Raw genomic sequence first — 144,179 nt, forward strand, 5'->3', positions numbered from 1 at the left:
TGCCCAGGGTGCCCCATTCCTGCCCTAGAGCTGGGACACCAGCTGCTGCAGTCATGGAGAGCAAAGCAGGAGTGACTGAATGTGCCCCCATTGCGGCTGGCAGGAGGCTGGGTGGAGGCTCTGGGCCAGAGCTGACAGTGGCAGTTCCTGGAGCTGCATGTTCTGGGCATGTGGGGCTAGGAACTAGGCAGTCCTATCTCCTCCTCCAGAGCCTGCACCAAAGCCTTGTGCATGGGAGCAGCTGCAGAAAGACAAGCACCATATTTTGGGCCTGGCTTGGTTATCCAAGCGAGCATATTAAAAAGAGGTAAGCACTGCATGTTGGGGAGAGGGGAATGACTCATTCCCATGGACTCCATACTAAAAAAATGCAAAATAAATCCCCAAACAAAAAGCAAAATGAGAAGCCAAATGGATTGGAAAAATCTGATTTTTATTTTTTGTATTTTTTTTCAGCTATTTTTTTTCAGCTATTTTTTTACTTTAGTGTATCCAATCTCCTTCTGAGTTGGTAGAAGTTCACCCTGCAATTTGTCTGCCCTTGTCTTTGTCTTGGGTTGCATCTCCATCTGTGAGACATTCCTCAGCCCCACTGTTTGCCAGTAGCTGACATGTCCTGGGTTGCCCTGGCTGCCAGCTGCCCTTGTGCCTGCTGCTGTGGCCAGCTCATGTGGCTTGGGCACAAGCTGACTTACTGTGCAAAGAAAGGAGGTGAGAGGCTGCCCCATTGGATGGATACAGGTCTTCACTGCTGCTCTCAGGTATCAGCCAGTGCCACCCACCGACACGGAGGGGCTTGCCCTGATTTCTCAACCTTTTGTAGACACAGCTCTGCTCAGAATGCCTCAGGGTTGCCGAGGTCTCCAGGAAATCGCGTATCACCCATCAAGTAACCCCTGGTTACAGGGTTTGGCCACTCCTGTGCCATTCACAGCTCTCTTCACCTGCCAGCAGGAAGGAGGGAGGGAAAAAGGAAGAGCAGGAAGAAGGGGAGGGAAGGAGGAAGAGAGGGAAGGAGGCTGCACTTGGCAGCTACCTCCGGCAGCTAGAGCAGTTGACAGTCACCGTGGGAGAGACCTGCAATGTCCTCAGCAACTTCCACTGCTTCTTTGCCCAGCGGCCTGGCTGTCCTGACAACTTTCCCAGATGTGCTCTTCATCCCTGAATTCGTGAGTTCTGGCTTTTCCCTGGGGAGGGCGGGTGCTGCTTGTGGGGCATCCAGCACACTTCATGCTGCAGGTGTCGGAGGGAAGAGACCTGACACCAAGCATGTGGTTCAGGAGCCACATGAGGTTCCTGAGCCACAAGGGTCTGGGGACAGTCCCTGATGCCTTGCTCAGGCTCACAGAAAATGCAAGCCCTGAGCTGAAGGCTCTGGAGCACTTCTTCAGTCTGCTGGGGATTTCTGTGGTGCCTCTGAATTTTTTTGTAATTTCCTGCCTAACAAATGTTGAAGGGTTTGCTGGTGGGTTTAAGCTAGGTTGCCAAGTTGAGCCAATTAATTAATTAATTGGAAGATTATTTTAGCAACTGATACAGGCAGAGGATAAACTGTTTGCTTAAAGTAGGTGGTAAAGCCTAATGAAGTAATTGTTCACAGCAGCCAAGAGCCCAGGCTGCCAATGCTGTGCAGCTCAGCTGCAGTGTTCCTGAGCTGGAGGTGCAGAGTGCAGGACCTGGGTGTGTGGGCAACAGTGGGTGAGCAAAGGGTGAACAAACACCTTGTAACTTTTTCCTGTATTGAAATTTCATTGAGCAGGAGAAGATCATAATCTTAATGGATGTGGCACAGGTGATTAAAAGCAGTTGCTGTAAGCACTTATGGAAGGATGGAGGGTTTCAAGTAGAACCTTTTTCCTGTCTTCTCTGCTCCTACCCATGAAACCCACTCTTCTCACAGCAGTTTAAGAAACTTTTTCCAAAGCCTGAGCACTTTCATCCAGCATTGAGGAGTCTGTCTGAGTGTTGTAGGATGACATTCAGATTATTTCAGGCTAAAAACTTCAATTTTGCCATCTGGGACCAAATCCTTCCCTGTCTCCCAACTGTGTCCACAGTCCTGGGTTTTACAGCATTTTTTTTTTACATTCTTCTCCTAGTGATAGTGAAGATGAACTGGGTTAAAGCAGGAATTACCCATATGTGGAGAAAGGCTTTACTTCAGCTCCTCCAAGTATGCTCTAGGGCTTGGTCTCTGTGCCCAGGCCCTGAGACCAAGCTCAGGTTTCCTGGAGCTGCATGAAGGAGGATGCAAAGACTCTGCAGGTGGAGGTTCTGACTGGGCAGTCACTTGCCAACCGCTCCTACCACTGGCTTGTGTTAGTCCTGGTGCTGGTCTTGCTGTTGGTCTTGGCACACTTGCAATACTGGCTGTTCAGTTGAGTTGTTTGTAATTCCTGTCTCCAGGGAATTTGGCAAGGCAGCTTGCTTAATGAGACAAAAGTAAGCACCCTATCCTTGTTTTGGTTAAGAACTGGAAATGTGCATCCTAAAGGCTCAGGAATCACATGGGGAAAGAGAAATGTGGCATAACTGGTCTTTGCCATCTTGGGAGGTTGACCCTAGGTTGTGCAACTAAGTTATCTCTGCTGTGTACAAAGGGGGCGGCTGCCTTGAATCACGGCATTCAAGAAGGATGGAGTTTCTTAATCTTTAGTGGAATCTGGGCTTGTGTGCAGTGGGTTAATATAGTAACTAAAAAAATAAAAATAGTTGGCATTTTGAATGCTAAGACAGTTGTAAAAATGCCAGAAGGTCCTGCTGCAGCTCAGGTGGTTGCCACATCTGGATGTGCTAACTAAGAACTACCATTTTTGTTCTGTGAGACTGGGTTTAATTCTTGTAATCTGTTCTGTTTGAAGATTCTTGGCATGGGTGGATAGTCAGACCTATGGAGAAAAGCTGAAACAAGCTGAAGACAGATCTGTTTGCTTTGTTAAAGGCTATTTAAAAGAGAGTTTTATCCCCAGTCTGCTGTGGGATTGTTACCGAAAGCCTCTTGAACCTTCCCTCACTTTTATGAGTCTGCTGAACAGCAGCACCATAAAACCTAAGTCAGTAATCAAGCCATGCCAAACATACCTGCCCAAGTGAGAAAACCCATCCTACAGAAAGGAGAGATGGGGAGTGGTAACAAATGAGAGGTGATACTTCCCCAACTTCATATCTCACCTCAGCTGTATTGGATTTTAATGGATCAACTGCAAGGTTTCTCCAGGATCTGCAGCTGCAACCCAGTCCTGGTGTCAGCATAAGAGTTATTGCAGGGATTTGTTCAAGTACCAGTCTTTGGTTGTTACGAGAGGCACCAAAACAGCAGCACTTTGGGTGACCTATTTTCACTCAGCTACCAGCAAGGTCTCAACCACATAATTGAATTAATGTATCAATTTGCATAATGTAACTGATTAACTATCCTACAAACGTGGGGTGACACAAACAATGTGACATTTTCCTAGTATCATAAATCAGAACATTTTTCTCCTCTTGCAAAATGCCTCCAAGGAAGCAGAAATGCCATGATTGGTGAGAGCTGTCACTTGGATGCTAACAAAGGCTGGCCTGGGATACACTGGCAATCAGAATGATCTTAGAGGCAGTGAGGGTCTCTTACCTCTTGAGATTTGCCTGCAAATCCAACACCAGTAGGTTTTGAGGGACAGGTCCCCACAGCAGCACTGGTGTCCACACAGTGTGGATTCAGCTAAGGGGCTTCTCATCCTAGGATGTGGCATAGACCAAACTGCACAGGCTCAAGAAACAACTGGGCTGATTTGTAGCAGAGAAAAGCTGCTGAGCGCATTTTAGTGCAAAGCCACTGGACAGTGTGCTCTCATCTGTGTCTTCACTACTAAAGCTGTTCCTCATGAATCCCAGACCCTGGAGGCAAGGAGAAAAGTCTGGAGAGAGGAAGAGTTTCCCTCAGTAGAGGAAGACTGGGTTAGAGACCACTTGGCCAAACTGGACATCCATAAGTCCATGGGCCCTAATGGGATGCACCTGCACCGGCAGATGTTATTGCTGGGCTGATCTCCATCATCTTTGAAAGTCATGGAGAGCAGAAGAGGTGCCTGAGGACTGGAGAAAGGCCAGTATCACTCCAGCCTTCTAAAAGGGCAAGGAGGAGGACCCAGGGAACTACAGGCTGGTTAATCTCACCTCTGTCCTGGTAAAGTGTTGGAAAAAACTCTTCTGGATGTCATCTCCAAACATGTTGAAGAACAGGAAGTTATTGGGAGTGGTCAACATGGATTCACCAAGGGTAAATCATGCTTGACCAACCTGCTAGCCTTCTATGATAACATAACTGGTTGGTTGGATGAGGAGAGCACAGCAGTTGTCATCTACCTTGACTTCAGCAAGGCTTTTGACTCTGTCTCCCATAGCATCCTCATCAGGAAACTGAGGGAGTGTGGGTAGATGAGTGGACAGTGAGGTGGATTGAGAGCTGGCTGTGTTCAGAACTCAGAGGGTTGTGATCAATGGAGCAGGGTTGAGTTGGAGGCCTGTAGACAGGGGTGTCCCCCAGGGGTCAATACTTGGTCTGGTCTCATTCAACATCTTCATCAATGACCTGGATGAGGGGACAAAGTGTATCCTCAGCAAGTTCACTGATGATATTAAACTGGGAGGGGTGGCTGACACTCCAGAGGGCTGTGCTGCCATCCAGTGTGACCTGGACAGGCTGGAGAGCTGGGCAGAGAAGAACCCAATGAGGTTCAGCAAGGGCAAGTGTAGGGTTCTGCTCCTGGGGAGGAAGAACCCTAAGCACCAATATAGGTTAGGGGTGGACCTGCTGGAAAGCAGTTCTGAGGAGCAGCAGCTGGGAGTCCTGGTAGACAGTAAAATGTCCATAAGCCACCAGTCAGCCCTTGCTGCCAAGAGGGCCAATGGAATCCTGGGGTGCATAAGGCAGAGTGTGGCTGGTAGGTCAAGAGAGGTCATTCTCCCCATCTACTCTGTCCTGGTGAGGCCACAGCTGGAATACTGTGTCCAGTTCTGGGCTTCCCAGCTCAAGAGACAGGGAGCTACTGGAGGAAGTCCAGCGGAGGACAACAAAGATGATTTGAGGATTGGAGCATCTCCCTTATGAGGAAAGGCTGAGGGAGCTGGGATTCTTTAGCCTGGAGAAGAGAAGGCTGAGGGGAGACCTTATGAATGCCTACAAGTATCTAAAGGGTGGGTGCAAGGAGGATGGAGCCAGACTTTTTTTAGTAGTTCCCAGTGACAGGACAAGGGGCAATGGGCACAAGCTGGAACATGGAAAGTTCCATTTAAATATGAGGAAGAACTTCTTTATGGTGAGAGTGATGGAGCCCTGGAACAGGCTGCCCAGGGAGGCTGTGGAGTCTCCTTCTCTGGATATATTCAAAACCTGCCTGGATGCAGTCCTGGGTAATGTTCTAAGGGATCCTGCTTTAGTGGGGGAACTGGACTAGATGATCTCTAGAGGTCCCTTCCAATTCTGGCAATTCTGTAATTCCATGATCCTCTTGTGCAGGAATCTGCTGGTGTAGAAAGGATGGAGCCTAGATCTAGCTGTCCTTGTGTTTTCCACCGCACCAGAAAACCCATAGCAAGCTCCCAAGGCTGGCTGAGAAGAATGGGGTCTCACTTGCTACCAGACCAGCAGCTGGTGCCTTGCACAGCTCTGGTGTAGCCAACAAAGGATGAGCCAAAGGGCTGGAACAGCCATACACGCCCTGTTTCCCAGGAGGAGCTGGGAGCCTGAACCTTATTTCCTCTGTATCAGAGAGTAAAATTGGCCATATTACCTCTCTTCAACCTGTTCTCTCTCCTTTCAGGGTGACATTTGCATATGGCCTTCATTAAGGCCATGTCTGTGGCCTTCATGAGGCCATGTCTGTGCTGTTTGTGCAGGTGAGCTGGGTTTGACACTACTCCTTTCAGGGACCTGCCACACTGGGTGTGAAGGAAACGTGCCCTTCTGAAATAAGCCTCCCTGCTCATCGGAAACCAGCCTTCAAAAATGTCAGAACCAGCCTTCTGAGCACACAGATGTGGGGAGGGTGTGTATGGCAGTGACACCAGGAGGCAGGGCTACAGCAAAGCATTTTTGGATCAAGGTCAGAGGCAGATACTCCCAGCTAAACACCCGGGTTCAAGTGGAGGCTGGGAAGAAGTCAGAGGCATCCCTGGGTCATTGCCATGTGCAGAGCTAGTATCAGAGTTGTGCATGACTTTTGGCTCTGCTCTGGATAAGCCAATTTATCCCATGTTTGCCTTCTCTCCCACTTTCTCTTGCAGATCTTTGGGGGCCTTGTCTGGATCCTGGTGGCTTCCTCGAGGGTCCCATCACCCATCCTTCAAGGCTGGGTGATGTTTGTCTCTGTGTTCTGCTTTGTCATGTCCACCACTCTCCTGTGCCTCTACTTCTGCGGGGCACATGGAGGCAGCAGCTCCTGGGTCACCTTGGTAAGTGGATGTGACAAATCTCAGGGCCTCTCCCCTCCCTGGTATCACTGGTAGACAATTGTCTCCTTTGTTGCTACTGCACTCCAACTCACAGGCTGTGGCTTGCTTGAGTGGGTTCCTTTTTTTTTTTTTCCCCTCTTTGCAAAGTGCTCTCTCCTTGGAAATGACTGTGTGATCCTTGTTTCTTAGGATGCCATCTGCCAGGCAACAGCAGCTCTGTTCTACCTCAGTGCTGCTGTGTTGGAAGCCTACTTCACCTATGCCATCGGCTTGGTGTCTGACAACCCTCTGGTAGCACCCATCTACAGGGAAAACATTGCTGCTGTGGTGAGCAGGGGAAGCAGGGGCAAGCAGGGGAAGGAAGGTGAGAAGGTGACTGTGGAGTGGCTCCAAGGCCTAATTGTTACCTTGCACCAACCATTCAGGGAGGGGGGAGAGAACCTTGTCCCAGTCCTATTACGCATCAAGGTCTCCAAGCATGCAAGAGTTAACAGAAATGTCATGCCTCATGAGGTGTTTGCTCAGTGCAGGAACTCATACCATATAATAAAAAGTTAACTGGCTGATGTGTTTTTCCATTGTAGGTGTTTGCATTCTTAGCTACCCTGGTGTACGTGATCCATAAGGTGTTCTCACTCCTGCGATGGAAATCATCCTAAGAGCCTCCTCTCGCAAGTGTCTTGTGGTCACCCCATGGACACAAAGGCTGTTTCAATGACTGCAGTTTCCAGACTGGGTTTGGGGTTTGTTTTGTAATGTATATACTATAAACAAGCAGCTTTTCATGTGGGACTATGGCATTGAAGACAAAGAGCCTGCCAGGGAAAGCTGTTTCCTGGCATGATCCGTTCCCGTTCAGCCTCTTCTGGGTTGGGTACAGTTTTATGCTGGTAATTGGTGCCCAAATAGAAAAACGACCAGCTCTAAAAAGAATAGTTGGGATCAAAGTGCTATAATCTCCCTGAACCACACCTTTATGCCTCCAGGGTTGTTACTGCTATCAGGGGAAGCCTGAACAACCAGCACTAAGGAGCATGAGTATGAAACCGGGTCATTTTAATTGCCGCCCATCCATGTGAGCCTCTTTCCCTCCCTAAACCTGCTGTGCCAAAAGAACATATTCATGCAGTTTCTGCAAATGCTTCCTCTAACTTGTGATGAGAAACTGGGACAATACCTTGCTTCCCTCAGGGGCAATATGAGCCATTGCAACCTCTGAAGGGTATTGCTGACTTATGAGGCACAACCATCATGCCAGAAATGACCGCTGTCAAAAATACCCCTTCAAAATCCAACCCTGAAGGTGCGTGGTAGACTGTAGAAAAATCATATGGATTATTAGAATAACATCTTGAATAAGCAGAGGCAATCAACTCTTGTCTTCAGTGCATGGCTGCTCTCACATACCCCAGCACTATGCTGCTAAAAAAAGATGGGGTTGCTGTGATTTTGCAAACAGGCAAGAGTAATTTCTGCTATCTTCCCTTTGCTGCACACAGGTACACACTCCTATACAGCCTCAGGAGCACTGGGCAGCAACAGGGCAATGCCAGAATAGAAAGCACAGACTTGGGCGTGACTGAGAGAGCTTTTCTGGCAATGGGAGCCTGTGGGCCTGGGGGATAAACCAACTCAGGCTAATCTCTCAGAATTACAGAGTGTTAGATGTTGGAAGGGACCTCTGGAGATCCACCCCCTGCCCCTGCTGGCGCAGGACCACCACAGAATCTAGGGCAGGTCACACAGAAATGCATCCATATGGGTCTTGGAAGTCTCCAGAGAAGGAGACTCCACAACCTCCCTGGACAGCCTGTTCCAGTGCTCTGCCACTCTTGTCACCTTCACAGTAAAGAAGTTCTACCTCATGTTGAGGTGGAATGTCCTGTGCTCTAGTTTTCATCTGTTACCCCTTGTCCTATCACAGGGCACAACTGAAAAGAGACTGGCCCCTCTGTCTTAACACCCACCCTTCACATATTTATATACATTAATAAGATCCTCTCTCAGTCTTCTCAGTGATCTTCATCTGAATGCATAAATCACTCCAGTGTGTTAACCTGAATGTGCTAGGTTTGGCTGGGAAATTTTCTTCATAGTTGCTAGTATGGGGTTATGTTTTTGATTTGTGCTGAAAACAGTGTTGATAACACAGGGATGTTTTTGTTACTGCTGAGCAGTGCTTACAAAGTGTCAAGGACTTTTCTGCTTCCTGCACCAACCCACCAGTGAGTAGGCTGGGGGTGCACAAGAAGTTGGGAGGGGACACAGCTGGGATAGCTAACCCTGGCTGACCAAAGAGGAATATTCCATACCATATGATGTCATGCTCAGCAATATAACCTGGCGGAAAAAAAGGAGGAAGAGGAGATGTTCAGAGTTGTGACATTTGTCTTCGGAAGTAACCACTGTGCGTGATGGAGCCCTGCTTTCCTGGAGGTGCTGAACACCTGCCTGCTGATAGGAAGTGATGAATGAATTCCTTATTTTGCTTTGCTTCTGTGCGTGGCTTTTGTGTTACCTATTAAACTGTCTTATCTCAACCCATGAATTTTCTCACTCTTGCCCTTTGCGTTCTTTCCCCCATCCCACCAGGGGGGTGTGAGCAGGTGGCTGGTGGTTGGTCACTTACCTGCTGGGGTTAAACCACAACAGTGAATTAATTTAAATGTGGCTTAGTTGCAAAAAACGGGTGTTTTCACATGTCAGAGGTGTCTAATAAACAGTACCAAATTAGCTCTTTCAGCTTGTGGGGCAAAAAATGCTTCCATTTTCAGTCTGAATTTCCCAGATAGTAACAAAGACTAGGGAATGGAAGGGAAGTAAAAGCTGACTTGGAGGCACCTCTTTTGCTTCAGATCCAAGAGGGGCTTCTGAGCTGTAACCAAGGGTTTGGGTGGAAGCTTTTAATTGCAATGTGAGGAAACCATACGGGGTTTTTTTCATGTTTTTACCTTGCTGAAAACCAGTCTGGCCTGTTTGCATCTGTTAGTGTGACAAAATTGAGCTGATTGCAACACAGGTAGGAAAAGGAACCCCTTTTCAGAGCAGGGAGGCTTTGGAAACCACCGCTTTGGACAAAGGCACTTAGTTCTGAAGGTTTAAATATGCACCTGTTGAAACTGGTTTCAATGTCACATCATCAGGAGGTGTGTGTGTTGGTGCCCTTACTTGCCCTGCTTCCCTTAACACCCCTGAATTTAGCTTGAAAACACAGAGTTGCCTTCCTGATTTGGTCAATTTCCAAAGGCTGACATTTGCGGTCACACCCTGGACGCTGGGATGGGACATCTCTGTCCACCTTCTGCACCCAGGTGTGGCCAGCACCTCTGCACCAAGCAGTGTTTTACATCCCCTCACATCCCTTTACACATCTATACCCTGTGCCCATTGCATTTGTCTTGGCAGGGCTCCCATCTCTCCTCCCCCAGTTCTTTCTGCCTTGCTTTGCCCTTTGCTTCTCCCTTCCCCACCACCCCCCAGTTTGCACCAGGCTGCACTAGTTCAGCTGCTCAGCCCTTTCCCTCTGGCCCCACCTAGTTTGCTGAGATGCCTGCCCTCCAGCAATAGCATAACCTTTCTGTAAACCAGCACTGGAAAATAACAGCCGGGTGCTGCTGGCACAGGAGTGCTCGTCAGCCCCAGTGCAGCTGGGGAGTGGGCTGAGACAAGGTTGTGGACATGGTATTGGGAGAGATAACCTTGTGACCCAAGTGTAACCTGGGTCAAGTCTTTGTTCGGGGAGGGCTGGCCAGAGACAAGGGCCACCACAGGGTCAGGAGCATCCAAATAAACTGATACAAAGTGCTGCGATTTTTAAACCCTCCCAGTGTGGCCTCATCTTCACTCCCATGCAGCTGGACAGCTTGCAGGTGAACAAGTGTCCCTGTTTGGTCCAGGGCTGCTAGGCCCCAGCATAGGACAGTGACACAGTGAGCTGTGGCTTTATTGCACCAGGCTGCTGAATTAGAGCTGTCAGGTGCCAGGTGGGTTGCAGCAATATGCATGTTCCCTGCATGGTGGAAAGAAGGGGGAAAAGAAAGAAAATAATAGAATTATAGAATCATCCTGGCTGGAAAGGACCTTGAAGATCATCAAGTCCAACCATAACCTAAATCCCTCTACCATAACCTAATCTACCCATTCAGTGCTTAAATCATGTCCCTAAGCACTACATCTACATTACTTTTAAACACTTCCAGGGATGGTGACTCCATCACCTCCCTGGGCAGCCTGTTCCAGTGTCCAACCACTGTTTGGTAAAGAAATTCTTTCTAATATCCAGTCTAAACCTCCCTTGGTGCAACTTGAGGCCATTTCCTCCAATCTTGTCATTATTCACTAGAGAAGAGGCCAGCTCCCACCTCCCTGCGACCTCCTTTCAGGTAGTTGTAGAGAGCAATGAGGTCTCCCCTCAGACTCCTCTTTTTCAAACTAAACAAGCCCAGTTCCCTCAGCCTCCTCCTCATAAGACTTATTCTCAAGACCTTTCACCAGCTTGGCAGCTTTCCTCTCCTCTGAACACATTCCAGCAACTCAACATCCTTCTTGCAGTGAGGGATCCAGAACTGCACACAGTATTTGTGGTAAGGCCTCGCAAGTGCTGAGTACAGTGGCACGATCCCCTCTCTACTCCTGCTGGTCACACTATTCCTGATGCAGGCCAGGATGCTGTTGGCCTTCTTGGCCACCTGGGCACACTGCTGGCTCATGTTAAGTCGGCTGTCAACCAGCACTCCTAGGTGCTTCTCCACCATGGACCTTTCCAACCACTCATCCCCAGCCTGTAGCTTTGCCTGGGGTTGTTGTGACCAAACTGCAGGATCCAGCACTGGCCTTGTTAAACCTCATACGACTGGCCTTGGCCCATCAATTCAGTCTGTCCAGGTCTCTCTGCAAAGCCTTCCTACCCTCAAGCAAATTGACACTTCCATCCAGCTTAGTGTCATCAGCAAACTTAATTAGGAAGCAAAATGAAAGCACCCTGAGGTCTCCATTGCTTGTTATGCCCAGCCCTCCTATTATCTCAATACAGCCATGAAGACCCACAGGCCCTAGAAGCTGGGAATCTCAAGGTAGCTGTCTGAAAAATGGCACAGCTCGGTGCTTCTGAAGGGAAGGAAGCTGCCCAGAACTCAAGAGGATCTCCCAGGACCTACACACCATTTACCATATGGGCACCAGGTCTTGCCCCCATAGAGAGCCCTGAGGATTTGCTGCCACCTCAATGGAAACACCAGGCATGATGACCACTGCAGGCTTGATCCTTCTCCCATGGAGATACTTGTCTGGGGTTAATTGTGCAGTAGCACAGCTTCCCAGGCTGCGAGACCCTGGCTCTGCTTGCCCACCATTGGCCCTTGCAGTTGGTTGACCACAAGGCACCTGCAGTCCTTGCCTGAAGGGCTCCTCCTGGCCTGGCCCAATACATGGGGCTGTTACATCCCTGCTTCTGCCTTTGCTCAGACATTTCCAGATCCACCCCCAGACTGGCACCACATCTCCAACAGCATCCTCCTCAGGACATTTCACTCATCCTTCCCATCCCTGGGATTTCCTTGCAGACACAGCAGCCCATTTAAAAAGCCACAAATCAGACCATTTTTCAGAGCACTTAAAAGTCCCATCACACTCTTAAGAACAGTGGGCCTATCACATCCCCACAGCCACCACCAGGTTTCAACTGGTAGTGTGACTGGAGTGTCCATCTCTGCTCTTCTCCAGGTCCCTCAGCAAAACAAGGAGGGCTCCAGGCATATACTCTAGAGAGCAGGCAATTAGACTTCAGTTAAACTACCCACTTCAAGGCAGGAAAAAACCCCAGCTCCTGTGATAAAAACAAGATTACAGACATATTATTCATTAACTATACAGATTGTGATCTTGGTTGCTCTTGCCCTATATAAATAGCTTACCTGTACCCCAAATATTTGTATATTGGATACCTTGCCTCCAGTGAAGCAATGAGTTAGAAGCACTTTCATCTTCTCCTGAATTGCAGGAAAAGATTTTGCCTTGTCTGAAAGCAAAGTAAATTAATAGAAAATTATGGCCAGCTCCATGGAAAATGTGAGTTGCTGATGTTTCTCATTTTACAATCACCTTTACCTGTGAGTGATGAGCAAACTGCATGTAGGGTAGAACACCTGTACAAGCATCTATACCAATAACAAACTTGTGAAAACAGGAAATGAAACTTCCATGGAGGGATCAAAACTCCACGTAGGTCTGTGGCAGAGTCTGATTCATGGCTGGCTTGATCTGCCTCCCTCTCTCCTGGCCCAACTGTGGTCCATTCCCCACCTCAGATCTTTGCACTGAGACTGTGGTACCCTCCTGCTCGTTGGTGTCTCTTCTGCTAAGAGATTCAAGCACTGAATCACAGAATTATAGAGTGGTTTGGGTTGTAAGGGGCTTTAAAGGTCATCTAGTTCCAACCCTCCTGCATGGGCAGGGACACCTCCCACTAAACCAGGCTCGACAAAGCCCTATCCAGCCTGGCCTTGAACACTTTCAGGGATGGGGCATCCACAGCTTCCCTGAGCAACCTGTGCCAGTGTCTCACCTCCTTCACAGTGAAGAATTTCCTCCTAAAAAGATGCCTGTACTACCTGTTTTACTTCCAGACCAGCCTGGTATTTTACCAGCCCTTGGCATTCTATGATTCTATGATCTGCTGGCACACAGAGAAATGTACAAACACTCACAGGCTGGGAGGCACAGAAGTTCACTCCTGCGTTGTTTTTAAGCCTGAATTGCTGTAACACTTTGTGATAAAACATTGTCTGGCTTTGGTTCCACTGTCTGTCTTGCTGTGCCCAAGACAAAACCATGGAGTTGCCAGGTAGAGCAGGGTCCCAGCATATGGATGCAGTCTGTTATTTTCTCTTGGGACTTGGATGATGGATCCTCCAACCAGTGAGCTATCTGGCATGGGCTTCTGCGTGCTTCAGTTGGAGATCCACTAAATGAAGGGGCTTGCTCCATCTCCAGTCAGAGGCTGGTGTGTATCATAGACTCTCTTTCCTTTAATCCCCTGACAGCTGTAGCACTTTCTGAGTTCTGGGTAGGGTTCAAAACACTGCTTTGTCTAGTACCGAACAGGCAGAATATGAAGCTGGGTGTTACCCCAGGACCGTAAGAAAGGCTGGATTGCAGGTCTTGGACTGGACTTTCAATACCACTCAAAACACTGCAGTATCCCATGGGAGACTGTGGGGTGGCTGTCCTCAGATATTTGGGCTCTGCCTCATCCGGGGAACTCCCCCACTTGCATCAATAGTGTTTGCAAAACTCTCGCTGTTGCTCACCATCACCTTGCCTCCCTAACCCCCACCAGGAGACAACTTCTACTTTCTGATTTCACAGTTCCCCTGCCCTAACAAGTGAGGTTAGGGATGGAGATGGGAGAACGCACACGTTAACTCCCACTGCTGCTGCATGCTTCAAGATCTCCCAGACATCGGCATTTTGCAAAAAAGACCCCAACAAACACTGAACTCCTTTCTGAGGATTCTTTATTGCTTTCACAATCTTATCTTTTCAGTAGTTTCCCAAGAGCTTGTGAAAGAAACAGGATCTGTCAATCAAACATCATCTTCAGGAATCAAGTAAATGTATGCTTGAAGTCAAAGTTGTGTTCACTCGCTGGTTCCATCTGAATGTCCCTCATCAAACAGTGGTCAGAAGAATGTGGGAAAGCAAACAGCCTTACAGAATGGTAGCAATGGGAGCAGGAATGCAAATGGCATGAGAGAGCTATCAGTGCCCTCCGCTGAAATGTAAGCCTAGACAACCTGTCCATTTGGGCTGGGCTTTCCCAGTTGCATCTCCAAGCAGAAGAGACAGAGGGACTGAAGCTTTTACCATACTGTCCGTCGGACATTTGCCCAGGGAGATTTCTTCATTCCCTGAGCTTCTTTCACCTCACTCCACTCCAGCTTTGTGTCTGGAACCTCATCTTCAGGCTCGGGATCCTCACGGACAGTCCCCTCAGGCAGTGCCACAACGATGGGCAGCGGGCCCTGCTCCTCCCGGAACTCCACGACATAGAGACTCTTCTGGTTTGCTAATTGTTGGTGAGTCTCCTGGGAGCAGGAAAGAGAAAAGACAACCAAAGCAATGATGCACCATGTCGATTTACTTTAGGTCAAAACACTAAGTGGCAAATGGGGTAGTATAAAAGAAGTAATTTACTAAAAAACATTTTAAACACTGCATAAATTAACTGAATCATCAGGCTCATACCCATGGGTTTCAAATGAGCTAAATGCACAAGCAGCAGGAATTCAGGTAATCAGACTGCAAATACACTAACATTACTATGTAATCCTACAGGAACTTGCTTCTGGAAAGGATCTGGCCAGAAAAGGCACATCCTACTAATAAGGATGCATGTTGGCATGTTAGTACCATACAGGAATGTGTTTATGCCTTTATATGGATATACATTTTTCCTCTGACAACAGTAAAGTGCTTATTACTGCCCTGACAGGTAATGTAATATGAATTTAACACTATTTTCAACTGGTCCTCTTCCTTGCTTACAAGTTGCTTTGTTAACACTCAGAATTTACAGAGTAAGTACCTGCTGGGAATAGGGATTTTTCCCATTCAGGGCAGTCAAGAAAATAACACCAAATGTACATGTCTGAAAGCAGGCCCTTCTTCTATCCTTCTGTTAGTTCTGTGGAAGACCTCTCTGAGACTATGCATTGAAAATACATGACAGCCTCCAGTCTGATTTATCTCAGACACTGAAAAGCATCTGGAATTGTTTCATTAGGCAAAGCCCTTCCCAAGGCTAAACTGAAAAAGTTGGGTAGGACAGGGTGACAGATTTGACAACTATAGGTTTGCAGGTTTGCTCTGTTGGGAATGTATGCAGCTAAATCCTGGTAGCTACCAAGACTCCATGGCCAAATGAGATAACCACGAATTTCCAAAGGACTGACTCATTCTAAGGCTGTGTTCAAAGGAAGTGAGATGAAATGCTGAATGTTGGATCTTTCCATCAACTACAGAGAGAAGCGTCTCCATTGTGTGTGTGCTTTGACTTAGAGGCAATGACACCAACTCCCTGATTTATTTCAGAGATCTTACTTATCCTAGTGATAGAAGCAGCTGTGATGTTCAGTCCCAAGGCAATGAAAACTTAGAAAGCAGACAAACAAGCACCAGCAACCAAAGCTGGGCCATGGCTTCCTCTGCCAATGATTTTTCAAATGTCACCAAAAATACTACAAAAGCCCAGAAATTCTGAGGTCTACTAGAGGCCCTTGGCTGTGGAAAAGGCAAGAGTTACATACAGCTGCTCCTGACAGGATAACTTCATACAGCTGCTGAGGAATTCCTCACATGCTGATTCTGTTTGCTCTTTGGAAAATTATAAAATGTATAAAGAATATAAAGTGTTTGACCACAAACTACTACAATATCAATCCATTCCGTCCCTCGACCTGCTGTATAGAACCACTGAGAGTGCCATCTACCTGTTGAGTCAAGCCTTTAAAGAGAGCTCTGGTAATGTTTATCAAGTTTTTGGATCCAGTAACCCTGGCATACATATCTTTAATGCCAATTAGTTTGCAGATGGTGATGATAGCTCGGTGGCAACGAAGACCATACCCTGGAGAGAAAAAATATAAATAAGCATTACGTGATGATTTGTAAGTATACAACTTAGCCAAGGAAAAAGAGAGAACTAAGACCACTTCTTAGGTACTTTTGTTACCTAGCAGGTTAGAACACATTGTATCTTAAACATCGCCAAGCCATTCTGGGAAGACCATTATTCCCAGTCTTTGCAGCCACGTTAACATAAAGATAATGGCTTTTTTTTATACTAAAGATACATTATTTCACATATTCCAAAACAAAATGAAAATAACATTCCCTATAAACTCAAAACATAAAACCATAAAAAATGCAACATGAATTAACTGTTTAATACCACAGGTTTGGGTAGCATTCCTTAGACATACCACTGGCAGCTTTAGGAGAATCTTCCACAAACGTATTCCACCACCCCTGGGAACACTCACCAAATGAAAGGCAATTTCTTCTCTCTCAGCTCAGCACAAAAATAAAACTCTAGCACTTCCCAAGACTACTACTGCTAATAATAGTAGCAGAGAAGCAAGGCAATAAGTTTACTTAATGAGTACTAAAAAGAAGCCACTACGAGGGAAGAGGACCTAAATGTAACTGGACCCTGACCAAGGCTGTCTCTTCTAAAAAGCAATACCTACATAGCTTCAAAATAGCTTCCTTTGCAATTTCAGGTGACAAACTGCTGAATGACAGCTTCAGTAACTCCTAATGATGGTAAATCTGACTTTTAAGTCCTGGCTCCATTGGTGAAGTTACTGCTCAAAACAACTGGTATGCTCAAGCACTGCTGTCCTTTGGGCTTCCTCCCAGAAGGACCCTGCCGTAGAAGCAATGCCAGTGACTCTCACTCCCAGGGAGACTGACTGCTGCTGGATAGGAAAGGCCCACAGTGCCTTCCTAAAGCCTGAGGTTGCACTGGAGACCTCTATCAGACACAGAGCAGGGAGAGACATGGGGGAGGGAACGAGAAGGGAAGTCCAAGTAAGTCTGTGGGCAATAATGCTCCAACAGAAACGTCTGGTCTAAACACAGAGCTCCTGGGAAACCGGGTGAGTGGCCCCTGGCGCTGGCGTGTCTTGCTGCTCACAGGCCCTTGGGTAGCCAAAGAAAACCTACCACATTTTTGTTTTATTCAGCTCTTGATAAGCAAAGTTTTAAGCAGCAGAAGTGGGACTGGAGCTGCCTGCAAATTGAGGAAGGCATCAATGCACCCACACAGACCAAATTCACACTTTGTAGTTGATCTCCAAAATGTGAATCAGTTACTGGCCTCCTGACTCACCAACAGCGATTCACCAGTTTCACAGTCTATGCAAAATAAAACAGCCACCAGCCATGAAAAAAAATCTGCTTGTCCTCCTCAGGCTACAAAAGCCAGCAGCATGCTCTGCGTTATCAAGAAAGACAGCACAGATTATCAGGGTACTGTGCAGAGACATCACTTCTCCTGGCCCAGCAAGTGGCATGAACTCCACTGTACTGTGGCACAACATGAAGGACAGGGAACGCTGGGCTTCACAGCCACGTCAGTGTATTTGTCATGACAAACTGTTTCCCCTTATTAATTCACATTGGGAACTAATCTGTGCTACTTTGAGATGTATCAATGTGGCTCATGACTACTTGAATCATAAGATCAAGTCGGAGGTGAAGATTAAGAGCTGTCCACACTCATTTTCTGCAGCACAGATAACCATACCCCTGGCAGGTTCCATTCAGCTGCTGTGTGCTAGAAACAGAAGCAATCAGGAATGGTGGCAGACTTGATGTCCAGGGCCTGCTTCAAGTTAAATCTTATGCTGTAGCATGTCCACATGTCATTTAATTGCTCTAAAATTACAGCCAGCTCCCACTGCTGCTACGAACCCTTCCCTCTGAGTAGAACATAAAACCCTTTCAGGGACTAAGAAAAAATCAGCAAGAGCTTTATTTATACCATCCCTAAAAACTCAATTTTGCACAGACATAAAACATTACAGCTTGTTTTCTGCTCATGAGCACATAATGAAGTCTCTCTCACACACACAATTAATCTATAAAATTTTGTACACTGACCTATCACTACACTTCCTGATCAGACCAATGACACCTGCTGTCCAGAGCACGTTACACATAAACACCTTTTTTTCTTAAGCAATATCAAAGCCACTTCAGGAAACACACAATCTAGTTACATCAGTTACAAAACAGTGAAAATATTCATTAACTGAAAAAGTGGTTCCTGTTTTTGGAGGATACCTGCATATGTGTGAATGTGTTGTGCAACTGAAAAGGTTAGCAGGCCAAAATTGGCAGCAACAAGCTACCAAGGCTAAGGTGCTAATATTGACAGAACAGGACTTACACTCTTGACAAAATTCAACACGATACTCTCCAGAAAAAACCTAGGAAAATGAGAACTAGAAAAAATCATCACTAAAGTATATATCTCCATTACCAGCAGTCTGATGTCAGGCCAAGAGCATTTTCCAGATATAATCCAGCTGTGGATTTGTTATGGCTTTATTACCTACAAGAATTTTCATTAAAAAATTGTATAGGGGAATAGAGACTTCAAAAAATGAGCTGAGAACATCATCTTGGGAAAGACTGCAAGTGTACTGGAGGTCAGAAGAAGTCAGTGTAGGTTTGACAAACTGAAAACACTTTGAAAACAAAACACTGAAATTCAACAAAGACAGATGCAGACTGCTTGGCTGAGACATCAAAAGCACACGTACAAAATAGAGGAGACTGACTAAACAGCAACAGAAAAAGAAGCTGGGGATTATAACGGATCACAACCTGTGGCCCCCAGAATCAACCACGTTATCCTGCACATTGGAAGCCCAGAACAAAAGACACACTAGATATTTTTCCATATGGGCTTTGTATGTGTTAAATGCTGCTCAATGGTGTTAACAGCTTTAGGAGGCCTAGACCCCACCTGCAGTTTGCACACAGGCAGAGTCCAGTAGAATGGCAAATGCAACCTCTGGGGAAGGTGAAAAATGGAACCCAGTGACTTCTGGCCCCAAGAGATCTCCAGCTCCACCTAAAAGCTTGTCACTATGTAAGAAGATGGCTGAGGAGCCAGATGTGTTCTCAAACAAAGCATCTGGGTCAACTGACCCTGAACAATGCAAGACCACTGGGAGGAAGCAGTGACTAATAGCAGTGGGCAACTCCCTGCTGTGGGGAAGAGGTGAAGTTTGCTGTTTGCCAAGGACCTGGATCCCAAATGTGGAGTGACTGCTGAAGCTTGTCTGACCCTGTATTACTCCCTGCTGTTCTTCCATGAGGGCACCTCATGTTATCATTGTAGGTCTTCAAAACAGGAAGGCCCCAGAAAATAAAATGGGTCACACTGAAAACTGCAATGCATTAGAAATAATTGAATATTTAGCTCCCCAAAATAAGTAATGTTAAAACTTTTTTACATTGCAATCCTGAAGAACATGACAGCAGTTTGCAAGGTTGCTTTGGATGTATCCCTGTAAATGACTGGCAAAGCACATACTGTAATAGAGCTCAAGGTGAGGAAAGGGACAACAGAAAGACAGTGACATGTCTTCAGAAGGTCAGTGTTCACGTGGCAGCTGTTAGAGACACCTCACCGAGTTGCTGTACTTCAACTACTGACAAGCGACAAGTGACTCAAAGTGATTTTATTTGCAAGCACTTCCAGTCCACTGGTAGTTCTAAGGGTGTATCAAAGGAGAGTGACAAGAACATAGAGGGCACGAATATGACCAACAAATGATAAGGGAGGCAGTGATAAGAACCAAACCTGGTCAGACATAGTAATTGATAAGAGCATGTGAGAGTGTGAGAATGTTTATTCTAGCAAGGTTAGATGACTGGGGACCTTGTCAACTGGGAAACTGAGGGAAAAGGGGGAAACCAGAAACAAAACCCACAGAGACACAGAACTCATGAACCAAACATAAAGACTGTGACAAGAAAGCAATGTTGCCACTAGTTGATGGCCTATCAAGAAACAAGTGCCACTTCCAGGAAGATCAATTTGGACTTTGCAACCATTAAGACAGTAAAAGAGGGGAGACATGGACTGGGAAGGGTGTGGGAATTGAAAATGCCATCTAAATTCTCCAGTGGCTGAGGCAGGACCATGAGTCACAGCCTGTTGGTGGCTGCTGCAGCAGCTGAGCATCCATTTCATCCCCAGTCCTGGTGTGTGTGTTGTGTGCATGTGTTTTCACTAGCAAACTTTAAGCTGGACTTGTGGGTGAGTAGTGGGGCCTCAGATCTTGGCTGGGGTATCAGGTGGGCAAAGGTGCTGTGTTTGTATACCCAGGGGGACTTGTGAATGTGGAGTGCATGAGGGACAAGTGTGTGAGTGCGCTGTGTTGGCTACCAAGCATTGAGCTGGACCAGCCAGCGAGTAAGGGACCGGTGAAGTGAGCAGGAGGGCCCACAATCTGGCCAGGGGTGCTGAGTGGATAGAGGGACCATGCTGGTACTAAAGTGATCTGCAAATGTGTGTGTGTTTGTGAACCTGGGAAGTGCTGTGTGTTCCTCTGTTGTCCTAAAAGTGGGGTCTGTCACCTGGTGTGCAAGAAGATGTGACTCCTGGTGTGCAAGGAGTTGAGATATTTGTTCCAATATCCAGTTCTGCACAGAAAAGGGAGCAGGGTGGTACAAAGCAAGCTCAGCTTCCCGAAACACAAGTGCCACTTTCATGCCACAAAATGTGAGAAAGAGCTTTATCTCTAAGATTATTCTCTCATTTGCACACACGATTGGTCAACTCAATCCTTGCTTCCATTTCAAGTGGCAATGCTCAAGAATTTCACTGCACCTGCTCAGTGAGGGCCTTGTTGTTCGAAGGGGTCCCTCTAGCCTGTGGGTGTGAATTTTAGTATGCTAATGACTCATTAATATACTAATGGTATGTTAATACTGTGAATCCAATTACTCAGTGTTCTTCCCCACAGTGTTCAAGGCTGTAACCAAGACAAGCTGTGGGGAGTGCTCCTTTCCATCCCTTCCATCTGTCCAGCAGGAGTCCTGCAGGCCTGTCTAAAGGCTGGGCTGCTGACTACCTGAAGAGCATTTTTATCTAATTGGAATCTGGTTTTGTTTAATTCTTACTGTTTCACTGTTATGTAAGCTCTATTTTTATTCTGCATGTCCCTTATGATCTTTTATGTTATTTTTTTCCCCCCAAAATTGTACTTACTTCAATTAATAACACACATCACCTGCACTAGTAATCTTCTATCTCTGACCTGGCTGTCTGTGTTTATGCAAGTCCTGTATGAAGGCACTGCTGAAAGCAGTGCCCTTGTCTGTGGCCAGCTGTGTCAGAGTCTTGTGTGCATGTGTGTCTCTGGTTCAACCTTCAAATGGGGAAGTGACAACTGCATCCCTCAGTGTGGGTAGAGGCCCTTGGTCCCTGGGCTGGGCTCCACTGGTTGGGCAGGAGGGTCCTGGGCTGAAGCAGCTGGAGGAGGTGGATGCACATCTAACATCACTTAACAGTAGCTTTGTGGAAGAACAGACCTGTGAGCTGAGAGCTACAAGGCATGGACTCACTGCTTACTACTCACATCTAACCTACAGGAGCCCAAAAAACAGCATTTCCCTGTACTATAACTGGGATCAAAGTGAAGAACAGCTAGCAAAGATGGAACTACTCACACTGTTCCTGTCCTGAGACAGTCTTAGTGCTGGTATGGTGTAGGACAGCAAGCCAGGATAGATAATCCCTCTACTCTCCACACTGGAGATTTGATTTTATGGAAAACAAAGCAGAAATGGTCTTGAGGAAGTAGCAGGCTGGATGCTGTCCTGGCTCCAGCTCAGGACCACAGATAGTCTGAGGCAGTTGAGGGAGAAGGTCTGCCCATGCTACCTGAGTATGGGCTTAGGAGGGCTAGGCACGTAGATGCACCTTGCAATCTGATTCCCATTTGAAGCACTCCCACTAATGCATACTAAACCACTTCTGAATCTCCTCTTGGAAACAGAAATTAAGAAAATCACTGAAAAATAATGGAATGAACCTATCAGTTCTCAAAAGCATCAGCAAGGCATACAGTGGCGAGAAAAACCTATAGGGTTCTTCTAAAAGCCTTTGTCTCCAACATCTATGCTATTAGACTTTTCCACATCTAGGTAATTTAGAGCAGAAGGAACTACACTTAGGAAGCGTGAGAGAAAACCAGGAATAGAACTCCCATCAGTGTAAGAGGAGAAATCCCTGATTTACAATAACAAAGCCCTGTCATCAACATTAGGCATTCTTAATGAAAAATAGTCATCTTCAACATTTAAAACATGGTAGAGCAGCACCAAATGATCCAACTCTAAGTAAACAGACATTGCACAGATTTAACTTAATCTAAGACATATATTTGGTAATACCATTAATAAAACTTCCAACATTTCCAAGCAGCTTTCCTTACCTTTGTTTTGCTTCTTCATGCGGATGGTTGTGCTTTTAAATTTCACTGCAATGTCATGATAAACTGGAGGGGAGAAAGAGAAAACCAGTGTGACAGCTAAATTCTTTCTTCTAGAAGAGTTTTAGTTCAGCACATCTAAGGAGTATCTTTCAGAACTGAACGGGAAGTTGGTTTTACTTTCCTCTGACTTCTTTAAAGACAAAGGTTAATCTAGGTAAATTTCTGGTATAGAAAAGGAATGTTTACACATCTGTAAATACTATGTTGCTATTGTACATAAAACCAAGTTTCACTTGAAAAATATGTAGTGTCTATATGCCTCCTATGATCCTCACTTAGCTTTGAAGTGAGTTCACGTGATACAATTTAACCTTTTTCCTCATACTCAGATTTTCCTGGTAATTCAGCTTTTAACTTAAGATTTTTCCACAGGCTTCAGGGTTCTTGGATTTTCCACACGGAATATTTACCATTCCACTCTTCCCACTTCTCTCTGCTTCAAAAGGAACCCCAAACTCGTATCCTCGGGTGGGTGGCTGTTACATACATCTGATTATGTGACTCAATCTCTGCACAGTGGATTCTAGCACTGCAGTCAAGATGGCTCAGAGAGGACCTCTGTATTGAGTCGAATGAAAAGCATGGTGGAAACAGCACCAATATTCAATTAAATCCCCAACTTGCTAGTGCGAATTAAAAACGCTCAAGCAATGGACCCATGAGGACAACTGCAGTTTTGGATTTGTAAGCTGAAGTTTTATTATACTGAATATTCATCTACACATTGACTTAAATATTCATATACCCTGGAATGTACTATCTTTCAACAATTTTTCTGAAAGATAACTGAATTATTTGGTATGCTAGTGCCACATCTGACATCAGAGAGTGCTTGCATGGTATTGCATTAACAAAAAGCTACCATGCAGCATCAGACTGACTTCTCCAGCCCTCATTCTCCCCAGACGCTGGGCTTTGTCAGCTTACATGGGTTGAGCTAACATGGTGTAATCTCTGGCATACAAAGGGGAGTTCACTGCAAAGAGAAGATGCCCAGCCTGTACCTGACCTCCTTAGCTGAAACTGCACCAGCAGAGATCTAATCTTGCTACTACCACCACCCCCATGTTTAAAAAGCCTGAAATAATATGGATTAAGTAGCCAAATTTTAAACATGCCAAAGGCAGGAGAAAAGAAGGGAGATCGACCTCAGTATTTTAACACCACCACCTGGTATATAATAATATTTTTTCATGGACCTTCCCTACAACTGTTGATACAAACCTGAGTGAAAGTAAAGAGTAAACCACATATTAATTCCAGGTAGTAGTGAATTATTTTACAGAGGGATTGACAGACTATGTGTTCTGACATGACCACTGTCTAGCTAAAACAGTCTGGGGCTAAGATTTCATACAGCATGCTGGGGAAACAAAGTAATGCACAAAGCATAATAATACAGTGCTTTGTAACAAGTTGCAACCAGTTCTTGTTGGTATATTCAGCAAATATTGAAAGTTAAAGGAGTCTAAAAGAATCATAACACTTACTTGTGTGGTTCTGGTACAGCTCTATAAAATGTAAGCAGCGTATTGCTTTATTCTTTGCCTAGGGAACAAAAGCAAACACCGTTTTTTTCTTTAATTCTTCTGTAAAGTATTTGAAATTTACCATTGTTCAGTTAACTACAGAGAAAAAAAAGAACGCAAGAAAACTCAGGAAAACAGGTTGGTCACGTTAAACCATTAAGAAAATGAAAATGTTACCTTTAAAGAAATGCTTTCTCCTAACAGATTTAATATTTCAAAAAATTTCTGAATATAGCATCAACTTTATCAAATTGTGCATTTAGGATTGCTACTTAGGTAGTTTAGTTGAGCATTACAACACAAACTAGATTAATATAGATGGACAAGTAACATCTTGAGCTCTAAAGCATCCTTAATGTGGGAAAACAGAACCTCTATTGTGCTTTGGTTTAGCTTTCTTGGAAGGACTTGTGCAGAGCAGTGTGAGATGAGCAGTGCCTGATTGGGCATTTGGCCTCGGACCCAACAAGTTGGCTGATCTGTGTCTGGTAGGGAGGACAGGCCCAGTTCACTGGCTGGAAAAAATCCATCCTGTCCTTGTCTGCTTATCATCAAACCCAGGTGCCTGGTGGCTCCATGACAGGACTGCATGTGGCTTGTGAAACAAGTGAGAGCTCTGCTGCTGTCAGAGGTTGCATCTGGTGATTTGCATGACAAGTGAGCCCTGGGAGTTAACCAAGCTTGAACTTACATGTGAAGTGGGCACTGGGCATCTCCCTTACCTTTTTCCTAACTAATAAACATAAGTCTGTTAAGAACCAACCAATATGCTAGTTATGACCTAAGTCCTACCTCATCAATAAGGGTTAAATTAGTATTTGAATTCTTTATTCTGAGTGAGAAGAGCACCTCCCCTGGATGGGCCTGACCCACTCTTCTGCCCCCATACCTCCTTGGGTAGGATATCACAGCTTTCACCTGTTGGGTAGGGGTGAAAGCATCCCCAGATGTATTCTGTACTTTGTGTCATTATTATTGCTAGCAACGTCAACATCTATTAGCAGCGCTGTTGTCGTCGGCGCATTTATCAATGGCTATCTCAAGCTTGTTACGTCTGTCACCTTCATAAATAACCTTACATTTACCTCTAACTACTTTGTATTTGCCACTTTGGGATCATGTTCTCACAGCAGGCCTCGCTTGAGGACACAGAGACACACAATGTTGGTGAGTGGTTGTACACAAAAACACACGTGATCCTTTAGACATAAATGGTCGATGAAGACCTGGCATGTAAGACTGCAGCTCAGCCACCCCCAGCACCCCGGTATATGAGGTTTGTTGGATGGCAAGGGGCTGTAGTCTGAAATCCTGTGGCTTCAATGGGAGGGTCCTCCTCAACCACACATCCATGTCACACTGATCTGTTCAGCAACATGCCCGTTTCACACCTCCTTCCCCCAGCTTTTTGCCTTCACATGACAGTAAATTTGCCTCGGACAGGACAGCCATGGATAAACTGCTACAACAATATAAACGTGCACCATCTCAAGCAGGAATAGAATGGGCCCAAAAATACTGGCAAAATGAAGGAAAAAGTGGACGAACAAATAGTGCAGGAGTGAGCAAAAGTGCAGAAGGGGGAAGTAAAGGAATTGTCAGTGCTATCCTAGGGGCTTGTTTATCTTGAGGACAAAAGGAGATCCAAGAGCCCCCACCCCCCAAAAAGACTGCAGTTGCAGGTTATACTACTTTAAGAGCAGAGGTCCTCTCTGCTAAAGTAGACCCTTACCACTGAAAATCAAGATCTAAAAACAGAAAAAAGAGAACTCAGCAGGCTATTGGCCATGGCTGAAAGGTGAGAAAAGGAACTACATAAAATCAGAGCTCTTATTAAGCCGGTTGCCATCCACTACCTTGGCTAATCAAATCTGCAAACTGGTACACTGTGTGAGAACCTAACTCCTGGGATGGGGACATCTGGTGTGATATGAACAATGATGAATCAGTAGAAAACTCTGATTGTGCCCCAGAACCTGTATCTAAACAACCATTAATTAAAACTGAAACAGCAGCTGAGGGAGGAGACGCTGCTTGTACTACTGTACAAAGTGTCCCGTCGTCTCTTGCTGAATTGGCAAAGTTACAGGAAAAATATTCTAGGTGCCCAGAGGAATCTGAGACTGAATATATCTGGAAAGTCTCCCTTACAGGGGGAGAACAAATACTTTTGAGTGAGGACAAAGCCAGAGGTTACTGGGGCCCTGGGGTGTTTCTCACCACTATACCAGGTGATCACAACCACTGGCTAACTGCCTGGGCAGTGTATCAGGCTGGTGGGATTGACCCCTTAGAACAAGGTGACCCTGTTGCTATTGAGACTGCAGGGTTTTCAGACCTTGCCCAAGCTGTGCAAAAGGCAGCTTGCATTCAAGCCATGTATGAGAGAAGATCAGAGCAAGACTCCCTCATAGTAGCCTGTATCAACAATGCAAGGCTAACTTCTCTTCTCCATGGTCTCCTGGAAACCTTAAAACACTATGCTCAAGATCACATACAAGAGGCTACTGTGCCTTCAGCTGCCAAAAACCACCCCCCCACAGCTTGATTACATCTCTACCTGTGCCTCCAGTACCATAGCAGCAGCTGCCACTCCAGCAGCCACTGGTCCCCCACTCCTGCCTGCCAGCATACCCATCTGGGGTGAGTTTGTGCAAGACATCATAAATTTTGGTTGTCACATGGGCTGGACAGGATTGCCTCCCATAAAACCTCCCAAACCACCACGATGGGAACCTCCCTGGCAGGTTTGGCAGGTCCATCCCCGTAACTCTACATTTCGGACCAATTCTAAAGTAAAGTTTGATAGGGAACATAATGATCTTTGGCGCAGAGCCTTGGAGCTGGGGGTGAAATGCAGGGCACTAAATGGCATATCCACTGCTGACCTCTGAGTGCTGGTACAATCACTAAGCCAAAAAATTAACTCTCCAGCAGGATGTCAAGAGAGTCAGCAGAAAATAAACCCAAGCTTTTAGCTCTGGAGCCTTCAGCCCCATCACAGGACTTAATAGACTTAAACACTACATCATCACAAAATGGGTATCCTCAGGAAGGGCTGTGAGCCACCTCCTCTCAGTGGGTCCTGGTTTTACAGTGGTTCACAAATAAACACAATTAAACATTATCAACATTCCAGTAAGACCACATAAAATTTGTGTAAATTTCCTTACTGATACTGGTTCTCAAATGTCAGTTGTTACTAACAAAATGGCAGGGGATTTAAACTTTATCCCTAGACCCTGGAAAGTGGGCTACACAGAGATTGATGGGGTCATAAAGGAATGCCCCACAGCCAAAATTGGCTGCCCAGTGAGCAGAGGCTCACTCATGCTGAAGCTTCAGTGGGTGCTGCAAAGACTAACATTTTGGGATTTGATGTACTGTGTGGTAGGATGTGAAAACTTCCTGATGGCAGTGTATGGAGTTTTGCTGGTAGAGGAGAAAAACCTGACAGGGACATGGTTAAAATTAAAAATTTGCTAGAGGCATCTATGCCTCTACCCCTGTAGAAACTCACAAAAGTAAAGCAATACCCTCTGCCATCTGCCACAAACTTGGGAATTGACAAGGTGGTAGCAAACCACCCTGGAGGAAAGGCACACATTCGTCTTATGATTTTCCCATCTGGCCAGTTAAAAAGCCAAATGGCCAGTGGAGGCTCAGGGTGGATTTTAGACAGCTGAATTTTAACACAGCTCCTTTAACTGCTGCAGTGCTGAATCTTTCAGAACTGGTAATTCAGATTCAGGGAGCATCCCACTTGTGGATGGCCACTCTAGATGTAAAAGACATGTTTTTCATTATTCCACTCAAAAAATGTGACAAGGCTCAATTCGATTTTACCTGGGAAGTGGTTTAGTACACATTTAACAGGCTGCCCCAAGGGTATAAGCACTCCCCTACCACTGCTCACAACACTCTAGCTGAAGTCGTAGCAAAAATTCCCCTCTCACTGGGTGTTACAGTGTATCAGTAGATTGATGATATAGTAATCGGTGGAGAGAGCCCCGACCAGGTCGAGCATCCTATGAGAAACATATGGGAAAAGTTAAGAGGTCTGGGTTTAGATATCCCCCAGTCTAAGAGTCAGAAGAGGTTAAATTCCTTGTTGGATAGCAAGGGACTGTAGTCTGAAATCCTGTGGCTTCAATGGGAGGGTGTCCCTCCCACACATTGTGTCACATCAATCTGTTCAGTTGCATGTCTGTTTCACACCTTTTTGTCTTCACGTGACACTTAACAAGTTCTTTAGGATGTATAAGAGAACAAGTCCTACAGAGTAACTTCATAACCAGATTGTATGCTATATAGATACTGGAAACAATTGAGCAAGGTGGGGATGGGTACAAGCTGCACAAAAGGGAAGGGAAAGAAATGAAAGTGTATTAACACAATCTCATTGCAGAGAAATCTCTTTTTTTTATCAAAATAGCCAAATTACATACCTGGACTTGCTTCTTTGCATAGAATACAAAAGCTAGTGAGTATTTAAAAAAATTAAAAGGAACAAATAATTCACTCAACATACTTTCCGTAAAGCATTCATCCTGTCACCTGCTTTTCCCATTGCAAAACCTGCAAGATAAAAAAGGAATGTCATTACTGAAAAATAAATGAGGCAAGGCCTTCAGAAAACAAAAGGGAAAAAACAGAGAACTTCACACAATCAAGTTTAGTACCTCCCATTTCCACTCCATGGCAAAGATCGTAGGCAGAAAATGGTCCAGAGAAAATCACACAAAAAGTAACAGTTTAGGTGTTATGAATATCTAACAGTTGGATTCCAATTGCTTGTTGTCAAATGAAAAAATAAAGGCTTTAGTTATTTCTTTTGTGCATTTGTCCAAACTTTTTCCAAAAAACTGAATAGTGGTGACTGCTTCAACTAAAAAAAAAAAAAAGTCCAGCCTTTTGCTTTAAAAAAAAACGAAGGGAATGAAGAAAAAAAAGGAAGCTGATGAAGTTGCAACTGCATCTGTACAAAGAGTAGCTCCAAGACTCTAAAAGCAAAGGAGACTGGGTTTCTATTAGTGAAATAGAGTATATGAAAACCAGGTTTAACAGAACAGTGCATTTGCAAAAAACCCATGCCTGTATAATAGAGAAAAAATGGACTGCCAGTTTACAAACTAGCACCTAATTCCCTCTGGACCCTCAGGCCTACTCCTGTTTACCACGTGAACAGTGGTAGTGATGAATAGATTTCACAGCAGTCTTGGAGTATTTGCAGTCAGCTCAGGGTGGGGCATCAAGTGACTGCACAGAATGAATAAGAGGGTGTGACAACTGTTTTTACAAACTCTGTAGTCTAACAATGTCAAGGTAGAACGAATTACAATAATTTAACTTCAAATCAGCAGATCTAGCATCCTTGGATGTTTCTGTTGTGTCAGCTGGGGTGTAGATTACCTTGTATTCAAAAGCCTAGTCCAAAAATCAATGGGATTAGACCCACTGGCCAACACATCTATCTAGAGATAGCTCAGTCATCACTACCCTGCATACATAATTGTGCTTAGAGTTCTGTTACAAGGAAATCACAACTAAACTGAATGTCTCTGACCAATATTCTTTCTCAAGTCTTTGATGTGGAAGGAAAAATGTCTCTTCTCACAGCTCATATTATAAGATACTTCATAATCTTATTTTGATTTGTTCTACTTACTTTATGCTGTAGACAGCATTTCTGTGGTTAGACTTCAAATTGCTTGCTGAAGAGACTGTTATAAGAGTTATAATGGAGAAAGCCTACAAATGGGTCAAGCCACAGATCACCGAAGATACTATGAGACCACACTCAAAAGACTCTTGAGTATTCTATTTTTTTCTAAAAGTGTAAGAATATAGTGTTTCTAGGTAGCCCATGATTAATTTCAATAAAATAAGAAAGCTTCTTAGAGAGGGTGAACCAGAAGGAAATTTAGGGTCTTCTGATTTGACAGATTCATTAACAATTTCTGCATCAAGATGCTAGCTGGGACTATCAGTAAACAAGCACTTTTAAAATAACAGCAGTAATACTTCCAATAGACTATCCTGAGACTTAAGGAGAAGAAAAAAACAAACTGAGATTTATACTAATTCTACTTAGAAATACTAACTCTAGCTAGAAAATAACCCAGGAAAATGCACAACCAATCATGCTGCCCTCTGCTGCAAAGTGGTCACTGCTATTAGAGCGAATAAAAATAAAACCCCAAGAACACCATCAACACGAAAGTGATTTTCAAAACCAGAAAAACCAATTCACGTCCACTGAACCCTACTTCCCTATGACCCTTATCTGCCCTACTCACAACAGAGGCCCAGATTCCTTTTAGTCAAGCACAGGTATCTCTGTGAAGAGCACACTCAGCTGAGTTTTCTTCCAACATCAGTGCAAGGCACGAATACTTCCTGGGGCACGTCAGCTCACCTGCAATTCCAGATACCTTCTGTGCGTGCCTGATTCTTCTCTTTCATGAGAGTAAACAGCTACAATCTGCAGCTGGGTGCCTAAGACTAGCTGAAACAAATGCAGATATGCATGCATGGCTGAATACTTCCAGACTTTGGAGTTAATTTTAAACATAAACAGTAGCTACAGTAAAGAGAAAATGTGTACAGGAAAGCACAGATGATCCCTTCTGATAGGATCTACCAGTGGTCAGATCCATCACTCTGGAGTTAAAAATAAACAAGTTTTTACTGCTGGATAATATATAATATATGCTGCAAACCTAATCACCTATTACTACATTCCCCATATTTTTCCTAACACAAAATGAAGTGTCCCAATGAATACATACATAATTTGATAATAAAGCTTATTTTTGTAGAGGAAATCACCATACCTCCCAAAGTCATATTACAAACAGTGATTAATTTGTCATCTTTCTCATACAGTAAATGAACATACCTGCAGCCCCTTTACCATTTCCAATAGCCACTAGGGCACGTATTGATTTTTTTCTGCCTTCCTTTGCCTTCATACAAAAAACATTTTTCACCTGAGGGAAAAAAAACATAAAGCACCTTGTTATGGCAGTCTGTACTTTTTTTTTTTTTTTTTTAAAAAAAAAAGACAGTCAGTTTACCACAAAGGAATTAGAGGTTTGTAATTGAAACCTTACAATATGTATTGTCTTTGTCAATGGGTATCATTTGCAGTGGGACACTGGCTTGAAGGCATTAAATACATAAAGGCTGCTAAAAATCTCTACTCAGGCATGGAAGAAGCTACCTCAGTGTAGTTTCATTAAAATATCCTCTTTGTTGTGTTTAGCTGTGCAACACATAACCCTCTCATGCTGCTGCCTTCATGTGTGACTTCAATTGTGATGAAAGAACATGGGGAAAAAATACTATCTCACTGCCTCACTCATGTTTTAACATATTTTAGAAGCACTCTCAGGAATTGCTCAAGGCATGCTGTTGCTTTACAAGGGTTAAAACTTAGGACAGAAATCTACTCACTGACTGCAGAAGGCAGTCTCATTACTGAGATGACAGCTGCTAAAAGGAAGACTTAAATTAAGAGAAGGGAAGAAGAAAATGGTATCTTGTTCCTGGAACTAGAAATGTTTACAGAAATTCTGCAAGAAATTCAAGCAAAGATGCACGCAAGATACGGAGTTTGGAGTGGAGGACACAAAACAACAATAGGGGAGACAGGTGGCCTCATGGTTAACATTCTGAAAATCTAAATTTGCTTCTGCCTGTGCTATAGACTCCTCTGTGTGACTATAGGCAAGTCACTGCTTTATAGCCTCCCTTCTTAAATGGTTTATTACATCTTCTGAGACCCGCTGTCCATCTAGCTCCTGTTCTACTTTCTTAGGTTTTTTTATATATTAAAATATATGTTTATGTAAATATACACATATGCTATACATATATTTTATATACTGTGTATCATATAGACACTATATAAAAATATAAAATACATTAAAAATACAGATAAAAATAACATACTGGATATTGCTTGACTGTGTTAGTACCTGTGTCTCAGAATTACCAGTCAAAAGACACAATTTGCTTCATAGTCCGTTTTCCCCCTTCCTTTCAAATGCATCATGGTTTGCTTTCCTGAAGCCTCAGTATGATTTCCATAAATTACAGTAACAGCTAAAATAAACATGCATTGTTAATACATGAATTAAGTAGTGCTCTTCCCTTTTCCCTATATGCAATTCTTCAGTAAGCTAGTCTGGTTGCAATGTTATACGTTTGAAAGCAGATTATTATCAAATAATTGGCCATGGCTAAAACATTCTTACTGCAATTCACAAAAAATACCCCACAAAACAGAACAAAACAAAAGATCCAACAAAAAAAACCACATAGGTGCAGATTAGGAATGAGTGCTTCTGAAAAACTCCAACTTGCTTTCATTAAAACAAAGATGCTGTGAAATTCATGGGGCACATATATTCTAGAGAGCACTTCAAAGAAATACAAGGTTTGCTAATTGCTTATTTCAAGCTATTTTTCTTTCTGCCATGTTACTGCTTAGAAGAACAAGCTAAAAAACCCCAATCCCCTAAGATGCAAGTGCCTGTAGAAAACAGGTTATCTATAGAAATTGCAAAATAATGATGAAAGAGTGAAGTAGAATGATCTCTCCAGCAGCATCAAAAGCCCATTACTTTTGCTTTTCAGATACTTTTGTCTTCTATAGACAATCTGAATAAACACTTGTACCAAAAAATAAAAAAGCTGGCATGTGTACTGTCAAAAAAAAAAAAAAAGGCTGTGATTTTAGTAGAAATCTTCTCAGAAGTTATTATTCTCCCTTTCCAGAAGGTGGCAATAAAGACACTTGCAATGAGCTTCTCTAGAAGCCTTCCTAAAACTGCTCCTGTCAGCTGTTTCTGAGCAGCTCTGAAGGAAAATGTGTTCAGTCACCCATCACAGTCAGTGCTATTTAATCTCTCCTGAAACGCTGTGAATGCCTTTCAAGCTTGAAAATGTGCACAGGCAGCCATGACTGCTGGAACAACATTGTCCTTAGATTCTCCCTGCCACAGCCTCGTGCCTTCCTACATCAAAGCAAGCAGTGCTCTCCTGGAGCACGCTCAGCCGTCCTTCCCAACCATCTTGGAAATGAAGCATGCAGCTGAGAGCCCATCATTAAACTGCACTGGAATTAATTAATACACAATGAACAATGTGCCACTTTTAAAACAGCATGACCTCCTAAAAGTGACTAAACTAAGACACAATTACCTCTTTTTACTAGATTGCCACTCAAGCCAGATTTAAAGCCAATTTTTAAAATTTGAAAACAGATGCACGCTCAACCTTAATCAGTGTATCCCAAATTGACTGTCTCCCTGTATTCATTACCCAGTGGTGATAACACAACTTTAGCTTTCTTTCAAGAGCTGAGAGAAGAACAGCATCTCTCCAATACAAAATTAAAACATTTCAAACATTTATTAAGAGGATAAATGGCAAGTTTCAAAGGTGCAGTTGAAAGTCTGGAAATAGGCTACAGTCAGAGACAGGCTGCTAGAGGTTATTATGATTTCAAGTACTTACCAGCTGTTGCACTCTTGTTAGAAAAAGGTAAAAAGCCAACACTTCCCTAGAGATTCTGCTCTTGTAAAAGCAGAATGACAGGCCAAATTGATTGCCCTTGGAAAGGCCTCCTTTCTAGAAATCACATTCTAGTAATGATTTTTAGGAACCTGCTACCTCTGGGCCACACTCTTGATGCTGCTATTCTTTTGCTGCTGTTAGCACATAAGGACTTCATTGCATAAGGACATCTGGTCCCAGTATTTCTCTAAGGTACAAGATGATACAAGGTAAAAATGAGAGCAGGGCGCAGTGCTGAAAGATTTGCACTTCCATGCAAGTGGAGCCTAGAGAGTCTCAGGGACACAGCTAAAAGGCTTGGGAAATCTGTTACCAAAAAGAATTTAGAAACAAACTTGTAAATAAAAATCAAGCCCATGCTAGCTCGTACATGTCCAGATCACCCTTCTCTTCCCCATGAACAGCACCAAGGGCAGAGCAGATTTGCACCAGTGACAGAACATCTCCCAGCAGTAGCTAAAAATCAGAAATTGCACAAGCTAGCTGGAGGGCAGAACTAGTATTGCTGACAAGTGACAGGGGTGTCATATGGTTCCTCTCAAAGTGTGCACATGGTGGGCAGTGACAAGGCCAGTGCTTCAGGAGCAAGCAAATCAGTCTGTCTTCTGCTGTGGTATCTATGTGATCCTCTTCAAGCCAGTGAATTTATCAGACCATACTGATGCTTAACATTAGTGTTAGGGAGGGCTGAATTCAGTAGCCCAGCAGAGGTGAGGCTGCCATGGCTCCTTGCTCCCAGGTCCAACAAGTAGCAAGGTGCTAAGGTATGTCAGGAATGGACACCAACTCCTGCAGTTCCGAGTTTGGGACCTTGTCCTGCCTGGCCACTGGAGCCCAGCCCATACCAGTCCCCCCAAGAAGCCTTTGCATTTAGTCTCTGCAGATCTCACACACACGCAATGGTGAGATTAGACAGAGAGATAATTACAAAAGGATTTATTTAATAAGAAGATAAAAGATTGTGGTGATCAGTCGTAGGGCTCAGTCAGACAAGCATACTGACTGGCCTGCTCTTAAATGCAGCCAGCCCCTTTTATACTCCTCCTCTCTCTCCGTTCTCCTCCATTCCTCCTCTGTTCCTTTCCTATCCCTTCCTCTGCACATTCTTTCAGCAGTTTGCACAGTTCCAGTGCCACTTCTCCAACATCCTGGATCCTCAGGTTTGCATCCTCATCAGTTGCAAATTTCCCCATAGCTTTCTGATAGCCCACCAACGTGTGCAACCGAAAAGGCTGTTTCTTTCCTTTGCCTGCATTATGCCTCTCTGCTAGGTTTGTGTTTCCACAGATTTTGCTTACAGCTTCCCCTTTTTCCTTAGCATCCCGCTGGACTTCTATCAGACAGTCTTAATGAAGTAAAGATCCTCACATTTCACATGCCCTTAGCAACTAGCGTAGTTGACCAGGTTTGGTTCTCATTACTGTCTGCCTTTTAGCTTGTTGGTCAGGTTTCCTCTCTGTATGTTCTCTTTTACAGATTTTCCCTTATTATCCCCTTTCTACATTGAAAAGGTACTTAAGCATTTAGCCTTAAAGGAGATGCTCTCTCCATCCATGTAGCCTTACAGAAAGCTGGGAATGCAATCTCAGTGGACACAGACATAAATGCATCTATACACCACATAAGCATATTTACACAGCAAGCCTTGCAGATCAACACAAACAGAAACTCAGACAAACACAAACAGCACTAATAGTGTCATCCTGTTCCTCTCTCTGACTGATCAGGATGAAGGTCCAATAGTGGGAAATATATATATACCCCAGCTGCTGAAACTTAGACCCCCCCCCACTGCCCATACACACACATGTACACAGTAAATAAGAGTCTCTAGCCCAAGAAGATAGTTACAAATTGAGTTTAATAAGAAGTCAGGACAGACTGTACTCATCAGACACAGGTTAAGGCAAGACATACATAATGACCAGCCCTGCTTAAATGTGAGCCACCCTTTATACGCTCTTATCCCTCCATTTTCCCACATTTATGCCTCTCCAGATCACCTAGATTCCTTCCTTGCTCTCCCTTTGGTTCCTGCTGTAGACATCCCCTAAGTCTTGTCTAATACTGGAATGCTCTCTCCCTGCATTTCATAATCTGTCCCTTACCCCTTGGCAGTAAACGCCTTCTGAGTCTGTGAGGTGCTCTGGAGAGCCTCCTCTTGGTAGATGTCACCCCTGGACCACAGGGCTAAGGCTACCCCAGTACAGCTTCAGGAGGAGCGAAACAAGGTGTTTGTCTCTCTGAGTCTGTAATTTTGGTTCCCCTGCCTGCCTCTGTGCTCCTCATGTCTGTTCAGATGAGCCACTGATGCAGTTATGGCTCTCCTGTGATGGGCCTGGGAGTAGAGCCCACAGAGTGCTACTTCCGTTCCTCTACCTGCTATTGCCTCTGCACTCCTTTTTATGTGGGCAAACAGACCTCTTGTCACATAACCTAAGTGTCAGTACTCTCTCCATCTTGGCCATCAGTAGCATAAAGAAAGTACTTCTCTCTTGAAGAACTGGATTCCATAGCTATATACCTCTGAGAAGCAGGAAGATTAGAATAGCCATCCCGTCCACAGTGCATCAACCCCTGAAGGACCCAGTAAGCAGAGAAATGGCAATACAGAAAATAATCTGGGCTCCTCTATCCCCCACTCAGCAAAACAGATCAAAGGTTTTGACCAGATACTTTTAAGTGTTTTTCATATAGGTTGACTGATGACAGCTCTGGGGTAAACCCCAACTGCAGTTTTCATCCAAATTAGTAATGAGCCCAGCCTGCAGAGAAACTACCGACTACGCCATGTTTAGTGTTGATAGTTTTCCTGTCACATGTATGAAACTCTCATAATCACTAGGAAAAATAACATAGCTCAAATGCCCTATGGACACAGCATGTGTCTAAATGTGGCTTCATAATACAGCTCACACCTGAGTACAGATCCTTTGGATTAACCCCACAATAGTGCATGCTCAAAGCCACACTACATCTGAAATGGCTTTGTTTCCTTTTCAAAGAATGATCCATAATTATGCCAAATTACAATTAATTTAAAAGCTTTTGAATGTTCCAAATACCGATTATTTCATCCATACAGGCTGACAGGTAAAAGCAACAAAAAGATGTAATTATTTAGTCAACAGACACAGTTGAAGTTAGCATCTCTAAATTCTACTTTAAAGGCAGGCAAAAACTCTTGAGTACTCCAAGAATATCAGAAATAAACTCTAATGCACAGCTCCTGACTTCTCATTCCTTCCTGTAACAGTTTGCTTCAGGAGCTATCTTAAAAGCTGTCTGAAATTTTTAACTGACTCTCTAAAGACATTGTCAGTATCATCGTGGGAACAGAAAACTTGCCTGTAGCTCTAAAAGCAAAATCTAGAGCTCCAACACCCCAAAAGTACTTCTGAGCCAACATCTCATTTGAAGGAAATTACTACTCAGAGAGTATTCTGTATACCATATAATTTATCAGTCAAGGATATCAAACAATAGATCTCAGATACTATAATTTCATGCAGCATTTCCTTTTCACAAGCCTTTCTGATTGCATCCTTTGCAAAAACAATAGCTAGAAAACAATTTCCAATGACTTATAAAAAGAAACAAAGGTTTTAGACCGTGTATTAATAAATATTCTTTTTGTTAAAAGTAACAAGTCTACCAAGATTAATTCTTGTCTAAAACCAACCAAGTACTGGTGGGTTTTTTGCTATTTTGAGGAAAATTGAAACCATGGCCTTATATTCAATTAACAACACCCTGCTGCATCTAAACAATTTGTTTAATGAATGCACAACAAATGACTGTAGAGCAATGCAGTTACAACACCCTTCTGTGTTCATATTCCCTACAGATAGCTCTCTACAGTTGCATGAACTTTTGTAACAATACATTTAGAAATACTTAACTTTTGTTTTTCTGACTTTACTCCTGCTTTCCACATACAAATATAAAGCTACGGTTCCTAAGGCAAGTCAATTCTCCATGGCTTGGTAAAGAAAGTCTAGTTGTTCCTAGACTCACCATCCCTGACCAGTCCCAGAAAAGAAAGAGAGTCCCCAAAAAACCAATCTTCTCTGCTTCACCACTGACATTTGCCAAGGGTTGTATTCAGATGATTAAGTAAGTACAGGTGACATTTAACTGCAAGAACATAAACTTTGAAACATTCAGCTTCTGCTAATCTTCTCCAGCTAGGAACACAACTATACACTCTATTCCTGCTCAGATTTTGGCTAACATATGGCTCATGCTAAGGCCTGATGGATGCTGGAAGCAGCTCCATTAGGTCAAATTGAAGGCAACATGTAGGCAAACATGATGGCCAGGAAGGGCTAAAGGTCATTATGCAGTCACTTCATCTGCAGCCATCAACCTTGCATACTGATTGACTAGCAGTTTCCTCAGAATGCCCTAAATCATGGCAATGGAATAGACCAAACTTCCAAGCTGGATGGTATAGATACATCAGCTTACCCCAAAAGATTTTGCAGTGGATCCAACAGCAGCCAAACTGCTGAGGCTTCCGTGTTGCCTGGTAGGATACGGGGGAACTAGTTAGCACAAAGGGGACTGAGAGCTTGTTTGATGTGTTTGCTTGTTTTCTTTCCTAGTAAGCTCATAAAATAAAGTTTAAATTATAGACTATGCTGCCCTGTACATTTGAGCGATCCAAACAGACCTAACACTACTTTGCACATGGGTAGCACAACCCATATTAAGATGCATGTTGTGCAGACCCTGATGAGCAAACTGGTTTCTTGCAATTGTTCTCTTCAGTCTTGCTTATCCAAAGTGCCATACAACAGTTGAGGCAAATGCTGCATCCAAACAGGTCTCAGACCATCAAAACAAGCATGCCTGAACCTAGCTAAATGTCTACACAAAACAAGGAAAGATCAAAGTCACTTGACAGAAATTGTCAGCACGAAGCCTTGGCACATCAGGACTTGAATATGAACTGCCAATACTATGATACAACTCTGTAGAGCATACTCAATCTGAAGTCAATTCAACTAAGAATAAATTCTATGAAGAATACTACTGGAGGTAACAGGAAAAAAAAAAAAAAAAAGAGGGAAGAGTTAGGTGACAGCCTAGAATCCACCCTCTTGATTATAAGACAAATGTATTTCTTCTCCAAGGCTTTCTGTACAGCACATCACTAACTCGATTCCTGAGAAAATACCATCCTTGTGCTTTCACAATATCCATTCAATTCTCTAATCAATGCAACTGACTTTCACTGATTGTATTTAAGGAAGAACCAATTAATTGTTTTTACTATGAAAGTGGTAAAAACGGGCTTTCTGTTTCTTGCTGCAAAATACAATTTCCCAGCAAATATTACTTTGATCTCTTGTTCTGTAGTGAAGATAAAGATTATGGAAAAGACATATAGAAATAGCATCATTTATGCCATCTATTTAAAACAGGAATGCTTATTTCAAAACTCATACTGGTTATCAGAAAAATCATACCTCTCAAATTATCTCAGGCTCACTGCTGGCTTTGAATATAGACATTTTGCTGCTGCTGTTATTTTTCTGCAGAAAATACTTCTCTTTCTCAGTTCACATCTGTGGCAATCTCATGTAACAGCAGAGCCCCAGCCCGCTTCTAAAAGCTTTTTTATTATTACAATATAATAAAGCTGCAAAACTGACTTCTATGGCCCATGGAAGCATTGCATAGCAACTTATTTTGTTGTTTAATCTAGTGAATGTGGCTATAAATAATTATGCCAGCACAGAATGGCCAACTGTAGTAAATATCTGCTCTGGTATCCAAACTGACAGTCAGCTGCAACATGTCAAAGTAACAAACCAGCTACTTCTCTGTGATGTGCCCTTCCAATTAACCAAATGCAATGCCAACTGCAGGGCTCATTAAGAAAAATCACCTTTTATGAGCAGTGCCCATGGATGTAACCTACTACAAGATGCCTCCCAGCACAGACACAGCTAAGATGGTGCAAACGGTCTTTGCTACATCAGAATCAAAGCTGAGAGTGCCCAGTCCACTACAAAACCTCATTTACTTAAAGGAGCTTTACCAAATTGTGTAGGTTTTCCAAACCCCAACTACCTACTGTGTGTACAGCTACTCCTGATCTAAGTGGAATTAAAAAAAACACAGAGAAGGCTTTTCTGATTCTCCAGCATCTCAGATGAAGCCACACACACATGTGGTTTTAAATCTGAGAGTAACAGATTAATTTTGCATGTTAAAATAAGAATGTACAATAATTGTATGGTGCAATTCAGGACATCTCATTAATGCTCATATAAATGTTAAATTTTGTTGCATTTATGATTCTCAACATAATCCCTAAAATATTATTAAATTGGAATTTGATAAATAAGTGGATCAGATGACCCATGTAGATATGATCAGATGATCACCAGGTTTTCTTTCAATTATACCATCCTCTAAAAGCTGTTTTGGGGGAAGTCTAGACCATAAGCACACCAGTTGCTCAGGGAAGCTGCAGATATCCCCTCTCTGGAAGAGTTCCAGACCAGACTGGATGGGGCTCTGAGCAACCTGGTCTCGTGGGAGGTGTCCCTGCCCATGCAGGGGGGATGGATCTAGATGATCTTTAAGGTCCCTTCCAACTCAAACCATTCTATGATTCTATGATATAGAGCATTAAACATTAAGTGCCAGTAAAGGTCAGATACTTTGATAAATGTTACCTTAAGATTTCAAGTGAATACATTCATTAATGGAAAAGATACCCCTCATTAAACACACTTTAATTTCATTTGTTCTTGTGCATACCAGTACCACTTCACACATTCTGTTAAAAACTGTAAAAAGTCAAAGCTGATCTTAAATATCAATGGAGTTTTAAAATAAACAGTGATCATGTCCAAAGCATAAAACACTTTGTCAGCGTAACAGCAGGAATCCTACAAGTACTCATCTTCTGAGTGCTGCAGCACAAGAAAATTAAAAATAAAACAAAATTATGAGAACTTAATTCAAGAAAAATTTACCCAGGCAGCAAGGCAATGAAAAGTTTATTTAAAAAGTTTAAAGTAATCTCAAAGAGATTAAAATCTGAGTATGAGATTTTACTATAACCACAATGCAAAATCCTGAGACAGAACAACTGTTTTCAAGTATATCCTACTAATTAAAGACATGTTATTCCTTGTCAGTTTTTTCAGACGAAGGATTTTAAAAGTATTTGCATGAAGGAAAAAAAGCTGTTCCAACAGTATATGACAGTGCATGGTAGGGGACAGACAGAGTGGGATTCCTTCCAAAAAGAGCAGCTGAGGTAATGGAACACATGAAGATATGCTGTGAGTGGTTAAACAGAAACTCAAACACAATACTTTGGAACAAATACCTTGTCTGGACATATGTATAAAAAATATTGGCAAAAAATATACACAATATTTCATAGAACTGTTTGGTAAGCAAAGCCCTAGGAAAGTGATGAACAGTCATCCTTACCCATTTAAAACTACACAGCAGCTCAATGAACAGTCACTTTATCTTATAGTGATAAAAAGGTGTCAACATTCACAATAAGCAAAGAGGCCTGATGTGCATCTATCTATCACAGAACACGTATTGACTCAGGTTAATAACTTGGCTCTCAGATCAGGGTTAAAAATGAGAGAAGTCTCTTTTCCAAAGCAGCAGCTAGACTAGTATAGTCATTCAGTGATAAAGCAGTTAAACATTAATGGCAAATGGAAAGTTCTGATTACAATCCTGAAAGGAACATCAATCTAAGAAGCAACTTCATCTGTAGGCGAGTAAGTAACGTAAGATTGTTCTACCGTGACAAGTCTATGCAATTGGTTGTAGCCAACACAGGTTCATGATGGAAAGTTCTGTTCAACTAAACTTTTTATTACAAGGTCCCCCATCAAATTGACCAAGGAAAGCCAACAGATTTTTTTTTTTTTTTTAATTTTATCAAAGCTTTTGATTCTCTCTCTCACAGTATCCTGCAAAAAATGTCCAGCACACATGTGCAGAAGAAGTTGAGAGAACCTATCTGAAGGGTTGGGCTCAAAGTTATAGCAAAGGGGGTTACATCAGGCTGGCAAGAGTCACCAGTGGGGTTCCCTAGGGCTCAATTTTAGGGCCAGGGATTTTCCATGTTTTTATAAATTATCTGGATGCAGGAGGCAAACGCACATCAAGTAAGTTTGCTGATGATCACTACAGCAAATATCAAGTCCTTGTAACACATCAGATTTTTAAAGAAATAAACAAATAAATTTGAGATTTCTACAAAACAAACTTCTGCACACAGACAGAGTTGGAAATGACTTGGCCACTGCTACCACAAGTCTCACTAAAACTACAAGTAGAAAAGAAGGGAATACGCAAGAATAGAGAAAAATTTACTGTTCTCACCCCCAGAATTACTCTTTCTGGATGCTGTGCATCACCTTATTCTGGACTGGAAGCAAATTAGTCACAAGAAATCAATTTATTTATGAAAACATTATTCCCCCCCAACAATGCTTATACTACCTCTATGGTTTCCACAGTAACTCATGTATTCAAAATGAAAAAAAACAACTAGTAGGATAAATGGAAGCCTAAATATCTTGCAATAGTGTGTGTGTGTGTGTGTGTAGCACTAATTGGTAACGGTCTGCTTTGGAATGAATTGCAAGTTGCCTTCTTCAGTAATGGCATTGAGAAGTAGCATGGGTCCCCATATCTGAACTACTAACACTTTACATTTAACCAGCAAAACATTATTACCAAAGACTTACCTAGTTTTCAAATAAAAATCCACCTTTATGTTACCTGAAATAGGTGTTCTCTTTGAGCACTTTTATAGTGGTGTTTCTGCTGAAATCTTAGGAATTTGGGTTGCTAAAGAACTCTTTTTTGGCAGCACTATAGACTGCAACCTTTAAATTGAAGTTCTGCTGTCAAGTCAGTAAATGGCTTGCCTTTAGTAGTCAGCTAATATCACTTCACACCAACCAAAGGTTTGCATGCAACCAGTTACACGCCGGAAAGTTACTGTATGCTTGAAAAAGGTAACAACATCATTAAATGTAAGGGATTAAGTGGTGTTACATCTCTGTAGCTTCACTTACCACTATAAAATTACCCTAAGGTGATTCACTGATTTCATTAACTAGGGCATGCAAAATCCATTTCAGAACATATGCTGGTCCTTAAAATATTCCACACTTCTATTAAGAAGCTCCAGTCAGCCAGAGAGTTCAAGGGTACAGACAATAATCATGTGATGTCCAACCAGGAGTGAATTCATGAGATAAGCAAGTGGTAATCAACCTTATTACTTGGAAATAAAGACAGCAGGATTTACAGCTTAAATTAGATCTTGTTTATTAAAAAACAGAGACAAAGAAAATACTAGAACACAGATATTTTTTGGCAGTTACTAGTTGACAGATATTTTTGAAGTGAGATGATGCAATATAATCTGCTTAGAAATGAGGGTGGAAACAAAACTTGCATTAATCCAGTCATAACCACCATCCTTATTCTGTCAATAAGCACAAAGTGGATACAAAACTATGAATGGGAAATTATCATAGGTTAGGACATCTAGGACAAGTATTTTATTACTTAAAAGACACACCAAATGGGATCTTCATCCCACTTGGCCCTGGTGTTGCTGTTCCCCCCCTTTAATGAATTATTTATTTTACAAACAGGATTATACAATTTCTTACTTGTAGTTTTGTCTAAAAAAATACCCCAAACACTTCAGTAGGTTCCCTATTATATGGCTGTATGTGAACTATTAAAGCTTTATTTGCAGGCTTTTCCCACTTCAGAGTTATTCAAAACCACTTTTGAATTAGATATTACTTGCTCAACAGAGAAGGCCCTAATGAAAAGAATTACAGATTATGTAATGCAGTTGAAACAGAATACCAAACTAATTCCTCTTGCTATAAGATTGACCTAGCAAAGACTGGTGAAATAACTGCAAACTCAATATAAAATAGTTATAATTATTTAAAGTCCTTGAAAAGATTTGTAATGCTTACCTCAATGACCCTTGTTTCAAAATCTTCATAAGTTTCTGTCAGGAGAAAAATAAGGTATTACATTTCCTTGTATGATTTACATACAGGAAGCAGAGCTTCCTGTAGGTGGTATAATTTAAGAAGAACACAATATTAATGTAACTATTATTTATAAATTAATCTCAGCAGTAAATAAAAAAGGTAAGAAAATTTTGAACTATACCTAAAATGAGCTTTATTAGTTGCTTCCTTATAAACAGATTTCAGTAATGTTGGTTGTTTTTTTGTTTGTTTGTTTGGTGGTTTGTTTTGGTTTGTGTGTTTTTTTTTAAATTCAAATCATTCATTCAATCTCATTTATAATAAGGTCTGTGAAAAAGGAGCATATGGCAGTTATTTATAAAGCATACTGTGGGTTTTTTTCATTTCTTCATTAAAATCCACATTTGTGAAGAAAACTAGCTTCAAAAATCCAGTTAAAATTATAACTTCAAAGAAAGCATAATACTGCCCTCATTATAATTACAACACAGCTCCTATTATAATTAAGAGATGACAATGGTTAAACAGATTCTTTGTGCTCTACTAGGGACCCCAATCTTCAACAGAAATCAAGATCTCATCTTTTTAAGTACCATACATGCAGGGAAGTAAGACGGAAGTAGTCTCCAAAGACTGTTCAATGTAAATAACCAGAGTAGCAAAAAGGGAGGAAGTATTTTTTTAAATGGTAAAGCAAGACATGCAAATTTAACTGCTTTATGTGAACATCACACAGAAAGAAAAGTTGATAGACACCCTCAGAAACTGTTGAATGTTTTGATCACAAGCTAAGCTATATATCCTTTCCAAATTAAATCTGAAACTTTATTTTGAAAATAACTGCAACTCATCACTTATATTGAAGCATTTTATTTTTATTTTATATTCTTCCTAATTCTTTCCTACAGCAGAGATGCTGTGGAAAATAACTATCCACAATGTATCTTGTAAACAGAATATTTTGGTTTTTCACTGGCTAGCAGTGTAAACTGTATTCTTCCCTAAATACTGCTCTAAAACTGTAAATGAACCCCAGATTTCATATACACAGAGCAAAAGCTGTAAATGGCTTAAAAAAAAGAAAAGGTAAATCACCAAATGGGTCACTTCCATCATGGCCAAAATTACTATCCAATATTGTTCAGAATATTCTGAAACTTGTTTTTGACAATCAACAGGGATTCAAAGAAACTGCAAGTATTCCTTGATATATATTTCCATTAAATTCCAGAAAGGAGGGGAGGTGGAGGGGCAAACCAAAACAATACATAGACACTTCAAACAATCAAGAATCACACAGCCAGACTTCATTTTTTGTTTGCTTTCAATTTCAAATTCTGCCTGAAAACAAATGTATTTGCCATCAAATACAGTTACAACTTCATTTATTTTGTCTAGTAGCAGTTAAGGATTTTGCATCATAAAATAAAGATTACTTCTGGGTCACATCTGTCACTGACCACAGAGCTCTGTTTTTCAGTTTTAAGATTCAGTGACAGGCTGCCAAGTCCATTGTCACATCACTGCCTTCTGTGGAATTTTTGCTTTCATGGAATAAAATCAAAAGGAGGGAAGTAAATACAGGAAATCTTTAATTTGTATACTGAGGTATTATGCTGATATTAAAATAGAATTAATTGCTCTTAAAACTGGAGACAACCAAAAAACACTCAAAAAAGACTGGCAGGCAAACTGCTGAAAATTACAAGGTAAACCTGAGGGAAACAACAGATCTCAGGCACTACAGCAACAGAAGCCACAATGCCAGCTATAGCAGCTGCAGGAAAGGAAAGCTTGGTAAGGGAACAAAGTAGTAGATAACAACAACAGCATAGATTTATAAACCAGAAAGCTACCAAAATGCCAGCATAATTTTAATCTGCAGACAAAAAGCCTTAGATCACACTGAAAAGACAATGATCTCACTACCTTATAGCTTGGTTCAAAGCTGGTCTGAATTTTTAATTATTGTCCAATAGAATGTAACCATATAATATTCACAGACAGAAAGATATTAACAAACAACCCATCAGGCAGACTGGGATACAAAGGTGACTGCAAGAAGATCAGACAATGTAATTGTGATTCCATGCATGTAATTTCCCATTTATGTTGACTTGGTGCAACATACGTTCCAAGATTCAAACTTTTACTAGAAGAAAATATTCCTGGAGAGAGCTCCGAAAACATGAACAAATTTAACTATTAGAATTACTAGACCCTGCAACAAGCCTGAAACAACAGTGCTAGAAAACATCAACTGTCTTCCTTAGCTCATCTTACCACAAAAGCTTACAGAAAGACAACAATAAACATACACACATTATTAAGTGCTTCATGAGAGAAACTTCAGTGAGTATGAGTAACAGCTCATTTTCATATTTAGTTAGATTAAAAGTATTAGGCTTCTAAATGTTAAACAAAGCTATTACAGATTTTCAAATGGTCTGAATAACAGCATTGTAAAAAAAGTTAAGTTCACCTCTCCATTTAACGTACCAGAACTCTAGCTTCATTATGATATTTAACTAGGCAGCAAATAACTAAATATCTTCTATTAGCTACATTCAAACAACATCATCTTTAACTGTCTTTCATTACATGAACTAAAAAAAAAAAAAAGCCTGATTTATCTCATAGGATCCTTTAAGAAACTATAAAAAACCCCATGGCTGTATTTTGTACTCAAGAAAATTAATGTTGAACACAGAAAAATATTTCCATATTTATGACTCCTGTAACACCCTACAACATAATCCACTACTCTGAAATACAGTAAAACATCATACAGTCTGTAATACTCTAATGGCTGTATTAAACTAAGCAGTGATTTAACAAATTTCACTTGTGTATACACAACCTGTTCTTTCACTTAGCTTCTTTGCTTCATGTATGGGCATATATGACAGAAATAAAAAGAAAATTGACCCTTAATTATAGGAAAAGTCTGGATCTCACATACTCCAAGCCCTTTATCAAAAAGACTAGAACAGATACCCAGTTTTCTTACCTCCATTAGGACCTGGGTCAGGAGGATCCAGAATGACACCTCCCCAACACTTTCCACTCCATCCTCCCTCTCTCTTAATTTTTATTTTTCTTCTCTTTTCCCAGGTATCTCTCTGCTGAACAATTTCAGACTGAATTCTCTCTCGTTCTTCTTTTTTTCGTTGAGTAACTGCCTGGACTTTCCCACTTTGTATGAGAGGAGCATTAAGACCAGGCCAGAGGAAACCAGAACGTCCTTCAAAATAACAGAGAAAAATTAGATTTGATGCCAACAGGACTGAAACCCTGCATATTGGAAAAATGCAATAAAATGGAAGGCTCTCACATATTTCAAGTGCATTTTATGATAGAAAATTTGTATTTAAAAACCAAGAATAACATTAAACAAGCAAATCAGGTTTTTTTTTTTAAAGATACAAATATCTCAAGTGGTTCTGATACCACAGAAATTAACAGCAATTTGCCAATTTATCAAATCAAGAAACTCTATGCACAAGAAGGACAAGACATATCTTGAGCCCCTCATTTGTGAATCTACCTTCACCGATCTCCTGGCCTCTATTGAGATTCTTTCTTAGCTTTTTCTTTCTTCGCTTTCCTCTTCCTTTCTTTACTCCCACACCAGTCTCTGCCAAAGCTCCTTTCCATAGCTCATCAGCTGTCACTGCAATGGAAAAGCTTTCATAAGTAACATACAAGTACAGTTTATATTGGAAGCTGAATGAGAAAAACCTAGAAATATTAACCCTTACTTGATCTTTGGTGGAATTTAAACTGTAGGATTATTGCCTTGCTAAGAAAGGCATTTCCTACTATATGATATGTATCTGTTACAGACGTGCCTCTACTCCTGATTATTGTAATCACATAGGCAAACAGCCAGGTGCATGGTTTTTAAAAAGATTTTCAAAATTGATTTAAAGGCAAACATTCATAACCAGTAAGGTATTAATTCCCAGGTGACCAAAAGAAAATTGTTATTAGTAACTCAAAGTAACAATACCTGTCAGTACCTATCCAAGCACAAATATCAATGACAGTCAACTAGACTTACTCCTACAAATATTCAAGGATTAGCCTGCTTTAAAAAGCCACAAAACACAAAAGTTTACCAAAACCATAAACCTGCTGCTGTTGCCATGTTCTGATAAAATACAAAGTCCCCCTTATTGCCTGTATAAATGTAAAGGAATGTAAGACACTTTAAACAGCCTCATAAGAGCTCTGGCTTTGGTCAGGGCTCCTCACTCACTGGCTTTGTACGGTACAACCCCTCTCTGAAGATATTTCACTCGACAAATGAGAGCAAGACTTAAGAAGTTTGTATTTAGTAGTTAACTTCAAACTACCCTTTGCCCAACTGATTGAAATACAGGGTATCCTCATAATTAGAAAAAAAAAAAAAAGGTACATTAAAATGAAACTGATGATCTGAAGACACCACAGACAGTATTTCATTCTGTCAGTCCACACAAGATGGCTATCACCACAAAATACACATAAATCATAATTGTTATATTTACAGATTAATGCAATTATATACTTTGCCAAGGAACACTGTTACTATGTAATTTTAGATCTCTTCTCTGATTAGAAATTGATTTTGTTTATTTAAAGTAATAGGAAAACTCAGTAAACACTTTTAACCAGGGGAATTAAAGTAACTATGTTCAATTCACTACAGTTTTTCAACAGCAGTTAATCCTTGTTAGATTTGTGCATGTGAGAGATCCTGTCTGCAGACTTGGCAAATGTGTTGGAACTGCTGCGCTGACAATGCGATGAGGGACAGGCACTACGCATGATTTCTAGAGGCACCTCTAAGCGTCCAGGTTTATTTTGTATTGCATAACTTTGTAGATAGTGTCAAGGTGGCTCTTCTGAAGGTATGATGCCCATCCTTTCCATAAAAAATGCTTTTCAGTTTTTCAATTTCCTTTTCAATTCCTTTACAATTTTTTCCTTACATAACTGTGATTCTCTTTTGAGAAGTACAATCCTGAATCAAGCAATCAATGCTAGTACACTGCAAAGCAAGCATACAAGGAAGGACACACAACACCACAAGTCCAAGAAGCTACAAAATAGTATTCTCTTAAGATGGGCAAGACCAGAATGGCCTAGAAAGTCATTAATACCCAAATACCCAAGTAACATATCATACGAATAGTACAATAAACCAAAGTATGTAATACAGACTTCATCTGAGCTACAGACAAATGGAAATTGTGTACTAGAGACAAGTAGAAATACCCATGGATTATCCCTAACAGCAATGTTTATCATACTTTTCATATGATGTGAGGCAAGAACTGTGCTTGCTCCTGGGTAGGCTTCAGTTCCTGAAAAAAAAGAATTTCTATCTGAAACTACCCTGTCTTTCCTAGACATTTAAGCAAATTCCAATATCAACAGGTTCATGGTTAAAAAAGCTCCACAAACAGTAAGTGTATCAAACTGATAGAAGTACTGTGTGCCAAATGAAGGAGGGGAAAAAATACATCTTTAGCTGCACAGAACTCAAACAGAAAAACTTCATTTGTGGCTCAACATGTTACTTTTGATGAAAGCCAAACCATGATCGGTACTAGAGTGCCTACTAATAATGATTATTATCCTAAGATAACACTGCACTAATGTTCACTATAGAAGAAGACTTGTGGTAAGTAGGTAATGCATGATGCAGCTTTTCATGTTTTAAAGTGGATGATAGGACTGTTGCGTGAGTTGGAAGGTTGATGATGAATCACGTTAAGCTTCTTAGCCTATTCAGAAAACACTGTAACTAGCAATTTCTTTTTTTTTTTTTTGTTTTGTTTTTCCTTATAATCCTGGCTGCCTGCTAGGCTGCATACACGGAATTACAATAAAGGTATTTGCATTTTTCTTGACAAGGTTATTTTTGAGCTGGAATAGTTCCCCAGTCTATTGCAGTTTGTGTGGTCTCATAAAGGGTCATAACAGATACAAAAGGAGGCTGCAGAGGGATGGCAACAAGCAACTGAGACTAGAACAGGGAGCTCTTGAGCTGCTCATACACTCAAAAAAACCCCAGCACTTTGAGCTGTATTCTATATATCTCTATGATAACACCACTTAATCCCAATATAGGAAAGTAGCAAAAGTCACAGAATAGGGAGATTGTTATTGTACCAAAGGAGATCAGGCAACGCCAACAGATCAGTGAGAAGAGGTCAGACTGAGACAAGCTTTGGCCTCAAGCACTGCAGAAATTCTGACAAAATTCAACCAGAGAAAAAAGTCACATTTGATACCTAAGTGCAGTTCATCCAGTCAGTCTATAATAATACCATCATGTGTTTGGAAAGCAGCTGAATTTAATATAACATATGAAAAGCCTGAAAGCAATAGAACTGGGAATTCTTTCTAAGATGGCAGATACTACACTGACTTTAAGACAAAATGACAAGAATGGAATATGGAAAGGATAGGCTGCAGTCAAGAGTATTGCAATGCTGGGGACATTGCTTAGAACAGACGACATGGCAATGTAGAAAATAAAAAACTGACCATAAGAAACGTCAATCTGACTTGGCAGCAAAGCACCAAGACGACTGGTGAGATCTATCGTATTGGAGGAAATAACCCCAAACAGAAATGAGGAACACTGTGCTGCTTTTCAGACTTGCATAAATGCTCTCAAATCACAGAATCTTGGAATTGTCATAGTTGGAAAAGAACTCTAAGATCACCCAGGGGAAGTAAAAAAAAAAACGCCCAAAGATCCCCAAACAAAACCAACACCACACACCCCACAAAATCAACACCACCACACAAGCCACAAAAAACCCACCATGCCCACCACAGCATGCCCTGAAGTGCTACATCTACACGTTTCTTGAACACCTCCAGGGATGGTGACTCCACCACCTCCCTGGGCAGCCTGTTTCAGTGCCTGACCACTCTCTCAGCAAAGAAATTTTTCCTAATATCCACTCTAAGCCTCCCTTGGCACAACTTGAGGCCATTTCCTCTGATACTATTGTTATTTAGTTGAGGGAAGAAGCTAATGCCCACTCACTACAACCTCCTTTCAGGTAGCTGTAGAGGACAATGATGTCCCCCCTCAACCTCCTCTTCTCCAAATGAAACAATCCCAATTCCCTCAGCCTCTCCTCAGAGGATTTGTCCTCCAGATCACAGAAGACAGTACAGAAGGTATGCAGTCTTATAGTGATTTGTGGCCTTACCTTTGTTTTGCCTGCATCCATTCCTCCAGAGCTAAAACAGACCCAGTCATAAAAGCCACCACACATTTCTAGCCTGTTACCGAAAAGTACATACCTAATTTGTGAAAAAAAACTTAAAGAAATCTGTCATTTTATTTTATGACCTAGAAAAAGATCCAGTACTGAATTTTGCTGAAAGCATGCTTTATGCAAGCTGATAGCTAACAACTGCTAATAGTAAGTTTGTATTACAACACTCCATTTTCCTTAATCAATATAAAAGATGCTTGTAATATTTTGAAAAGGATCTGGTTTTTATACTATCCTTGCATTTCAGGAACCAAACAGCCCCAGTACTTCAGAGGAAGACTACTATCACACAACTCCTCCGTAATTCACAAGTATTACTAAAAAGACTTGCTGTAAACCATAACAGCAAACAGCACCCTAGATCTTGATAAACTGAGATTAAAAGCAGATTTCTTTGCTTCCAGCAAGATGAGCTCCCAGCTTGCTTAGAATATAAACTACAAAGAAAGACAAATAGCAGTAAGTTGGAAAATGAGGAAAGAAAAAGGCGAAGAACCAAATTTGTAAAACAACTGAGTAGTCTCGCTTCTTCGACTTAGAAGCAATTTTTCCTTAAGTTTTTTGATGACAAATAGCCTTGTAGCAGCACAGCAGCAGAGACATAAAGACAGTAATAGCAATGACACAATGAAATGACTAATGAACATGTTGTAATAAACATGCTTCTTTCATTCAATGTACTGTTGCCTACTAATGCTATTACATCTATGCATCTATATTACCTTAAGGAACTTAGTAAGGTATTTTCAATCACTAACATTCTCTTCCAGGTTTCAGCTCAGAATACATACTTACATTAGCAGAGGAATTCTAAAAAGGTACAATATTTCCATCCCTTCTTTCTCTAGACACTAATGCTTTTGCCACCATCTCCAAAAAACCCCATAGGATTTGGAAAAAAAATACTTCACACACATGAAACATGAAAAAGCATCTGCTAAGGGAACGTGCTGCTTATGTATTCTATTAAAAATTGCATGATAAATTACACAGTCTAGACTCAGCTGCTTAATTACCACAAGGAGACAATTTTCTCAGAGGCAGGTCAAAGGCTTAAGAATCAGCTCTTTTAGGAACCAAGCCTCACAAACCTCACTACACTCAAACGCAGAGGGCATTTTCTTGACCTTTCCTGACAAACCCATGCTTACCCTTCTACAGAAACCCGAATGAATTCCTGTTAGATCATTTATATGGGTTCAAAAGCAGCCAAGCAGATTCCTAGAAGAAAAAGCTACCTACAGCTACAAATTCTAAACATTCCACGTCACAAACCACTGAAGATTGAGAGGTTTTCCTAAGGAAGCATCATTACATGCTCACCCAATTCTTACTTTTCTTCCCATAGCATCAGCTGCTGTTGGAGACAGGGTGCTCAGTTAGATGGACATTTGGTCTGATGAGGCAAGGTTTTTCTCATGTTCTAGAAATTATTTTTTTAACTTGCTCCCCTAAGACACTACTGTAAGGTATTGTTTTCGTATTCAGGATCTGGTTTTTTTTCTGGAAGATATCGCTGAAAAAATAGTACTGACTTCGTAAGTCCTCAGAAAACACATGTTTCTATCCCCTGATCACAACTGGGAGCACTGAGGACTGATTAAGTATAGGTCAAGAATTAAATAGGTATGAAAAGCAAATGATGGGCCTACCTTCTCTCAGAGCTGGTGCCTAGGCACAGCTGAAATAGGATGAAAATAGGGAAAGCAACGTCACTTCTTCATACAGCTTTGCTTCTTAGAGGTTCCAGTTGTAGAACAGGACATAGTTGTCACCTTGGACTTCTGGCAGGCAAACTTTGACCTGTTTCAGAGACTGGTTGACATCACTTAGACACATACAAGTCTATGGGGCCAGATAGAATATGCCCAAGGGTAATGAGAGAGCTGGCAGAAGCACTCATGAAGCCACTTCCCATCATTTACCAGCAGCCCTGGCTAACTGGTGAGATCCCAGTAGAGTGGAGATTGGCAAATGTGACCCCCATCTACAAGAAGGAATGAAAGGAGGATCCAGGGAACTACAAGCCTGTCAGTCTGACCTTAGCACGCGGGAAGGTTATAGAAAAGATCATTCTGAGTGCCATTATGCAGTACATGCAGGCAACCAGGCCCAGTGAGCAGGGGTTCATGAAAGGCAGGTCCTGCTTGACAAATCTAATCTTCTATGACAAGGTGACCCATTTAGTGGATGAGGGAAAGGCTGAGGATGTAATTTACCTGGATCTTAGTAAAACCTCCAACACTGTTTCTCACTGCATTCTCCTGAAGACTGGATAAATTTCGCATAGACAGGTGTACACTTTGCTGGGTAAAAAAACTGTCTAGATGGCTAGGCCCAAAGAGTTGTGGTGAGTGGAGATAAACCCAGTTGGTGGCCAGTCATGAGTGGTCTTCCCCAGGGCTCAGTGTTGGGGCCACTCCTGTTTAATGTCCTTATCAATGATCTGGATGAGGGGATCAAGTGCGCCCTCAGTAAGTTTGCAGATGACACCAAGCTGAGAGGGAGTGTTGATCTGCCTGAGGAGAGGAAGGCTCTGCAGAGGGACCTGGACAGGCTGGATTGATGGGCCAAGGCCAATTCTATGAGGTTCAACAAGGCCAAGTGTCAGATCCTGCACTTGGGTCACAACAACCCCATATAACACTACAGGCTTGGGGAAGAGTGGCTGGAAAGCTGCTCAGAGGAAAAGGACCTAGGGGTGTTTATTGACAGCTGGATGAATATGATCCAGCAGTGTGCCCAGGTGGCCAAGAAGGCCAAAAGCATCCTGACCTGTATCAGAAATAGTGTGGCCAGCAGGACTATGGCAGTGTATTCAGTTTAGGGCCCCTCGCTACAAGAAGGACACTTAGGTGCTGGAGTGTGTTTAAAGAAGGGCAACAAAGCTGGTGAAGGGTCTGAAGAACAAGGATTATGAGGAGTGTCTGAGAGAACTGGGGTTGTTTACCCTGGAGAAAAGGAGGCTGAAGAGAGACCTTTTGCTCTCTGCAACTACATGAAAGGAGGTTGCAGCAAGGAGAGGGTTGGTCTCTTCGCCCAAGGAACAAGCAATACAACAAGAGGAAATGGGCTCAAGTTGTACCAGGGGGAGGTATTAGAAGAAATTTCTATACCAAAAGGGTAGTTAAACACTGGAATAGGCTGCCCAGGGATGTGGTTGAATCACCATCCCTGGAGGTGTTTAAAAGATGCATAGATGTGGTGCTTAGGGACATGATTTTAGTACTGGACTTGGCAGACTTAGGTTATGTTTAGACTTTATGATCTTAAAAGAAAAATTCTGTGAGTCTGCTTAAAGATACTTACGGAATCTATGTAATTCCTCTAATAGGTTGGGACCTCTCTACAATTCAAAAAGCAAATATTGCGCAGATGAGATTAAAAATAGATTTATCTATAAGAGAAAAATGGAAAAATGACACACTGATACTGGATGGATTACTTGTAACATGCAAGATTCTAAAGTTTCAACAAAATCTGTGTGTTCATCCCAAATGAGAACTGCCCTTGCTACCTCCTTTACCTCTGAACTGTAACTGTCTGCCATCATGTGACATCAGAGCTCTTGACTCCCTGTCTAATCCCAGTCTACTAGCAGAAAAACATGGATCCATAAGAAATGACATGCTGCATTACTCTCAAGTTTCCTGAGTGACCATGCCCAAAACACTGTTTTCTACAGCTGCAAAATGGACCCCTGATTCTTGAAATTGAAGTGTATGAAATGGGTATCTGATACTGTGTTCTGCTTAAACATAATGAGGAGACAAAAAACTCTCCCCAAAAGTGATGCCTTAAACAAGGGGACTGCTTGAGCAAAAGACATGTTCTTCTTTGCAACCCTGCCTCAACTCTCTTCAGATGTCATCATCTGAGGATATTACTTGTTAGCTCTACAAGGCCTTTATTCAGTCCTGGGAGGTAGTGAAGAATATAAAGCATTGAGCCTAGAGAGCCCACTTCTGAGTCACTCAAAACTGATTTTGACAGCAGGTGGTATCTAATTGTGGAACTGCAAGAATATAGACACTGAAAATGTCTGAGGAAGACAAGGGCTACCGGAAGACCACAAAGAAGAACCTGAGGCCATATAGGAGATTAGTACCATGGGACAGATATAGGGTGATTTTTTATGAACTACACAAACAAAAAATTAGAACTGAACATTCATTAAATGCTTCCACTGAAAACTTCAGCTAGTTGCTTTTTCTTGCTGCTACCTGGATTTCCACAATAGTGAAACAGGAAAAAATTCATCTACTAACAAACTTTCTGGCTTCTCTTTGTTTTAGGACACTACAACATAACCTCTGGAGCTAGAAAATATTCTGAATAATGCATTCATACTGCTACATAGACGCAGTGAATAACTCCACTTAACTACAAACCTTTAGCACACTTTCACAGTGCACTTGGGATTACAATTTCACATTTTTTAAAACTGGCAAATTAGCACAATGTCAGCAGAAAGCTGCAGACACAGGAATTTGAGGTTAATCACTATTCAAATCCTGAATAAATCCAGCTACATTAACAGACTAACAACTGGGTAGCTTAAACAAAGAACTGAAATTATCCTGACAAACATCTGAGAAATTGTAGTTTTTTCTTCATAACATCTTGTTAAAAAACCAGGACCTTAATTTAGCAAAAAAATTCTGGTGTAAATGCTACTATCCTTTGAAAGTTGATTTCATTATTAAAGCTTTCGTTTGGAGTTTTGTTTTTGTTTGGTTGAGTTATTTAAAATATTAAATAATACAAAGCTGGCTTCAGTGTCACCAGTTGGATACGGAGAACAGAGATCTGAGTGAGGCTTGCAAACTAACTACCACTGGTCTGGTTTATTTCCTCAAACTGAAATGAAAAAGAGAGGCCAATTGCCTTCACAAAAGTTACACTGCACAGCAACAAATCAAAACCCTAAATAGGCCCTGATTAAGTACAATTTAATATTAAATACCCTTTTTGTGACTAAAAACGATTAACCAACTACTCTTCAACACACATGCACACAGAAGCACCTCCTTTGTAAAAAGAAAAAAAAAAAGCAGTTGTATATTTAGCTCTTAATGCTGAAAACACCAATATTCATCATATGTTACTACTGACAATGACAAATGGTAACTTAGTAATTGTTTATCTGGATTGTTCATACTTGAAGAAAAATTATTTTAAAATAAAATATTTGTTTCATTCTGATCCTCAAATTCAGCGCAGTAGAAAAAAAATAACAATTTAATCCAAGGAAAACTCACACAGGACTAAAAAAATGTAATATACAAGGTAATTAAGGAGCAGGCTTTCAGGAACCAACGTTTACAAGAAGGAACACAAACACAGAGATTACTAACGAGTACAAATGTTTCCAGTAAGCAAAGCCTCTAGAGACAAAACGTGTTACTCCGAGCATGATTTTATATTGTTAGTCTAAAAGATTCTCCCTTGATTGTTACAATCTCCTTCTATAACCTCCGAAAAATCTTCACATTCCTTAGTCTGGATTCTAATTTAAGAACAAGTGTCATCTAGCAACAGTGAAATTAAGTTCTTTTCAATTGTTCCCAAGGGCAGTGAACGGAATTAATATAGTAAATAGGAAAGCAAAATATTTATGTAGTCCAGTATCAAATAAACTTTCTTTATTCCCACGTACACTCTGGCAGGGATGTTGAGAAAGTTATGCTTGATGGTTTGGATGACTGGGGTCAAAGACAACTCCTATGGCTGGGAGACAGCCAAATGCTTTCAGTTTTCATGACACATCTGTGTGCCTCTGCTAACCTTCTGAAGAAGAGCCCATATATTCCAACCCAATTTTGTGGCTATCAAACTTAAATAGTCTGTATCTCGCATCTTCCTCATCAGATTGGTACATACTTCTTCCATTAAACCTACAGCACATTTTATCAATACCTCTCAAGCTCAAAGTGGAGCTCAAACATCTGTACAGAAAATCTGGATTGGTGGGATTTCCCAGTCTGTGTGCCTGCATGTAAGAGCATGTAAATGTACCAAGAGGAGGGAAAACAGTTCTGTCCTATCCTTTCATAAAAAAGGTGGACTGAAAAAGGCACAAGCAAGACATTATCTACAACTACTAGGTCTACTGAAACACACTGAAAAAGGTGGCAAGACTTTTCAGAAGGAAGTTATGCACTTTTTAAACATGATGTGAAAAACCTCAGGCCCTTTCACATCTAAATAAGCATGTGAAATTGTTAAGTAAATGGAAACCAAACTGCTTCCCACAGTGGGAGTATGGAAAGGGGAAGAGAGGGAGGGACAGAAGCTAAGCCTGGAATAACAAGATAATTTTAAATTACTTGATTACAAACTCCCCGAAATACGTCATTAGACAAGAATAAACCCCGTATATGTTTCTGTTAAGAGTTGCAGGAGACGCTATCTTGGTAAGGATCACAGGCTGTCTAGGATAATCACAGTTCCTCTTATTTAAACCAATTCCTTCTGTTTAAATGAGTTAAACCATTTTTTATAGTTAAGCTGAAGGTACAAACAACCCTACTAACAAGATCATGTTATTATTTTAGAAGTATGATGGAAGAGAAGTAAATCTTTACTAATGAGGTAAAACAGTACAGTCACCTTTCTGAGACACAAAGAACTGTAATTTGGTTGACATTTCAGCTGAAAATTGTTTCACGTAAAATGGTCATATCTCCATCTTTAATGTTATCACTTCTGGAGCAACTGCACTACTAGGGGATATGAGTGATTTATACTGTTAGTATCAACTTAATTTGAATTTTGAATTTATTTATTTATTACTTTGGTTAAATAAATGGTTCTTAGAATAACTGTACTTTGAAATATAAACCCCTCAGTCTTCTGAATCTGACGGCAACTATCTCTACTCAACATATAAAGGAGGCCCATTTAAATTCTTCCAAGTTGGTATATTTTATTAATTGACCCAATAGTTTAAGGTTGTTTGCCTAAATATAACTTGTTTAAATTTTTATTAAGTCAAACAATGGGGACGTCACCACAACAAACATTTTTAATTCAGTCATCTAGCAAATATTTTTTAATCAAATCATCTAAGATAGCTGGGAAAATTCCTGGTAAAACAGACCTCATCTAGATTTTGTGAATATTAACATGAGCATAATTAAGGAAACATCTAATCTACAAATTGTAATCACACTGCAATCACTTGCAGTGCTATATTTTAAATTTATTATCAACAAAATAACAACAGTGTTTAGCCTTTACATATTCTTACCTTGCAACTGCTTGAGTGTCTAAGAAAAAGTTCTAAAGGAATGTTTCCTGTAGTTGGCATCCTTATAAAACCTCTACCATGTACAGCCTCTGGTTCATGCTGCAGCCTTTTACAGGTCAATGTCTCTACTCTCAGTTGTTTAAAATCTGTCAAGGGTGCTTAAATCCCATTTCCTTTACAGATGTAAAGAAAACAAATACAGTATTCTGCCACTCAGATGTCAAGAATATGAAGACACCACCAGTTCCGAAAGCCTAATTTTGCAGGGGTCTAATACTCTACTGATCAAAAACAGTTAAAGAACCTTGACTCTCAAATTGCTCTAATTATGTCCTCCAGAGATTATGATCTTCCTATTCCTTCTCTTGCCTGGTGGAATATGATAAGGAATCACACAACAGGTGGAATGGCCCCTCAGCTAGCTTGGTTGATAGTCTCAAGTATGAATTTAAACAGCCACCATTTCTCAGTTATGTCAAGCATGTATGCAGTTCCTTTCAGGACTGGAGGAAAATCCTGCAGCTGGCCAGACAATTAACAGGACATTATCAACAGTTTTTGTTTAACACATTCTTGCATTTTAGTTATTTCATTTTTGAGACAGCACAGCTTGAACAGTGTGTCTGGTATGTGGCTCAAAAATAATTTGCAAAATAAATGCACAATTTATATTCTCAATAAAGGACTAGGAAACAGAAGGGAAGGTGTTTCCCCCCTCCACCCAATGATGGATATTAGGTGGATTCACTGCAACATAAATCAAACCCTGTCTTGTGCACATTCTTCTGTCAATAGCTGTAGTTGCAAGTACAACCTTAGGAAACATGTAACTAGAGTAGAAACAAAAAGCTCCTGCACCTAGATTTTCATTACTGTAACTCTCCAAAGCAAAAATTTCTCTCCTTCTTCTGTTTACTACAGACAATAACTCTAATTGAACTCAAGACTTACACGAATTGAAGAAACTGCTTTCTCTGCATTGCTTGATTGTCACATTCCAGGGGGCAGAGATGGAACACCGTGTCTGGAAAGCCAGGCTAGAATATGAACAGCAACTCCCTCTCACCGGCAGAGAAGCAAACCCTGAGAATGAAGACAGAAAGGTGTTATATACAGCATATTTTCTTCTTCAAAACAGCATTTCTTGCAGCTATATACACAAGAAAAAAATAATATTTACTCACACAGCATAGTTTCCAAAGGGAATTAGACTTCAACCTTCTGCCTTGAAGTGTAAAGCAAGTTGCAGAATGGGGGAAATATTGCAATAGAAAATGGCACAAAGCGAAGAAGGCCAGAAAGCTTCTAATATATTGCTATTACAGTGAGACTGCACCTCATAAAGTGAAAATATTGCTCGAGCAGCAAAATGTGAAATAATGTTCCCAGACAAAATCACAAGTGATAAATAAATACATAATTAAATGTGCTACATCATAGCACATTACTATGTGCAAATTTAAGATCAGTCCAATAACCCTGTTCAACATCTTCATTAACGATCTGGATGGTGGCGCGGAGTGTACCCTCAGCAAGTTTGCTGATGATACAAAACTTGAAGGAGTGGCTGGTACCCCAGAGGGTCATGCTGCCATCCAAAGGAACCCTGATAGGCTGGAGAAATGGGCTGACAGGAACTTCACGAAGTTCAAGAAAGGCAAGTGCAAAGTCCTGCACTCAGTGAGGAACCACAATGCATCCTTGGGGCCGAAGAGCTGGAAGGCAGCTTAGTCTGGGGGTCCTGTTGGCCACCAAGTTGATCACAAGCCAGCAATGTGTCCCTGCAGCAAAAAATGCCAACAGCAGCCTGGGCTGTTTTGGGAGCACTGTTGCCAGTGAGTTGAGGGAGGTGATCCTTTAGCTCTGCTCAGCACTGGTGAAGTCACACCTGGAGCACTGTGTCCAGTTCTGGACTCCTCAGTACAAGAGAGATGTGGACATACTGCAGCACTGGACATCAGGAAAAGGTTCTTCACTTAGAGGGTGGTTGGTCACTCAAAAAGGGTCCCCACAGAAGTTGTCACAGCACCAAGACTGTCAGAGTTCAAGGAGTGTCTGGATGATGCTCTTAGTCATATGGTTTAGATTTAGGTAGTCCTTCAAGAAGCAGGGACTCAATTACCTTCTTGGGTCCCTTCCAACTTCAGTTATTCTGTGATTCTATGAGAAAGCCCAGTGAAGAGTCATGAAGATGATTAAGGGACTGGACCATTTCTCCTAAGAGGAGAGTCTGAAAGAGATGGAACCTTTTAGCCTGGTGGAAAGCAGGATCAGGAAGGATCTTACCTATGTATATGAATACCTAAAGGGAGGGTAAAAAGAAGACCGAGCTCTTCTCCTTGGAGCTCTGTGACAGAACACGTGGATATGGACATAAATTTAAAAACACAAAATTCCATCTGAACATAAGAAAATATTTTTTTTACTCTCAACTGAACATAGTCCTGGCTAATCCGCTCTGAGTAGAGAGGGTGACCTAGATGATTTCCAGAGGCTTCCAACCTCAACTTCTGTGATGCTGCGAGTTTGTGAACTTGACTTACTCTGGCATCCTAAAAGGAGAATGTACTTCCAGAAGTACCTTCCCCATGTACCTCCAGATTTGATTATTACTAATTTGACATGCTCCAGAACATCTCCAGAACATACTAATTCAATATAGCACGGGGATGCATTTTCTGCCAGGTTGCTCTACCAATACAGAAAGGATACTGTTCTAGTGGCCAGTTGTAACTGCTGAGGCTCAGGTGCTTCCTGACAACAATGAAAGCAAGATGTAGTCTCATTTACTGACCAGCATAGAGAGGTTTTTCAGAAGGAAGCCATATTTTGCCTACTTATATAATCAATCCAAACAGTGTGCATATTCAACAAACTAAACAGGGCTATACTATCTTGAAAGAAATTATTCAACATGTTATTCAGAAAACTATAATAAAAGAATACAAACCAAAAAATGTTGTTCTTCCTAAACTCCATTTAAATTAAATATTTTCAGCTAGATTTTAAAAGTAGAAAATAAGTGTGACTTTTGTCATGTTCTCTTGCTTTCCAGTATCAATAAAACAACAATCCATTTTTTGAAGTCAGGACCATAGCTCCTTCTAGGCAAATAACAATCAGTTCAGTCAGCTGGGGTAATGCAGCTGGAAGTTCTAAAAAATTCCTCTCAAAGTTGCCTTAAAATGTAAATTTATTGTCATTTATTCCTATGAAAAGTTAAAGTCGACAATAAAACTCCATTATGAAAATGTTGTGAAAAACCTGATTTTTGCAAAATAAAAAGCAGCCTAGAAACAACAAAGGAAAACCAGAAGGTTAGTAAATATCTCGTTAAATCCACAAAGAATGCAGAACGTATCACTGAGCTGTTTTTTATTTTTAATATGCACTTAATGACAAAATGCTAATCTCCACAATTAATTTAATAGTTCATCTGAGAATAATTTTCACAAAAATTATGTGAGATGAATCTATTTTTTTGAATGGCACGCAATTAAAGAAGTTATTTTTAAAAATACAACATCATGTATCTACTGCATTGTGTGGTAGTATTTATAATTTCCCTTGTTGAAACCTTTAATTGCCTCCAGCCAGAAACTGCTTCAAAATAACTTGCAAAATCTAATCCTGTCTTCTTCATGCACTTGCAAATTTTGTCATACCTCAAACATGACTTGAAGTGGCTCACTTTTTTCCACTCCACATACTTCCTGTTAGCCTATAAATGATGACCTGACAGACATGAGCGTGTCTAGTGATAATTTCCTTGAAAAAAGCTTCTTTAAATACAAAGACTTAACTCCTAGTCCTCAAAACCCTTTTGAGAAAAAACAAAGAAACAACAAACTAAAACTCTAGACATTTATGAACAGATGCACTGTTTCAAGTTAGTGGCCTAAGTAGCTCAGTATTCTGTCTCCAGTAAGCGCTATAAACAGCTGCCTGGGGAAGAGAAAAAAGTGAGAGAGTATGTACAATACTGTCCTCCTTTGTATTTTCTCAGTCTCTGACTACTTTCAGAACAGCTCATTTCCTCAGAACAATGTAGACATCTTGCATCGACAGTACTCCTTGGTAATAAGCTCCACACAGCTACTACTCACAATATAATGAACCAGATCCTTTTTAAAGTTAGGATCCTTTTCAGCCTTTTATTAGCTCCATGGCCTAACTGTCAGATTGGAAGAGAGTCCATGTCTACCTACTCCACATGTGACCTACCAGAATTCTCTCATACTTTGCCAGAAAGCCTCTTCCAGGTTGAGAAGTCCCAGTCTACTCCGGTGTAGCTATGATATTGCTGGTGACTCGTCCCCTTTGTATCTATCAGTCTTCTGTGATTTAGTCTTCTGGATACGAAGGGACTTAGAACTTCAACACTTCCTAGTTATCTACACTAATTCACCCACTACACACATTCACTCAACCTTCAGTAACTCTCCAATCAGTCTTTTTTTCTACTTAGTAGTACTTAGTACTTAAACAACTTAGTACCACCACCAAAATCAACTACCTTGCTGCTCAACCCCTTTTACAGTGAGCTTACGAATACGTTAGCCAGTACAGATGTTTATGGAACCCCACGGGTGATCTCCCTCTGACAAAAGAGGCCCAACACCCTTCCCTGCCATTCAGCAAATTCTTTAAATACACCAGGCCCTTCTCTCATATCCCACATCTGCTGAACTTCTTAAAAGTCAGTGGTGAGAGACCCTGCTAAAACCACTTGGAAATCATGCACACAGTGCATTAACTGGGTCAGCATTACCCTACTTAGTCGATCAGAAAAACCAACAAACACACCAAAGCTCTAAGAGATTAGTAAGGCTGAATTTTTAATTACTAAAGGCAAGCATAATATTTTAATCAACATTTATTCTACAAGCTTTTTTAAAAAGACTGGTGCCACGTTTACCACCTCTCACTCTTCAGGTACAAAAGCAAAAATTTCAAAGGGGAGGTTACCCACTCTTAGTAATAATTAATCTTTTTAATCCTGGAGTTCTCTTGAGAATTCTTTTGTGAATACTTTCTGATCCTGCTAATGATCATCCTGTAGGTATGTCCCATAACCTCTTCAGAGTTATTTTAATTTCAGAAATATCTGCTCTCACTACCATCAACACCACAGGGTACCATATGGAAATCTTATTTCTTTTTCCAGGGACTAATTATGCGAAGACTTAATTTAGTTTCCCTGCTTTGCCATCTCTGACTGCTCCTCTTACATCCCATTTGTTAAACTGATTCTAAAGACATTCACTTTGAGTTACCTATAGGAACTAAACCAAGATAAAAAATTGGTCAACATTTAGGACATCAGGAACAACACTGTCTGCGCCAGGCTCCCCAGCTTCCCTGTAGCCCGTTCAGGCAGTGGAAGGCCACTATAAGGTCTCCTCAGAGCCTTCTCTTCTCCAGGCTGAACAACGCTAACTCTCTCAGCCTCTCTCCATAGCAGAAGTGCTCCAGCCCTCTGTTAATCTTCATGGCCCTCCTCTGGACTCAATTCAATCCATGTCCTCCTTGCACTGGGAACTCCAGAACTGGACACAATACTCCAAGTGGGGTCTCACAAGAGCAGAGGGGGAGAATCACCTCCCTTGACTTGATGGCCATGCTTTTGATGCAGAACAGGACATTATTGGCTTCCTGGGCTGCAAGCCCACATTGTGGGCTCATGTTGAGCTTCTCAGCCACCATCACCCCCAAGTCCTTCTACTCAGGGCTGCTCTCAATCCATTCTCTGCCCACCATGTAATTGTGCTTGGGATTGCTCCAACCCAGGCTGCATCTGGCCTTACTGAACTTCATGAGGTTGGCAGTGGCCCACCTCTCAAGCCTGTCAAGGTCCTTCTAGATGGCATCTCTTCCCTCTAGTGTGTTGACCACACCACACAGCTTGGTGTCATCAGCAAACCTGCTGAGGATGCACTCAATCCCGCTGTCCAAGTCACCAATAAAGATGTTAAACAGGTCAGGTCCCAGTACTGACCCCTGAGGAACACCACCTGTCACTGATCTCCGCTTGGACATCAAGTGACTTACCACGACTCTTTGAGTGTGACAATCCAGCCAGTTCCTTATCCATCAAGTGGTCTATCCATCAAGTCCATGTCTCTAATTTAGAAACAAGGATGTTGTGTGGGACAGTGTCAAATGCTTTGCACAAGTCCAGGTAGATGACATGAGTTGCTCTCCCCATATTTACCAATGTAATCCCATTATACAAGGGCATCAAATTTGTCAGGCAGGATTTGCCCTTAGTGAAGCCATGTTCACTGTCAACAATCATCTCCACATTTTCAATGTGCCTTAGCATAGTTTCCAGCAGGATGTGCTCCATTACCTTGCTGGGCACAGAGGAAATACTGAAAAGGATTTTATGCTTCCCCTTTTCCAGGTAGTGGGAACTTCACCAGACTGCCACAACCTCTAAAATATGATGGATAGTGGCTTAGCAATTTAATCTGCCAGTTCCCTCATGGATGCATCTAACTGGGTCCCATGGACTTGTGCACTTCAGGCTCCTCAGATGGTCTCAAACCTGATCATCCCCTACATTGCACGGTGCTTCATCCTCCCAGTCCCTGCCTTTGCCTTCAGCACCTTGGGCAGTGTAGCTTGAGCACTTGCTGGCGAAGATGGAGGCAAAACAGTCATGGAGTACCTCAACCTTCTCCATGTCCTGTGTGACCAGGTCTCCTGTTTCCTTCCAGAGAGGGCCCACATTTTCCCTAGTTTTTCTTTTATCACCAACATACCTGTAGAAGCTTTTCTTATTGCCCTTGATGTCCCTGGCTAGATTTAATTCTATCTGGGCTTCAGGTTTCCTAACCTGATTCCTGGCTGCTCAATTTCTCTATATTCTTCCCAGTCTATCTGTCATTCCTTCCACCTTCAGTAGGCTTCCTTTTTTTAGTTTGAGTTTGTCCAGGAGCTCCTTATTAATCGAAGACAGGACAAAATGACAAGAGTAAGAAGAATCAAGTGACGCTGGAATCAGTCGAATAACTCCTGTAGAAATAAAATTCTGAAAGAATGGCTGAGTCACAAAAGAGGAAAGAAACTCAAATGTCAGAAAAAGAAGAAGCCAAATAAGCACTAATGTGACAGAAAAACTCAGAAGGCCTTCTTCTGATCTCAAGAAGTATGGCAACCCAAAGTTATTTTTAAAAATAAGTACAACTTCTGACTACTACAATTCATAACAGAAGTTGTTAAAGCCCAGTGTGAGATCCCAGGATGTAGGACTGAAACCAGTGGCAAATCTTCTATAAGGATTTTATTTTTTTTTCAGTCAGAGCAATTTATACTTTTAAGACTGGCAGTAAGAGAATAACAGTTCTGAGATGACAATCAAAATTGTATGTATAGGAAAGTCCAAGGGCTATGTTGACCATATTCTGAACACTGGGAGATGAGACTATTTGCAGCAGGACAAAAGAGGGAGGAGGAAGACATGGGAAAAAACCCAACCAAACAACAAACCCACATGACTCCCAAAGTCTGAAACACTGAATGCTGGTATTTTATGAAGTATATCCACACACTTCTGTACACATGCTGCTACCAAGGGACGAGACACTTTGAAAGGAGAGCAAAGAATAAAAATATGTATGGAATGTAAACAGTTTGAAATGTCACACCTCAATAAAACAGCACTTTGACACATAAATATGTACAGTTAATGCATCATATCCTCCGTTCCCTGTACATCCTCCAAACATCTGTGATGGGATCTTTATTTAAAATCTAAAATATTTCTTACAGTAAAGTATTCAAAACTGAATCTCATAAAAGCAAGACAGGTCATGAATTCTGGACTGATGTCTTGCCACCATCAAAAGACATATCAACAAAGTAGAAAAAAAAGGGCATGCTTACTATATTTAAGTTGTGGTCTGCGTTAACATAAAATTAACTTTTCAGAGATACTTACTTCTCTGCTACAAATATTACAATTAAAATCCTGCACTGACTTTTCAAGGATGTCTTTCACAGGCTAAATACAAAATTTTATGCAAGTATAAATCTACATAAATACATTCAGCCCTAAAAACTCACTTAACAAAACCACTATAAAAAAAATTCACTCTTCTCACAAGATGCAACAAAACAATGAATCTCAAGATAGGTGGAAAAGTAAACCTAACAGCTTAACAGTCTAACTTCTGTAAACCTTAAATCCCTAACAGTTTTCTTTCTAACCATCACCCTAGTTCATATAAAAGTCTACTAATTTACTCTACCTGTTTCATGTAACTTTCCTAACCTTTATTTCAGTTACATAAAGGCTTAACATGGCACCTTTATGAAACTCATGCACAGGGTGCAGCATCTGTCATGACATACACACGATGCCCAAAACTGGCATGTGTTGCCACTTTTCTTGCTGGTCTCTTATCACTAACACTCTGAAAGCAGGCATGCTGAACATCCACATATTTAATGTACCAGTGAATACAGTGTTCAGCAAGCCTGAATGCTAATTTTATTTTTTAAAAACAATTGGCTACAATTTAATAATCCCTTCTACTCCTGTAATTATTTTCCACAGGAACTAAACCCAGAAAACTGATCTTACTCAGTTCTGTACCCAAGGGAAAGAAACACTGCATGAAGCCGGTTTCAGGAGTGAGAACTGCATCATAAAAAAGCATTTTAAAAAAGCCATCAAGATGCTTATTGTGTGGTTATAATTAGAACTTTGGCAAAATTGCCCAAGTATAGTTTCAGACTTACACATGTGAGGCTCTAGGCTGAAATGATCACAACATTCTCAAAAGGTTTACAAACAATAAAACAGAGATGATCTGATTGAATTCAAAATTGCAGCTCTAAAGATACCAAGCTCTATTAACTTAGCCTCTAGCGGGCAATGAAATTTGTGGGATTTTTGCCTGTTTTTTTCTGCTTAATGATTTGCTCACTGCTTTTTATTCAAATGAAACTGTTATGCACAGAAACAACGCATTCATACAAACAACCGCAACAGGAGACACACTTCAGACTCGTTACTGTTTTTTTTCATATCATTCTCATGATTACTCCAGAAAGGCCCATGAAAATGAATTAAAATGAGTAATGGAATCTTTGCACTGATACAAACTGCTTTCTAAAAAACCCTCTACCTCCCTTGATAAAATTTGGATGTGAAGAACTTCATTCCTCAAGCTAAAAACCATGCATTTAAAATGACAGCACACAGAAAGAGTCACTTACCTGGGCTAAGCTTGGAACAACAAAGTAGTCAAATCAGAAAGAGTTAAGAGGGTCACAACTGAAAAGACACTGATTATTTGAAATTATTTGGGAGCAGCTGCAGCCTGTTACTTTTTCTGGTCTACTTGGAAGAAGTACATGTATTTTTAGGATATACTCTGTGTCTAGACAGTGAAAATGTTTTCCTTCACTGAGGAAACTCCACTAGTCTGCTTTCAAATCTCCCTCAAAGCTCAGGCTTTAACTGCACTTTGGCTACAGAATGGACATCACTTGATTATATATTGCACAGAGAAAGAAAAGAGTGCAAAAATTCATTAACTGCTCAGATTATTTTTTTTTAGGAGCAGATGCAAGAACGTTTTTAGAAGACTGCATAAGCTAAACAAAGCTAGAGAGCTTTATTTTGCCTTTGAAGGTGGAGGAGAAACAAGGGACATCCTTTGATGAAAGCAAAAAAACATGCCCAGCTTCCAGGTGTTCTAATACCAAGCTGCTATCAATGTAATCTGGCCTTTCTTCCCACCTCAGTTGCCAGCTTCCATGGAAAACACACAGGCATTAATGTAGATCAGTAAGAATTCTGCCTAGAAGTTCAGTGCATACATTGCAGGCTGTATAAAGGACTGCATAATGGAGATGCGTTCATCGAGATTTATTAGCAGGGTGCACAGCTGGTGGCACAGTGATTCTAATGATGGAAGCCACTTTGGAAGAAAATTAAAAACAAAAGGAGACAGAAAGAGTGTCATGTCCCAAGGCAGTCTCCAGTGCTGCAGATGATTTATCCCCATAAGAATTTCTCATAGTGTGTGTATACTTTTCATCAGGACCCTTGTACACTGTTCACTCTCACTGGATATTTGTAGGATGGCTGACTGTTAAACCTGGTTGACTGTAAAAACTACAATCCAGAAGAAAGTAAAGGGAGGAAGAGAAGTTTTTCCTGCTGCTGCCAGTTGCTACTGAGAAGCACCCACCAAACACTATTTGGAGTCACAGCTGCAAGGCCATAAGGACAACAGCGTCAGAACAAGGGGAAAACACTACCCAGAAGGCTCTGCAACAATGCCAAGACAGGGTGGGTGAATGGGGACAGAGCTGCTGAAAGGCAGGCAGCAAAAGGGCAAATGGAAGGCACTGAGCAACACAAAACACTAAGGCACCCACGGCACTGCAGTCACGACAACTATACTGCCTACGGCTTGTGTCAAAACCTCAACAGTATCCACTGCATAAAAGCACTGTTTAATGAAAGGGCTTAAATTTTCTCTTCTGAGAAGCACGCAGGCTGCTGAAAGCCCCATCCAACCTGCCAAATGCCACCCAGTAGAAGTTTTCTGTTATACGATATTATTTCTCATGTATCAAAAGACAATTTTCCCAAGTTTCTAACCACAACTTTTGAAGGACAGATCCAAAGTCAACTCTGATCCTTAGTGGAAAAAATACACGTTCTCCCTTCCTCCTAAGTATCCTTTTACCTCCACTGTGAAAAACAACACATTTTGTGTTGAAAAGTGACTGCGGAGGATTAAAACCCAAAGAAATAGCTATTGAGGAATGAGAGAAGTCTAGAAAACAAACTTAGATTCCTATTGACTAAAAATATCCTGGAAGACTTGAGAAAGGTAGAAAGAATGAGAAGCAAACATACTTGAATTAGAAAGCAAACCACCTCTTGTTATCTTGAAGCATATATTACTGCCCAAGTTACTCTGAAGGGATAAGAGATGGCTGATAGGGTTTTCTAAAAGCACAGCTGGCCTGCCCCAAACCCAAATGATCAGTGAGATCTGCATGCATAAAGCCCATTTGAAGTACATTTAATGCTTGTGAAGAAAGAAATACAGAAACCACTAAATAATGACAACAGCAACCTGGTCCACTGATGACAAAGCTAGATTTCATAATGTATTTATCACAATTCCTGTCCTAGAGAAAAATAACACAAACAGAAGCAAATACACTAGCTGTTCAAAATGCAGGCTTTGAAATGAAAGGCTTGTTTAGAAAGTCCTATTAGCGTTGCTTAGATAGGAAGCAGAATTTAGATCTAGCTCCTGTAGGACCCAGAGACAGGGGGAACGTATGTGGCTGTGGTGTGTGCTGATCCACGCAGAGGCAGCAGCTCCCGCTTGTCTCCGGGTTGCTCTCCAGGTACGCAATACAGCCCCCACCGTGGAGTCTCGCTGATGGAGCCGAGCCCCACAAACGGCAAAGCACAACGGAAGGAAAGATCGGTGCCCGGGTTTACAAAACACCAACACACGCACCAAGAGCCACCCCTACACGACCACGACCAGCAGCGCAGGAACACCCCCCGCAGCCCCGCCGGCGGGAGCCCAGCGCAGGCCGGCGACAGGCCGCCAGGGGAACCGGTCCCTCCTCCCGGGCCGTGCCCCAGCCCGTGGGGAGGCGGCAGGGACACGGCAAACCCCCCTCCCGCCCCCGGGAGCACACCCAGGCCCGCGGCACCGCCGTGCGCGGCCCCCGGGCTCTGCGGGGCCGCTCGGGCCCTGCCTCCCGCGGCGGCCGCCGGGGACCGCGCCGCTTCCACGGGAGACGGGCCCGCCAGCCGCTCCCGGCTCCCCCCCTCCCCGGAGCAGCAGCCCCCGGTGCCACGCGTCGCCCATCACCTCGCCACGCCGCCCGGAAAGCGGCAGAGCTGCAGGCGCGGCCCAGCGCCGCCACCGCCGCCATGCTGCGCCCGCCCCCTCCGGGCCGCCGCGCCGAGCTGCCCGCCGCCCGCCTGAGGCGGGAAGCGGAGGCGGCGGGAGAAGGGCCCGGCGCGGAGGAGGAGACCGGCTGGCAGCCGCCCGTAGCCGCGCGGGAACCCTCCCGCCGCCCCGGCCGCCTCCCGCCGGCAGCTGCCCCCGTCGCGGCCCCGCAGGCAGGCGGCGGAGCAGCGCGGCAGGGAGGGCCCGCGGCAGGGCCCGGCCCGGAGCGGCGCTCCCGCCCCAGGGCCGCCCGGCCCGGCGAGGCCCGCGGCAGGGAGGGAGGGAGGGAGGGAGGAAGCGGGAGCCGCCACCGCCCCCCTCGGCCTTTCCCGCCGCCGGCAGCCGTGGGGCGCTGGCTGCAGCCGGGGTCTCACCGGTGCCGGCTCGGCCCGGACCCAACGCGGGCACGGGCACCAGCTCCGCCCGCAGCGCCTGCGGCCTCGCCGAGAGCCACGGCTGATTTCCCGGCTCCCTTTCGGCCGCGCGGTGCCCCCCGCTGCCAGGAGCTGCCTCTGGCAGCCGGCCTTTCCCGGGTGGCCTTGCACGGCCGGCCGGGGCGGCAGCCGAGGCCTGCTTGCTGTTGGTGCACGGCTGCTGGAGGGGCTTTTGATCAGAAGGGGCTGCAGCAGAAGCTGCTTCCTGCACCAGTGAACTTTTTTTTAGTGGCTTCAAAGGCACCCCCGCTGCTGACAGTGGTGCTGTCAAACACAGCTAGCTTACAGTCTCCCCACAGCTCTAAACTGCAGCAGCTGAAGACCCTGAACCCACTCATACAGGAACTGTAACAAGACCTTGTTACAGGGCAGGTCAAAGTGCTGCACATACCTTCTAGCTTTTGTTGTGCTCTCGGAGCTGGAACCACCTCCTAATCTCCTTCCCAGGGCCTGCCACTGTGACCCTAGGGCATTATTATATCGAGAATGAAGTGGCAGAATTCTTGCCTTTTCAGAACAGGTTTTTGGGGCAGGGAAAGCTTGGCTGGAAATCATTCACGGCAGTTTTGCGGGTTTTTTTTCCTTCTTATTTTTCTCCCTCCTGTGTGACAAAGCCAGTGGAGTTATTGGTCTGACTGTCGCCTTCTGCAATACAGGCGTTTTCATACGCTGTATCACCATTCTTTTGATGTACTGGTTCCACTATTAAAGACTACAGAGATAACAAATAGCTTAATTTGCATTACTGAGAAGCAGCAAAGGACTTGCGATGTGTTCAGTATTTGTCATACATTTAACATGTAACACAAGGATTGCTTTGTACCTTATGGAACAAAATTGCACTGAGAAGCTGTAAAGAAGCTGTGCTGACAGCCCAGCTGCTGGCAGAAAATTGATGCAAGACATAATCTTTTAAACAGGATTTTTATCTTATCTTGAGGCATTTTAAATATGCCCATTCTCACAACACACACATTTCAGGACATAGCCCTGACAGTGTCACTAAGGATAAAAAACAACTACAAAACCTCAAATTCCTGCAGATATGTTCACTGCAGTGTTTATTTCCAGTTCTTCCTTTTGGAAGTAATTGTGTCATGTAGAGAACTAAACTCTCCTTTTTATTTATGCACTGTGCGATCTAATGGAAATGCCACTTTCTTTGCATCATTTACTGGAGAGAAAGACTTGGCCTGGTACAAATTTGTTACATGGAAAAAAATAAATTGCAGCCAGTGAAATGGCTGTTTAGCAACTGTAACTTGTCACACAGCTACAGCTGGACAGTGGCAGCCAGCAGTGTGGTTTTGGTTTGTCTTGTGTCAGTGGCAATTGGTTTATGCATTAGCCAGTCTCTCAGTATGCTGTACAGACTACAAAAGATGGAGAAAAAGTGATAGGCAGTCCTGCAAGCCAGTTCCTGGAGTTCACTAATGGTCATTCAGCTTCAAGATCCAACTCAAAGAGGACAAATTTCCTCCTTTGTCAGAGGGGTTTATTACAATTATTTTTCTCCCCTCATCCTCAAATGGACCTACATTTTAAGAAAAGACTTCCCAGAAGGCTAAATCACCTTGGAGCAAAACCTTCCAAGTCTGAAAAGGTAATGAAGTTCTGAATAGACTCAATGATTTTAGGGTTTGAGGGCTTGGGGGTTTCACTTAGACCCTCTTAAAAAAAACCACCACAACAACAAACAAAACAAAAAAAAGCCCACCAAACAACAAAGTTCCATTAGCTCTGGATTACTGTTACCTTACCTGGTTGAACCCAAAGTTCTTTCTCTAGAACTGGAGATAGCATGCTAAGCCTTCCCACCTGCCTCGTGCCAAGTAGCCTGCAAAAGTCTTTATGTTAGGGCTGGGGCTCCAGAAGAGCACCTAGTCCTAGTGCTTGGTTGCTGCACAAGAAGCTGGTGTGGCTGATGCCACAAGAAGCTAGAGAGAAAGCGTGTGACCTGAGCCTCTGGTAGCACCTGGTTAGTGCCAGCATTGTGCTGTCGTGGCAGGCAGGAAATGATGGTGTGGAAAAGGAACCAGAGGGGGGATCAGCCCAGAAGGGGGATCAGCCCAGAAGGAGGATCAGCTGATTGTTAAAACAGCAGGGTGCAGCAGCCACTGTTCTCCCTGTGGTGAGAAGCTGAGGTGGAAACAGCCCCACTCCACAGGTATCCATCAGGCAGCCTGGTGCTTTAATATCCCACTGCTCTCCTGTGAGGCAGGTCTGTTCAGCACTGGAATACTTTCAGCAAAGTGATGTTATCAGCTATTTCTTTGCTGTTTCAGGGTAGAGAAAGAATCCCATCTTAACTGATAACCTACCAGAACTGAAAAAAATGACAGTAAGACTCCTTTCTGGACATGCTGTCATTTACATTTTGGAGAAAACCTTCCTTGCTCCAATCTTTTCACCAGTGATAACTTGTACTTGGCAGTTAAATAGATTTGAGCCTGTATTAGTCATTGATGTGTGAACAGTGCTGCCACTGGGAGGGACAGCAATGCAGGCTGATAATAGACCATTCAAAGGCAGGCTGTCTGCTCCAATGAAGGATGAATAGTGCACTCTAACACCAGTAGTTGAAAATTTCAGAGGAGATGTGATTTGATTAGGGTTTTCCTATCTTTGAATAATAGCAAAGTCTCAATCTAGCTCATTTGTTTCAGCAAGACTGATAATTTTTAACAACTGATTAAAATAAACACTGTTGTTTTGCCTGGCTTGTTGCCTGTAAATCTCTGTTGTTTGAAGTAACTCCCCAATGTGTGCTATCCCATTGTAAAAGCAGTGTCAACTAAGTGCATGACAATGCTTTGGCTCCTCCTTGGTAGGAACTTCAGAAGTGCAAAAAGTATGTATAGAGAAAAGGAGCTCTGAGACCTAGTGGAGTCAGAAGGACTTCACTTCAGCAGGCAAGAGGCTGGTGTCTTGAACCCTTTCTGAAGAGAAAGCGTAATACATTCCCCATGGAAAGCTGCACTTTAACAGTTTGCTTTTGTGCCTGTTGAGGTCTGATGAGCACCTTCAGGGATCCTGTTACAGGAAGGGATCACTGAACGAGCCAGGGCAAGGACATCAGCGGTATCCATGAGGATGTGAGTGTGTGCCTGGGAGATTGCTGCTGCCTTTTGCTGCCAGAGTGTTTTTAGGGTTTCTGCCAAGAACTTGTGTTTCTCCTCATCCAGTCAGGAGTAACTGGGGCACACCATCTCCCAGGTGGTCACTCCTTCCTTTGCTCTGTGCCAGCAAAATCAGCTGTTCCCTGCATAAATGCTACCTTTCTGCTGCTGCCTGAAGTTTTGCATGGTGTATCATTCCCTTCTCTGCTGTGTCAGTCTGTGGAGACTCCCATGCTGTAAAGCCTCGGTATCACTCTAGAAGTGTATCTCTGGGACCAAAGATCATCTACCAAGGAGACAAATACAATACAGCTCTTCACTAATTTGGAGAAGCTGCATAGCTGCTGAAACTGGACAGCTTTCAGTAATTTGAAATCTTCATTGAATGCTTAATACACCCACTCAGTGAACTGTAGTCAGAAACATTCCTGGCCTGGTCAGTATTTGCTCTCTGCCTCTTTGCAGTTTTTTTAACTCCATGAGTCTCACACTTGGCTGATCACTTGTTTTCTTCAACATTTCTGGGTGCTTGACTTGTCTTATTATTTGGACATAAGCATCAGTCTTATGGAGGAGGCAACACATGAATCCCAGCTGTCCACATTATCAGGGATAAATGAAACAGAGTTGTAGTAGCTATAGTGATGCTGCCTCTAAACAACAGTAGGTGATGTGGCACCAGGTGAAACCCTTGCTTCTCTTCTTCTCAATACCAAATCATACCAACATACGTACCTAGAGCAATTGCTGCTTGCTCTGCCTGGATACTTTTCCGCTTGTGATATGTAGGTGGTCAGCATGGGCCTTGCAACTGCTGGTTTTGCCCAGAGTCAAACAGGGAAACGAGCAGGTGCACTGGCCACTCATAGCAGTTAACATGCAGCTGTGCAGCAGTATTGCTAATGAAGCAAAAAAAATATCATACACAGACTTGCAGTTCTGAAGATACCTGGGAGTTTCTGCCATTGCTTTTATGTGACTTTCACCAATGACATTCCTTGGTATGTAATTGTTTTGAGAAGGCATCTGTGAGTCTCAAAAGCCACGTCCAGGCTCTTAACAGAGCAATGTGACACCAGCAGGTAGCTGATTGGAAAGGCTAATGTGACTACTGCCATAATTTCTCTAGTGTTGCTCAAGTACAGTGCTACACATCAATAAACTGCCAAAGTGAAGGCTGGAAATAGATCAAAGCTTTCCTGTGGCTAGCTCCATTAAGGTATTCTGAATTCCAGGCAGGACAGAAGATAATTTACATACCTCTTGAAACAGATGGTTACAGCCAAGGACCTGGTTTGACAGCTGTGCAATTGGAAAAGTCAATCAGTTATACAGGGCAATAAACGTATATGTAAAGCATGGTCTGGCAGGCCCAGAAAGCTGCTCAAAGATACCTCTCAGCCAGAGTAATGTTCATCTGACAGTACTGCTCCATCTTTTAAAGAAATACACATTTCCACTGAGATCTAACTATTATTGCCACCTGGCAACAAATGCATCATAATTGATTTCTGTATGGTAGCAGCCTGAGATACAGGAGTAGCAATCAATGCAACTGTGCAACTCTTCACATAATTTCTGTGTTCTCCTTCACATTGCTGGCAGTAACAAACAGTGCTCCACCTGCCTCACATGGGATAATTTCCAACCCAAACCATTCTATGATTCTATGATCTGCTAAGCAGAAGGCTGCTATCTCCAGAAACCAGCTGCTAGCACTTAGATGAACAGTGGAGTCAAACTCTGAAGAGCTGCTGCTGGACTGCATACTAGCAGCATAGTTGGGGGATGTGGACACTTCCTCTGGCAGGGTTAGTGCAGTGACAGTGGACTTGACCAATCTAGGGTTTTACCACAAATCATCACTGAACAGGAACTCACAGGGCATCCTCACACCAGGCTTCACTACAGGTGTTCAGCACTTGACTTCCCTGGGAGCTGAAGAGAATTAGAGGGTGCAGTGGGAAATCATAGAGGAATAGCAGCTGGACACTCACATCTGCAGATCTCCTCTTGCAAAGATTTTCTTGCTGATGCCACTGTCACATGGAGGCAGTAAATTAAATAAAGCTGCAAGCTCTTGTTTGTCCTGCCTCTAACTGGCACATGAGTATAAACAACAAAGAACAGGACTGGAAACTTTGATACTGGTCATTCTGAGAGATGTCAGTTACACCCAATGAAGGGAGAAATGCTCTGCAGGATAAAGGCATTCACTACTAGCACTAAATCTACAGGGTCCAAATTGGAATTGCTCCTTTGACTGTTTATGGTCTTTGCTTTCTTTAGAAACACTGTACTTACGTAAAAGCAAGTGTTTGTTGTTGAGTCACCTCATACACGTCTTATTGTTATGGTTGAATTGTGCATGTCAGACCACAGGTTATTTATTTACCTGCAGTATCTCAGTTTCTGAACTGACTCCAGGATCCTCAGGACAGCTTTCTGTTGCATATGCTTAGGTTGTTCAGTGAGCTTTAGCAGTCAGTGCTGCCAATACAGGTGACACAGTGCCAGCAGATAAAGGCAGCTTAAAAGGGTTTTCACCCAGGCTGCATTTAGTCCCTTGGTTTTGCCTCTTTCCTGTGCTGGTGGCAAGGATGCATGATGAGCTGAGGAACTTGCCGACATAAAGATCATCACCTTTTGGGCTGCTCTGCAGGGCTGTCCTGCCATCTGGCAGCCAAGCATCTTATGGTCAGTTGCTTCCTGTCTGCATGACTTGTCTGAGCAACACCCAGCTCAACTTACGTGCCAAAGGCTCCTTCATGACATAGCAGATATAGTGAAGAACCACGCAAAAAGTCCACTGTTGTGTCAGCTGCCCCCATTAGTAGCATAAAATGAAGAGAGTGGAGCAGTAAGAGCTGGTACTGTAGGACTACATCTCTCACAGCAACAATGAGAGCCAGGCTGCCTTGCCACTTTGAGGAAGAATGCAGTGTACTCCCAGAAACCACTCAGGTTCAATAGAAATGATCCCTAATAAATGACATGTTCTCAAGGACTGGGGCATAGCTAGGGAATCTCAAGAAGCCAAAGGCCACATTATGAATTACAGAGACTAGAAGTTATGGCTCAGAAAATTGAAGCTTTCAGGCACAAAATAAATATTCATTTTTCTTGAGAGAACTTCTAAAAGATTAAAACATACTGTAATCTCCTCTTCAAACTGCATTCCTAGAGAAAAGGGGTGATGAGATTTTCTTTCTTCCTTCCCTGACATGTCAGAATGTAAGGAAATTTAAAATTAATGCAACAATCAGAAAATGAAAGAAAACCCATCCCTCTCCTGTCTGTAGGTCCCATGAACTGGTGGAAATGATCTGAGCCAGGGCAGCTGAGCTGCTTTATGCCAGGGTCTGAAATACAGAACAAAGATAGGCAGAGTCTGGTCTGTTCTCTACCTCAGACATCCCAGCATCTGGAGGGGAATCTCAGCCCCTTCTCTGTTGGGCATGGTAAGCAAGCATGATCATCACACTGTTAAAGAGGATGTGAAAAGCTACCCTGCCAGTGCAAGCTTCAGCACTTCCAATTCCCTGCAGAGCAGGAAAAAAATCTTCCTTGTCCCCTGTTTCTAGCAGTATCCAGGGAAAGTGCTAATAGGAACATGAGCTGTCTGGGCACCTCCAGGAGCTGGCCACTCCCACCACTTTCAGGGACTTAACAGAGCCTGTATTTGGTTTATGTGGCAAGATTTTGGTAGAAAGTGTAGGGCTGGCTTCTGTGAGATGATACCAGCAGCTGCCCTCATGTCGGACAGAATCAGTTCCAGCTGCTGGACAAAGCTGAGCCCATCAGTGACATTGGTAGCTTGTCTCTGATAACATATTTAAGAAAGGATGAAAATGCTGTACAACATCTCTCCTCAGTAGAGAGGAATGAGAAAATGTGAGAGAAACAACTCTGCAGATGCCAAGGTCAGTGAAGAAGGAGGGGGAAGAGGTGCTTCAGGTGCCAGAACAGAGGTTCCCCTGCAGCTTGAGGAGAAGACCATGGTAGGCAGGTTGTCCCCCTGAAGCCCATGGAAGTCCCTGGTGAATTAGATATCCACCTACGGTCTGTGGTGGATCCCATACCAGAGCAGGTGGATGTGTCCTGAAAGAGCTCTGACCCTGTGGAGAGTCCATGCTGGACCAGGCATCTGGCAGGAACCATGGCCTGTGGAGAAGAGCCCAGGCAGGAGCAGGTTTTCTGGAAGGTCCTATGACCCTGCTGGGGACCTGTGGTCTGTTCCTTAAGGACTGCACCCGATAGAAAGGACCCATGCTGGAGCAGTTAATGAAGAACTGCACCCCATGGGGAGGACCCACATTAAAGAAGGTCGTGAAAGACTGTATCTGTGGGTTACAAACTGAAGCAGGGGACTCCATGGTGGAGCAAGTTAAAAGCATCAGGAGGGAGGAGTGGCTAAGTGTTATGAACTGAATGCAGCCCCCATTCCCCATCCCCCTGCTTTGCTTTGGGAGGAGGAGGTTAGAAAAGAAGCAGAGCCTGGGAATAAGGGAGTGGTGAGAGGTGTTTTTAGATTTGTTCTCATTTCTCATTATCCTACCCTGTTATTAATTGGCAATGAATTAAATTAACTTCCCCAAGTTGAGTCTGTTTTGCCTGTGACAGTAACTGGGAGGTGATCTCCCTGTCCTTATCTTAATCCATAAGCTGTTCTTTGTGTTTTTCTTTCCCTGTCCTGTTGAGGAGGGGGAGTGATGGAGCAGCTTGGTGGGTACTGGCAACCAGCCAAGGTCAACCACAGGGCTGTTCAGCCTAGCTGGATGCAGCCTGGAACTTGTGGCTAGGAAATACTTCTAAGTCATAGCCCAGGTGTGCTCAAGGCACACTCACACCTCCACAGTCAAATCCAGCCATGGATGAGAGCTGCCAAAAAGCCTGGCAGCTGACTCTGGGAGAGGAGGCTGGTGAGACCACCTATCTCTGCAGTGGAATGGACTGGGGAAGATTCACAGCAGGGTCAGAAAGCTGCAAAATTTCTGATGCAGTCTGCTGATGTGTTTCTCCTTTCCTCCCTACTTGTCTGTGTTTTCCACTTCTTATCTCTAATGCTGGTTTACCCAAACCATGAGGTAGTACTCCTGGAGGGACCCTGGCTGATGCTGTGATACATTTTCACAAGCTGGGACCTCTAGGCCATTGGAAAATGATGGCAAATCAGTGGAACAACTTCACAGCTACATCCTGTCAAGATTTGATCCAAGCATTTGTATGAAAATTGAGAACTTGTATCTTCACATACGTAATGCATGCTTTGATTTTCTGCTTGCTTGGCATTCTTCTAAAGAAGCTGTTGAAATATTCCATTAACAAATGAAATTTCAGCAGCAGTCTGAGATAGCACACTTAAGAAGAAGAAAGCAAAGCATGTGAGACGCTGAGTTTTCCTGAAGTTAGGTTATTTTCTGCTCCTCAGCATTTATCTGACAGATCCTTACCTATGAACAGTCTAACCCACTGATGAGGGCTTGAAGGTCAAGATGATGTCTGGCCTAGTTGTGGACAATGCTGTATAGGCAGCTGAAGTAACAGCAGCACCTCCTGAAGGCACAGCTGAAAGCATCCCTACAACAAGACAGCATTACTGACGCTAATGGTCTCTTTCAGAAAAAGAGCCAAACTACAAGGCAGAACCTTTAGGTTTGTACTGGGGTTAAGGAAAAAAAAGAAGAGTTTGTGAAAGCCCAGAGAAGAAAGGCTACAGTTTCCTAAGAAAGAGGTTTAATTTCCATGTTCAGAATTTTCATTGGAACTCCAAATTCAGTTAAAATAATACTATTTTTTTTTTTTTAGTGTCTATAGCAAGTAGTAAAATAACTACTTACAGTAACTTTTCCCTCCCTCCTTACCTCACCCCAATTAAAGCAATACAGTTTAAACTAGCTACAGTGAATATATATATTTTAAATACTGCATAGAAAGCTGCTTCAGCCTATGTAAGTAATTGTAAGATATCCTTTTTAACAGTCTGTTTGGAGTGCCCTGCTCCTTCTCTGCTCATGTACTACTACTAGCACAGAAGGCCAAATCTTTCACTAATGAGAAATGGCATAGCCCCATTAACTCTACAGATTGCGTTGACTACATTGCTTCACCTCCCTCCTCCTGCCTCAGGGAAGCCCTGTCTGATTTGTGGGACAAAGGATCCTTCAGCCTCAGAGGGAAAAATTCCAAGTTAATAACCAAACCAAGTACAATTCATCAAGTCCATGGTCTGCAGTCAATGCAGGTCTTTGCAACCACTCAGGGTGTGCAAATGCCTCCATTTTACAAGGGAAGAAATGGTAGAGAAGTGTAAGTGCCCATAGAGTCCTCAGGCATAAAGTGCCATGGAGTAGCTCAAGACCACTAACTGGAGAGATAACATTTTGGGAGCTTCAGGGCTTGAAGTGCAGGATAAACCCTGGTGTGGGTGATCTTTAGGCCAGATGGCCTATGGTGTGACTGTTTGTCATCTAGCAAATAATAGAGGTCTTCCCTGACGAAGGCACATTGTATCCTCAGTAGGAAGTCTGTGTAGAGATCTTAGTTCAGTCTCTATCTTCAGGCCACTTGAAAGGATTCACAGAAGAAACAACCACCAATGAAAAAAGTTCTAGTGGTTGTGTGGTCGTGCTGCAGAAGCAAACAGAGAGTTTTTTTCTCTTTCTTTGGATGGCCATTGAGAAAATGTTGTAATTATATATATCCTTACAAAGGCATGAAGCTGAACACTTGACTTCAGAAACTAGCAGTTCCTTGCCAAGGAAAATGAGCCAAAGGCCTTTTGCTTTGGGAAGCCAACAGCAAAATCTAGGTTTTATTTTATTTTTTATTTGGCTGATACGTTGCCTTCAGTGTGTGAACAAAAGGCCTATGGAAGAATGTCTGTTTCCTACCAGGGTAGGAGAGGATAAACCCTTAGACTGAGTCTTTCCCTGACAAACATTACCAGGAGGTGGAGATCAGGCTTGATTATGGAGGTCTCAAAGGCCTTATAAGGAACCAAGTCTCCCAATCCTATTGACCATCAGTAAAAACCATGTATCAAAAATTGTTTTGATGATCTTCCTCTTCTTCCTATGAATGAGAGAGTCCCAGACATCCATTGCAGCACAGAAAATTACAAACACGAAAATATATTAATACTGGAAACTTGAAAACTAAAAGACTCAAAGGATTATTTAAATATAGCACTAGCTTCAAAACCAGTGGACCTTCTGCTATATCACCAACAGTGAAATAAAAAAATGAACCTGCTGAGAAGTGAAACCATTAGTTTGTCTAAATTTATCCTGAAGATAATGCATTTTTTAAGGATGGTTTAATCATCAGACCAGCAAGGAACAACAAAGGAATAGAAAAATGAGTTATCCACGCTGCTAGCAAAAACCTGCTCCAGACATTATGAGAATGGCAAGTGTTGACCTATAATAGGTTCACAAGAAGTTCTTGAACTATAGGCCTCCCCATACAGAACTGGCAAAACTATTTGTAGTGCTGATGAAAGTCCAGAAAAACATGGGGGAAAGCCATAGCCTGGCAGGGTTGAGCAGTGAAAGCATCATAAGGAAATCAGATAATCTCTCTCACCTCCTAAAAGCATTTGAGCTAGCTGATGGAATGGAGAGTCTTGCCACAAGGAGCAACTGGATCCCGAGTCAGCAAATGGTAAGGGTGTTTCTGTGGACTCATGAGACTCTCAGATATTGTTATCTTGTGATGCCGTTTTGAAATCAACATCAGGACTTTTGCTTGAGTTTAAGCACTTCTTGCTAGATGACCTCAAAGACAGAGATGGGGCATACATCTGCCTAGTGCTGGCCTCATAGGGCTCTGAAGGTGCTTGGGGTGATCACTACCATGTTCAGATGGGAACAGGTTCCTGCCCGAAAGCAGCAAACACAGTACAAGATCCCTGACAAACTTCAGATGTTCCCTATTTTGCCTCAAATGTTTATTTAAGTTGTGGATCTCTCAGCAGCTAGATGAGATTGACTTGAATCAGCTCTTCAGGAATGTAAATACTCCAGGGTAAGCTGGGAGTAACACTCTCATTCGGCCTGCACTGAGGCCCCTCCTCACTCTCACTTCACCCACTCAAGGGGTGTGCAGCACAACCTGGCTCACACAAGCTGTCTCACAGAACTGCTGCAGAGGACTTTACTGTGCTCCCAAAGGCAAAGTGTGGTTGGTCCATACAAATGCCTGCAGTTGCCAAGGAAACCTGTTGCCTCTCTTAAAAAGAAAACCCATGTCAAACCTGTTTCCCAGAAGACCCTTTTGACAGCCACTAATTATTAATCTCATCCACATGACTCCAATCTCCTCTTCAACTCCCCATATTTTTTGCTGTATCAGATAGCACTCACCAGGTCATTCCACTCAGCATCTGCACATGTGCAAAATGTTGGTGTGTCCCAGACTCTGTAAGCTCCTCCACTGCTTCCAGATTTGCTTCTGCAGGAACCCTCTCTAGTTGGAAAAGCTTTGAGAGTGTTTGCTTGTGTTGAGGAAGTTGGACTAGGTGATCTTCTAAGGTCCTGGACAAAACTGCTTGCTTTCCAATTGAAATTATTCTAGTATCAGTGAAGAATGAACCTCGGTGAGCTGGAATGTCTCCTTAGCCATTGTTTTAGACCTGTGGGTACAAGTGATTGGGGTCTACTGATCTAAATATGTTTGTCTGTAATAAAGACAAAATCTTTCCTCCTGCTCCGATACATGAGCAATCTCTCGGTCCACTCTAAAGACAGGCAAGGCAAAAACGCAGTATGAGTGAATGTGCCTTTTTTTCAACATAGTTAATAATTTCCATTGCCTGCTCTTCAGCCTGTGCCATCACTACAATCTCTCTTTTGCTCACTGTTCTCAGAGACCTCCTTACTTGTTCTCTTAAGCCCTGCCAGTCCTAGTTATGCACACATTGTAATGTCTCATTTTAATCGACTTCTTCCTTTGTACAACTTTTTATGCAGTTTCAAAATTCTATACAATAATTATTATTATGATGATTATAAATATAGAATTAAAATTTAACAACAACAATAATAATAATATGCCTGCATACTCCACCTAAGCAGGAGGGTTTGGACTAAAGAGACTGTCCAGAGTTGCAGTACCAATGTGCCAAACAGCATATTGTATGACTGCTGGTGTGAACACTACTCTTTGATCACAACTAGGCTGCAATGATCTTTGATCTTCTGATCTTTGGATCATAACCAGGGATTGATCCCTGGGTCCTGGGCCAGAACTACCTTCGACCCAAATTGCTGATACAGCTGAGATAGGAAGTAGAAAACAGCAGTGCCTTTGTCTTTGCTCACTTTTAATTCCTGTGATTGTATTCTCAGGATATTTTACTTCTGGTCTCACCAGTACCTCAGTTCTTGTCTCCTGAACCAAAGGAGGCTTTTTTCCATGCATTGTAGTGCTGCCAATCCTGCCTAGCCTGTCAGTGCCTTCATCTTCTCCCCCTTTGCCCAAAGAGCAGGCAGGGGCTGCACAGTCTCCACTACTGACAATCTCACAGGGACTGGCAAGACCAAAAGCACTATCTTTGGGATGAAAGTAAGAATGCATAAATGGATGTATTGGCTGAGGGAACTAATTCCTGCTTCTGCTCCTGCTATGAGTCTGCCAGCAAGGCTGTAGGAGCCTCTACAACTTTGATTCTTCTTCTGATTCCCTTCCCACTGTTTCCTTCCTGCATGGATAGTGAGTTGTGCAGCATCCAGACAGTGAAACCCCAGGCTGAGCCAGATGGGTGGAAGGATTCGGAACATAAAGACAAAGGTGGAGAATTAGACTGTTCACAGAACAAGATAAATGCCCTCCCCTAAGAGAACCTGTGTCCTGTTTTTGTGGGATCTGGGAGTTGTGGGAAATCTGCCAAAGAAAAAAGCATCTCTTCTCCACTTTCTCTGCCCTTGCATCCCAGCTGACAACTTGGGTGAAATGGGTTTGAAGGTTTCCATAGTTACACAGCACCTTCCTTACATTAAACAAGAAGGAAAAATAATACCTTAGGGATCATGGAAAAAAAATGTTTATTAATATTCATGTTATTCAGTTCACCCACTCCCAGTAGACATTATTGAAATTCATTAAGCTGTTTAGCAGAGGAAGGTTGCTAGTGATAATCCCTTGAATTCCCTGTTCATTTGTGGGTGGCAGATTTTGACGTTGGAGATATTTCAAAGATGTGTCCATCAACAGTGCTCTACTGCCAGTCTGGTGTTGCAAGTGCCTGAAAAGATCATGGTTGGCATTTTCCCAGATTCCTGCTCAGCAGCACAGTAAGCAGTGACGTGGAAGCCTCTTGTGTAATCCCATTACTGCCCATCACCAACACACAAACCATCATTTTACAATCCAGTGAGAGGAGTCTAGCAGCAAAGTTAACATTAAATGCTCAAAAGATGAGGCAAGCTCCTCATCTTGCTCTATTTTCTACTTAACGCTGAACTTTTCAGGATACTTTGTACTAACAAGGTAAAGAGATGCTAGTCTATGGCCAACTATTTGTAAGGAAATGTAGGTTGATCCAGTTTTCCAGGTCCCATACAAACATCACACAAGCTCTGTATTTGTGGAAGTGGACAAAATAAAACTTGTTTTAATTACTCTGGGATGAGGCCAGAATATTCCAAAATAAGATTTACACCAATCAACTGTAATTCTGTGGTTACAAAGCAATGTACAGGGAAGCTACTAAAAACTATATTAGTATTACATATTATATATATATTATATACTTGGTTCTACTTAAGGTTAGGGGGTGTCTGTTTTAAATTTAGGGAGTATCCCAGGTATCTTTAGGAATGTTGGACATTGTGGTGTATTAACTACTCCATTTTTTTCAAGTGAATGCCCTATGTCATATTACTTATCAGGAAAACCAAAGTCATACCACTATTTATGAACAAGTGAATTACAATTTTGATTCATGGTGGCTGCTCTGCAGATAATGCTGAACCCTTTTTTTCCATCTAGGGCAAAGAAGCAAACTCTGTGTGTATAGCACCTCCCTGAATCTGTTGCAGATTTTCCTATGTGTTGAGGAATCAGGTCACCTGAGATCTGGCTGCTCTGCAAAACCGAGCTGCAGGAATGGCCTGGGCCCTCCCTATCCATCTTGTGTCCTGCTTCCCACACACCACAGTCCATGACTCTGCATCCTGATGGTTTGCCTGCAAACTGCTGGCCTAGCAAGAGACTATCCCACAGCTTCCTCCTTGCAGCAGACCTGCTGTTCCCCATTGCTGTAGGAGCTGCAGCACCACATTGCTGCCCAACACCAGGACCTGGTGCAACTCAACTTGTCCCAAGCAAGTTGAGAGCCCTGAGGTGTCCCTGAGGTCACCCTCTCTCAGGGTGCAAAATTAATGCCATAGCCACCCCAGAAGAGCCACTATAATGCTTATCTGGCCAGATGCTGGCTTAGGGAAGAAGGGAGAAGAACTCCCTCAGCACACAAGAGCTCCTTCCTGACACTGGATGACAGGACCCAGGCTGCACAAAAACCTGACATGCACTAAGCAAGACCTGAAAAGATTCCAGTGATAGACCCAAATGGGGACTCTTTAATCCTATCCCAGCCTTGGAAAAGCTTTAGAACTGACCTGGTCACATGTAAGGGCAGAAAACACATGGCTATGTAGCATAAGACTATTTACTGTTGCTTTTCTCAATTGAGGTCTTGGTGATGACCTGCAGCAAGCACTACGAGCTCGAAATTGAAGATACACGTGTCCTCTTATGTGCCATGCATGTGCATGCGAGGGCTAGGCCACTGCAATTGAAGAAGCTGAGGACAGTATTGGGGCAGGGCAAGGAATGACAAATACATCCCTTGAAGCTCAGGGGACCAATGGGTCCCAGTGTGGAGGGGCCTTGGCTCAACAAAGCTCCCAGGTGCCTCAGGCCATTGCACAGCAAAGAGCAGCTCTAGCTCTGCCATCCAGCAGCTCCGGGGAGCAAAGGCACCAGAAGAGCTGCTCTGAGACATGGGTGAATTCATAGGGCTGCAAAACTACCCAGAGAGCCCTTGATAAAAAGAGAAGCAGCAGCATGAAAGGAAGTGATGGTTCCTGTACTCAGCACTAGTGATATCACACCTCGGAATCCTGTGTGGTTTTGAGCCCCTCACTGCAAGCAGGACATTAAGGTATTGGAACATGTTTAAAGAGGGGCAAAAAAGCTGGTGAATGGTCAGAAGAACAAGCCTTAGGAGGAGCAGGTGAGGGAACTGGAGTTGTTTAGTTTGGAGAAGAGGAGGCTGAGGGGGAGATCTTATGGCTCTACAACTAGTTGAAAAGAAATTGTAACAAAATGAGTGTCTATCTCTTCTCCCAAGTTACAAGTGATAAAATAAGAGGAAATGGCCTCAAGTTGTGCCAGGGCAGGTTTAGATTGGGTGTTTGGGAAAAATTCTTCACCAGAGGGGTTGTCAGACAGGCCCTGGAACAGGCTGCCCAGGGAAGTGGTTGAGTCACCATGCCTGGAGGCATTTAAAAGACATTTAGATGTGGTGCTTAAGGACATGGTTTTGTGATGGACATGGCAGTGCTGGGTTAACAGTTGGACTCAATGGTTTTCAAGGTAATTTCCAACCAAAATTATTCTATGATTATATAAAGGGAGAAACTACATGGCACCTATGGACACATGAGGAAAAACACAGATGTCCAAAAGAGGAGGGCAAAGTATGGAGAAATATCAAGATAGGTATTTGGAAGAAGTAGGATGGAGATAAGAGGAAGAAGGCTAACAAGTCCAGTGCAGAGGTGGATGGCTGCTTTGGGGGACCTGACACACTCAGAAGAAGAGCCAGTCAGGGCTATGCAGCACCTTCAGAGACTCTCTATGGCAGTTGATCCTATCCTCCAGATAGGACACTAGATGAGATGAATGAAAAGTATTCACATGAGAAAAACAATTTTAGTTAAAATGTCTCATTACACATTACGTTAATTAGTAAGTGAATTGCTTTAATGCTACACAAAATATGCAGCTGTGTTTAATGAGCTGCTAAAATGCTCTCTGGGCAAATTTTAATAATATCACTACTCTTACAGAGGAAAATTGCTGCAGGGGAAAATGCATCTGTTCACACCTAAAACATGACAGCTTGATGCCTATTATCTTTAGGGCACATGGTCATCACTTTCATTAGTATGAAATGTTAAAATATTTATGCTTATTACTAGTGTGCAGCCTTCAAGGCAGAGTGCAAGCCCAGGCAGGCTGGTGGCAGAGAAGGCAATTCCAGGATAGGTTAAAAAAAGACAACCCCTGCTTCTATTTGCTTTCGTTCATAGTGCACACTTCCTTGGTTCTGACCTGGAAACCACCTCACACTGTTCCTGGGATTTCTCTCCGGCAGGTCTACACCCCTTCCATGATGAATGCTCCAGCTCAGACACAGCTCTCCAGCCCACAGCTGACCCACAGCAAATAGCAACATCCCAATAACTCTCCACACGTGAGGAGGATGTGTGGTGTGATACAACTGCCTGTGATACATCCCAGTATGAGGCACAGTTTCCTCTTGTTTGGCTTGTGATTTGCTGTGGCTCAGGTCACTACAGTAGCTCACCAAGCCAAGGTCAGGCTTGCATGTAACTCCTACCCAAGTACAGCCCTTCACTTTCCTGTATTGAGCTGCATCTCCAGTTTGTCAAGAGTAAGCTCCTGGAGCTGCTGCCTTCTACTTCTGCTCTTACAGTTTGAGGAAAAAGAATTAGGCACAAATGAAAGTTATGAACCTGAGAACTCTGCATCAGAATAAGAGACTGGTTTCTCACAAGTCCTAACTGTAAGCCAGCATCCATCAGGTGGGACCTTAAGCCAGCCTAATAGACCTAACAAATCTTTGAGTTGTAGAAGGTGGTACCAACTTTGTAGGTTGTATGAAGTGATACGTATGTGATTATCTCATCCTAACTTTAATGTCACTTCCTAACAAAGCTGCTCCTTCTCTATGGTTTCAGGAAATGGGAAAATTAGCAGTGCAGAAGCAGGCTATTAGCCTCAAAGTTTTCACAAGATAGGTTATTGCTGCTTCTTCAAAGCAGCAGCTGCTGACTACAGGCAGGCCAGTGTCTACAGTGTCCTGGTCCTTCTAGGACGTGCTCCTCTGCTATGGCAAGAACTGTTTCACTCTTATTAGGTACACTATTTCTTCCTAAGTGCTTCTCATTGGCTTCCCATGTTACGTGCATTCTCATTCAGGCACCTGAGACAGATTGGCAGTGCTGATTTAACAGGAAAAGCACAAGAACCTACCCTCATCACGCTGTCCACCATAATCTCATGCCTTTCCAGATTCAGAGTGCCCCAAATGTTGCATTAACACACCTATGATGGAAACATTCTGGAACACACTGGCACAGGCTGCTCTGGGAAGTTGTGGATGTCCCCTCCCTTGACGTGTTCAAGGTCAGGCTGGATGGGGCTCTGAGCAACTTGGTCTAGTGTCCCTGCCCATGCAGGGGGGTTGGAACTAGATGATCTTTAAGGTCCCTTCCAGCCCAAACCATTCTGTGATTCTATGATTCTATGAAGTAGCTATAGATAGTCAGACAACCAACAGCTGCCAAGGCATGGGGTGGGTGACTTAAGCTTTGAAGATGGTCTCCAGTCTCCATTCAGTATCTCCCTGCAGTTGAGACGGTCTTGATTAATGGGCTCAGCTGTCTGGTGGAGAGGGGAAACACACTGTCAGTATTTTTCTGAAACTTACCCCAGGAGTCTTCTTCTCTCTCAAAGTGACTTTCTGTATTGTGATGGGTTGAGAAAACCTCAAACACTTAAAGATCTGAGAACAGTTTGAGAAGCATTTGTTTATCTTTGCTTCAAAGAAACACACTCACTTGGGAAGATAAGTTTCAGACATGTTTTCAACAACTATAAATAAGCCAAATATTTTTACTTAGTGTAATGACTGCCACACATTGCAAATACAGTCAGAAGGACCTTCTGCTGAGCACATGATCAGGCTGAAGGATACTCAGTCTGCCTGGTATTTGTTGCCTCATTCAGAATAAAGAACCAATGCTCTGAATATGAATTGTGAATACATATTCTATTTTGTGCTCAGAAAATGTTTTAGTGTTTTCTGATTTTCGGAATACTTGATAAGGACCAAGTGTAAACTTGTCTGTATCATAAAGTCTGTATCATTTATTGAGGAAAGAAACTACTGGCTACAGCAAGAGCAATATATTAGCAATATATTAGCAATGCAATTACACTTATGGTCTCTCATCTGCCACTAATGCCTAATGGAAACAAAGATTTTATTGCAGAATTGTACTGAAAAAGAAATAAAGCACCTGTATGCCAGGGAAATCCTGACTTGACTTGCTCAGCAGTAGTGACCAGGTCTATTAGGTCCATTTCTTGATAAACATTCTCATGATGAGGTAGTTCTGGTTTATGACTCTCTGCCCAGGTTTCTGTAGGTCCCGGAGAGCTCAGCACCAGCTCTCTCCTCTCAAAAGCAGAGTATAAAGTAAGTTCAGCGGTTTCCATCCAGGCCAGAAGTGTCCCCACCTTGCCTTTTATATAGTCCACTCTGTGCATTAAAATTCCATGTTAAATTATATTTTGGAAATATACTTAGGGCCATAAAATTGCACTTCATACTCTGCACCTTTTAGTTCGGTGCTTTAAGGAGGCTCACAAAATATTTTACTGGCTAGGTTACTGGATGGGAAATGGCTTGTGGATGGAGCAAAAAGCTTTCTGGAGATTTTTTCCAAAGCAAGCGAATCTCCTTTGAGCCTCTTTGATCTTCAGTAACAAGACCTCCCAGGAGACTTACAGCTCTTCCTGGCTACTGCCAGGCTAAGAGAACATGATTTTTCTCTCCCTTTTTTCTCTTATTGAAGAATTTTGCCTTCTGGGTATAGCTTCTCTTCGTAACAATCTAATTTGTCTTGCCTTTAAAAAAAGGGACAGATACACTGGAGAAAAAAGCAAAACAGCAAAAAACTGAGGCCAGCTAAATCTTTGTCAGAGCAGAATTAACCCGAAAGGAGATTAAGGATGAGAATGTGTCCCTGCTTAGCCGCATGGAGGGAAGAAGAGCCACAGGGAGAGTGCCCATGCACCCTGCAGTGCAAGCTAGCAGCACAACACAGAGCTAAGCTCACAACAGACACCTTGACTGGAGGCACAACACATACAATGCCAACCAAGCTATCAGATGTGCCCCAACATATTGGGTGATACAGTTGTGGGGGTCTACTACAGACCTCCTGATCAAGATGAGGAAGTTGATGAGGCTTTCTACAGGCAGCTGAAAGCAGCCTCACAATTACAGTCCTTGGTCCTCATGGGAGATTTTAACTACCCCGATATCTGTTGGAAGACTCACACAGCCAGCCTTTCACAGTCTAGGAGGTTCCTCCAGTGCATTGACGACAACTTCTTAATGCAAATGGTGGACAAGCCGACTAGAAGAGGAGCGCTGCTGGATCTTGTGCTCACCAACAAGGAGGGCCTTGTTGAAGCAGTGGTGGTCAATGGCAGCCTTGGCTGCAGTGACCACGAGATGGTGGAGTTCAGGATCCTGTGTGGGAGGAACAGAATACTCAGCAGGACCAGAACCCTGGACTTCCACAGAGCAAACTTCGGCCTCCTCAATCAATTGTTAAAGGAAGTCCCATGGGACAGAGTGCTAGAAGGTAAAGGGGCTCAAGATAGCTGGTCAACATTCAAGGATCACTTCTTGCAAGCACAGGATCAGTGTGTCCCAATGGGTAGAAAATCTAGTAAGGGAGCTAGGAGACCAGCGTGGTTAAAAAAGGAACTGCTGGACAAACTCAAGTGGAAAAGAAAAATCTATAGGTCATAGAAGGAGGGGCTGGTCACTTGGGAGGAATATAGGACTGTTGTCAGAGAATGTAGGGAGGCAACTAGGAAAGCTAAGGCCTCCTTGGAACTTAACCTTGCAAGTCGGGTTAAGCACAATAGAAAGGGCTTTTTCAAATACATAGCTGACAAAACTAACACCAGAGGCAATATAGGCCCACTGCTGAATGAGGCGGGTGCCCTGGTGACAGAGGATATAAAGAAGGCAGAGGTGCTGAATGCCTTCTTTGCCTCTGTCTTTACTCCTGCAGGCTTTCCCCATGAGCCCCAGTTTCATATAGCCCCAGAAGAAGTCAAGATAAAGGAAGAGTTTGCCCAGGTAGATGAGTATTGGGTTAGGGATCAGTTGAGTAATCTGGACATCCATAAATCGATGGGTCCGGATGAAATGCATCCAAGGGTGCTGAGGGAGCTGGTGGAGGTCATTGCTAGTCCACTCTCCATCATCTTCGGTAAGTCATGGGTAACAGGAGAGGTGCCTGAGGACTGGAGGATAGCAAATGTCACTCCAGTCTACAAGAAGGGCAAGAAGGAGGACCCGGGTAACTATAGACCGGTCAGCCTCACCTCCATCCCTGGAAAGGTGATGGAACAACTTGTCCTTGGCACTATCTCTAGACATATCAAGGAGATGGGGGTCATCAAGAGCAGTCAACATGGTTTTACCAAGGCTAAGTCATGTTTGACTAACCTCATAGCCTTCTATGAGGAAATTACTAGGTGGATAGAAGATGGCAGAGCAGTGGATGTGGTCTATCTTGATTTCAGTAAAGCATTTGACACCATCTCCCACAGCATCCTTGTAGATAAGTTGATCAAGTATGGGTTTGATGATCAGGCAGTGAGGTGGATCAAGAACTGGTTGAAAGGAAGAAGTCAGAGAGTTGTAGTCAATGGGGCAGAATCTAGTTGGAGGCCTGTGACTAGTGGAGTCCCTCAGGGGTCGGTACTGGGACCGGTGTTGTTCAACATCTTCATCAACGACCTGGATGAGGGTACAGAATGTACCCTCAGCAAGTTTGCTGATGACACCAAGCTGGGAGGAGTGGCTGACACACCAGAAGGCTGTGCTGCCATTCAGAGAGTCCTAGACAGGCTGGAGAGTTGGGCGGGGAAAAACCTGATGAAGTTCAACAAGGGCAAGTGTAGAGTTTTGCATTTGGGGAAGAAAAACGCCATGTACCAGTACAGGTTGGGGGCTGACCTGCTGGAGAGCAGTGTAGGAGAGAGGGACCTGGGGGTCCTGGTGGACAGGAGGATGACCATGAGCCAGCACTGTGCCCTTGTGGCTAAGAAGGCCAATGGCATCCTGGGGTGCATTAGAAAGGGTGTGCTTAGTAGATCAAGAGAGGTTCTCCTCCCCCTCTATTCTGCATTGGTGAGGCTGCATCTGGAATATTGTGTCCAGTTCTGGGCCCCTCAGTTCAAGAAGGACAGGGAACTGCTGGAAAGAGTCCAGCACAGAGCCACAAAGATACTTAAGGGAGTGGAACATCTCCCTTATGAGGAAAGGCTGAGGGAGCTGGGTCTCTTTAGTTTGGAGAAAAGGAGACTGAGGGGTGACCTCATCAATGTTTACAAATAAGTAAAGGGTGAGTGTCAAGAAGATGGAGTTAAGCTTTTTCAGTGATGACCAGTGATAGGACAAGGAGTAATGGATACAAATTGGAGCATAGGAGGTTTAAGGTGAATATCAGAAAAAATTTTTTTACTGTGAGAGTGACAGAGCACTGGAACAGGCTGCCCAGAGAGGCTGTGGAGTCTTCTTCACTAGAGACATTCAAAACCCGCCTGGATTCCTTCCTGTGTGATGTACTCTAGGTGACCCTGCTCTGGCAGGGGGTTGGACTAGATGATCTTTTGAGGTCCCTTCCAACCCCTAGGATTCTATGATTCTATGATTCTATGATATTCAGCTTCAAGATGTATATCTTACTAACTTGTGTGTTAGCAGGCTCACTAAGGTGGCTTTCTCTGCAAAGCTGATTCTGCTGTTACGTGTAAGACAAACTCTTGATAGTGTTCTCTGCACAAGCAGGGGCAGCATTGAACTTATGCATCTGGTGCCAGCATGATTGACATCTGTGTATCCACAGCCTGCTCCCTTGCTGCTTCTGCCTGCCCAGCAATGCAGACTACTGGCTGTAAAGAACAGACCTTCTCTTGGCAGAAATGAGCCAGGAAATGCTGAGGTCCTCTTCTCCAAGATCACACAGGCTAGTGTTTAACCTTGTCAAATCAGACACTGGACATTGTCTCTTTTTTCAAAATGTACATATGAAAGTGGGTATCTAAGGCATTGCAAAATGCACAGGGATACCAGTTAGGTTCCTACAAGCTACTTCTTTCTTTGGCCTGTGCACCCAGTGCAGAGCAAATCCAATGCAACCCTGCGACCTGGGCAAAACTGTTTGAAGCAGAACTAGAGAAAAAAGAAGCAGCAACATCAAAGCAAGAAAACTCCTAAGAAAGGGGATAAAGTACCTGGCTGTCTTGGAAAGGAACACATTCAGGAATTGCTCTGTACACCTTATAAAAGGTTAAGATTCTGATAGTTGGTGAGGGAATTGTTGATACAGGATCATCAAAGCTTTGAGCACAAAAACTGCCTTCCTATTGACAAACCATTTCCTTAATGGAGCGATGTAATTCAACTCAACCATCAGCTGTCTTCCCCGAGAGAAAGCAGAAAGGCTGCAGTGACTTTGCTCTGAATGCAGGGCAGTTGCACAGGCAACTCTGGTGTTATTTGATGGGGCAGATGAGAATTCTTCATCTCACTTTTCTCCTTTCTTCCAGTGCTGTTACTACAGCAGGCAACAGTCCCTTTCAATAAGTACAGACTAAAAACAAGAGAAGCATGGACTGCCATCTACCCAACCAAGCCTGAACCCTCCAGCCCGTACAAGTCCAGGGCTTGGATTTCTATGGCTGTAATGAATTGACAAAGAACAGATGGCTCCACAAAGCAACAAGTTGTTCCCATCCCTTGTGCCCAATGCAGAGATCTTGTTTCTTTTGCTCTGCTCATGGTTCATAGAAGTGTTTCTTCAGGCATGCAACAGACACCAACATGCACGAGACAGAGCCGAGAGGAGCTAGAGACCCTATTTAGGGTCATCGTTTTCCACAGGTTTCTGTAGGCCAGCTGGGTTTATGCACTGAGCTGGGAGGTAAGGACAGAGAGCAGAACAACCCCTCCCCATAATCCAGAAGAAAGCAGTTAATGACCTGCTATGGCACCTGGACACTCACAGGTCTATGGGGCCTGATGGGATTCACCCAAGAGTATTGAGGGAGCTGGCAGAGGAGCTCGCCAAATGTCTCTCCCTCAACAGTCTTGGTCAACAAGGGAGGTCCTAGATGACTGGAGGCTTGCCAATGTGATGCCTATCTGTAAGAAGGGACAAAAGGAGGACTGGGGGAACTACAGACCTGTCAGCCTGACCTTGGTACTGCGGAAAATCACAGAGAGGCTCATCTTGAGTGTCCTCACATGGCAAGTGCAGGACAGCCAGAGGATCAGGCCCAGCCAGTGTGGGTTTAGAAAGAGCACGTCCTGCTTGACAAACCCAATCTCCTTCTGTGACCAGCTTACCCACCTGTTGGATGAAGGAAGAGCTGCAGATGTTGTTTACCTAGACTTCAGTAAAGCCTTTGACACTGCCTCCCACATCATTCTCCTAGAGAAGCTGGCAGATCACAGCATAGCTCTTTGCTGGATAAAAAACTGGATGGATGGCTAGGCCCAAAGAGTTGTAGTGAATGGAGTTAAATCCACTTGGTGGCCAGTCATGAGTGTTGCTCCCCAGGGCTCAGTGTTGGGGCCACTCTTGTTTAACATCTTTATCAATGATCTGGGTGAGGGGATCATGTGCACCCTCAGTTGGTTTGCAGATGATACTAAGTTGGGAGGGTGTATTGTTCTACCTGGGGGTACGAAGAATCTACAAATGGAGATGGGCAGGCTGGACTGATAGGCTGAGGTCAATTGTATGAGGTCCAGCATGGCCAAATGTAGGATCCTGCGCTTAGTGTGCCAGCAGGACTAGGGCAGTGATTGTCCCCCTGTGCTTGGCACTGATGAGGCTGCACCTCAAGTACTGTGTTCAGTTCTGGACCCTGCACAACAAGAAGGTTATTGAAGTGCTGGAGTGTGTTTAAAGAAGGGCATGAGAGCTGATGAAGGGTCTGAAGAATGAGTCTTATGAGGAGAATCTGAGGGAACTGGAGTTGTTTAGCCTGGAGAAGAGGAGGCTTGAGGGAAGACCTTGTTGCTCTTTACAACTCCCTGAAAGGAGGTTTTAGGGAGGCTGGTGTTGGCCTCTTCTCCCAAGTAAACGAGAACAAGAGGAAATGGGCTCAAGTTGTGCCAGGGGAGGTTTAGAGTAGATATTAGGAACAGTTTATTCAGTGAGAGAGTGGTCAGGCACTGGAACGGGCTGCCCAGGGAGGTGGCGGAGTCACCATCCTTGGAGGTGTTTCAAAAAACATGTAGATGTGGCACTTCAGGGCATGCTCTAGTGGGCATGGTGGTTTGTTTTTTTTTTTCCCGCTGGGTCAACGGTTGGACTCAGTGATCTTAGAGGTCTTTTCCAGCCACGACGATTCTGTGATTCTGTCTCTGACTCCCTTGTTTTTATTGAAAAGAAGAGCTACCCTTTTCAGTGACAGTAAGTAAAACGTTCCAGCTCTGTAGGAATTTGCAAAGAAAACTTGACAGTTGTTTGTAAAACAGCACATACGTGGAAGTACTGGAAGAAACAGCACTGCAGGAAGTCAGTGAATGGTGGACATGCAACAAATCAGGAGTCTGAGAGCAGCTGTGAAATCCAGGATGGGCTGTGGATAATGCTTGGGAACTGGCAGGAGGTGGCACTGGGAGGACTGCTGGGTACACATTGTGAAGGAGCACCAGTCGTGTGGCTTCTCCTTCTCTAGCTGAAGCAGGCTCAGTGCTGGGTTGAGCTCTAAAAATGATAGTCATACAGTATCATAGGTGGTATCTGGAGACAAGATGAGGACTCAGGGTCTGTTGTTCCTAATCCTCTGTGTCACCGCAAGGAATCCTTGACAGACACAACTAGGTGCTTCCGAATGTTGAAGAATGGGAGAGCAACTGAAATGTGTCTTGTCTAAAATGAGCTTTGTCTTCCCCTTCTACACAGACTCACTCTGAGTTTTTCACAGCTCTGTGCTCCCTCCACAGTCTTTGCCTGTTAGACCCTGGGGAAAATTTCTTATTCTGGCAACAGGAGTTGACCAAAGTGCCAGCTCTTACATTTGGGATGATTAGTTTGGCATCTTCCCTGGGAGGGTGATGCAGCCAAGCCACAGGTCACCACAGAACTGGGAACTGCCAGCCACAAAGGCTGCCAAGAGGCAGCCAAAGCCATGGCCCACCTAATCTGGTGTTGGCATCAGTCTAGTTGTGAGTCAGAGGTTGGACTGGAGCCTCCAAAAGGCCATTTTAACCAACCCTTCTAGGAGTCTAAGATGACTCTACAGCTGATCAAAATTACCCATCAGATATTCTTCAGAGAGTGTAATTTGCATTAATAATATAGGATAGCAACTGCATTACCTTTCCTACAGACACACTGGGCTTTTGCTTCTTTGTGCTCTTCTCATTGGTGTAGCCATCCAAATGTTTACAGGAGGTGACATGCAGCTTTGTTGTCTACCAGCTGCATTAACAGCTGACTGTGGTGGTTGTGAGTTCTTTCTCTCTAGGGATTTGTGTCTAACAAATGCTGAAAGCAGTTCAAGACCAACTCCATCTGAACGATCACTGATTTTCCATATACTAGAAAACAAACAAACAAACAAACAAAAAAACCAACAAACTGCAAAGGCCAATAATGTAGGTAAAAACATTAAGTGATGCATTCCTGCTGTCTGTCGTTGGTAGGACAAGTTCATGTGAGTAAAAGATGTGCAGCATATTTGTGGTGCACTTGGACACAGAGCTCTCCCAGACTTTACAACATTGAGTTATATCTTGTGCAAGAAAATATCTCTTGGATTTGCCATGGTTAGATACTTATCCACAGAGGAATACCCTCCCACATCCAGCCCCCTCAAAAATCACATGTAAAAAATAATCTTTCCAGCCAAAGATTTTACCCCCAAGTCAAAATTTCAGGTTGGAAGCTCTTGTTTTCCAAGGATCTGCCTCCTCACCACTGTGTGATGTTCCTGCCAAGACATGTCCTCTGGACCATCATGTACACAGGAGACCAAAAGTAGCATGGGATGTGTAGTCCAAGCAGAGTCCATGCACCCTGAGAAGAAAATGGGAGCATGGGGCTGGCAGTCTCCATGGCCTGTGAAACACTGAACATCATGAGAGAACTGAATTATTTTGTTCTGTGACCAGAAGAAGATTTATGGTTTGGGATTCCTCCTAAGAACAAAATATTTTCTATGGAAAGAATAGCACTGGAGTTGGCTAGAACTTGCATGACTGTAGGAAAGAGGCAGAAACTGCCTGGTGCACCCAGTGCATACCTACATAATGTGTTGTTGGTCAGTTTGTTGCAGGAATGGAATGACCTGGGACAGTGATAAAAGCCTAGACAGTGTTCTACACCCTTGAATCACTTCCATTACTATAGAGAGGAAGAATGCACGAACCTGTTCCTTCAACTAGTGGTTCAGTCCTTTACTCAACCTAATGCAGAGCGGAATGAGCATCATTGCATTTTAAAATAATCTATGCATTTGGGTTTTTTTGGGTGTTTTTTTTTTGGTTGGTTGGTTGGGTTTTTGGGTTTGGGGTTTTTTTGTTTGTGGTGGGTTTTTTGTTGTTGCTGTTTGGATTTTTTTTATTTGTCACTCGCTTTTGACAGAAGGCATTTCATTAGAAGACAGTGCTGCTTTCCAAGTCCCATCTGTATTATGGAAGGAACAGCTGGAAATGGATGGCATTCTCAAGATCAGCATTTTCCCCAAACTTGAGGTCTAAATATATTCTGCTCCTTGTTCCTAAGCAAATGGGGCAAACTGAAGCAATAAGCATGTTTGCAGTCACCACTACCCACCTGGGATCTTTCAGTTTTTCTTCATTATTGAGGACATTTTTCAAATGGGAAGAGCTCAGTTTGCTTTCAAACATGCTGTGTAGCATTACTGACAGAGGGTAGCTGATGGTCAGGCTTGGGATCCCTCACCCCTGCCACCACCTCAGCTGGTCCAGAGCTCACTTGCAGCTGTTTTCAAATAGGCTGGTGAGTCATTTGGAAATATCCATCTTTCTCTGCTGACTATAGAGGAGCCTAGGAGAAGATTTTAGTGCAGCAGTCTAATTCCTAGGTGCCTGAATTGAGCTCAGGTAGATCCAGGCTCCCAGACTAGTCCTAGAGGCTGGCAAACACATCTCCAGGTAAAAGGAGAACCTGTTTGGGAAGATTCACACAAGATGTGCTGCCTGTTGTAACTTCACAATCACACACTTGCATGTACAACCATAAACCTCCACCAGGTGGGTTTTGTAGCCTCTACAGTCTCTGCTTCTAAAAATAAATGGGGTAGATTTTGCATCCTGGTAAATGCTGGTTTGGTCAGGCTGGAGCTGACCACCTGCTGTCGTCTCCACATTGATGGAGAATTATAAGTAGCTGGCTCAATGATGTGGGGGAAACTAAACGTCAATGCTGTGAAGGAGAAAAGATGGGAAAACTCGACTCATTTAGTCTGCCATCTCCCTCTCTGCCTGGGCTCTGGGTCTGACAGGGCTATTTCCCACTTAGAGAAATGCTAATACATTTTGTTCTTCGAAGTTAGAGGAACAGTACATCGGGAGGCAGAGCTGAGCAGCAGAAAAAATGCCCTGGAAGGGGACTTGCAGTAGGTATGTCTGTTCTCAGCTGCAGGACAAAACTTAAAGTTGAGTCCACTCCTTCACCTGTAAAACAGTCATATGCTGAAAATGTAGAGTAGATGCTCTATGAAAACAGACCATTTAAAAATGGACAGCTGTCCAACATATATGTATGTGTGTATGTTTATATATGCCTCTCTATATACATATATACCTATATTTACATATATCAGTATTTATATATATATATGTGTATGTATACATACAGACATGTACACATAGTGACATATAGAAATAAACTGATTCTTTGGAAGACCAGAATCGCAGCTTCTGCTATTCTCCTTCTCCTCTTCTTCTTTAATGAAATGGCTTGAAACAGTGACACAAATGCTCATTTCTAGCTCAAGACCAGGAGACAGAGCACAAGGAATTTCTATTCATGCAAGTATTCAAACATTCTAGCTCTCAGGGACAAGGCTCAGAAGTTTTGAATGCAGAAGGCTGGTAGGTTGCCTCTAAAAGCAATTCCTAGGCTGCCCTTTCAGTGCGTTTCTCCAGCATTTTCTCAAACTAACACTGAGTTGCTGACACCTTACTGCATTAAAGCATGCTAGATTGGTGGGAAGATAAACAATGAGATGCACTCCAGCCTCCATAACCTCAGTGTTGGGGCCACTCCTGTTTAACACCTTTACCAATGATCTGGATGAGAGGATCAAGTGCACCCTCAGTAAGTTTGCAGATGACACCAAGCTGGGAAAGGAGTGTTGATCTGCCTGAGGAGAGGAAGGCTCTGCAGAGGGACCTGGACAGGCTGGATTGATGGGCCAAGGCCAATTCTATGAGGTTCAACAAGGCCAAGTGTCAGATCCTGCACTTGGGTCACAACAAACCCATGCAACACTACAGGCCTGGGGAAGAGTGGCTGGAAAGCTGTTCAAAGGAAAAGGACCTAGGGGTGTTTATTGACAGCTGGATGAATATGATCCAGCAGTGTGCCCAGGTGGCCAAGAAGGCCAAAAGCATCCTGGCTTGTATCAGAAATAATGTGGCCAGCAGGACTAGGGCAGTGATCGTGCCCCTGTACTCAGCACTGGTGATGCCACACCTCGGGTAATGTGTTCAGTTTTGTGCCCCTCACTACAAGAAGGACATTGAGGTGCTGGAGTGTGTTTAAAGAAGAGCAACAGAGCTGGTGAAGGGTCTGAAGAACAAGTCTTATGAGGAGTGTCTGAGAGAACTGGGGTTGTTTACCCTGGAGAAAAGGAGGCTGAAGAGAGACCTTTTGCTCTCTGCAACTACATGAAAGGAGGTTGCAGCAAAGTGAGCTTCTCCCAAGGAGCAAACAATAGAACAAGAGGAAATGGGCTCAAGTTGTGCCAGGGGAGGTTTAGATCAGATATTAGAAGTAACTTCTTCACTGTAAGGGTAGTTAAACACTGGAATAGGCTGCCCAGGGTTGTGGTTGAATCACCATCCCTGGAGGTGTTTAAAAGATGTATAGATGTGGTGGTTAGGGACATGGTTTTAGTACTGGACTTGCTAGAGTTACATTAATAGTTGGTTATGGTTGGACTTGATAATCTTAAAGGTCTCTTGCAACCAAAATTATTCTCTGTGTGTGTGAACCTCTGAAACACTCTTTCTGTCCAGATTAAGATAAGATTTTGGTAGGCTGTTAAAACAAAATATAGGCTCAAATTAGTGGCAAAAGAAAGGTCAGAGTGCCTGACATCTACTGATTTGCTCTTCCTGTGCTCAAAACCATTTACAGATGGGGAGAATCTGCAAAATACCTAGATGAGGAATTCTCCTTGTCCTCAAACTTTGAAGTATTCTGCACAAGGAGACCCAGTTCTGCCACAATTGTTTCACCTCATAACTCTACTAGTGCTGATGGGAGATGAGTGCTTAAAATCTAGGCTTAGGTCTTTAAGGAGCCTTTGAATAATTTACCCATCTTTTAATCAAACCAAAACCCTTTGAAAGACCTAGAAACAACGAAAGCAAAATGTGAAACTTTATCCAGTCACTAAAATCAAAGTTAATAATGGAGTTTGAAGGAAGAGAGCAATGCCAATATATCCAGCTGTCAACAGCAGCATTGCACATAAAAATATATGTGGCAAAAAACCCACAAAAATCAACAAACAAACAAAACCACACTGTGGATTGAGTAATTCCCCAGTCCTGGAATTCACATATGAGTGTGTTTTGGTTAGAGACATTTCAATGGCAGCAGAGAAGCCACTAGAGGGGTTAAAGAATAAACCACATAATTTCAACCTCTTATTCTGGAGCTTAAATTAGGAGTATGCCACTGGGCTGTGTGCCAGGGCCCCAGCAACCAGTAACACTGACCAAAGTCCTAGTTAGAGGTAACCCAAAAGGTTTAGATCCAGCAATAACCCCTAAGAACAGGTCTTGCTGTCAAATCAGAAAAACCTCATAAAGAACTGTGCTGTTCTGACAAAAATCATACAGTCACATCTGTCTCATCTGTTGTTATTTTCTGATTTTGCTTTTAATATTCTGACATTGTGGTAAAAAATACAGATTCAATATTACCATGGGAAAATGCCGTGGTTGGAAATCTTTTTGAGACTCTCCATTTTGTAGGGAAATGGGTTTTTCACAATGCACCCTGGAACAAAGACCAGAGAGACTGTGGGATTGCCATCCTTGCCGGTATTCAAACCTCAGCTGAGCATGGCCCTGAGCAACTCCATGTAATTGGACCTGCTCAGAACAGGGAGTTGGACATGAGCTTTTCAGAGCCAACCTACATTGTTCTGTATTCTGCAATAAGGGATGGGAAGAAGCTCTCTACGGCACAGAAGAGCACAAAGTGTAGAACATTAAATTTCAAAAGACTAAAACTATTCCATGGCACTGTCTCATAGGGGAAAAGGGCGGTGAGGTCCTTTGGTCTTCCTTTTAATACAAACATTTTTTCTTTTCAATTTACCATCAAACAGCTCCAGTTTGAAGCGAAAGCAGGAGGATTTGTCTTCCCTTGGCCTAGCCTACTCTTGCAGTGGTGTGACAATGCAATCCAGTCTGAAACTTCATAGCACTTTTTCAAAGGCACACAGCAGGGAATGACAACAGCATCGGCTTCCCTGCCTCTGCTTTTCCCAGTTGCTTTCTCCACAGATCCAAGCAGGATTCTCTGCTGTTGCAGCAGAATCTAGTGTGAGATGTCCCTACTTATAGATGGCAGGTTGGAACCTGATGTTCTTTAAGGTCCCTTCCAATCTTAGCCATTCTATGATTCTATGATTTTCCCATGATTTCATGTTAGAGGCAACCTCCTTCGAAGTGAATAAACCCGCCTGGACGCCTTCCTGTGTGATGTACTCTAGGTGACCCTGCTCTGGCAGGGGGGTTGGACTAGATGATCTTTTGAGGTCCCTTCCAACCCCTAGGATTCTATGATTCTGTGATTCTATGATTTATAGCGCACCCCACATGGCACCAGCTGGGAGGCACTACTCTGGCTCTAAGTGCTTTCATCCAGTCCAAATAGCTATTTGTGACTTTGGGTGTCCCTAGTATAATTAATTAACTTCAGATTTAGTAACCCTCAAGTAGTCTCTACTTCCTCTTTACTCCTGTTTCACTGGAAAAGCAGTTGCTTCTCAGACTCCACTTTCATCAAAGTAGCTAACACAATATTCATACACACATGTACAACATCAAGATATGATTATATTATTGCAGTTGTGCATTTGTGCAATTTATGATGGATAATCCAGGCACACATGCACACTAGATAGCACAGTGCCTCCAACATGAACGTGCAAACCACCTGGCTTCCAACTAGCAAATCCTGAGATGAGCTGGCATCAGCTGTGCATTACTGCCTTGACCAAGCAAAATGCACCTGGGTCCATTCCTCCTGTCCATGGGTAAGGCTGGGTCCACAGTTGCTGTGAAACCCAATTAATGACACCAGTGGGAGTAGTGGTGTACCAAGCAAGGCCAGCTGGGTATCCACTCAACACGTTTCTGCCTTGTGTGAGCACAGGACTGGAGACAGAAGGTAAGCTACCCTGCAAGCAACACCCAGTGTCTCACCATTAGGATCAATTTTGCATTTTTCTGAGTGCTTTAATATACTGGTCCTGACATCCCCTCCTCAGCTGAGCCCCAGTGCTGGTCGCTTGGATGCTCATGTGCTCCTGGGGCTTGGTGCAGAAGGTGGAAGCAGCTGCCCACACTGCACTGCCCAAGCTGCCAGACCCTCCTCCCATGGACACCCACCCTGTGGTGGACCCTGCATGAAGAGTGCATGGAATACCACGATACAGTGCCATGCTTTGGTTCTTTGCAGACTCCCTTCTCGAAGGCATTAATCTCAAAATGTTCTAGTCTAGAATTACTCTCCTCTCTCTGAATAACGACAGGTATGATGTGCTGTATAATGCAAATACTGCTTACAGCTTTCTGCTACATCAAAGAAAATTTAACAGCACACAAGCCTTTGCAGTTTCAGTGTCACAAAGAATGTCACACAGACACTTTCAAGTTCTCAGCATTTGTCATCCAGGCTGCTTAGCAGAAATTCACATTAACAATATATTATAGTTTAATAAAAAGCAAATTTCATCCATGATAGAAACATTAGCACTGTAGACAAAAAACAGTTCATGACCTTGCAATCAACTACTTTTATGAGGAGGAGGAGCAGAATGAAGCTCACATGGGCAACACTAAACCTGTTATCTGCTAAATTCTGAGTTCTTGGGTTTTGCAGTGGCAATAATTTTCCTTTCATGCAGTTTCCTGTTATGTATTTTATTGAGTTGGAATATATCCCAGCCAAAATTCCTACAGATCCCGTTGCCTGTGGTTATTTCCCCTATGACAGATTGGAAAAGCCTGGAAAGCATGCCTGTTTGAACTATAATTTAAAACTTCCATTTTAATAGTGCTAGTGTAAAAGTCTGGTGGGTGGGTTTATACATCAGGTGTGGATATGGGCACTTGGGTCCATCCAGAGAATTACAAATGCTGAGGAGCCAAATGCTGGATCTCAAATCCTGCAAGGGCACCAGTGAGGTTCCTGGGACACCCACTAACTCATCAGCCACTGTCTCACCCACACAGAGGTCTTTACTGAACCTATCACTTGTTAAAGCCGATCAGTCACTTTCTCCTGCAGATCTCTGCACTAAGCTGCTTAGTTTTATTAAACCAATCTCTAGATTCAATTAGCAGTGATAGTGAAGACTTCTGCAGATGTTTAAGCAATGTTCTTCTGATTTTAATGTGTGCCTGACACCAGGCCCTTCTGTAAGAATGGTTGTATCCGTTTTCCTGGTTTGCTCATTTGCCTGACCCTGGTAGACTTGTACTCAGTTAACATGTAGCAGTGCCACTGTGAGATGAGGCAGCCCAGGAAACAGCTGCCATCATAGGGCATCTTATTGAAAGTCACCCAATTTCCGTATCTTTGCCCTGCTACCCCTATTTAAAAGTATCAGAGACTTCCCACAGGGAAAAGCGCATCTCAGTGAGATTAAGGAAAAAAGCCCTAATTCTTGGCATTTGTTACTCTCAAGTTCTCCAGTAATTATGGAGCCTTTAATTTTTTTCCTTTCCGTTCACTTTGACTTTGCTTCAAAACTACTTCTTCCTCTTCATGGGGATTTCAGTGCTTCCATTTCTGCTTTCTTTTCAATATCTGCCCAAACACAGCACACATACTCCAGCCCATGTGCACAACCACAAGAGCTTCTTCTTGGGAGAACTTTATTTGCCAAGAAAACTGACAACCCCAGTTCCACATTCAGCCTGTCCAATGTAGGGAGACTGTTACGTTCTCACTTCTACACAGTGCAAGTCATTTAGGCTTGACCATTGCAGAGTCTTCTTGCTGCCAAGATCACAGTGTTCTTGGTTGCCAAATCTAGTTCACAGTTGCAAAAGCTGCATGAACTGCATCCTTCCTAACCACTGATTTTATTCCTCAGTCTCATTAGAGCTGTGGGATTCATCAGTTTGTTCCAGCCGTTCTGACCTCCTCCTTATTTGAGCTTGCTCTTCCACTTCTTTTCACAGAAGTTGCCTATGTTGGATACTTCTGACACTTGAGAAAACAAAAGACTGTTTTTTGGAACCTTCCTTTTTCTAAGGTTAGTGGGTGCAGTTACATCATAGTCATTGTCTCAGCTATTTCTTGAAGAAGCCCTGGACTGAAAGCACAAAATGATGGCTGTTTATTAACAGTAGCTGTAAGTGGTATTTTACAGAGCATTTGTCCTAAATTGCAATGTGTAGAGATGTGAAGTAAATTTGATCCTTGCTGTTTGCAGGCTGTGCAACTGAAACATCACTGTGGGTTATTCTAAGGGTCACCACCACAGATGTTGTTTTAGAAAAAATAAGTCTAGAGGAATTATGCTTAAGGACTCTATCTCAGCAGGTTCCCTCTTGGTTTTTCCTTCAATGCTTTTTTCTTTTCTAGCTGAGGAAGAGACAGATGTTATCAAGTTTCCTTTGTGTGAGATTTCAGGGAATAATCTCAGTGATTCTAGTCTCTCTTTCAGTAATGCTCGCTAATGCAAATGTTGTTTCAGATTTGGTTGAGGTCAGTATTTACCTTAAAAGAACTAAAAATTTCTTTCTGAATAAATGAGAGCTATAAATACTGGAAATGCTCAACATATACTTTCCTTAGGAATACACAATATTTGCCTCTGAGCACTTATGGTGAACTTTACCTTCCAAAATACTTCAAGAAATGCTTTCTACCCAGCTGCAGGACTTCATCCTCCCCTTATTCTCCCATTGCTTCTATCCAGAGCTGTGCAACTAGTTGACTTTTGACTTTTTCTTTCCCTGGCAGTTAAGAAAAAGAAATATTTTTCATTACTAATGTTTTTTTAAACTGAGTTCCCTAAAAGATAAAAATACATTTCAGATTGGTCAATGAAGTTCAGCTGGACATGAACTGAAATTTGCACTAAAAGTCCAATGCAGTGCATCAAAAAAGGCAAGATCAACATTTTCTGAACTGCTCTGAGCAATCTGGTGAGATGGCGTGGACTCTCCTAGGACATTTTTGTGTCAGCTGAATCTGATTTGTTGCTTTCCCATGCTTATGAACCAATTGCACTTTCTTCTCCCTACAGACTGTGGACCACTGCTCTGGCCTCAGCCCCCATCTTGTATTGAGCAGAATGCATGTTCTCATGGTGTCTTGTCCTGAAGAGATTTATTAACTGCATTGAGCAAAGGTGTTGTAATTAAGGATCTGATTAGGAAAGAAGACTGATGTTAGTCTAGCTTTGCCCTCAGCAAAACCCTGCTAGCTGCAACACATTTTGAAAAGCCTTTTCAGTGCTAATGCTTGTGAAATCAATATTTCACTACTTTGAGGAATGCTTAGTCCTACTCAAGGCCTACACTTGAATTCTGCTTGTGCTGGCCTGGGGTGTTGCCTTGTTCTTCAGACATATCCTGGACAACAGCTCAGAGGATTTTAATGGATTTTGCTACATGCAGACATAGCCAGGCTGAGTAGACATAGGTTCCTATTAAAATAACCAGCAATGAGGCCTTTACAGTACAGTAGGGCTGGCACATCCAGCCAGGATGTGAAGAGTCTTCACATCCCAAAAGGGTTTTATAACATGATGTTAATTTCATCTGATGTTCCAGCTCCTCTGTTCTGTAGAGCTCATAACGAGAGTCTGGCAAACAACTTCTTCTGAATAATTTGTTGCATTAATTCAACCTCTTTCCCAGCTGAGAAAAGGCATGAATAGGCTGCAATTCCTTCAATGTATTCAGTGCTGCCTGAATAGGAACTTCAGGGCATGTTCTACTGGCTGAGACTGTAGGTTGGGTTTTGTGGGAGTTTTTTAGGATGTGGTGTTTTGGGGTTGTTTTTTTTTTGTTTGTTTATTTGTTCTTATGGTTGGACTTGGTGATCTCAGAGGTCCTTTCCAACCATGATTATTCTGTGATTCTGAAATATGTTTTTCCACATATTGCCTTTCTCAGTTGGGAGGTCAGTTATAGAAACAACATTACCAGTTCCCAGTTACTTCAGCAACATCTATCTTTGGTAGGGAGGGTTAGCCGGTCCCAGCTGGACACAATGCAGTACAGCAAGTCTGGCAGCTGCTGCTTGGCCCTCAAGAGACTGTGTTTTCCCAGGAGGCTGGAATGAGTGGTACACACCAAGCAGCAGCTAGGGAGGTGACGTTGCCTGTCACATCTTATCAAACAAGCTGGAGGCATACTCTGGAGCTGTGGAGCTCAGAGCATTCCCCACACCATGAACAGTTTGAAGTGCAGATAGTCTTGCTTTGAACACGTGGGCTGATAAGCTTCCACACTGGTTTCACTCCCAGATAGAGAAATGCTTGTTTGACAGCTTCACTCAAATAAGTCAGAAGCTCTCCTACCTCATTAGCCCAGCTCTGGGCACCACAACACTAAATATTATAAAAACATTCTGCACAGACCAGCAAACCCTCTGTCCCTGTGGAAAGCTGAGAGAGGCACTGCTGGCTGCGCCTAGCAGGAGCACTTACCTGTCAAAAGAATGCTGGAACAGGAGTCAGCATGCTGGGATCATCCCCTCCCCAACCTCCCCCAGAACCCTGAACACCCATGTGATTTTCCAACATCAGTGATCTTGATGGTAGTACAATGTTAGGTAACAGCCAGACGTTCACGCTCAGAGGGACACTGCTCTGTTTTCCCAGACAAAGTGGACTGGGATTTCTCTGAGAAGTGCTGTCTTTTACCTGCTTTCAGGGCAACAGGAAGCAAAAGCAAGGAGTAGTCTCAGTTTCTGGGGAGAAACATTCTCAACAGATCAAGCATGTCCAAGCAGGGCTGGCTGCACTAAGCTGACACAATGCCCAGGAGTGCAGCTGCATCCAGACTCTCTTAAAATCAGCCTAAAATCACAACCTCAAATCTCATGTCATCCAATCCAGCATATAAGAATTACCTTGCTCTTAGGGTAAAAAGAGACCTGAACTTTAGCCTGAAGTTGGCTGCAAGTTGTGCTGGTTTGAGCCAGGACAGAACCAAATTTTTGTAATTTTACTTTTCAGCTAAGTCCCTTCTAAGTGACTGCACTTTTTGAAATTAACAGCATGGGCTTTTTTCAGACAGTGTCTGCTTCAAGGAATGGTAATGCTTGATATTTATAGCTATTGCTCAGGTAATGGTATGAATGGTATGCAAAAAAGCTCTTGCTTATACTTATTCCTATAGAAAACAAGGTCACTGCTTGGTTCTGAATAACATCTTATGCACTGGAAATGAAAGGGTGGGAAAGGGCTCACACCTTAAACCCTGCTGCGGGGAGGAGTGGACTGGATAGGTGACCCAAAACTGACCAAAAGAGCACCCATACACATCAAAGTCTAAAGCTGAGGGATCACAAGGGTCAAGCTATCATCTTCCATCTGGCATCCTGGGAAGACTATCTGTTCTTCTGCCTTTGATCCTAATTCGTGCATTACTGATCTGGGAGAGGGAGTGTAATATGGGTTTTATATTTGTATATATTTCATTTTTCCTATTATTATTACTATTGTTATATATTTTGTGTTTTATTATTATGATGTCATTAAAGCTCTTTTAATTTCTTCCAACCCATAAGTTTACCTGCCTGGAAGGGGAAGGGAAAGGGCTTAATAGAGAGTATCTGTCCTCCATTTCGTGGCCTGCCCAGCCTTAAACCATGACACAAGTAAAACTTGCCAGAACTGCTAAGTCAGCCCTAGCTGATTGCAACAGGGTGTTGGGGTTTTTTAGGCTATGACAGCTAATATCCAGAGTATGTCGATAACAAGTCCTGCTGGGCAGAACAGGTGGGCATTTTTCCTCTCTCAGTGTGTGTCTGTGTTTAGGCAGTTAGTCTATCACGTGATGACCCAATCAGGAAGGAGAAAGGAGCAAAACTTTCCAGTTCTCAGCAAACTTCCCAATTTAAAGAGATGTTTATGGTATGGAATACTTGTGTTGGCCAGCTGCCCTATGTTTTCCTCCTCCTAGCCCCAACACCTGGCTAGCTTAAAACTCCTTGATAACTGTGGAAACCTACATACCCTGGTTTGCCACAAATTATAACAAGTATCTTATCAACTTTGTTATCACAGAATTCGGTGCTGCGATATCCTCAAAAATTGCAGCTTCCCTGGACAGAAAATTGATTCTATAATTCTATCCCAATGAAACCAGGACACAGTGCACTTACCTAAGGTCAGCCTTGGTTTATAAGTAAGACTTGGATAGTCCTGCTTTGCCCTAGGATTTTTAATTGAGCTCTGGGACAGCTCATGAGAGTCAGGAATCTCCATCCCTGGAGGTTTTAAAAATTTGCCTGGACCTAATGGTGGTGACAGCAGGGGGTGGGACTGGAAACCCTCAGGGCCCCTTTCCTCCAGCATAGCTGAGAGACAATAACTAAGCAGAAAGACACCTCTGCTTCCCAGTGAAGACAGAGCCATACCCTGAAATAGCTGCTTTCAGGCTACCAGTTCAAGGGGACAGCCCATTCCTGCATCTGTTACAAGGAGCACAGAACAGTGTTCCCTCCCGTCTCCATCATGGCTTTGCCCATGGGGAACAGGAAGAACTCTTGGAGAACCAGAGGATCACGTCAGCTAACAGCAAGGAGAATTAGATGATTACCTGGCCAAGACACAAAATGTCTCTTAGCCAAAAACCAAGCCATTTCTTCCAGTTTGGCCTTCTTAGAGTTACAGGGGAACCTGTGCAAAGGCTGGGGAGCACACCCTGTGCATCACTTTCCAAATGGCATGGATCAGGGCCTTGGGTGGCACCTCACTGTCTGTCTCCACTCTTCTTACAGTGCCTGCTGTCACCGGAGGCTGTGAGAGACCCCATTTTCCCCCAGGGCAGCTGGTCCTCTGCATCTTTGCCTTGTGAAAGCAATCCCATCACAAGCAACAGAGTGTCTCTTGAGGATCTCAGTTCTTTTCACAGAATCACGGAATGTTAGGAATTGGAATCCACAGTTCATTCAGTATCATCAGCAAACTTACTTGATGTGCATTTGCCTCCTGCATCCAGATAATTTATAAAAACATGGAAGAGCCCTGGCCCTAAAATTGAGCCGTGGGGAACTCCACTGGTGACTGGTGTCAGCTTGTTGTAACCCCCTTTGTTATAACTCTTTGAACCTGACCCTTCAGCCAGTTGTTCTCTCAGCTTGTTCTGGTCATGTCTAGCTGTGGGCTGGACATTTTCTGCAGAAGGATAATGTGAGAGAGAGTATCAAAAGCTCTGATTAAGTCCAGAAAACTCCAAATCTGCTGGCTTTCCCTGGTCAATTAGATGGGGGACTTTGTCATAAAAAGAAATTGAGTTAGTTAAACAGGACTTTCCCCTTGTGAATCCACATTGGCCATAACCAATGACTACATTGTCTCTCAAGTGCTTTTCAGTAGCTCCCATAACTCCCTTCTCCATAGTTTTTCCATGCAACAAAGTGAGACTGACAGGCCTGCAATTACCAGGGTCTTCCTTCTTATCTTTCTTGAAAATTGGGACAATATTTACCAGCTTCCATTTGACAGGGGCCTCTCCAGATTCCCAAAACTTTTAAAAAATAACAGAGAGAGGTCCCATGGTGACATCTACCAGCTCTTTTGGTACCCTGGGGTGAATCCCATTGAGCCCCATAGACTCACATGCATCCAGCTGGAGCAGCAAGTCTTGAACAAATTCAGAGTCACCTGGGAGTTTATCATTCCCCCAGTTATGGTCTTCTACCACATGGCTCTGGGTGTCCCAGGCCCACCATCAGTGTTAAAGACAGAGGAGAAGTCTGCATTAAACATGACTGCTTTGTATTTGTCCCTATTTGGGAGTCAACTGACCTCATCAAGTAATGGAGCAGTGTTATCTCTGATCCTCCTTTTGCTGTTAACGTATTTTAAAAAGCTCTTTTTGTTGTCCTTCACAGTCCTGGCAAGCTTGAACTCTAATCATGCTTTGGCTGCACAATTTTTCTCCCTGCAGTGGTAAACAGCACCTCTGTAGTCCTGTGTTACCTGTTCTTGCTTCAGATGTCCATACACTTTCCTTTTCCACCTAAGTTCTAGAATAAGATCCCTGCTGATCCGACATGGCCTTCTGCCTTGCTTGTTTGACTTCCAACACTTTGGAATTGCCTGCTCCTGTGCTTTTAAGAGATTGCTTTTAAAAGATTGCTCTTTAAAGTGACCAGCAGTGAGTAGTCTGCTTGATTTTGAACTCTAAATCACCAGAATGAGTAAAGAATATAAAAGGAGGAGGTACTGGAACAATATTTTCTCACCCACATCAAACCTGATAAAGAGGACCAAATAAAATTAGCTGTTTAATAGAGTTGATCTTTTGGTGGTAAAGAAAATGCTGCTAATGAAGTATCTTCTTGTAGAACAGCCCACCACCATGTCTGATTTGAACAATTACATGGTGTTGCACTCAGAAAGCACTGCTGTCTAAACGGCTCAGTGCCACAGCTTATCATGTTCTGGTACCTTCCAAACCATTGCACAGAGGCATCAGAAGTAACCTTAGAGATCCACCATTATCCAAACACCAACTCGTTTGTTGTGGTTGTTCTTTTTCTAGAGGTTTCCTATTTCTGTTTTACCCTGTGGCCATGTGGCTGAGAGTGAAGACTGGGAATTACACTCAGATCCTTTTGACAGGAAGAGCGGTCACATTTTCTCAGGGCAAATGGGTCATTAAGGCTCCTTATAGGCCAGTGGCAATCGGAATTTCTGCCCACCATAGGTGGTTTCAGAAGCAAAGATATCAGAAGAATCAAGATGATTTTTCACCTGCTGCCTCCAGGACTGATAGGTCCTGGGGAGACCTGGGGAGAAAAACAAATAAACTTTAAGTCTTTCTACATGACTGAGCTTTACAAAATGCGCCCACTGGAGGTGTGAGAGAGCCTGAAACTGTGTGACTGTGTTTGCTGTGCAGTATTAATGGATGGCTATTTTATTTCTTCTGTCTGCAGTGTGTTCATTGCACCTAGTGCATGAATTTCTTGGCAAGATTCATCTTACAGCTCAACCAGCTCCCTACTACACACAGCTGATAATCTGGTTTCTAAATAATAGTAATTTACAATGATACTTTAAAACTACTAAGAGGGGTGAGTAGTCTCTTTAACTCAGGACATCGTACTATCTGAACCAATAACTTCTTTAGCTCAGAGATAAACTAGGGATGCCTATACCCTCTTCCTTCTCTTCCATGTTTCATACTGCACAAAGAAACTCACTTCCCAGGGCTCCCACACTTCTCTGTTCTGTTCCACTCAATTCAGACCTGACCATGCTGTAACCACTTCTCATCTCAATTATTCAGTGCTCCCTTTTTCCTCGTAAAAGATCACATTAACCCAGGTCCTTCATACCAGAAAAATGATCTTCCTTGCTCATCTATGAGGTGTTAATTAGCAGCCATGGCTGGGTGTTTGCAGCAGACATACTTCTCCTGTCTGCAAAGCCTTATCACTGTAGAGAGGAGAGGAGAAGAAGGGTGGGGAGTGGAAGGGAAGAGAAATTTCAATTGGAAGGGATCTACAATAATCATCTAGTGCAGCTGCCTATTTCAGTGCTGACCAAGAGTTAAAGCATGTTATTTAGGGCATTGTCCAAATGCCTATTAAACAGTGACAGGCTTGGGACATTGACCACCTCTCTAGGAAGCCTATTCCAGTGTTTGACCACCCTTTCAGTAAAGAAATTCTTCCTCATGTCAAGTCCAAACCTCTCCTGACAGATGCAGCTTTGAGTCATTCCCACGTGTCCTGTCCCTGCAGCCCAGACATTAGAGATCAGCACTTCCCTGTCCCCTCCTCAGGAAACTGTAGAAAGCAATGAAGTCACCCCTCAGCCTCCTTTTCTCCAAACTAGACAAACTCGAAGTCCTTAGCCATTCCTCATAGGACATTCCTTACAGCCCAGATGAGAATGTCACACTGCATTAGGAAACTGGAAACTTGTCCTGCTGGACTCCCCATATGCTCTCTGTCTAAAAGACTGAAAACAAATGTTTCCAATCAAAGCAGAAAAATTAGTTCCAATGAGCCATCCCATTTTAGTACTGTTCTGCAACCTTTTGTTGGTGCAGTTTCAATAACGTGCAAAACAGGTACTGGGGTTGTTCTGGCTAAAGAGAGGGAAACCTGCACATAACATCATAGCTTGAATTAGCTTTGCTGTTGCAAGGCCCTGTGTGGTGTGTGTGTGTCTGTGTGTGTGTGTGCAACAACCCCAGGCAACACTACAAGCCAGGAATGTGCCCTTGTGGTGATAAAGGCCAAGTAAATACTGGGCTGCATTAGACAAATGGTCAAGGAAACTGATAATTTCTCTCTCTATTTGATACTGTTGAGGCTGCACTCAGAATATTGTGCACAGTTTTGGGTTCTTCAGGACGAGAGTTATCTAGCAAGGGACAACAATCAAGAGGCTGGAGCATATTGTAGGTTTCTTTGGTCGAGGGAAGAGAAGTTTGTTGCTGTCATCAGTTGTCTGAAGGGAGATAGATATCTCATGTATATACAGTGGAAGGATAGAGACTAAGGAATTTACAACCAGAAATGAGAAACAATTCTTCCCCATACAAGCAGCGTGGTTCTGAGATGCATTTTCAAAAAGGTCTGTAGAGAAGACCCTGTGTCCATGCACCATTTTGAAGAGGTTTAGCTGGATAATCAGATCAGAGGTTCTTTCCCATTGCAGAGCTTTCCTGTGCAATTACTGTGCATGGTAAAGAATCACAGAATTTTTGGAGATGGAAGGGACCTTAAAGATCATCAAGTTCCAACTCCCCTGCATGGGCGGGGACACCTCCCACTAGAACAGGCTGCTCAGAGCCCATCCAACCTGGCCTTGAACACCTCCAGGGATGGAGCCCCCACAACATCTCTTGGCAGCCTGTTCCAGTGTCTCACCACTGAAGAATTTACGCCTGATCTCTAACCTAAATCTCTCTTCTTTCAGCTTAAAACCATTGCCCGTCGTCCTCTCACTGCAAGCCCCTGTAAAAAGCCCCTCCCCAGCTTTCCTGTAGCCCCCTTCAGGTACTGGAAGGCCACTATGAGGTCCCCCCAGAACCTTCTCTTTTTCAGACTGAACAGCCCCAACTCCCTCAGCCTGCCCTCATAAGAGAAGTGCTCCAGCCCTCGGATCATTTTCGTGGCCCTTCTCTGGGCACGTTCCAACAGGTCCACATCTTTCTTGTGCTGGGGCACCAGAGCTGGATTCAGTGTTCTAGGTGAGGTCTCACCAGGGCAGAGCAGAGGGGCAGAATCACCTCTCTTGATCTGCTGGCCACACTGCTTTTGATACAGACCAGGATGTGGTTGGCCTTCTGGGCTGCAACTGCACATTGGTGGCTCATGTCCAGCTTTTGATCCACTAGTACCCCCAGGTCCTTTTCCACAGGGCTGCTCTCAAGTGTGACCTCCCCCAGCCTGTATTCATATTTTGGGTTATCTTGGCCCAGGTGCAGGACCCTGCACTTGTTGAACCTCATGAGGTTCACCTGGGCCCACTTCTCTAGCTTGTCCAGGTCCCCCTGGATGGCATCCCATCCCTCTGGCATACCGACTGCATCACCCAGCTTGGTGTCATCAGCAAACTTGCTGAGGGTGTTCTCAAGAAGACGACTGCAAACACCATGTTATTGAGATAAAGACCCATCAGAGTCTTTCATCTTGGTGGAAAAGAACTGCTCACTGAACAAATTGCAAGGCCTCCTCCCCAGCACTGACCCTGAAAGCAGCCCTGTTACAGGTATAGGGATACAGCATTCCTTATGCAGGAGCAGTGGAGAGGAAGGAGGAAAACACTGGCTTTCTGTTTTTATGGATTCATTCCCTGGGTCCTTCAGTCCCTGGAATATAATGAGTGGCCTCCAAAATACTCTAAACATTTTGTAGTGAGCACTAAAACCCTTCTGAATATTTTATACTTGGGCAACATCCTACTACAAAAAGACCTAAAATTACCCCAGTCCCTTTGAGGCAAGACCCATCTGTCTGCTCTGTCTAGATTTTGTGCCCTAACTATGCATCTCTGTCACAACTGTAATAATATTTAAGGAAGGTATAATCAGGGGTATAAGTAACATCTGTGTTGGGATCCAGGGACTTTTCTCCAGGCTTTCTAAATCAGCAGGGATTTCTGAAAGCCTATTAGCTACAGCCACGTACCTGCCCAATCCAGGAATGAACATAGAAAAAGTTCAGTTTCTTGGCGGCTTGCAATCTAAAGTTCATCTCTGCCCCCTCTCCCACTCCTAGCTGGGCAGAAGGGGAACAGCTTTCCTGTCACAACACTTCATTAACATTGAAGAATTGCTATTGTATGCAGAGGGAAGCTCTCTTGCAGAGCTCTGCTATGATTGATGCTTTGTATTAAAACTGATTAGTATTCCCAGCAGAACAGATGTGGAGGTGCAGAGCAAAACTCTGAAGTGAACAATAAAATGGAAAAAAACCCCATAATTTCGAAATGCCACAGGTTGATTTTTACCACCTCATGCCATCTCTCCCCCCGTGTTAGTTCTACACTTCTGATTGCAGTCCCAAACACTGCCTAGGAGAAGCAAAAACAACCTTTGAGTTAAATCACTTCTGGCAGGCAGCACATTCAAAAGCAGCAGGCACCATCCTGCCCTTCTCTGCAGCGCCAGCCAGGGTGCTGCAGGTCCGGGATGGTGGGAGGACAGGGGCAGGAGGGACTGAGAGATGGGGAACGTATGGCGTGCCTCACACTTCTGGGTTATGGTGGGGGCGTTTCTTTAAGCCTGGGGAGTTGACCAAATTTGCCCAAAATTCAAAAGAGCTGGGTGCCTGCTGGCTGAGCTGTGGGCAATGCTGTAGCCTGGGGAGCTTTGGTGCAGGAGTGAGTTTAGGACAAAGCACAGAGGCCATGCTAAAAGGATTGCAACCCAGCTATGTGATCAGTATAACTCAGTTATTTAGTGGTGCTATCAAGGCTGATAACAATTTCAGATTAATAGGAGGCTACCAGGGACTACATATAATTAGATACATGTATGTATAATAAATGCGTAATGGTGTACATAATAAAAACAATTGACATTTATTTAACCTAGTAAATATATCCTGTTCAAAGAGATGCATTTTAATTAGTTCTGGACAGACTATTTCCACCATGCAGGAAATGCTCATGCTTCAATACTTACTTTAATTATGAAGTGGAATGAAAAGGCAACATTTCAGAATTGCTTCTGGAAGATGAATTTCCCCTCCCACCCAAATTCTTTCAACTGCCTTGAAGGTGTGGATGTGCAAAACGTATGTTGTTGTTTTACTGCCTAAACAGTGCAATGGAGTGTGAATTACAGAATGCATGAGTCCCAATGAAGTATGTAAGTATTGCTGTGCTCATATCAAACTGAGATTAATCAAAGCATCACATAAAACTTTATTTACATGAAAGGAGAAAGACAGAGGAACTGGGGGGAGGGGAGCTGCTTCTTGCCTAAAATCTCTGTCACATGGAAGTGTTCTGTTTTCTTTGGGGCCGGACTTTTTTGATCTACAAGTATTTTCAGAAGGAGGAAAAAATAAAATTGGCCTGATTTCCACATACACTTGCTAATGAGGGACATGGATTGGGAAGGATGAGGGGGGATTGCTGGGATGCCGTGGTCAAGGGGGGCATTGTTACCTTTGGCTGTGCCAGGGAATAGTAGTAGAGCAATAGCTGTGCTGAGAAGCCTGGCCTGGAGCAATTTGCGTGCCAGGCTCAGATCTTCTTTGAAGGCTGCTGAACAGCTGGAGAAAATCCAGAAAAGGACAATAAACTTGGCCAGCGGCCGGAGATGATACTTCACAAGGAAAGAGAGTTTGTTCTGCTCCAGTTATTTAGAAGAGGAGCATGAGGTGACTGGATTTAGTGCATGCAGCCTTCAGGGGATACAAATGTTGAAAGGGTTTTTTTTTAACTCAATGGGGAAAGAAAAGGCTAATCTTTCTGGCAGTGTCCGGGGACTGGGCTTGGGGGTTGGCTTTACCTGATAGCAGATTATTGCGATGGGTGCAAAAGAAATGAGATGCATTTGGCTAGCCAAGTGCTGAGGGGAAAGCAGGTCTCTCTGCCACGGTGTGCCCTGCCCTCCCGCTGCCGAGCTGCAGAGGAGGAGCTGAACTGGACAACGGAGGGAGAGACCCAGCAAGGGGCAAGCCGGGGGATGGAAGACAGGTGAAGAGACCTAATGGCACTGTACCTCACCATGGTAGCATCTACCCCACTTCCTCTAAACACAGGACTCCCAGAGGCAGTGGTGAGCAATGCCAAGTCCAGTAGTCCCATGCTGCGATTCTTTGCACAGAAGCACAAGCCATTTTTGCAGGCCTCCAAGAGGCAGCTGCAATGTGAGCCCCAGAAAAGCAGGGCATCGACATCTGGGGCTGCCAGTTCATACACCTAGTTCTGAATTCACTCAGAAAAATCCCTCCTTCAGGCATGGCTGCGGCACTGTGCTCTTTTACCTGCCCTGCATGGGGTGCTGGAGGTCCCTGGCTGAGAGCCATGCATGCAAACGTCTCTTCACCTGGAACAGTAGCACCATAAATCATCATGAATAGGCTTTCATTTTGCTATTAACTTAGTAGAAAGAGGCCTAGATTGGTTTGCTTGTGTTGACAAATCCTGAACTGCCACAGTGTACTTGGAGAGAGAATGGGGTTTAAGGAAGCATTGACCTGTGCTCCCATGAGAATACAATCAAATTCATGTCTCTCTCTTCCTAGCATTGCTCAGTGAGGGCCAGATCTACTCTACTGAGTTAGAGATTTAAGGGGGGACTACTTGGTACTGCACGAGGCACACAAACCTCAGCCAGAGACAGCATTTGGCTGTGATTGACTTCAAAGGTTCTCCTTGAATTTTTAACGCCATTTTTAAATCACTGTGCTCTGTTCCGTCTCCCCCATCCCACCTCAGTTTTCAAAACTTAAGTAAGTTTAAATGACAGCCCCAGGCTGCTGCTCTTGTTTTAAATCCATTATGTAATGCTTAGATACCATGATGACAAGCACATTATAAAATTGGATAAATACACCAAAACCACGTTCCTCTGCTCTGCATGGTGTCCTTGAAAAGCTTATGTTCTTTAGCCTTTCTCTCAGAACAAGACTGCCTCCTCTTCCTTTTTGCACTAGAGCAATGTTTTGCTGCCTGTAACCACCAGGCAGCTCCTGAAGATCTCCAAAAAAGAGCAAGTCCATTCCCAGGAAACTTACACACACTTGCACTGGAAAATGCCTAAGAGTCCACAAATTAAGAAAACCAGATGTCAGCTTAGTTTGCAGCTGTGACTATACAAGGAAGGAGAATCTACCGTAGCCTTTGCAATAGTTATCTTAAGTTAAATGTCCATCAATTAACTGGAGGAAGAAAGGTCTAAGAACATTTCCCTGAAGCGACTATAAATATAATTTCCTGTAATTATGAAGCTCTTTTCATTTGCCATAATGGCTTAGAATGGCTTTAGTTTACCTGAGAATCAGTTTAATAGATTTTGTCTTTAGATTACATATCTGTTTTCAAAGAGCTGGTAGATTATAATAATTTTTTATTTGAGTTATCCATGGGTTGGATGACCTCACTGTGTGAGTACCAAAGGACTGTAGGACAAAAGACTACTCCAAACACAAACAGTCCAGCACCTAAATGCACTGTTTGTTCTCCTATGAAACCAATCTCTCTTCACCTGCAATATGGCTGGAATGGCTGTGGGCAAGGAAGATAGCAAGGCATTCATGTTTTAATTAAGAATACAGGGAGACTATCCATAGCCAACAGACACACTGTAGTGTAATGATGATCTAGATGACATCTTGTGGGCTAAGCTTTTATCAATACACTGTTTTGATTTAATAGGGCACAATCTGTTTAGCTGGAGCATTTTGCTTCTAGGTATATGAGCTTGGGAAAAATCTGAATGTTAACTTCCACGTTCCTGTCTGCTTTCTAAACTTGTCTGAATGCTTGAAGTTGCCTATTCTTATTCCAGATGGCATCTCATTGGAAACAGTCATACCCAATGTGTGCAAATAGGCTGTGACGTGCAGAAATTTTTACTAGCAACCATAGGTCATTTGGCTCCTCTGGCTGCTTCCAATGGTCTAGCACTGCTTCTCCTAATCAAAGGAAGAAGCTCAGCCTCTCAGCTCCAGTGAGGCTCTGGACAGCGAGAGACATACTCAGTGATGCACGCTGTTACTGCTGGCCTGATACACAGCCACAGCTGGGTCACTACTTATCACAAGGGACTATGTGTTGTGGTGATGGGCAGGTATTTTTTCCATGGGTAACACATCTGAAATCTATTTTGGTAGACTTTCCATTGCCATGGTGCATTTTATACATGATAGGAACAAGTCATATTGAGGTGAGTGAGCACACATAAGCCCACCTTGCACTGGAGGTGCACCACGCATGGGATCATGAGGCTGACAGACTGAAGCTACCTTGGTTTGGAAGATGTGACATTATTAAAGTTTAGGGCTACTCCTGGGTGACCAAAAGATGTAGGAACAAATTTAATTGACTTCCCATAGAACATGTACCACCAGTGGCTCTATTTGAACAATTTCTGCTCTGAAAGCCCCTGAGGTCTGGACATAGCCTACCCTATGCATGGGTGAGTAGCCACCTGTGTTTAGTAATTACTCCTTTGTCAAGATGAATATATCAGGCCATTTAAGAAGGCAGCTAGAGATTGCTTTGAAATTAAGTGTCAGGTAACTCAGGGTCACACATTTTTTCCATTCTTAGGGGGAACTACGGGAAAGGTGTAAAAATAGCTGTTTGCCCTAGGTATTTGAATTCTATTGTTTTTAAAATACCTGACATTTCTATGTCTTATCCAGAGTCAGATTTGATCAGGTCATTAAGATGTGACCTTGGCACATTCCAAGATTTTTTCCCCCTATTACTATTATTTCCTTCTCTGGTCTCTAAAGAAGTTCTTCATCCACTTTAATAAGCCACTCCACTAGTTAGAGAAGTTGAATGTATTTGAAGGGCTATGTGGCCAGGAGGGTTTTTCCAAAGTATCTACTAGAAGTGTTCCAGCAATACGGCTGTCAACATGGAAAAATGCTAACAGCAAAAAGCTAAGATGAAAATTTAAGATATACAGAGGGGAAGATATTAATTTTCTGTTTCACTGACAGAAGTTCTTACTCATTCTCTCCTTTTTGGAAAAGCTATTGAGTGTAAAACATTACCAGCTGAGATAAAACCATGTGGGATTTGCTCATTTTCTTTCTTTGCTGTGGAAAACAGTGGGGAAATAATGTAATGGGCCCAGACTGCTGCAGATCCCAGCAGCAGGATCTGACCATCTCCTGTATGAGGCTCCCACTGTGGAGACCACCAGCTTGTGGCTGCACAGGAGTGTGGGACATGGGGAACTCCTCCAGGTCCCCAGTTCAGTTTGTCCAAAAGAAAGCCCAGGTTCCTGGGCAGAGGGAGTTGCATGCCTTCACTAGCAGGGCATAAATCTGCTGCAATAACTAGGCTTGCGCTTCAGCTAGCCAGTGCAGCAGCAGACTGCACTCCCAGCTCATCTCATCATGGTCTTGCTTGCTCTCCTCCCTCCCCTAACTCCCCAACATTTTCTCTGTCTGCAGGCTCATGATCTATTTGAGATATTCTTCTGTGCATGGGGACGAAGATGCAAATTTTTTTAGTTGTCCCAGTGGACTATCTCCAGGAAGGACAAGGGGCTGAACTCTGGTGTGGACAGGTTGTTTCCCTATGGACGGTCAGAGAGAGCAGCCTGGCTCCTCATTCTCTTATTCTTTCTAGGCATCCTCTCACAGCCCCTGCTGACAGACAAAGTTGGGTCTGCTGTGAGGAGGATGCTCTTTTGTTCCTGAGCTGTAGGGTCATGGGGACTGCAGCTCTGAGCTAATTTGGTCTCTCAGGTGTAGCTGCCATAGGGCTGGGACATGACACCCTTGTGCATCCTTCAAAATGGTAACAGTGAATTGAAGCACTGACTCAGGAGGATGAGACACTGCAATTACAGTGAATCAATTATGGCAATTATTTCGACTTCAAACCAGCTTCAAACTTAATTCTCATGGATTTTAGTTTTACCAGCCGGTCGCAGAGAGGCACTGGGGTAGAAGCATTCATGGTGAGATGAAATCAGTGTCCATCAAATGGATAGAGCCACAATAAATTACCAATTAACATCAGCAAGCTAAAAATGGCAGTGATTAACCAGACTGCAAATGTGAGCTGTGAAATTGGAGTTGCAAAAGCAGGGCAGCTAGTTATTAATGAGATGTGGCAGCAATCATAATGCCCTTATTGTATTAAAGTACTTTCTCATGTGGACTGTGTTAGCTGACTTGTCAATGGCATACTAAAAACCCAAACAACCCAAAACAAACAATCAAGCTTCATTTTAGAGGCTGGGGATTGTAACAGACAAGGTACAAACACAGTTGCTGCAGATGTGACCCTTGTTCAAGTTGCTATTGTGACATATAATCCTGCCTGTATCAGCCCATGGAGGGGTTTGACAAGCTTGGTTGTCACTGAAGCCATCAAGTCTTTATAAAGGCTCAGATTTCAGCATCCCACTGAGTTTATTTTCCATGGTGAACTATGTTTAACCTCTTTTATGGCTTGTTCTGGTAGGACAATACCTGGTTCATTTGATCAGAAACCAACATGAGTGTTGCTTCACTGTGAATGTGCATTAAAGAAGGTGGCAAAAGCAGTGCCAGTCAGCTTTTTCAGATGGGAGATCCCAAGTCCCACTCACTGGTGCTAGCATCTCACTGAAGCATTTTCCACCTCTCGCCATCCAGTAGCCCCTCCACAAAGAGACAGTGAGGAATGGCTGCCAGGAATCCTTTTTAGCTGCAATCAGAAACATCCCTGCTAAGCTCTTCTTGACAGACCCAGAGAGGTAGGGAATCCAACATGCAGATTTTTCAGCTTTTTAACACAAGATATTTCACTTTCTCTACTGTTTTAAGACTTTTGCAGGCAAAGGAAAGCCCACCCTCCTGGGAACAGGGAACCATGGCTGCTTATTAGCACTCCAAGGAAGAGCCAGGAGTGCTCCTCTTATGCTGGGACTGGAATAAGCAAAAAGGGTACATTAAATAACCAAGGTGAGAAATGACTGTAGGGTGGGAAGGTCCTACACAAGCAGTGCAAGAGTTGCACCAAGTCCAGATGTGACTGCTAAAAAGCTCTCAAAGAAATTAAAAACCAGCAATGCAGTCTGCTTTTTTTTTTGCTTTTGTTTTTTTCATAGCAGAGAATGGATCAAATGCTTTACAATCTTACAGAACATTCAAGAGCTCTTTCATTAAAGTGACAGAGAGAAGGCCCTTGCTGTGAAAAGGAGGCAGAGATGTTTCTAATCTCATCTGCCATGGATTTTGCATCTCCCATCAGTCTTACTCAGGATGATAGGCAAATGCAGCAGTGTGAATAAGCAAGCCCAACTCCCACCGGCAGCTGTGCTGGTTGGCTGCCAACCCCCAGACACAGCTCTTCAAGCCACATTTTTAAGCAAGGAGAAATCACAGTGCTCAACTGGAGAAAGGGCTCTGGAAAGGAGTGGGGGAAGGAAACATCATGTGGAGGAACAGACCATGGCCTGCATCATCGTGAAAGGCTGGTTTGTAGAGAGGCAGGATGAGAGAGAGACAAATATCAGGGATGACAGTGGCCCAGCTGGCTTGCTGGGCTTCTCATGGCTTTCACCATGCCACAGCAGCCGGTAAGCACAGACACAGAGGAAAATCAGGGTCATGTAGCCCTTTGGATGTGCTTTAGGATGTATTACGGCTTTGGGAAGAACAGATGAGCTCAAAGCTGTGCACTGTAGGAGACAAACCGGGCAAGAACACCATCCAAGGCTCAAAGGTGCATGCCGTTCCCCGTGGGCAGACAGGGCACTGCACCAAGATCTGCACTGCTGGGATGTCTAAGTCTGGTCACCTCACCAGGTACCTACCTCCTTAGCAAACAGAAAATTTTCCTCTACACTGACTATCCAGACAGCAAGAATACTGCTTGGTCCAGGTTGCAGGTGAAAAGGAACATCTCAGTCTCTTTGTTCCTTCTCTTCCAAGCCTTCCTCTGAAACTCAGCTTGCATGTTGATTCAAGCAAGGGCTGTTGGAGGGGTTCTCTTTTGGCTCCTCAGGGACTGGCTAGGCCAGAGTGAGTGCAAACTCGGTCGTAGAAAGAAGCAAGAAACAAATGGCTCAAATAGTACCTCAGACCTCAGTCTCCTGTAGATGGATAATGATGGTTCAGATGTGCTTTGGGACAAATGTGGCCCTTCAAAAAGAAAGGCTTTGACTTAGACTTAATCTAGGAACTAAGAGAGAAAAACCCTGCACCTTTACTTGTTGGGTTTTTTTTCCTTTAACTCCTCATATTTGACTGCACTGAGGCGGGCTCTGGCTGCCTGCAGGCTTTTTAGGTATAGCAGGAAAACTGGCTTTCTTTCTCTTAAGGTCACCATGCATATCACATGGTCTTAACTAGAATAGCTTTCCCTGCTCCTTAGCTCAGCTGTTCATTAGCATCTTTCCCCTAAGCAGGGCAAGCTGTCAAACTCCCATACTTCCCTCAACAATTGCCAGGACTAGGGCTTCAAATAATACCCAGCCTGGAACTTTTGATGGCAGTTTTCAGAAGGATTTAATATTACAGCTTTGTTATCGGATAAAGCTACATCCTGAAACAAAATCTTCCTTCTGTCTCAAACCTTTTTGAAATACTCTCAGAAGGATGTATTTTTCTCAGTATTTTTTATTAAATGAAAAAGCTACTCTGCCTCCTTGTAACAGCAGGATTTGTTGTGTTTGGGTGGCTATTAATAGTCATTACATGTTATCGCAGAGAGCACCACGAGCAGTCCCAGTACAATACAAATGGAAAAACAGTGCAAATGGTGACACTTTAAATGAAAAAAACTGGGGTTTATAACTCTTAACTATAGTTTGGTTTCAGTAGCAGAGAGCAGGCTAGCTCAGAGGAGCTTTTTATAATTTCTTTCCTTTCTTTGATGTGACATAGATTTAAAAACTTATTATAGTGATAGAAATCCTTTGCTAATTAAACCACTGCAAAGAGCTGCTCATGCTGTGTTTCCAGGCCCTTTCATAAGCAGGTTTTTAAAGACATGGCAAACTTCTCACTTTTCAGTCCTCTTACCCTGTTTCTTCATGAAATGGCTTTGCAAAGTGCTTCAAACAGGCTCAGCACTGGAGATAATCTGCTTGGAGGTCTGGTTCCCTGGGCAGATGAAAAGGGAAAGAAACTGCTGTGAATTTTCCTATTTCCTGCCACATGAAGATGGAGAAACAGAAATCGGCCAATTTCCTAGAAAAACCTGCAATGCACAGACAGATTTTGCAGGCTCACTGTTACTAAATTTGTCATGTTGTAGGGCTGGCAATAGATGCCAAAATCATTATGATATGATTTATTGCTACAAATCTTCCAGGTAGAAACCACAGATAATCTTCCTCAAGACCAGAACACTAAATTAAAAACTTTTCACTATTTAGAAAAATAATTCAGTGCTATTTGGACAGAAATGCATTGTGGGGTGAAGGTGTTCTTTATTGAAATGTCTCCTGGGTGTAGCATACTTTGCCAGGTTTTCCTTCTAATGCAAGAGCTTTTATAATACAGTTGCAATTTTTCCTTTTTCTTGTAATATAAGAGACAAGAAATAGCTGTTTCAGATCTGTATGATGCAGAAGCTGCATTCAGCATTTTTAAATTAAAATTGTATCAGAGCTTCTCTGACCAGGACAGTAGTAGTACTCAGGAATGCTGTGTTTCCTCGAGAAGGGGACCCTTAAAACAAACCCCAAATTTACTACAAAATTGCCTTTTCAAAACTGCCTTTGAAATGAATACTCTGGGAATTGCATTTGCATGCTGTTCCAGTCAGGAATATAACGCAAGACAAGGCTTAAACTGACAGTTTTCTACAAATAAGGAGTTTGGACTGTTTTGCAGTATATTCTCAAGGGAAGAAGTCTATCACCTCTTTGAAAGCTCCAGTTATATGGACACTAACTCTTAGTATCTTTATAAAACTCCCTCCCTGTTTGGGCTGCTGACGTCTAACTTGTGACTTCCGTCCACAAGCAAGTCCCATCACTCTTGGGTTTCTTCATGAGTAGGTCATGTTTTGCTCCCCTCCCCTCCTTCCTTGGCTAAAGTCACATTTTCTCATCATCTTTACGGGCCAGCTTTTCCAATTCTTGGCTGATTCTCTCAACTTCATGGTTTTTTTTCTTCTTTTTTTAAAAAAATATAATCCCCCTTGTGTGTAACTTTGTCTTGGCCACTGGGGGACCAGTCCTATCTCCAGGCAGGTATCAAGGTTTACATGTCAGCTTGCTGTTTCAGCAACCTGATGAAGGGGGGATGCAGTTAAAACAAGCTGCAAGAACACTTTATGTCTGGAGATGATCCATGTCTAGACATATCTGCTGCTAAGCTGCTGAGAAATAAACTGATGTTTGATGTTTCTTTCTCTTTTCAGTGAAGGAGACTATTTTGGAGCGTAGATCAGGCTGCTCTGAGGGGCCTCACTGAGATGTGTCTCCGTTGCTTCCTCCATTGACTAAGTTGTGGTCTGTAGGCCACAAATGCTCTCTCAGTCCAAAATACTACATGGGTAAAGGCTTCCAGGACAGAGTGGGTGGGTGAGGAGGTTTCTTGCGGAGAGCATGGCATATTTTCAAAACTATAGCCTCCTGATGAGACATGTCAAATTCCTCCCAGCTGGGTCAAAGAAATCACAGCCCTGTGAAAGGAGGAAAGAGTTGCAATTTGGAAAGAGGGGCTTGGTGCTCTCTTTAAACTCATAGCAGCTTTCTCTTGAATACTGTGTGTGTGCATAATGCTGCATGGAAGTTGAAGAGAAAGTGGCTGACTCAAACACCTTTGCTCCTGCCCTCTTCCCAGGGGAACTCACAAGTGTTGGTCTGTGCTTCTTCTTACACACTTTCCTCCCAGGAAAGCTATTGAAGCCCATCCAGCATGGAGGTCCAGCAAGATGCCATGCTTCACTGCTTATTGCTTTGTTTATGGAGTCTGGAGAGCAAAATCACTAGCAGGTTTATAACATTGTGATACGCCTGCTCCAAGAGAGAGGTTGGACTGGAGACCAGTGAAGGTCACTTCCCATCAGCACTGGGAGTCTGTGAAGCTGGACCTATCATGTCAGCCACAGAAGTGACCAGAATGGAGAGACCCCTGCACTTTTCACTGTGTGGAGACTGCTGAGCAGCCCAGACCTTGACACTGACAATTCTCTCTCTTCTTTGTCCCTCAGCTTGCCTCTTGCAAATGCTGCATCTGTTCGGAAATGCTGCACAGTCAGAAAAGATACTCACCATGCCTGAAATATTTCACTGGGTCTTGTGGAGACTTCACTGCAGAGCAAGGAGCACAGTTTGACATATTGCAAGCTGATAGAAAAGCTCTCCAGGCAAAGCAGACCAGGGGAGAGGAGAGAAGAGTTGCTGAAAGAACCCAGGGCTGTGGTGGAAGCTGTGTTAGCTCCAGTGAACCACAACTGAAGAGGGCAGAGAGGACCAAAGAGAGACCCTGGGTACAAATCCCCTCCAACGCACCCCATGGAAAGTTTAATCCTACACAAAACCACCTACATTGCTCTCTTCTGTCATCTCCTGTGCCTCCCATCACTGAGACATGGTGGGACAACCCCTATGGATGGAGTGTCAGAGTGGAGGGATACAAGCTCTTTAGTAAGGACAGGCAGGGGAGAAGAGGAGGGAGTGTTGCCCTCTACATCAGTGACCAGTTGGGGTCTATGGAGCTCTGTCTGGGCATGGATGAGGAGCTGATTAAGACCTTATGGGTCTGGGTTAAAGGGAAGACAGGGGCAGGTGACCCCCCATCATAGTGGGGGTCTGCTACAGGCCACCTGACCATGAAGACCAAGGAGATGAAGCCCTCTATAGACAGATAGAATCAGCTTCACATTCACAAGACCTGGTCCTCATGGTGGATTTCAACCACCCTGATATCTGCTGGACAGACAACACAGCAAGGCACCAGCAATCCATGAGGTTCCTGAAATGCACTGTCAGCAATTTCCTTCTCCAAGTGGTAGAAGAACCAATAAGAAAAGGTGCTGTGCTGAACCTTGTTCTCACCAACAAGCACTGGCTGGTGGACAACATGAAGCTTAAGGGCAGCCTTGGCTGCAGTGACCCCAAAATGGTGGAATTCAAGATCCTCAGGGCAACCAGGAATGTGTACAGCAAGCTACCCTGGAATGCAAGAGAGCGGACTTTGGCCTCTTTAGGGATCTGCTTTGTAGGGTACCATTGGATAAAGCCCTGGAGGGGAGAGGAGCCCAATACTGAGAGGAGATGAGCTGATCAATATTCAAGGATCACCTCCTCCAAGCCCTGGAGAAATGCATCCCAACAAAGAGGAAGGCAGACAAGAATGCCAGGAGGCTGCTATGGATGAACAAGGAGCTCCTGGACACATTTACATGTAAAAATAGAGTCTTCAGAGAGTGGAAGCAATCACAGGCAGCCTGGGAGGAGTACAAAGAAGCTGTCTGAGCAGCCAGGGATCAGAGCAGAAAAGCTAAAGCTCAGACAGAATTAAGTCTGGCCAGGGACATCAAGGGTAACAAGAAAAGCTTCTACAGGTGCATCAGTAATAAACAGAAGCCTAGGGACACTGTGTGCCCTCTCCATAAGGAAACAGGAGATCTGGTTACATAGGGTATGGAGAAGGCTGAGGTACTCAATGACTTTTTTACCTCAGTCTTCACCGACAGGGGCTCTCTGGTCACCAGTTCCCTCAAGTACCACAGATGGATCTTATCAGGTCCCAAGGACTTGTGCACTTCCAGATTCTTTAGATGGTCTCAAACCTGCTCTTCTCCCACAGGGGGCTGACCTTCCTTCTTCCAGTCCCTGCCTTTGCCTTCTGCAACTTGGGTAGTGTGATGCCCCCTCCCTGGAAGTGTTCAAGACAAGGTCGGATGGGGCCCTGAGAAACTTGGGTTAGTGGGAGATGTCCCCATCTTTGACAGGGGGATTGGAACTGGATGATCGTTAAGATCCTTTCCAACCCAAGCCATTCTATGGTTCTGTGATTTCTGATGAGCAAATCTGGATTCTATGAAAATATTTATATTTATAATTAGAGAACTATGCAGATGACAGTCTGCCATATTCTTGTGTTCACAATGCTGAAGGACACCATTTGTATATGAAGCTGGGCTCCTAACTCCTTGCTTCTGAGCACTCCAGATTGCAAAAGAGCCATCACAAGGTGGCAGATGACATATGAGGGCCATGAGCAGCCAGGGGCAACCATTGAGTCAACACCTTCACTGCAGCTTCTTTGCAAGGAACCAGGCACTGATCTCGCAAGAGTGTGGATGCGTTCCTGCAGTCTCCTCCTCCTCTGTTCCCCACCAGATGGAGGCTGCATCTGTATAGCAATACACCAGCAATACTGGCAGCCAAGAAAAGAGTAAAATCTGAGCAGTGGGAGGATTTTCACATCCTGCAGCCACCTGGACTGTTGCATGCAAGTCTTCTTCATCTCCCTCCTTCCAGGGCTCTCAGCCCCTCTCCTCCACCCTGGTGCTTCCTATTTCCTTGCCTTACCTATTTTTAAGACAAATCTATCTCTAACACTTTTATTCCACACCCTTCCCCATGGTACAACCTCATGGGACAATCCACATGTGCAGACAGAGAGCAGCAGCCATTTCCAGTGCTCCAAGAAGACAACTGCTTTCCCTGGGCTGAGAGCAACCACACACTGATGACACTGAGTTTATGAAAGGGGAATGTAAAATCTCTGGCAGAGACGCAAGTGTGAGACCAAAAGCCTACCACTATAGCCCTTCGCTGGACTGTCCGTGCCCCACAAGCTCAGCAAGCTGCTGACACAAAAGTGGCCCTGGCTCCTGGAGGTCCTGTCAAAGGCATAAAGCCCCTGCTGCCAGAGGGTAATTAAATTACTGCAGGGTTCAGCCACCAAAAGCTAAACCTGGGAGAATGCAGCATTTACAGTTAAGGTACTATTTTTGTATTGTATTTTCTAACAAAGCCAATGTTACCATAACTGTGGCTCCATCTGGCAACATCTGACCAAGCCAAGGCAGGAGGGTGTTCTACAAAGTCATGCCCTAGCCCACCTGGCTGCTTGCTTGGTGGCCTTCCAGCTTCCAAAAGGCAGAGCATGGCAGACCCTAGCATAGGTTGGCTGCAGCTTGGGCCAGGCCATGACTGCATTCCCTTGCCACCCCTGCATGAGGTCTCCTGGGGAACTGTGCTAGCAGTTCCATCCTCTCTGACGGGGACTTGAAGATGTGTGGAAATCTCAGACTTTGTGGAGGGAAAAGGGTATAAATGGATGGAAAACATCCAGTCTGTTAGAAGACCACTCTTTGGTAAAACCAGTGTGACTCCTGGACTGGAGACAGAAAGCAAAAGGTGACCCAGGGCAATTAAAACTGTCACTGAAGAACAGCTGAGCAGGGATCGCATTCTGTCAATCCCTGCTTGTTTTTCAATTTATTAGCATGAACTTAATTGAAGGGAGAGCTGGGAGATGATGGGAGAACAGCAGTAGGAGGTTATTTGTAGAATGCCAGCCAAAAAAATAAGAAAATTTGTAGGAGGAGTTTGAAGGATGGAAACAAACTTATTTGTTTCAGGCAAAGTCTGAAAATCATCCTGGCACTCAGGGTTATGAGAAAGGGCTGCAGACCAGAATAACAAACTTAGTTCTGGATGGACAGGTTTGAAACAAAGACAGCCCCCTAAATGAAGAAAAGCCTGATGGAATAATGTACACTTGCTTTGTTTTACACTAAAGCTGTTTTCCCCCTCCATTTTTGGGGAGATTTTTTCCACAACATCCAAAGTGCCCTTTGGAAATCACAGTTTCAAAAGTTTCAGAAGACTTTCAGCAATTCTCCAGACTCATCTGAGCAAGGACCCAGACTGATGGGGCTGATGCCAGAGCTGAGAGCAATGAGATGTCGGATTGGCTGGAAGCCCTCCCTTACTATGTCTCTCTGCAAACTGGAGACAGAAATTGGGGGTACATGAAGGAAGATTTATACACTCCTTTAGAGCAGCCGTGCTAGAGGAAACTGATAGCCCAGCAATCATGCTGCTTGGAGACCACTGACACTGCCTGCAACCCATATATCCCAGAAGTTTCCAATGCCAGAGAGAAGAATAGAACACAATAGAGTCTTTTCCACAGTAATTTGTATTTTGCTAGATCTGAGATTATGTTTAGCATTGTGGCTGACAGGGGAAAAAGAAAAGACAAAGGCCAAGCAGCTTTAATAATAGATTTTGGAAGTCTTTGAATTTTCAGAGACATTTTCCAGTGACAGTTTGTCTGAATCATATTTGGCACTGGTAATACACCACATCTCCTGTCAGTCTTTTAATTACTTTAGAGCCTTTTAAAAGAGCTTTTTAAAAATTAATTAAGAACACCTCTGATTTCAGACCAAGTATGACAAAATAAAATATCCCCACTGTTGCATTTTAAGTGGCAGATTGTTCTGGTGCTACAGATAAGCTTTCTGAAAAATCTAGCATGCCAACACCAGAACAACCCCTAAAGATAACTTAATTTTGTACCCATTTAAGGGCTTGAGAAGGGAAGTGTAACATTTTTGAATTTAAGGAGACAAAGGACCTCAGCTTACTAATTATGTTACCAGAAGTCTAAGCTAAATGGATTGGTTCCCCTCTTAGCCGATTAAAGCTTGAAAAGAAAACAAGGCTAGGCTACAGCTGCTTGTAGCTTGAGGTAGAAATCACTTGCAGAAGATTTCTTGTGTGCAAAACCAGAGGGTATGAACTCTTTAGAACACAGTAGAAATATCAGAGTTTTAGGATTCATACTAGAGCTGAAAAAGTTTGGGGGCTCTTTTGTGTTTTTTTTTGTATTTTGTTTTTGTTTTTGGTTTGGTTTGGTTTTGGTTTAGCAACTTTTTTGATTCATCTGCTTCTCTGCCCAACATCTAAACACTTGTGGTGTCTAACAGTCATGTTGGCACAATTCATTCAGGCACAGGTTTTGGGGTCTGTGGAACAACGTTACCTGATCTACATTTCAGCTATTTTTCTTGGTTGTAAGTGGTCAGCACCACCCAGGTAGGGTAGGTGTGTGAGGAAATCTAGGGAATGTACTGGAATTCACTGTGGATATATGGACAAGTAAACATGGTTATTTGCTGCAAATATATTCTTGCACACCAAAGAAGTGTGTGTATGTGTGTGTGTGTGTGTATGTGCACACGTGTGTGGGGGCTGCAAAGCACCCAACTAGGATCTCAAACCGCAACAACTGAACCACTGGTCCGTCCTTATTCCATCTCGCATGTAGATGCAGCAACAGGAGCAATTGCACCAAGAGTGAAGAGGAGAAACCTAGAGAGGAAAGCTCACAGGTTTACTGGATAAATGTCTCATCCTTGACTCTGTTTGCAGCAGGTTTACCCAGCACCAGTGAGGCAGGAGTGTCTCTGCTGTCCTTGTGATATCTCAGGGAGAAGAGGCAGGCTGGCCCAGTGCAGTGGGCCCTACCCAGGCTCTGGAACACTTGTCTGCCCCTGATTGCATTGCCCCCCCAGCCCAGAAGGCTTTCATTTGCCCAGCACACAACTTTCCCAGAAAAAGACTGCTTAGAATAAGGCTCAGAAGACAAGTGGCCTTGGTCCAGCTGCTCAGACCAGCTGGGAATGTGTAGGGTGGCAGGTTTGCACCAGCAACCACCCAGGTGCAACGTGCTGGTGGTGTAAGCTGGTCATCTCCCAGGATCCTTGTGCCCCCTGCATCCAGCATGCAGGAGAGCAAAGTTGCCCCCTTCTACAGTGCTTTCAGCTCTGACAGCTCTGTCACATTGTGCAGGAGCACAGTGTGAAAACAGCATGGCAGGGGAGGCTGCTCTGAGCAGCAAGATGTTTTCAGACTGAAAAATCCAAATGTCTCCTAGGCTACATCAAATGGCTGGTGGGAACCACTTGCCCACTAACACCAACTCTTCGTCAAAGGTGCCTGTCTCACCTCCTTGGACCAAACAAATCAAACCAGGCTTTACAAACTTGTTTCAAACTACATGGGATTAAACCCAGAAGGTAAAAGTGCATCCCTCCAGAGTAACTTCTGATGCCCTGGTGCACTGCTGGGTTTGTCAGCACAGCACCAGTGTAGCTGAGCATCTGCTGCATCCCCACTGCTCTTGGGAGCCCAACGGCAGGCAGAGAGGCGAGAAAGTGAACAGAAGGACTCCTCCAATCTTGGCATGCTTGCTGCAGAGCATGATAGGTCAGAGCTGTTTATGATGGGGAGCCAGAGTGGGAAATGTTTCCATCTCCTTTCTCCAAAAATAAAAATTAATAATAATGAGTAATACGTGGAGCTCAGGCTCACCAGTGTTGTCTGCTGAGCACAGGGTTGGGACATGTCGCCCAGTGCATACAGCACATGTTCTGTCATCCTTTCCACAAGTGTGACAACCCTGCCTTAAGGTTCATGGTTTTTTTTGCTTTTCTCACCATAGCATTGATTAAAACCTTGGCTGGTGATATCAAGAACACTCTTTACCCGAAGGAGGAAGCCAAACAGCTGGGTTAAATATAGGTCTGCCCTCAACCCTCCTAGCACCAAACAGGGTCTGTGCATATTATAACACTGCTGATAACTTAGACAAAATCAACTGCAGATTAAATAAATGGCAACTAGTTTTCAAATAGCCCATTTGAAAAGGTATTAGATTTCTGAAAAGGAACAGCTATAGATTTTTTTTTTCTGACCCTCTCAGCGAGGGCTCTTTCCGCTTCCCTCTCATCTCATGTGTGGAACATATTAAGGCTCTCATCTTCCAAAATGTGTTAAAATCTTGTCCAAGAGCTGCTCAGCAAATTGGGAGAAGAAGAAAGAGAAGGTGAGAATGCACCTGTGTCCTATGGCTATCCTGTTGTCTCTCATTTACTCTGCAAAAAGCAAAAGAGAAGCTAGGCAGCTCTGTCCTGAAAGCATATCCCAGCTAGCCAAACTCCTGCCAAAGTTAGTGGGAATAGTGCATGTGCTAAATGAGAACATGCTTGATGGGAATATATAGTCATACTGCTTTCATGTAAAAGGCTCTGCTCTACTCAAAGCAGCATACTCTTCATCTGATTGTGTTGGGATTCAAGGTGCCTTTCTTTCCTCAGCTACTCTCAAAGATGGCCCTGCTTTGAGTGAGAGGCTGGACCAGAGACCTCCTACAGATCCTTCCCTGCCTGTATCCCAGAAAAAAAGTGTTTGTTTCCAACACTAGATTTTTGATGCTGCAGGGCCTTCCTTCCAAAATTTCTTTATAATGCAAGTAGAACTTACTACTTAAGCTGTCTTGCTCAATCCCCAGTATTTCCTTCTTCCCCAACCCCCTTCCCACCCCAATACCATTGTTTCATTGTAGCAGAAGTTGGCAGCATTCATGTACAATGAGCTCAGTTTAGGAGGTTCAGAATTATCTGTAAAAAAAGATATCTTCTTTTTTTTTTTTTTTTTTTTTTCCTGCCAGCTTGAACAGACTGGTGAACAACTCAGGGTGACTCCCTGCCCTGCTGATGCACTGTATTAGCCATAGGTTAGCCCCTGCAGATTTAGTTCTCTTTGCCCTGAATAGCTGTAGGGCTCTGTGGGCACGACTGACTCTTAATTGCGTTCAGACACCCAAAAGTGCAGGTAAAACAGCCTGCTCCTTTAGGCACAGGTCCTTCTGTTCAAGCTGCAGAAGTGTTCTGCCATTGAAGAAATCTTCAAAGCTACTTCTTCCTTCAAACCGGAAAGGTGTACCTGCAGCACCAGTGGAGAAAGGATCCCGTCACTGATGGTGCTAAAGTTCCTGGTTAAATTCAGCTGTTCAATGTAGTGATGGCCACATGGATCTGCTAAGTACTTCTCAGACACACCTCTTCACAGCTTATGAATTATGAACCTACAGGTCTCTTCCTTTCTTAGGTTTGTGGCAGCACGACTTGCCTCATACACGCATACGATCATCCCTTTGCAGTCTGCCATCAAAAGCTCACCACCAGGATCACTCCTAGTCACCAACTCATTAAAGATGGCAATATTTTTTTAACATCTAATTGGCAGTAAATAACAAGAAAAATCAGAATTATTCCATGGAATCATGGAACCATGGAATGGTTTGGGTTGGAAGGCACCTTAAAGATCACCTAGATCAAATGACCCTGCATTGACAGGGACACTTCTCAGTAGACCACCTTGCTCAGAGCCCATCTAGCCTGCCCTTGAACACTTCCAGGGATGGGGCTTCTACAGCTTCTTTGGGCAACCTGTTCGAGTGTCTCAGCACCCTCACACTAATCTAAATCTCCCCTCTTCCAATTTTAATCCATTGCCCCTTGTTCTATCACTACAAGCCCTTGTAAACAGTCCCTCCCCAGCTTTCCTGTAGCCCCTCCAGGTACTGGAAGGCTGCTATCAGGTCTCCCTGGAGCCTTATCTTCTCCAGGCTGAACAACCCCAACTCTCAGCCTGTCTTCCTAGCAGAGGTGCTCCAGCCCTCTGATCATCTCCGTGGCTCTCCTCTGGACTCTCTCCAGGAACTCCATGTTCTTTTTATGTTGAGGGCTCCAGCACTGGACACAGTACTACAGGTGGGGTCTCAAAAGAGCAGAGGGGGAAAATCACCTCCCTTGACCAGCTGGTCATGCTTCTTTCAGTGCAGCCCAGGACACAGTTGGCTTTCTGGGCTGCAAGCACACATGACCAGCCCATGTTGAGCTTCTCATCCACCCCCACCCCCAACTCCTTCTCCTCGGGAAGAGGAGAACCTAACCTGTATTTACACTTGGGATTGCCCCAGCCCAGGTGCAGAACCTTGCACTTGGCCTTGTTGAACTTCATGCAGTTTGCACGAGCCCACCTCTCAAGCCTGTCAAGGTCCCTCTGGATGGCATCCCTCCCTCCAGCATGTCAACCTTATCACACAGTTTAGTGTTTCAGGAAATCTGCTGAGTGCAAACTGCACTCAATTCCCCTGTCCATGTCGCCAACAAAGATGTTAAACAGCACAGGTCCCAGTACTGACCCTTGAGGAATGCCACTTGTCACTGGTCCCCATTTGGACATCAAGCCATTGTTCACAATTTTTTGAGTGCCATCCAGCCGGTTTCTTACCCAATGAGCGGTCCATCCATTGAAGCCACATCTTTCCAGTTTAGGTACCAGGATGTTGTGTGGGACAGTGTTGAAAGCTTTGGACAGGTCCAGGTAGATGACGTCAGTTGCTCTTCCTTTTTCCACCGACGCAGTGATCCCAGTTTCAGTTATTTTGCTTGTTTATCAGCCAACACTGTGAGGAGGGTCATGAATATTTTTGGCCCTGCCACTGAGTAAAAACTCATGATGCTGCTGGAGAGCTCTGCCTGTTCTTCTGTGAAATACATGTGTACAGGCTTAACTAACATCATTGCAGCAACACTCTCAGTCATCTGGGAGGCTGTTGAGAAAATGGGCCAGTAATTTACAGAAAGAACTGAGTATTTCTGTTCTAAAACATCCATGCCAGGCTTGTGGCTGCTGCTTGCTTACCTGAAGTCTTAAGTGTCTGATGCACTTTGGAGTCACATCAGTTAAAGATAAAGTTTAAATAATTGTTATATAGAGAGAGTGCTTGAAGCTCTACCACTGGAAATGTTAGTAAAAGATACAGTCAAGATACAGTCATTCTGCTTCTCTTTTCTGTTTGTTTGTTTTTGGGTTTTTTTGTGTTTTTTTGTTTGTTTGGTTGGTTGTGGTTTTTTTCCCTGTACAAATCTCTGCATGGCCTTGGCTCTCCCAATAAACAAGATTAAAGCATAAAAATGAAAAGCTTTTCAAAGGTTAGTGGGAGACTTAATCTCAGAAATTGTTGGAGATTTCCTGGTTGTCATAAAGCTTCCAGAAACATCTCTGGAGAGGCTCTTACACCCTTGTTATGCTTTGTCCACAGTGATTCACATGATCCCATGTGGGCTCAGATGAAACACAGTCAGCTTGAACTCTGTAGGGATACATCTACAAGCTGTTAAACACACAATTATATTTTTTTCAGGGTGCCGAAGAGATCTGGGACGTCAGGTCTGATCACAGTATAAGGATATTTGAGGATACAGGAGTTGCCTTGAAATTACAATCCCTCTTTGCTTATGGTTCAGAGGAGACACAAGCTGCAGGGGCAGTCTTCCCTCACACTATCCTGCTCCCAGCCTCCTCCACTTGTAAAGAAGAGGAAGAGCAGGTGAAATGAGATGAAGAGAAGGGAAGATGGCCAGGGGAGCCTTCACTTGTCATATGCAAGGAAAGACAGTTTCCTTCCTCTGAGATGGAAGAGCCAGCTGGATCTGTCTTGCTGTTGTCAAATCCTTGGTGTCTCTCCTTGCACAGCCTACTCCAGTGAATTTATGACAGAGACATGCTCATATACCCTTCAGCCAAGGATTATGTCACAGTGGACTCTCACAGGAGGATCAAGTTGCTAAACTCTCAGCATAGACATAATTTTTTTTTTCCTCTTCTATGACCCGACCTGAACCCTGCTGTCCTTCTGCATGCCCAGCTTGCCATCAGAACTGGAGTGACATGTGTCTGCCTCCTTTCTATTCACCACCATGACTGATTTACATGACACTGGCTTTACTCTAGTGTTCTGCCAACAAACATTGAGCCAAGTCATGAGCTGAAGGTGGAAAGGACTTCTGCAAAGAGCAAAAGTAACCTGGCATGACAGTAAAATCCATCTGGAAACCTGTAATAACTCGGCCCAGAGTAAACCCCATGGGGATGGGTGTCCCAGCTGCCAGCAAGGCAGCAGAGAGCTGATAGCCAACAACACATTCCTATAGGAATCAGAGGGAAAGCAGGAAATAAACGGCTGCTATACCATTCACTGCATTAGTGTGCCAACTGGGGACTTCTGAGACAAGTGGGATGGAATGGGAATGGATGGAATAGGATTTTCTGATTGTGGAGTTTCATCCTAACTCTGCTGCTTCGAGGCCAAGGGCAAAACACCATGCTGGGTGTTGAGCCCTTAAACATCATAGCCTGTCCTGTCCTGGCAGACACTGTATTTGCAGATCATCTGAAGACTGTTCCCATAACTGCACATCTATACATTATTACAGGCTCTGGGTTTTCATACAAAACCTTTTTTTGATTAAAATACAGAGACAGTAAATGATTCATGGATACAACCTAGAGATGCTGGTTTTGGTTAGAGATGTTGTTCTGCCTTGCAATCAAAGGAATATACCCACTGACATTGACAGTGGAGGCCCCATCCCTGGAGACATTCCAGGTCAAGCTTGATGGGGCTCTAAGCAATCTGATCTGGTTGGAGACGTCCCTGCTTGTTGTAGGGGGGATTGGAATAGATGACCTTTAGAAGTCCCTTCCAGCCATGACATTCTATGATTGTATGATTCTATGACATTTGGATAGAAAGGGACAAGACCAGAGAGAGGAAAATGGGGACAGGTCTCTGTTCTGAAAATGTGGAGTTATTGAGGGAGGAAGTGCTGCCTCTGTCTTCCAACTGTTGCAGAGTCTCTCACTGCATGAAATCTTATGTCTCTAATGGAATTGGAGCACAGCAGCACAGTGCTCTCAACCATTTTAATGCAGATTCACTTACCATTGATTAGCCATTCAGAACTGCTCAGATTTCAGGTAGAAGTCACTTCATTGAGCACTTGTGAATGTCAGATTGATTTAGGTACACAGCTCGTTTAAATATTTCTTTGCAGCATAAGTTAAAGTGAGCCTTTAGAGAAGCCTATGTGGAAACTGGATAAATTACAGGAGTCAGACTGCAAGGTGGGGATTGTTGCCTGGCAGGAAGCTGAGCATCTCCTGTGAGTCACTTGAGTGTGTGCTGGACTCAGAGGTTTCAGCCTGGCAAGCAAGCAAGACCAGTCTGCATGTGAGTCACCAGCCCTGGTGCTGGATTTGCAATACCACCTCACAGCAGCCAGTACCATAAACTCCACTGCAAGCTTGTGCAAAGCTTTTCCTATAGTGATATTTTACACAAAAATTTGGGAAAGCTGTGCTTGACGAGCTTCAGCAGAATAGTACTTAGCTCAAGGAATGAAGAAGCAAATACCTGGAAAGAACAAGGTGGGAATGGCCCTATCTGAATGTTTCCCTGGCTGGCAGCTTTCCACTTCTCCCCAGACTTCAGTTGCTCCTACACCACTTCTGGTCTCTGCCAAGCACTTTCTACTTGCCCAAGGCTCCCAGTTTATCTCTTGGCAGTTTTTGGACCAGGATTCATCAGAAAACCTACTTGCTAAAGACAATTTTTCTGTGTGAGGAGAGATCTCTGTTAGAGATATTACTGTGGTTTTAAAAGAACTTAAGGTTAGACCTTAAATAAAAAAAACAAAACAAATAAAAAACAAAAAATGTATAAAAATGTAAACAGAGTTATGAAGAAGTTGTCACCTCCCTTCCCAGCATTGCTCATCCCAAGAAATATGCATCAGTATTCATCTAGCTTGAGTACTACTGCAAAGAAAGTACAGTCTGGAGAAAGCATGGTCTTAATTTACTTATTTGTTTAGGAATAGTTTTGTTATTATTAGGAATAGTATTCTTTTATTTGTTTATTATTTATTGTTAATTTGATAGAGATAGAGATAGAGATAGAGATAGAGATAGAGATAGAGATAGAGATAGAGATAGAGATATAGAGAGATAGAGATAGATATGTTGGAGCCCTCATCATCCACTTCAATCTACATCCAAGTGGAAAAACAGAGGATTCCTTGCCTGCCAGCCACATGTCCCATTTCAGCCAGAGGCAGCCTTCTACATCCTGCATTCAAGAGATGCACTTTCCTCCCTGAAAATAGGTGGTGTAGCCATGTGTCCATGGAAGAGCCATGCAGGGTTGTCCCTGGTGCACTGTTCCCAAGGTGCTGAATTCAACACCACTTGGATATGTTGTTGAACTTATTCAAGTCAGATTATGGCACTCCTTCACAAGCTTCACGCTCACAATCACTGAGATTGCTCTTCCATATACAGGCTCCAGAGAAGACAAAGGCCATCACCAGCTCCCTATTACATTAGCAGGGGAATGTAGTAATTGCCCCAGATAATGGCTTGCAGTTTATATTGCAGCACTGTTCTGTCTTGCAAGAACTTCCTTTGCATGTGACACAATTATAACCTAATTTTTCAGAAGAGGGAAAATTGGGAGATCTAATCGGGAGAGGTTGAAAGCCTCACAGCAACTGGTAGGCAGCAACAAGACCAGCAAGACTCTTGTTCCTGGGATCTGAACCATCTGATGGCAATAAGTTTTGAAGGGAAGTTTTTTGCTGCATCCCTTCCAAGGCCTGCAGGATGATTCCTCAGAGCAGGCAGTCATGATTGCACAGGGTTTCCAGGAGTCTGGACTGGTAGTAAGTACCAACCAACAGCAAACAAACCAGAGTTCATCTGTGCTGTGAAGTACATATCAGCTGAAGGCATGTGAGAACTGCCCTGGTTATTGCTACAAATATCAGGCAGAATTTTTCTTTGGGAGTCTCCTTTCTAGTGTAGTGTTTCCAGGTATACACACACCCACGTGCACACAGGCCATTGTTATGTCACTCCGCAACACACGAGGTGGAGGTGTTCATCCCACTCCTTCTGGGAGAGCCTTTTCCCTTTTCTCCTTCCTCTTTGAGGCTGATTTTCCATCTTGCTTTTCTCATTAACCTGTCTTCTGGGTCCCAAGCTGAAATACCTGTCAATTCTCCATAAAGCTTAAGCAAAATGAAGCAGTTTATTGGAAAAATACTACTCAGAGACATTTTGTCCTCCATGGTCATGTCTTCTGTCTTCAAAAGAGTGGTGCTTTGTTAGTTCTCTTAGGCAGGCAGGATTTCCATCTTAATAGCTGGAAAAATGCTGCTTCAGCCAAGATTTCCACAATGATGAATAACACTGCAAAACCAACAAGCCCTAGCATTTTATAGCAACACATTATAAAAATCCATCTTTTTTGCAAGGGGGAAGGAGTTATTACGCAAAGGGGTAAAAATCCCCTCAAAATCTCCTTGGCGGACACAAAATCTTCTTGGTAAGCTATTTAAAAATCAGCACTCCAAAAATGCTAAGTACCTAATTAGAGCCTTTTGCACTGAATTACAACAGTGGCCATGCATTTCTGTTCCTTGCTCAGGCAGTCCTACGCAGGACAGCTGAGCAGTGAAGGAGCTGATGCAGATACAAACACAGTGCTCCTTGTGATCCCTGCAGGCCTGCTTCAGAAGGAGAGGGCAATCAGGTGTTCATCTCTTCATCCTACCACATGGGTGTGGGCACGGAGTGGGTGCAGATAACCCTACTCCTCCACAGTGAAGCCACACACAGCTGAGCAAATGACTGGAGTCTAGGCATGTGGGGAGGAGAGCACTGGTCACTCCGCCAGAACAGCTGAGCCAGAAAACCCCAGTAGGAGAACAAGAAATAAATATGTTTTATTCCATTATCTTTTAGTCACTGCAGGCATCAAAGGAACAAAACAAGAAAGGAGAGCCAGGCCATATTCAAAAAACCTTTCCCATAGGAAACCCCCACATTTTATGTTAGAATACCAAACTGGGTCCAAAGACAGTTGGAGGCAGGGGACGAGTGGTGTCCCTCAGGGGTCAGTATTGGGACCAGTGCTGTTTAACATCTTTGTTGGAGACATGGACAGTGGGATTGAATGTATCCTCAGCAAGTTTGCTGATGATACCAAGCTGTGTGGTGTGGTCAACACCGTAGAGGGAAGGGAGGCCATCCACAGGGACGTTGACAGGCTGGAGAGGTGGGCCAGTGCCAATGTCATGAAGTTCAACAGGGCCAAGTGCAAGGTCCTGCACCTGGGTTGATGCAACCCCAGGCACAAATAGAGGATGGGGGAAGAATGGCTGGAGAGCAGTGCTGAGGAGAAGGACTTGGGGGTGGTAGTAGATGAGAAGCTCGACACGAGCCACCAGTGTGTGCTGGAGCCCAGAGAGCAACTGCATCCTGGGATGCATCAGAAGAAGTGTGGCCAGCAGGTCAAGGGAGGTGATTTTCCCCCTCTGCTCTTTTGAGACCTCACCTGTAGTACTGTGTCCAGTTCTGGAGCCCTCAGCACAAGAAAGATATAGACCTGTTGGAGAGGGTCCAGAGAAGGGGCGCCAAGATGATCAAAGGCCTGGAGCACCTCTGGTATGAAGACAGGCTGAGAGAATTGGGGCTGTTCAGCCTAGAGAAGAGAAGGCTCCAGGGAGACCTGATAGCAGCCTTCCAGTACTTGAAAGGGGCTACAGGAAATCTGGGGAGGGGCTTTTCAACAGAGAAGGTAGTGATTGGACAAGGGGTAATGGTTTTAAACTGAGAGAGGGGAGATTTAGGTTAGATATTAGGAAGAAATTCTTCACTATAAGGGTGGTGAGGAACTGGAAAGGGTTGCCCAGGGAGGTTGTTGATGCCCCATCGCTGGAGGTTTTTAAGGTCAGGTTGGATGAGGTTTTGTGCAATCTGATCTAGTGGTAGGGGTCCCTGCTCATGGCAGGGGGGTTGGAACTTGGTGATCTTTAAGGTCCTTTCCAACCTTAATGATTCTATAACAAATACTTCTTTGACCTTGAATTTTAGACTAATTTGCACCAGAAATGTTGAAACTTCTTATTGAAAGACATTTACTTGAACAGGAAAAAAACCCTGGTTCTTTTCTTTTTTCTTCCATGGTTATTCCAGGAAGTTTGCCTTGTTTTAAAGAGCACTCAAAGTTACTTGCTCACTTTTTCTGCTGCTAGGGGAGTTATTGGGAAGGGAAGTACCAGGTTGCCATGACAAGTCACGACACTTTATCACCAGAAGGACCATCCTGTCTATGCCACTGTAACCATAATACATCAAGCTGTGGCAATGTATAACCTCTTTGTAAAAAATAAATGTTCTTTCCTTGGAGAAGAATGCAGATTGGTTTGAGTTGAAGATTAGCATCAGTTATAAAACAGCCATCCACAAGGGAGATGGAGATATTATTTCTTCATTGCAAATAACTGTAGAGACCATTAATACACTTTGCATTTTCTTTTGATAGTTTTTTTCTCTTAGTTGATTTAAATTCCTCATTTCAATAAGCTGCAGAGGGAAAGCAGTGGTGGTGTTAAGGCAGGGCTCTCTGGAAGCCCTGGGCTCCTGCATTTTGAATGGCTAAGCTTAAAATTAAATATATTTCATTTCAAGGGGCTCCAAGCAACCAGCCTTTTTCAGCTCAAGCACAAGAAATATTTCTGAACAGCTGGGAATTGGCAAAATTATACAAAACTAAGGACATAGTTAAGGATCGCTGATAATTTATAATTAACTAGAGCTGTCACTATATTTAAAGACCCAATATTAGTTTAAAAAGACACACACACAGAGTCTTATAATTAAAGAATCTCTTAAATATGCAAAACCAGGTGGTAAGTTGGCTGTACTTCACACTTTATGCATTGTTTAAGAATACCTAGCTGCCACTGGGACACAGGTCAATCAACGTGCTCTAGAGAAGTGCAGGACTTTGCAAAGCACACAGTGATGGAACAGAACTTGGGACTGGGAGATACACCTGGATCACAGCACTGGTATAGTCTCTAAGTTGATAGAAGAAAGGTGGGACCTAAGCCAGCTCTGGCAAAAAGAGCTTCTCATTTTCTGGAATTAATTTTTTTTCTGTACTATGTATATAAATTTAATTTAAGCAACAATGAGCTCATGTGATCCAACATGGTATTTCTGGTGCTTACCAAGTGAAAAGTAACACTCTATTTGATAGACCATTAACTTATTGGGAAATAAACCTCTCAGTTTCTGCACCCCCTTACCATTTGTTTTCTTCCTCCATGTAGGGTATTCACATCTGCCACTACACCTGGCAGTTCTTACATCCTGAATAAGAGCACAAAACTCTATTTCTCAGAGCATAATTGAGAGCAGCACCATAAGATACATGATCTAGCAAAAGTAACACAAAAGGGGGGAAAAAAAAGAAAAAGAAAAAAAGAAAAAGAAAATTTAAAAAGGGAAGCAAAATGTTGGTACCTTTAGTCAGAAACTGTTTCTGTGGCTGGAAATGGCAGGAGCCAGGTCTAGATGTGGGTGCTCTGCAGTCAGTACTGTAGGAAGAGATGAAACAGAGCAGAAAAGCATATGGCAAGCTGATTTACCAGGCTGGGCTGCAGTGGCAATGGGCACTGCTGACTGCACTGCCCCTGACATATGCTGCTCATGGCTGGTTTCGGGCTCCCTCCTGCTCCTGAGAGTGAGGGGAGTTTTTCCTTTTGCTGAGAGCTTGTAGTGGACTGGATAAGGGGGTCCTATCCCTCCCTGCCCCTGGGTGGTGCAAGGAGCTGGCTTGCAGCCCAGTAATAACCGTGCAAACACTGCTAGGGGCTAAGTTTGCACAAACTGGCAATAGAGGATGCTAGTTCATGGCAATTACAGATGTGCTGGTCCAGTCCAATCTCGTTTTCAGAGCAGGACTATCTCCAGCCCTAACTCAAGTTGACTGGGGTTTTGACTTGAAAACCTCCAAGGACAGACATCACTCACATGACTGAAGTCCACACACAGATGCTTTGTTGGGTCTACAGAGGAAAGAGGACTAGATAAAGCCTTTTGTACAGATACCAGAGTAATCCACCACAGAGCACAGGAACACTGTTCTGTGATGCAGCAGAACTCCATGGGGAAAAATCACAGCTGTTTTTATCCTCCTGGAAATCTGTGGTCTCATCTGCTCAAAAACTTATTCATTCTCATTGTGGCAAGTGTCTGCTTGTCACAGGCAGAGGGGGATCACAGCAAGTCAGTTGCTGCACCAATTTGCAAGGGAGGGAGTCAGTTTGTCAGCAGGAGTGAGTTTGTCAGCAGTCTCACAGAGGGCTCCAGCAAGGCTCATTTAAATATGCAGAGCACGCAGAGCAGAAAGAGAAGACTGGTGATCTGGCTCTGTGAACACCACTTAAAAGGAGGCAGCCATTGTAATTAGCCTGACAGCAAAACTCAAGTGCTGCCCTCCTAGCTCAAGGCTCAGAGTTTGTTGGTAGATCAACTGATCTGCTGTGCAGGGGCAGTGACCGTGGCACAGTGCTCCTTGTCAATATTGCCAGCTCTGATAGGCACCTCCATGCTGCCTTCCCACTCAAAGGGATAACAAATAGCTGTCAAGCAGACAGACAAGACATGTGGCTGTTCCTTCTGGGCTTGCAAGAAGCACAGGGACCCAAAATTTGCGCATCACAATAGCTGGGTTCAGCCACCCTCTTTTAAGAGGCAAATTAATTGCTAGTGAAGATTTGCGCCAAAACAGGACTAATTCATCATTTGGAGCAGGAGAGGATTGTGTTATCCCACAACTGTTCTTGTTATTACACAAGAAACAAGCTCTGCTTTCTTTGACCCTTTGTTTATTCACTTGCCATTTGAGAAAATCCAATTAGCTGCAATTTGCATCAAGCACCAAGCTCTATTTTTTTTTTTTTTTTAAATAAATTTAAATCCTGGTCAAAAGAAACCAGAACACCAGCAGGATTTCATAGACTCAGAAGGTAAAAGCCTCTCTTTTTTTAAGGAGCTCAATACCCAAGGGAGGTTCCCCTCCAAT

General features: G+C 43.4%; 2 protein-coding genes across 5 annotated transcripts; one reads left to right on the plus strand and one right to left on the minus strand.

The window, feature by feature from the left end:
- Positions 1-1,027: 1,027 nt before the first annotated feature.
- MAL (mal, T cell differentiation protein) lies at positions 1,028-8,288 on the plus strand. Of its 3 annotated transcripts, XM_051614299.1 has the most exons (4): positions 1,028-1,169; positions 6,268-6,435; positions 6,625-6,762; positions 7,020-8,288. In XM_051614299.1, the coding sequence occupies exons 1-4, from the start codon at positions 1,083-1,085 to the stop codon at positions 7,092-7,094; spliced, it is 468 nt and encodes a 155-aa protein (XP_051470259.1). In that variant the 5' UTR covers positions 1,028-1,082; the 3' UTR covers positions 7,095-8,288. The 3 variants fall into 3 exon arrangements, with proteins under 3 accessions (XP_051470259.1, XP_051470257.1, XP_051470258.1); XM_051614297.1 differs by lacking the exon at positions 6,625-6,762; XM_051614298.1 differs by lacking the exons at positions 6,268-6,435; positions 6,625-6,762.
- A 5,644-nt stretch (positions 8,289-13,932) lies between these two features.
- Positions 13,933-70,384, minus strand: MRPS5 (mitochondrial ribosomal protein S5). Of its 2 annotated transcripts, none has more exons than XM_051613342.1 (11): positions 70,065-70,384; positions 59,149-59,280; positions 47,204-47,329; positions 46,667-46,900; positions 43,636-43,670; positions 30,945-31,035; positions 28,575-28,621; positions 24,005-24,062; positions 22,455-22,517; positions 15,924-16,060; positions 13,933-14,519 (listed from the first exon to the last, which is right to left on the minus strand). In XM_051613342.1, exons 1-11 carry the CDS (start codon positions 70,126-70,128, stop codon positions 14,295-14,297), a joined length of 1,212 nt encoding a protein of 403 aa, XP_051469302.1. In that variant the 5' UTR covers positions 70,129-70,384; the 3' UTR covers positions 13,933-14,294. The 2 variants fall into 2 exon arrangements, with proteins under 2 accessions (XP_051469302.1, XP_051469303.1); XM_051613343.1 differs by lacking the exon at positions 70,065-70,384 and adding an exon at positions 59,382-60,313.
- Between the last annotated feature and the right edge of the window lie 73,795 nt (positions 70,385-144,179).

This window comes from Apus apus, chromosome 3, assembly GCF_020740795.1.
Source record: "Apus apus isolate bApuApu2 chromosome 3, bApuApu2.pri.cur, whole genome shotgun sequence".
NCBI lineage: Eukaryota > Metazoa > Chordata > Aves > Apodiformes > Apodidae > Apus > Apus apus.

Excerpts from the sequence above, each read along its gene's own strand:
- MRPS5 (XM_051613342.1), bottom strand. The coding sequence starts at position 70,128 with ATGGCGGCGGTGGCGGCGCTGGGCCGCGCCTGCAGCTCTGCCGCTTTC. Across the intron at positions 47,330-59,148 it reads AAGCAGTTTCTTCAATTCGT|TGACAGCTGATGAGCTATGG; the intron begins GTAAGTCTTGAG and ends TTTCCATTGCAG. Across the intron at positions 16,061-22,454 it reads CATGAAGAAGCAAAACAAAG|GGTATGGTCTTCGTTGCCAC; the intron begins GTAAGGAAAGCT and ends TTTTCTCTCCAG.
- MAL (XM_051614299.1), top strand. The coding sequence starts at position 1,083 with ATGTCCTCAGCAACTTCCACTGCTTCTTTGCCCAGCGGCCTGGCTGTC. Across the intron at positions 1,170-6,267 it reads TGCTCTTCATCCCTGAATTC|ATCTTTGGGGGCCTTGTCTG; the intron begins GTGAGTTCTGGC and ends TTTCTCTTGCAG. Across the intron at positions 6,436-6,624 it reads GCAGCTCCTGGGTCACCTTG|GATGCCATCTGCCAGGCAAC; the intron begins GTAAGTGGATGT and ends CTTGTTTCTTAG.